The sequence below is a fragment of the Camelina sativa genome, chromosome 11 (genome assembly GCF_030686135.1).
Source record: "Camelina sativa cultivar CO46 ecotype springtype chromosome 11, ASM3068613v1".
Taxonomy (NCBI): Eukaryota; Viridiplantae; Streptophyta; class Magnoliopsida; order Brassicales; family Brassicaceae; genus Camelina; species Camelina sativa.
This window is the reverse complement of record NC_141890.1, coordinates 17,675,405-17,816,285: the sequence shown is the minus strand read 5'-3', so window position 1 is coordinate 17,816,285 and position 140,881 is coordinate 17,675,405. Positions and strand designations below refer to the sequence as shown.

The window sequence follows — 140,881 nt, the reverse complement described above, 5'->3', positions numbered from 1 at the left end:
TAAAAGAATATAAACAAGTAAACCACACGACCTAAGCACTCGATGCAAGCAATCGAGTACATGATCGAGTGGGGTGATCGAGTATGCAAATGAGATATGAACAGCTCGAGGCATTACTCGATACAGGTTATCGTGTACCTGATCGGGTAAGTAGTGGAGTAAGTGAAAGAAATGCAAATAAATAAAATACGAAAGTTCCTAAGGATGGGGGTAATCGAATCCTAAGTGTTTTAGACCAGTACGGATGCCTTACATGCCTCAAGCAATTATTTCCTATACAATGAACCTCTAAGACCTTGTCACCACACTTTCGCACTAGCAACAATCAACCTTGAACACATTACCACACTGTCGCACTAGCAATATAAACAAGCAGGCATTAAGAACGATTCATTATTGTCAGTAGACTTAAACTCATCTAATTTTGTTACTCAGAGTTAAGTAAACCTCTAGCATTGGCTAAATCAAGCATTTTATCTACTCCTTTCGGCCTGTAGCATTTGTAAACGCCCTAGATCTAATCTCAACCTTTCGGTCTGTTGACAGCATTAAGAGCACCAATCTAGAAGGAAATATATCAATCATTTACAATCAACTAAAGCATCCTAACCGATCAAGAACACAAAATCATCTATCCCATCCCTAGAAACTTTACTACACTACTTGGACATAAAAGCGAATAACAAAGCAATCAAAATGAATGAAAATGACATTGTATTAAAAGATAGAGTAGAGTAGAGAAAGTAAAGGATAGAAATCTAAGAAAACTACAAAATAAAAATGCAAAACAAGAAGAAAAATGTTGAGTCGCTCAGTCCTCTCACAGAAGCTCTCGCTCTCTGGTTTGAGGGTCTGCGGCGTGCTCCTTTGCAAGCTAGGGGAAGAGGGGGTTTATATATGGAAACCCATTTGACCTAGCTTCCCAGACCTGCCCGATGATCTACTCGATGGGGTACACGAGGGTGAAGTCGGGTTACTCCTCGGGTGGATCTTCGGGTTGCTCTTCATGCTCTTGGATCCTCCTCGATCGTGTTGGGGTTCGGACTTGTTCTTGCAGCTCGATGGCTCCTTCGGGTACATGCTCGAGTTGTCCTTGTTTTTCCCCATTTTTGGCTCTTTAGCACCTGTTTTCATCCAAAATATGCAAATGCAGAAATGCAACACCCTAAATGCTCTAAAAGTGAATTCCTACAGTAAATGACCTAAAAATGCTAAGTTAGAGGTATGAACAATGCAAAATATGGACAAAAAATGATGGTAAAAACATGTAAATTAGAGAGTTATCAGACCCCCAAACTTAAATCTTGCTAGTCCTCTAGCAAGGAAGTAAGAGGGTTCGGTTTGAAAGTGGGGACTCATAACCTTAAGATGCTAACCAAAAGATTCAAGCTATAGTCCTTAAAGATAGTTTAATGGTGCTAAGATCAATCAACATACTTACAAATATTTTTCTATGCTTATTACCATGCATCGATCTAGCTCAACCTCCAACTAAAGATAAGGAACATCTCTTTCACATTCAATTAAGTGTTTGGCGAATTCTTGCAAATGGAAGGTGAATCAAGCTCAATCGGTTTCAAGGGTAAGGCTTTTTAGTAAGGTGGTTTCAAACAAATTCTTTGGGTGGTTTTCTCTCAAAAGATGGAATGCTAGATAGTTGTGAAAACTATCTAAGACTGAGAACAATTTGGGCATACAAAGCTTAACTCTTGATGATCTACCCTTTTCTCATTCACTCTCATTTTCATTTTTTTTATTTATTTAAACCTCCTAGAATTTAAACTACCCACATCATTGATTTTAACTCTCTTTTTTCACTCCCTAAGGTTTAGACTTTTAAACTTTAAACTTCTAGCTCTCTCTCTCTCTTTTTTTTTTCTTTTCTTTGCTAAACTCCTAATGTAGATATATTTTTCTCTTTCTTTCTAAGAGACTATAACAAGAATTCTTCTTTCTTTTTTTTTTGTTTACTTAGAGACTTAGAACTAATTGATTCTAACCTTATGGACTTTTTCTTCTTCTTTTTTTTTTATTCCACAACCCAACCCCAAATAAACATTCTAACCACCTAACCTTCAAAACCGAATCTATTAGCTAGTTCAAATTCTAACTTAGCTAAATCAAGAGGCAGTTCTTTGTCGTTCTCAATACTCTCAAGGTTTCACAACCTATAGCACAATGAAAGAGGCCTCACTCAACAATTCACAACAAGGTTTGAAAGAAAGGTTTGGGTTCATGGGTAGGACAAATAAATCGGGATAAACGAAAAGATTGGTAAAAAGTGGAGTGCTAACCCGAGTTTGGAGTTACCATGAGCAAGTATTCAAATTCCATAAGCAAGACAATTAAAGTTCAAATTAAATCCAATAATATAGAGATGTTCTAATGTTCAAGAAAGTGGAGGAAGCATTCAATCGACAGAAATGGTCTAATCAAAGATTTTTCATTTTTTTCCAAAGACTGATCTAGCAACAATGAACTGTGACTAAGGGCTATAGCTTCAATCCTAAGGTTTGATTTTAAACAAGGTGGTTTTAATCATTGTCCCCTAAGATGCATATGCGACAATCCTATCTGAAACAAACTATACTCAATCCTAATATGCAAATGCAACTACATGAACACTCTTTTCTTTTCTTTTCCTTAAAATTTTTCAATTTTTTTTTTTTTGGGTTTTTAATGCACATAGATGCAATGTAGACTCAAATGAATAAAACTAGCATGCAAAAATTTGAAATAATAAAAATAAGAAAATAAAACACAATGTTAAATACATTCTAGGACCCTCCCCCAAACTTAAATTACACAGTCCCTGTGTAAATAAAAGTTTGAAAAAGAATCCAAGAATCAAACAAAATGAATTAAACTAAATGCAATGTTATATACAAAGATCGGATGAAAGTGGTACCTCATGGGTTGGTGAAGAAGGAGGGTGCAACAGCAGATGCCGGTGTTTGCTCGTCAGAGAGCTCAGAAATGCGCACGGACGACTTACTCGGACCAGCATCCGAGGTGTTGATCGAGGGTGGGATCGCGTAGTTCATCGGGTAGGGCATCGGGTAGTACGACGGAAATGGCGGAAAAAGTCCAGAATGATCACTCGTGTATCCACTCGCAGGGTGCATCGTGTATGGCGTCGTGTATGGAATCTGTTAAGGTGGAGGGAAGATCCCTGTGTATTCACCCGATTGGGTGCTCGATGGGTGCATCGAATAGTTCATCGTGTATCCCATCGGGTTGGGCGTCGGGTAAGCATCAGAATGGCTTCTCCACGATGCCTCAGGTCGGGTGATGTTCTCCTTGGCTTGGGGCTCGTATGATGATGCTCTGTAAGGTTTTGGAGGTGGCAGTCCTCGAGTTCCTCCTAGCGGTCCGCTTCTCCCCATCCAAGTTGGTGCTTGTGCCGAGGTAGGAGCTGAGGCACACCTTGCCATATCTTGTAACTCCTTGATTTGACCTCCCATTGTCTTCACCGAACCGGTAAGATCTTTTACTTTCTTCGCCAAGAACTTGTTCATCCTCTTCAGCCAGCCGATCCTCTTGTGAGCTTCCCTCACTCCAACCGGTTGCTTTTGAGAGCATACATACTCCTCAAAATCGAACTCCTCCGAGCTATCTCCCTGTCTCTACCCGGTCTCCTCTCTCTTCTCAGCTTCAGACTCCTCCTCCGGGTTGTACAGCTCCTCCAACGGTGGTGCGAAGTCAATGTTGTCGTCCAGCCAAACCTTGGTGCATATGAAATTAGGTAGAACCATTTGAGCAGCTCCGGCGGTTGGATGGACAAACTTGAACAGTGTCATGTCATTAGGCCTCTCATGGGCCAAAAATCTCGCCAGCACGAGGTAGTCCGCATCTAGCCGTCTTGGTTCATGAACAATTCCCTTTAAAGGCACATAGCATGCCACTAGGATCGATGTAACTAGTCCCCCAATGGAGATCTCTCCGCCTCCTTCTCTTCTTTACACGCCCCACGATTTCAGGTAGAGGAATTGATCGAGTAACACAAACAACATGCTTGTATCCGCAACATCTCCAAATAGTGGTGTACCATCCCTAGTATTTTCCAAAACTCCACACAGTGCAATATCTAACAGCTGGTGCTCATGGTCGTTCACATTCCCAGTCTCTTTTCTAGCAAAAAGAGTGCATGCAAGGGACTTGTGAAAATACCTCAAGACATGGCTCCTTATTTGAGCGGATTTGGAGCTTGTGGACTTGTAGGGGTTCTTGTCTCCTATTGTCAGCCATAGGGACCTCATTTCTTTTTTGCCTACCTCCATACCTTCCCCACTACCAGATTTGAAGCTATACAACTTCTCCATCTCTTTGAAACTGAGTTGGTAGTCCTTGTTCCGCACGGAGAAGGTGATGAACCCGATCCCCCCATCGGGTAGTAGGGTCAGGTGGTCCTCGAAATAGTGCAGCTTCAAGGTTGAAAGGAAATGGACCGTCTCCTCCTCATATGCTTCAAGGTGGGCTCGCATCAATTGGCCCAGGTGGCACATATCGAAAAGGTACTCGACGTCTCTAGCTATGCCTAATTGCTTCATTGTTCCTCGGTGAGGGTAGCGGGTACCAACAAAGCTCATCTTTCGGAAAAACTTGAAGAGTCTCGCCGAAGTATCCACCTCCTTCTGCTTTAGCCTCCGAGAGGCTTGGCGGGTCCTCTCTCTCTGCTCCTCTTCTTTCTATCGGTCCTCCTCCTCAGCGTGTTGATCCTCTTCCTCAACTGCTCTCTCAACCACATTCTCATCCTTCTCCGAAGCCGTTCTCTTCCCCCTTGCAACCGCAGCTCTGCTCCGTGATCGAGAGGTGTGGATCTACCCTTGCTCTTCTCCTTCGGCATCAGAATCGACCTCCTTAGGGTCGGTAAGGGTCTTTTCGGACGTAGACAGGTCCCTACGTCGAGGAGAACGGCGGACAGCACTCGCCATTTGAATCAGTGAGCAAACTCGGGGGCCTACTCGATCGGTTACTCGAGAATCAGGTCGGGTGGTGGATCGGGTTGTGCATCGGGTTGGGGAGGCTAAACGTCCACCCAACGGTTGGGAATGTGGAACGTTTCCTCTTCCTTGAGATTCTCGAACTTCGACGGCATCACCTCCGGTTGTAGCAGCGACGGAGGTTGATCTTCTTCCCTTCCTTTGGTAGATTTTAGCGATTGGCTCGATGTTTGATTCCTTGAGAAGAAAAAGGCTAAGTCTCGAGGTTAATAGGGTTAGTCCCAAAGAAATCGAATAAAGCTCGAGTTTGAGAGAGAATAGAATAGAAACTTTGGAAAGCAAAAACTCTAGGGTTGAGAGATACTTATCGGTGATGGAAGGGGAGAGAATGTCGAAACCCCTTAAATAGGCTAGGTTTGGTTGGTGGGCTTCACTGAGAGTGGGCTTCCTTGTGGGATTCGGACTCCACTCACCACCCGAGCAGGGACACGATCAGGCGCGTCGAGTACAGTGTCGGGTTGACCCTCGGGTTCCTCAATTTTCCTCTTCTTAATTTTCCATTTTTTTTTTTTTTTTTTTTTTTTTTTTTTTTTTTTATAAAATTGCAAAAAGAGAAAAAGTAAATAAAAGTAAGTAAAACAAATAAGTTAAAATTAAACGATACATTTGGGACTTCCTCCCAAGTGAGCTTGTTTAAAGTCACTAAGCTTGACTCTTCATGCTCCTTAAGCATGGGGTCCATGTGGAAGAAGTTGGAATCCTCTCCACTGCAGTAGGCTGGTTCAACAGATTTTCCAAGTCTTGTCCAGATTCTAAGGCAAATGTGGTGTTGACCTCTTCAAGATGTTGCACCTTCCTTTGCTTGGTCTTTGTAAAGAAAGCTTGACCATCAATGGTTGGCCTCTTAATCCCCTTCTTCACATCAAACTCCATCTTGAAATGCTCACCATGTTCTATTCTGATCTTGCCTTGCTTCACCTCGATCACAGCACCAACTGTTCCAAGAATGGTCTTCCTAGAATCAGCGGATCATCCGATTCCTTGTCCATATCGAGGATCATGAAGTCGGCAGGCACTTCCAATCTTCCAATCCTGAGAGGCAGGTTCTCCAGGATACCAATCGGATGCCTCACTGTTCTGTCGGCCAGAACCAAATACAATTTACTTGGTTTAAAATCAGTGAATCCTAGCTTGTTGGAAACTGAAAGCGGCATAATGCTAACTGAAGCTCCAAGGTCGCACAAACAGTTCTTGAAGATCCGAAGTCCTATCGAACACGGCAAGGTGAAAGAGCCAGGATCTTCAAGTTTTTCCTCAATTCGCAGCTCAGGATCCAAGCAAACCACACTTCTCAGAATTTAAAAACTGATCTCCTTGACAGCTTCCTTGACCTCATCCTCCAATCGAGCTGCTTCCTTGGCAGCTTCCTGCTGAAGCTCGTGTGGGAGCAAAAACTTAGGTGGTGGAGCTTTACGCTTAGCCATTCGCTCTGCAAGCGCCTCCAGCTGGATGTCAAGTGCAACATTGAACCTTTCCTCTAACTCCCCTTCTACTAGTGCAGGTGGTTGAGGCTGATCTATCTTTTCAACATCTACTCGATGCATCATCCGATCAACACCATCGTGTAGGTCATCGGGTTCCACTTTGAGTTGTTCTTCGGTTTGCGATTCTTGAACCAGTGCTCGATCATCAACTCGATCAGTCTCTTCGGGTGAAGACTCGGGTTCATACTCAGATATGTAGTACTTGGCCTCATTTCGCATTGGGTGTTCCACCTCCTCCCCATCTTGATCATCACTGTCCCCAGTGAGGTAGTCGTCATAGTCATTGTCAAGGAAGATGGCTTGAGCAGTTGCATAATCCTTGGGGTTTTGAACAGCCTTACTTGGGAGTTGGTTGATCTTTTGGGCTGGTTGGTTGTTGTGATGGCCTTCCAGGTATCGAACCTTTGTGTTAAGTGATTCGTACTTGGCATTGAGATCATTGTACCTGAGTCGATCTTGTTGCTCATCTCTGCGAACCGTTTCGCGATGTCCATAGAAGCGGTAGCCTGATTCTGAATCATTTGCTGAATGAGACCGCGTAACTCAGCTTCTTGTGATTGGTTTGGTGGACCTTGGTGTTGTTGGAATCCAGGTGGTTGGTTGTAGGTTCCTGAATACTGCTGCTTAGGTGCATAACCTTGGTTGTATTGGACAAAATGCTTCTGTTGGATCTGGTTCCCTTGAACTGCAGATGGGTAAGTTTGGTCATGAGGATTCGCAACATTTGGGTTCTGATAAGACATATTCGGATTCGACTTGAAGTTGTTATACCCTCTGTTGTACCCTCCTTGGTTGTTGATGTAGTTAACATCCTCTAGTTGCATAGTCTCCCCATCTTGTTGTTGAAACTCCTCTTCCTCTGATATAGCATGAACATGCTTCTGCTGGTTGAGGAGCTGATCGAGCTTGTCATTGAGGGCTTTCATGTCCCTTTTGTACTTGGCATCTTCCTCTCCTGTAGATCGCACAGAGCGATCATATTCCTCATTGTAGTTGCCATCAGACTGAGTCAAGTTCTCAACTCGGTCCCAGCCTTCATCAACATCTGTGTTGAGGAAGTTACCATGGCTTGCGGTGTCCAGCAATATTCGTATCTTGGGGACCACGCCTCGGTAAAGTGTGCTCAACAATGAAGAATTACTGAAGTCGTGATGTGGACATCGAGTAGTGTATCCCTTGAAACGTTCCCAAGCTTCACTGAACATTTCGTTGTTCCTCTGAACAAAGCCGGAAATGTCATTTTGCAGCCTTGCGGTTCTGGAGTTGGAGAAGAATTTGTCCAGGAATGCCTTCTTGCACGCTTCCCAAGTGGTGATGGACTCCTTAGGAGAATGGGAAAAGCCGGAGCTTGAATCCATCTTCACTGACTCCATTGATCTTAGTGAGGCTACAGAGCCTATCAAATTCATCTAGATGATCCAATGGGTCCTCCATTGGCAATCCATGAAACTTATTGCTCTGTATCATCTGGATGAGACTACTCTTGATCTCAAAATTATTGTTCTGCACAGCTGGTGGCACAATGCCATTCCTTTGAGTGTGAGTAAATGGAGCATCTCCTGCTCCTATATTGGTCCTTGCTTGAGGAGCTGGTGGACCGTTCTGATTATTCATCGTCTCCTCAATGATTGATGGTTCTTGTTGAACTTGTTGTTGTCTGAGTAGCCGAGGTCTGTCGATGTTGTCGATGAAAGGACTCAGGTTCTGGGTACCTCTGGATCGTCTTTGCATGCACATGTATGTGTCCGAGCGTGTACACGAGGATCAACTCGATCCAGGTGATCGAGTGAAGGGTCCGGTGGGTGCTAGGGTTGTACCTGAGATTCAAAACAAACAATGCGAAAGCAAACAATTCAGTATCCAAACCAAATATAAACAAACGAACTTGATCTAGCAAGCGCTGAAATCCGAAACGTAGCAAAAGTAAAACAACCAAATGGCAACGACGCCAAATTGATAGATAGGTTTTCACCCAGGGTATCAATCCCCTATGCAGTTGTAGTACAAAGGGTTATCAATCCAAATGGTTGTGTATTGTTAGAAGGAAGGATATGATCAGAACAATGCAAGTCAAGCCAAGCAATTAGGGTTTTGGTTCTAACGATTCCTAAAATAAACAAAGTAAAAGAATATAAACAAGTAAACCACACGACCTAAGCACTCGATGCAAGCAATTGAGTACAGGATCGAGTGGGGTGATCAAGTATGCAAATGAGATATGAACAGCTCGAGGTATTACTCGATACAAGTTATCGTGTACCTGATCGGGTAAGTAGTCGAGTAAGTGAAAGAAATGCAAATAAATAAAATACGAAAGTACCTAAGGATGGGGGTAATCGAATCCTAAGTGTTCTAGACCAGTACGGATGCCTTACATGCCTCAAGCAATTATTTCCTAGACAATGAACCTCTAAGACCGTGTCACCACACTTTCGCACTAGCAACAATCAACCTTGAACACATTACGACACTGTCGCACTAGCAATATGAACAAGCAGGCATTACAAACGATTCATTATTGTCAGTAGACTTAAACTCATCTAATTTTGTTACTCAGAGTTAAGTAAACATCTAGCATTGGCTAAATCAAGCATTTTATCTACTCCTTTCGGCCTGTAGCATTTGTAAACGCCCTAGATCTAATCTCAACCTTTCGGTCTGGTGACAGCATTAAGAGCACCAATCTAGAAGGAAATCTATCAATCATTTACAATCAACTAAAGCATCCTAACCGATCAAGAACACAAAATCATCTATCCCATCCCTAGAAACTTTACTACACTTCTCGGACATAGAAGCGAATAATAAAGCAATCAAAATGAATGAAAATGACATTGTATTAACAGATAGAGTAGAGTAGAGAAAGTAAAGGATAGAAATCTAAGAAAACTACAAAATAAAAATGCAAAACAAGAAGAAAAATGTTGAGTCGCTCAGTCCTCTCACAGAAGCTCTCGCTCTCTGGTTTGACGGTCTGCGGCGTGCTCCTTTGCAAGCTAGGGGAAGAGGGGGTTTATATATGGAAACCCATTTGACCTAGCTTCCCAGACCTGCCCGATGATCTACTCGATGGGGTGCACGAGGGTGAAATCGGGGTACTCCTCGGGTGGATCATCGGGTTGCTCTTCATGCTCTTGGATCCTCCTCGATCGTGTTGGGGTTCGAACTTGTTCTTGCAGCTCGATGGCTCCTTCGGGTACATGCTCGAGTTGTCCTTGTTTTTCCCCATTTTTGGTTCTTTAGCACCTGTTTTCATCCAAAATATGCAAATGCAGAAATGCAACACCCTAAATGCTCTAAAAGTGAATTTCTACAGTAAATGACATAAAAATGCTATGTTAGAGGTATGAACAATGCAAAATATGGACAAAAAAGGATGCTAAAAATATGTAAATTAGAGAGTTATCATGAGTCTACACAACAAAAAGCTGAAGAAGAGATGATTTTGAACTTTATAAGTCGTATGACAGACTCTCTAGATGAGACTGTGAAGATGCTACATGGAAATCTCGACAAAGTCCAATCTGATCTTTCGGGAAAAATGGATGATATTGATGTTAGAGTTAGAAGCATATAAGAGCAAAGATCTAAAGATGCTGAAGCCATGGAGAGGAAGCTCCATTGTCTTGAAGAAGAGAAAGTTCAAAAATCAAAGGAGCTAAGAGAAAACGCTAAGGAGATCAGCGATTGCAACATGAGGATGAATACCTTGGAGAGCCGTTGCCTTAGCAATTCTGAAACCATTCTTAACAAGACCCTCAACCTGTGCAGCCATATGGAGAAGTATGAAGAGAGAGCTAAGAAAACCGAAACCAAAGTAGAAGAGTTTAGTAACCGATTCAATACCTTGGGAGACACTCTAACCGAAGAGTTCACTAGTCTTCTTGTTCCACTACTTGAGTCTAACATTGGAGCTAAGCAAGTTGCCATTGAAAGGAGAATCAATTCTCTTGAGGAGAATCTAGAGAGCTCAATTTCGTGTGTTGATGGACATACCAAAGAAGAAATATCGATCGATGGAGAGGAAGAAGTAAGAAAAAAGGAAATTCTTGACGAAAAAGGAAAACATTCATGTTTCCTTTGAAAAGGAATTCTTGGCCCTATAAAACCGAAGGAAAACCTTACTCCTCCTGTAACGCCCCTGAACCGCCATACGGCCGGACAGGACCGCGGACGGCACCGAGACGCCACATGTGTGGGAACCGCATCCTGCTGGTCCGGTCGAGGAACGGAAGCTGCAGCTTCCCGACCAGTCCTCCTGGACGCGACTCTGCCCGCAGCTGAGGTTCACTTAGGCTTTGCAACCCTTGCGTCCCACGCGCTTTGTGTTGACCCGGACAAGGCCGAGTACTATTTGCAACTTTCAATGTTTTCCCCGAAAACCGAATATATATTACTTTAATAATTTATTACATTGAAATTAAATCATCAAAGCAATATACATAGATAGTCGCATAATTTTACAGAAATCATTTAGGAAAATATAGGGTTTTACAAAGAACACAGAAAACCCTATCCGGTACCCTAATGTTTGCTCCAGCTCTAGACTCACTTAGGCTTCCTGCAAGACAAGAATAATATCATGAGTAATCTAAGATTACTCAGTGAGCCTGGGCACCCCTTTCCTAAACAGGATTCTACTTCCCCAACCCGACTACCCCAGCAAGCAAAGCAAACAAGCAAGGCAAGCAATCAACAAACAATCAAAGCAACGATCTAAACTCGCTATTTCACGGAGAAAGACGACTAAAGGGAACAAGGACTATTTGGACACTTTAGACTCTTAACTCTTACACAACTCGCAAAGACGACTAGAATAAAACAAGGGACACTTGAAATACTCTAGACTCTTTCCCCTAAGGGCCCTTGATAATCTGTTCCGTTCCACAACATTTCCCATGCCGAAACCACAAAGGTAACCAACATGAGCCCACACAAATGCTACATCGTCATGTAGCGGTCACGCTAGTAGCTAGCTAGCCGTGACATTGTCTCGCGCTAGTGGTCATCGGAAAATCTCGCGAGACAAACCATATTTGGAACAGAAGATCGACTACTCTATTCTAGCTAGGACTCAAGAAACAAATTCGAGAGACTTAGCTAAAATACACAGAACAACTCAAGCAAGAAGATCAAGCATTGCAAACAAGAAAATCAAGCAAGAAAACATGCAACAATCAACAAGCAACAAGAATGACAATTCATGCAACTTAGATTGTCCAACAAGCATGCAACCACTTTAAGTAACTTAAGCAATTTAATGCAACAAGTTCAATTATGCATGCAAGCCAATGTTAAGCGATTTACCCAATTAAATCCTTTAAGTCTATTTATGCATGCAAGCTAACCTCACCCATTCTTATGCAATAAAATTGCAAATAAAATTTACCAATTTAATTCATGCATGCAAACGATTTTAAGCAAGAAATATTGCAAGTAAAATCCTTCAAATTTAACCATGCATGCAAACCCTTTTGTCCAAATTTTAAGCAAGTTCAACTTACTTTAAAATGCATCCAAATTCATTTTCGCATGGTGATTCCTAGCTTAAATTCTATGTGCATTTAAACATTAATTTAGCGTGAATCCTACCATATTTCGCATGCATCAATTTAAACTGATTCTAACATGAATCTAGTCAAAATACAACAAGCAAAGGGTACATGCAAGGATCTAAAGATCAATGCAGCACCCCACACACAATTACTGCAGAACTCACTCTGATGCAGCGGATGATGGTCGGCCTTCACTGCACCGCGGATCAGACAACTCACCTTCCTTGCGGCCAACAGCGTCTTCACAGCGCTTCTTCCTCAGCTCTCTCTCCGTCCGCAAGCAGCGTCTCCCCCCTCGTCTCAACAAATTCACCCTCTCGAACCACTCTCTCTTCACTTGGATTTGAGAGCAAAATCGCAACTTTAAGTGTTTAGGGTTTTTAGAGAATGAGAAAAAATGATCTCAAGGGGCATATATATAGGTCGAGCATTCCCCCTCTCTTCCCTTAGTGCGTTTTGACAAATGGCACACATGAGCTTGCATGTGGCGCGTGTAAACCAATCACCAGCCACTTGGCAAGCATGAACTTGCATGTGGCGCATGTATTACACTCGCCCTTGCATGAAATTCGATTGGCCCAAATCATAGAGACATAATGATTATGCCGCCACTAACTGTAGTGACCCGTGCTAAGAGTAAAAATCCAAAGTCAAACATTCCTCGGACAAATGAAGTTGGGAAGACAAAGGAGGCCGAATAAGGAAAGACAGTCGAAGCAGAAGAAGAAAGGCCGCAAAATCGACGGTAGTACCGTGCTATGTACCAAATACCGCGTACCATGGACTGTACCATGTACCGCAGAACCACCCGAGAGCGTACCACAGATCCGTCCGTGAGCGTACCGCAGAACTGTCCGAGACTGTACTGTTGACCCGTACCGCGGTATCATTGACCGCGACCCGCGACCCGCGACCCGGAAATTTAAAACGTCTTTTGTGGACGCGTAAAGAAAGAGATTCATCTCCCCTTGATGGCCAATCAAAATTCATGCAAAAAGTGAGAAAACATAACCATTATGTTTTCACAAAACTGACCAATGAGATTACATGCAAAACAATCATTTCATGGTTGAAACAAGAGTGATACAACATCATTGTCCACCTTTGTAATTGACCAATGGTCTCTCATGCAAAGAAAGGAGTAGGGAGCATCATCATTCCTCGCCTAAGAAGCGCCCAATGAAGAAGCATGCACAAAAAATTTGGGAGACAAGAAATATTCCATGGAAGGAAGTAGCTTGTCCACCAAGTTTTCGCCCAAAGGAGTGGAGGAGAAGCTAGACAAGTGCTCGCCATGCATTGGCTCACCAAACCACCAAAACTCACACTCTCCACTATAAATAGACCCCCTAGGAAGTCATTTTCGTTTGCCTTCACCCTTAGAGAAAAAGAGAGAAAGTTAGAGAGAAGTTAAGAGTGTTAGAGAGAAGTTAGAGAGTTAGGAAGAAAGTTTTCTTTCCTTAGAAGCTTTTCTCTTCCGCGAGTAGTTAGCCGCGTATGCTTAGGCCGTTCCGCGTCGCTAGCTAGGACTAGAAGTCTGTTAGAGTCGATTCTTTCAGCCAAGTCCAGGTGAGTCTCGAAGCATGTAATATGGTACATGAATAGGTTGGGTTTTCGCTTAGGATTTTTGTGTTAAATCTAGGCATTTTTAGGTAGATTCGTTTCTTTTCTTCTAGATTGAGTTCTAGGAATTCAAGTCTCGTTTATTGCTTCCTTGCATGTTGGTGTGAGGTTGTGTCTAGCCTTAGTCTCTAGATTTCCTCTAGATTCTTAGGCTTGCTTGTTGCTTGTTTGTTGTTGCATGTTGCTTTGTGTGCATTGCATGTTAGTGTTAGTTGTTTGCATGTTTAGCGCTTAGTCTCTAGATATTTCTCTAGTTATTTAGGCTTGCATGTAGTTGTTTGGTTCTTGCATGTAGATTGTATGCTTTGCAGGTTTGTTTGGTTGTGTGATGAGGTTGTGCAGGAGAAGACTTCCCCAAGGCCGTAATCTGAGTGGATTACGAAGACTCGGAGAGACGGGATAGCTGCCTAGGGCCGAGTACTACACGACGGTGTAGTCGAGTGCGCCTGAAGAGAGGGACTCGCAGGTGATGTTCTATACTCGCGTGCCTTTGTGGCTGCGAGTATAGGTGTTCACGGGTATGGGGGAAGTGATGAAGTGGTGGAGTGAAGGAATGAAGGGCCCTTGGACTTGAAGACGAAGAAGAGTTGTTAGCTTCCGCATGGGTATACTTTGATAGTATACTTGGAGTTTACTTGACTAACTTGCATATTATCTTGCTTGTTTTTCTTGCATGTAGTTTATGTAGCTTGCATGTCGCATTTTACTGTTGCATGTAGTGTAGTTGTTTAGCTTGCATATTGTGTGTTGCTTGTTGGGGTTGGGGTTGGGTTTTGGTTTCTTGTTAGGTTCCCGAACTCACTGAGTGATTAGCACTCAAGACTCTATAATTTGTTTTGCATGTAACCTTAGTGGGAAAAGCCTTAGAGGGGAGTTCAGGACGTTAGGCCAGCCGGTGTAGTTTTGTATTGCCTTTGCAAGGTGTTTTGTTGTTGTAGTTTAAATTATCGCATTTTGGCTCTCGGCCTGGTAAAAAGGATATGAATGTTTGGGAACTTATTTTGTTAAGTAATTAAAGTATTGAAGTTGTTTTATTTATCTTTGTGTGGGTTCGAATGGTACTAGCCTTGTCCGGGCCAACACAATGCACCAGGCCGCGAGGGTTGCAAAGCCTAAGCAGTCTCGGTCGCAAGTGGAATTTTGTTAGGGAGGACCGGTCGGGAAGCCTGCAGCTTCCGTCTCTCGGCTGGACCACCCCGGCGCAGTTCCCATAGTAGCGTTCCTTGGCTGTCTGTTGGCCTGCGTGGTCATAGGACAGTTCAGGGGTGTTACACTAACAGTTTGTTGTTCAGCAAAAACCGCATTGTCCGACCTTCCGGTATGTATGGCATCGTTCGGACATCTCTCGGCCATGGACCGGTCTCGGTCCGGACTGCGTTCGGTTCCTCCGGACTCCCTTGGTCTTTGCTCGGACAACTCTCGGTCTTCTACTTTCGGTCCTTCCTGTCCCTTCCGACACCTCTCGGACCGTACTGTCCTTCTTGGTACTTGACCGTATATCCCTCTTATGCAGTTTTCCGCTTAAACCGCCAACTCCCGATCGATCTTAAGGTCTCGATCGTACATCCAGCCACTTCGGTCTTGGCTTGAATTCCTTGTTTTTCTTCCTCTTCCTCTTTAAGTCTTATCCGGGCCATTTTTTCGACCTTTTATTTTGGGATTTCTGCCCTTAGTGAGGGTCACTACATTCTCCCCCCTTATAAGAATTCGTCCCCGAATTCTCAGGCATTCTCCTTCTGTTCTTGTGATGTCGATACTTCTTGACACCTGCGTCCTCGTCTTCTGATTGCCATCACCTTAATACCATCATTGAAATACTCTTGGAAGACTAAACTTCCTTCACTTATCCTTGGCTTTCTTGTTGTTATAGCCTTACTCCATTCGACACTTGGTCTGCTTACTCCATTGGCTGATGCTTTTGGAAGGCTTCTTCATCTCCAGCATCCACTTGGTTCCCCATATTTTCAAACTCTTCAAGTACTAAAGCTTCTTCCTTATTGTACCATGACTCGTCCACTCCTTTAGATTCTTCAACTCAATACTTCTCTTTCTTCAGCTTATGCTTGATACTTCTCTTGGCTTCTTTAACTTTGCGCTCCATAGGTCTTTATCTTTTTCCGATTTCTTCGGCTTCGTTTAGCTTTTTTCCCTAACTACTTCAACTCCATTTTCTTGACTTATATCTTCACTGTCCTTGATTGACTTCAACTCTGGACTTGTTCAAATGATCTTGGTAGAAATGATTGACTTCTCCATCCTCAATGTTTGCCTCCATTTGCGAACTTCTTGTCCAACTCCCATATTTCCACCAACTCCTCGCGATGCTCGGTTCATCAGAACCTTACTGGTTTCAAAACATAGTATATGCTTTATCCTTCCTTTGTCGACCTCTTACTTCGCCCAGCTTCTTCTAGCTTCTTTACTTATGAGGTTGGGTTTGATAAACCTCACTCAACTCTCGCCACTTAGCCGATACTTCAAGGGTTTGGATCCTAGACAAGCACAACAAAGGTTAAGTCTAGAACCTTACAACACTAGGAAAACTATCCAACCCTTACACGCAAACCTTAAAGGAAAACTTCCCTTACTCCCAACCATTCTACTGGTTCCTGCGCTTGGTACACTCTTCGCAAGTGCACACACACGCCCTAGCCGGTTCATCAGGTCGCGGTTCAGCGGGAGACTCGGTTGAGGTAGAGGCAGCAAACAATGAGGTTCCAGCTTGGTTCATCGGGCTCTCTTTATCTCAAACAGCTCGGTCTAACAGGTTCTCCCTCGTATGCACAAGTTGGCTTGATGGGCTTTCTCCCTCTCGCACAACTTGGTCCGGACAGCTATGAGTGAAATGTCCACTCCTCCCACACTCGGTACAGATGATATGATCTGGGATCCATGGACGTTGCGGTCTTGCTCTCCAGCAATGATTATTCAAGTGTCCCGGCATCCCACACAAATCACAAGGCCTCGAATGCCTCATGTAATCTGGGTTCAGACAGCGATATGCAAAGTGCCCTCGCATCCCACAGTCTTCACACACCGCGTTCTCTGGGGACAACATATGTCTAAGCGCTGTCATCCAACAGTTCCGGGTCCAATGTCCAACTCCCTCGCACAGATCGCAATAAGGTTGATTCCTCATATGGACTTGGTTCGGATACACCACTCTCTTTCGGGCAGTGGCTGTACTTCTCAGTCGGCCTCTCGGTTGCAAAGTCACGGACTGCGCATCCGGCTGCTCTCTCGACTGTATCTCCTGATAGGTCATCTTCGGCCTCTTCGAACTGCTCTCTCCTTCCTCGAACCTTACATGCCGTCGGTTCAATCTCCTTAACTCGGTCATCCTCTCACATTCTAGGTCTCTTGGTTCTTCCTCTTGATCAGCTAACACCATCCGCAAAGGTATGGCTCAAATAGGACTATTGTGCCTCGGCACAACCTGGTCTGGTACTACTTGGTCTGGCACCACTTGATCTGGTCCACCTTGGTCTCTCACATCTTGGCTTGAACTGGTCCTTGGTCTCGCGTCCTCTCTAGGCTCCACACTTGCGTCAGCTTCTTGGTCTCGATCTCTCGGTATCGCTTCTTGATTACTCCTTTGTTCTACCACCAAGGTCGGTATCCCCTCGTCATCACTTGACAAAATCTCGATCACCTCCACAAACTCCTCCCTACTCTTCGTCGGCTCCTTGGACTTAGAGTCTCCGTCACCTGAATTCTCTTTCCTCTCGGCTTCCGGTACTACGGGTTCACCATCAACTCCATCCGCTCTCTCTGGTGAGTGCAACTCGTTCAACATAGGAAGAATTCTTATAACCATCTCCGCTCTCTCTTCCACCGTTTGTTCCGCACTGGTACCTCCGGTCTCGGGTGTTACCCCATTCCCACTAGCAGCAACTTCTTCTCCTGGTGCATACACCTCCGTCAAGAAGTTCAGAATCCTCTCGACTGCCTCCGGGTACTGCCTCATATAATATTCGGGATTAATATCGTCACATTGATCCTCCACAAGTTCCAACAGTAACTTTGGTAACTTATCGGCGAGCTCAACCTCCACCTCTCCATGATCTCCGATTGGAACAGTCTGAAAACATCCTTGCGTGTCTATCCTGACTTGGATACGACTCGGCTAACCAATCTCCAACACAACCGTCTGATCATCCTGATCCACTTCCACTTCTTCCGATCCGTCTAGACACTCGGATGGATCGGTCTCAATAGACAGATTGGCATCATCTCCGACCAAGCGCCAATCCACACTCCAATTGTTCGGATCAATTGGCTCGTGACTACTTTCCGACTCCATCGACAAATACCCGTTGTGATGCTCATAATCCTCATGTCTTGGCCCCTCTTCCCCTGAACCATCCCCGCAACTTGAATCACCTGAAAACATCTAAACCCACAAGAAACAAGGTAAGATGCTAGTCCATTCTAAGGTTCGACTTAAAACTAGACAAGCAAACAATCGGATAAAATTTGTGTTTTTGTGACACATTTACTCGATAAAACTGTAAAAAGCACAAGTGCTCACAGGTTTGAAAACACCGCTCTGATACCACCGTTGTAACGCCCCCGAACCGTCGTACGGCCGGACAGGACCACAGACGGCACCGAGACGCCACATGTGTGGGAACCGCATCCTGGTGGTCCGGTCGAGGGACGGAAGCTGCAGCTTCCCGACCAGTTCTCCTGGACACGACTCCGCCCGCGGCTGAGGTTCACTTAGGCTTTGCATCCCTTGCGTCCCACACGCGTTGTGTTGACCCGGACAAGGCCGAGTACCATTTGCAACTTGCCATGTTTTCCCTGAAAACTGAATATATATTACTTTAATAATTTATTACATTGAAATTAAATCATCAAAGCAATATACATAGATAGTCGGATAATTTTACATAAATCATTTAGGAAAATATAGGGTTTTACAAAGAACACAGAAAACCCTATCCGGTACCCTAATGTTTGCTCCAGCTCTAGACTCACTTAGGCTTCCTGCAAGACAAAAATAATATCATGAGTAATCTAAGATTACTCAGTGAGCCTGGGCACCCTTTTCCTAAACAGGATTCTACTTCCCCAACCCGACTACCCCAGCAAGCAAAGCAAGCAAGCAATCAACAAACAATCAAAGCAACGCAACAGAAACAATAGCGGAAGCAATAAACAACAAACAAGCGAGAGAGGTTAGAAAATCACGACTCAACTCGGACGATCTAAACTCGCTATTTCACGGAGAAAGACGACTAAAGGGAACAAGGACTACTTGGACACTTTAGACTCCTAACTCTTACACAACTCGCAAAGACGACTAGAATAAAACAAAGGACACTTGAAATATTCTAGACTCTTTCACCTAAGGGCCCTCGATAATCTGTTCCGTTCCACAACATTTCCCATGCCGAAACCACAAAGGTAACCAGCATGAGCCCACACAAAGGCTACATCGTCATGTAGCGGTCACGCTAGTAGCTATCTAGTCGTGACATTGTCTCGCGCGAGTGGTCATCGGAAACTCTCGCGAGACAAACCGCATTTGAAACAGAAGATCGACTACTCTATTCTAGCTAGGACTCAAGAAACAAATTCGAGAAACTTAGCTAAAATACACAGAACAACTCAAGCAAGAAGATCAAGCATTGCAAGCAAGAAAATCAAGAAAGAAAACATGCAACAATCAACAAGCAACAAGAATGACAATTCATTCAACTTAGATTGTCCTACAAGCATGCAACCACTTTAAGCAACTTAAGCAATTTAATGCAACAAGTTCAATTATGCATGCAAGCCAATTTTAAGCGATTTACCCAATTAAATCCTTTAAGTCCATTTATGCATGCAAGCTAACCTCACCCAATCTTATGCAATAAAGTTGCAAATAAACTTCACCAATTTAATTCATGCATGCAACCGATTTTAAGCAAGAAATATTGCAAGTAAAATCCTTCAAATTTAACCATGCATGCAAACCCTTTTGTCCAAATTTTAAGCAAGTCCAACTTACTTTAAAATGCATCCAAATTCATTTTCGCATGGTGATTCCTAGCTTAAATTCTATGTGCATTTAACCATTAATTTAGCGTGAATCCTACCATATTTCGCATGCATCAATTTAAACTGATTCTAACATGAATCTAGTCTAAATGCAACAAGCAAAGGGTACATGCAAGGATCTAAAGATCAATGCAGCACCCCACACACAATTACTGCAGAACTCACTCTGATGCAGCGGATGATGGTCGGACTTCACTGCACCGCGGATCAGACAACTCACCTTCCTTGTGGCCAACAGCGTCTTCACAGCGCTCCTTCCTCAGCTCTCTCTCCGTCCGCAAGCAGCGTCTCCCCCCTCGTCTCAACAACTTCACCCTCTCGAACCACTCTCTCTTCACTTGGATTTGAGAGCAAAATCGCAACTTTAAGTGTTTAGGGTTTTTAGAGAATGAGAAAAATGATCTCAAGGGGCATATATATAGGTCGAGCATTCCCCATATCTTCCCTTAGTGCGTTTTGACAAATGGCACACATGAGCTTGCATGTGGCGCGTGTAAACCAATCGCCAGCCACTTGGCAAGCATGAACTTGCATGTGGTGCGTGTATTACACTCACCCTTGCATAAAATTCGATTGGTCCAAATCATAGAGACATAATGATTATGCCGCCACTAACCGTTCGTTCTTCAGCAAAAACCGCACTGTCCTACCGTCCGGTACGTATGGCATCGTTCGGACATCTCTCGGCCATGGATTGGTCTCGGTCTGGACTGCGTTCGGTTCCTCCGGACTCCCTCGGTCTTTGCTCGGAAAACTCTTGGTCTTCTCCCTTCGGTCCTTCCTGTCCCTTCCGGCACCTCTTGGACTGTACTGTCCTTCTTGGTACTTGACCGTCTATCCCGCGTACGCAGTTTTCCGCATAAACCACCAACTTTCGATCGATCTTAGGGTCTCGATCGTACATCCAGCCACTTCGGTCTTGGCTTAGCCATTCTCCAACTCGCGCATTTTTCATCGGTCTTCCTTCGGCCTTTCTTCCTTGTTTTTCTTCCTCTTCCTCTTTAAGTCTTATCCGGGCCATTTCTTCGACCTTTTATTTTGGGATTTCTGCCCTTAGTGAGGGTCACTACACCTCCTCTACAAGACCACGACTTGGAAGCTGCTCAAGCCACCAAAGAACCAAAAAAATATTTTTTGAGAGATAAGCCACAAGTTCCGATGGAGACCAAGAACCCTACACTCGATTTGCAAGAGAATTCTAGAGAAGAAGAAGTTCCGATCCTCACCAAGGATTGTTTTGCTGTAACAACTCTTGAAGCCTTACCACCCCTAGAAGGTCAAGGAGAAGAAGAATCAACGCCCCAAGTCGTTTGTAACACCATTGCAAGAACTTGAAGAAGGGGAGATTTATGAAGAAGAAGATGAGCCATTCTAGGGAACACAGTTCCAATATGAACCACGTTGTCTCACCCACTTGAACAATCGTTGGTACCCACGCATGATATGCCTAAGAGATCTAGGCGATTTCAACCGAGCTGTAGGAAGACTTCCCCAAGGTACCACTTTTGAAAAAGCTTGTTCTATTTATCATATTGACCGATTTTTTCTTGAATGTTGTGAGTCAAGGAAAGAGATGAAGGAGCTATATGATCAAGCCTTACACTACCCACGGCCGTTCAACACACTGCACAAAGTGGAGAGCCATGCCGATTCCTTATCACTTGTTCCATCAATGGTGTTAAATTCGAAAATGCATTATGTGATTCCGGTTCATGTATCAACATCATGTCAACCGATGCTGCAAGGAAGATTGGCTTGAGACACTTACAACCCTCGGACGTACGCATAGGACTCGCCAATTCCTCATTCACAATACCCGAAGGAATGGTCCGAGACATTCATGTGAGAGTTGGAATCTGCAATGTTCCAACTGATTTTCAAGTTATCAATGCTGAGAAAGGAAGGTTTACACCAATTATCCTTGGAGGAGCATTCCTAGCCACAGCCGGAGCCGTCATGGACTGGCCTAACCGAAGAATGACTCTCACCAACATCAATGGAGATATTTTCTATGAGGCTAAACCATTCAACCCACCTACTCGAGGTGTAGAGAAGAAGATTATGCAAGAGAGCCACCTGATGCCTACATTGGAGAAAGATCCAAGAGAGCTTGTCTAAGGACAACCCACTCTCCTCACCCTGCTTGAGAAAGCAACTAACGTCGAGCCAACGACGTTAAACAAGAGCGCTTTTTGGGAGGCAACCCATGTCTAGTAAGTTTTTATTTTTAGGATTTGTTTTCTTTTACTATTGAAAACAGAAAAGCCAAAAAAAAAAAAAAAAAAAAAAGACGAAGAAAGACCATGGATTGGCAATGCACACCATGTCTAGTGGCAAGTACCACCTACTAACCGGCCATGTTCACCGTGACCGACGCAAGCCGAAGGCGACGGATCAATCACAATCCTCATGTGATCGATGCCGAGAGTCCCCACCAGCCATACCAACCGTAGCCAATGCCATGTCTTACGTACCATGTCTTACGTACCGCGTTCGCATACCATGTACTATATACTATGTACCGCGTACTATGTACCATGTACCACGTGCCATGTACTGCATACCCTGCACCATGATCGACGTCCCATGTACCATGTCCTACGTACCATGTACCACCCACCATACCAGTTGCTGCTGTCCGCGACCGTTCATCCGTGTACCGCGAGACAAATCTGAACCACCACCATCCTACCACCAACCATCACCATTATTTTATTTAGGTATGTTTTTATTATTTTTATTTTATCATTATTATTGATGGTTTTAGGTTTTTGTTTCAAGGAGGATGCATCTAGAGATATATCAAACACAATTCGATTGAACTTAGCCTAGTTCAAACTCGATGTCAAGCAACCAAAGGAAGTATAAACGGTTAGTCACCACATTTTGATACCACAGCCGAACTCTAGACAATTTTTGGGCAACCCATAAGAGTCGACAAACATCATTCCATCAAGGTGACATTGTTCTTAAACCCTACACTTTTCCTTATGATTTTTAATCCTCAACTCTTTCTTTTTTCCCACCGATGACGGTATGATTTAAGTCTGGGGGGAAGGATGTTCCATACTATACTAATGCTACTTTCTATTTTGTTGGCATGAGACCTTTTTCCACATTTTACATCAATAATCTTGACGTTTTTATCGAGTCACATTTTTTTTTATTGAGTCAAAACTAGTAGGGGATTATGATCTTATTCTAACGGTTTATTTGATTTGGATTAACACTCTTATGACTCTTGATTATGCTTGACAAAAGAACCAAAGTTTGGAAAGACTGTGAGCTGACTCAACAATCCCCCAAGTCCCTATTCGATGGATATTCAGATGATCTAACGTTGTCTCTAACTTTTATAGGACCTAAATCGGACTTAATTTTCAAGCCCTGGGAATTGGTATACATTGGACTAGATCTCTACATTCAAGCCACACAAGACATTGCACTTCTTCAAGAGTATGTTCCCCTCTCTCTTCCCTTCAATACTAAAAAAAAAAAAAAAAAAAAAGAGAATAAAAGATGAGATGATTTTGATCAGTTTAGAGAGGTAGGTAAATTACCTGTGACCTCATTATTCTACTCTTGAGTCAAATGATCACACAAAGCTTGGAAGCAAGGGGTAGGTAAATTACTGATGATCCCAGTATTCGCCTACACCTTTGATTAAAAAAAAAAAAAAGAGAAGAAGTTGGAAAAGGGAGAGGAAATGAATCATATGAAGAAAGTCTTGGCTTGAAGAGAGCCTACAAGCCTCTGATCGATTTTCCCTTGGTAAGATTTCACTTTTTATTATTGCTTAATTTATGTAAAGAGATGACAATGGAGATTCTGGAGACTCTAAAGAATTGTGTAATAAAGGAGCGTTGATGATTCTCATGGTGGATTACAAATGGAAGTTCCTAATGTCAAGGCGAAGAAGAGTGCAAAGACAATATCCCCAAAGATAAGTGAATTCCCAGTATTTTCAAAACCTTTTTTCCATGATTTATTCTGATTATTTGATTGAGGACAAGCAAAGTTTAAGTTTGGGGGAGTTGATAACATCATTATTTTATCTATTTTAGCAATAGTTTTAGTATGCATTTAGGAAGAGTTTAGTATGATTTCAATGCTTTATTGTTATTATCAAGTATTTTAGGTTTCAAGAAGGTTTTATAGCAAAAAGGACCAAAAGACAAGGAAAATACGTTTTAGGAAAGTTTCAGAGCTTTATAGTACGGGCAACTTTTGAAAAATTTACAGAACTCACATTTCGATGTACTTGGTGTCTATGGAAAGCTGAGCGAGTCATCTTTCTCCTCGTAGTAGAATCAAGTCAATCCATTCAATCATCAGGAAGTTATGCCCGATTTACCGAGACATGTTACAAACCGACGTAAAGAGAACCATCAAGCCAACGGGCTTTTATTGAAGGCCTGACCAGCGACCACCACAGCGGCCCAGTCCAAGCCTTCACCACGTTCTAGAAGCTTCCTACGCCGCCTCTTTCCATGCACTAAACAAGAGAAGACGTTTCTACGCTTAGAAAACCCTAAACCTAGACAAAACCCTATAAATACTCTTCAAAACCTAGGGTTTAGGGTGTGCCGAAAAGTACCAAGTGTGCCGAAAAGTGCCTCAAAGTAGCCCCTAAGAGCCGACGACCAGAGAAGAAGCCGCAAACAGAGCCCTCTCTCGTTCCATCTTTTGAAGCTTTGAAGATCCACCAACTCTTTCTATTCTATTTCTTCTGTTTTTTGTTTCTAAAGGAAGAAGATCCTACAACTTTGTTTGACAATCATTGAAGTAATATCTAAATCTCTTTTCTCTATTTATTCTTTTATGTTTATGAATTATTTAAATCTTGTTTTGATGATTCCCTTAAACATGCTAGAGTAGTTTTCTAGTTGGGTTTAAAGGAAAATCAAAGGGGGGAGATGATCTTAGTTTAGGTTGCAATTTTTAGGGTTTGTTAGATTTAAATTCTGTTTATTCTATGCTTTAATTCTAAGTCTTTACTTAATGCTTTAAGTTAGCCTCATGAACTAACTATGATCTAAAGTGTGTGTGCTTTGCCAAAAGCTTGCATGTGTGCTTGACCTAGCTTAGATGTATGGGGAGACATAGGAAGCACATACCCCTTACCTATAGAATTCCATGGATTAGAATCGAACCTGTTTTAAATGCTTTGATCTATGCGTCGTTGCCTGCGACAGTTGAGTAACGGGGTGTAGAGATCTTAGACGGTTAGCTTGAGAACTTTAAGTTAACGGTTCATTAGTGTTTTGTAGTCCGAGTTTTAGATAAACAAACTAACCCTAAACTTTCCTAGATAGATAGATCATTGAACCCCTACGATTCCCCTTGATGCCCAACGCTAGTTTTATTATTTTTATTTGCATTTTATTTACGTTTATTTGCTTGCTACAACCGTGAATACCAAAACCCCCTTTTTATTGAGTCCTAGCCTTACATCTCTTCCGACGGATTCTCTAAACAACAACTCTCTCTCTGTGGGATCGATCCTTAAATACTACTACCGATTAGTTGTGCACTTGGAGCAGTTGTGTGGTCTTTTTAAGGTAAAAGATTGAAGTGAAAAACCACGCACATCACTTTCCGAGAATTGACTGTCGGAAATGTGCGAGTGAGGACACAACATAGAGAAATATCATGTGGTGATTTGTAGGGACGACAATGTCTTTAAAGCCTCCCGGACGTAGTAAACCGACCGTCGGATATGGATGGGAACACGAGCCTAGTGATAGGACGTGAGGCCCATTAAAGAAAGTGGGTTCATGGAGTGGGAGTGGACATTGGGCCCACTAAGAGGTGCCAGTCGGGGCTTTACAAGTGATATCATAGCCAAACCCAGACGAGTGTAGATTCGAGTGGGCTCACACCGTCGGGGGTGACGGTTTTGCTGCGCAATGAGGGCGTTGCGATCTGTTAGTGGGGGTGAATTGTGACACCCCGTCTTGCGCAGAGGTTTAAAAGAATTGATTTGGCCACCTATATCACAAAAGTGCTCTTATCTTTTCGGTCAAAAGTCCTGAGAGAAGTCCACAGTTAAGCATGCTTATGCTGCAGTGGTCTCATGATGGGTGACCTTCAGGGAAGTGACTGTCGGAACTGGACGAGTGAGGACAAAACACAGGGAAAGATCATGTGGTGATTTGTAGGGACGACAACAAGTCTTTAAAGCCTCTCGGATGTAGCAAACCGACCGTCGGATATGGATGGGCTTACGGACCTAATGAGAGGACGTGAGGCCCATTAAAGAAAGTGGGCCCATGGACTGGAAGTGGACATGGGGCCTAGTAAGAGGTGTCGGTCGGGGCGTTACAAGTGGTATCAAAGCCAAACCCAAACGAGTGTAGATTCGAGTGGGCTCACACCGTCAGGGGTGACAGTCTTGGTGCGCAACGAGGGCGTTGCGATATGTTAGTGGGGGTGAATTGTGACACCCCGACTTGCGCAGAGGTTTAAAAGAATTGATTTGGCCACCTATGTCACCAAAGTACTGAGAGAACTCCACAGTTAAATGTGCTTATGCTGGAGTAGTCTCAGGATGGGTGACCTTCCGGGAAGTGACTATTGGAATTGTGCGAGTGAGGACAAAACACAGGGAAAGATCATTGTAGGGACGGTAACAAGTCTTTAAAGCCTCCTAGACGTAGCAAATCGACTGTCGAATATGGATGGGCTCACGGGTTTAGTGAGAGAACGTGAGGCCCATTAAAGAAATTGGGCCCATGGACTGGGAGTGGACATGGGGTCCACTAAGAGGTGACGGTCTGGACGTTACAATAAACAAGTTTTAAGAGAGCTTTGTGTAAAGCCTAGAGAAGAGGACTCTCAACCCTAAGAGCTTGTGTTCAAACTCTGCAAGGAGGACTTGCAAAACCACGTCGATATCGTTCCCGATCTCGGCCTTATCTTTATTGCTTCTTCGTCAAGTTTTGACGTTCTAAGCAATATCCGTTCGTGAATCCGAGTTCTCCTAAAAGTTTAGTGTTCTCGTCCGTTAATTAAGCTTCCGCTCTCTACCACTTCCTTATTTCATTTCGATGTAAATGTTTTACTTAATTAAAAATCAAATATTCTAACCGAATAAGATTTAGGCAAGACTTTGATTGATTAAATCAACGACCAAGATTACATTTCTGAAAATCTGTAGCCAGCATTTTAACAAACTTTTTAACGAACGACTGATATTAGAACACGATTGTTGGGTATGAAATGAAAGATCCACTAGTATCCGTTTATTTTTTTTTGTGACCCTACGGGTAAAAAACATCATTTAGACATATTAAGACCATAGGGCAGATGACTTAATTAAGGCATAATACTAACGCACAATACTAACCATTTTAACGAAAAGTGTACCAAAACAAAATCATGGTAAAAAAGAGTCTAGTGAAGACTCGAGAGCTTTAATAGTAAATTAGAATTGGACCGATTCTAGAGCACGGGTTAAAATTTCTTTTCTTTATTTTGTATATTTTATTTAAATCACTATATATGTGATTGTTTTATTTGTTTAAAAAAAAAAAAATTGGGATGAAATATCATGTCATGAAATTATGTTCTGAATATGATTTATGAAAAAACATCTATTTTGTAAGATATATTCTAGTAGATATAGATTTTGACCTGCAGTGTAATTTTGTTTGCTAATTTTATTTGATTTGGTTAGTGTTTAAATCTATATATTGTATTTTGATTGTTAATACTATAATTTAACCTACATTATACCGCATATTATTTTTTTTGTTACAGTGTTAATTTAACTAACTTAATTAGATATGTTTATTAATCTAATATTCATATTGTTAACAAAATAATAAAATAATATTTTACCTGTATAGCACCGAATTAATGACATTTTAAATTTATATTAATATCTACTCAAACACGTCCTGCTATATAACCCCGTCATGTGATATTTTAAACACCAAAGAAATTTTTTTGTAAAAGTCTAAATATATTACAAAAAAAAATAAATGTTTTAATAAAGTTTATGTTTTTTGGAAATTGAAATACATGTAATATTTGAACTTCTAATAAAGTTTAAATATTATTAATATCTTCAACATTTTATAAAATTTAAATGTTTCAATAATTGAAATATTTATAATCTTTGAAACATTAAAAAAGTTTAGACATTTGAAATTTTGCAAAATAAATAATCAGAATAAACCGCATAAAACTTTATAGTATGACTTTGAAGTATGACTTTATAGTATGATTTCAATGCATGATAAATCAATGTTCATGTTCATTCATATTTAGAATTATTTTGGTCTCTTTTTTATAGTATGACTTTGAATATTTGCCTAGTTTTCTTAGGCGATGTGGTTGAGATATTTTATACATTTTTATTCATCAGTTTTTTTTTTTTGGTAATGGACAAGGAGGCAAGCCTCCCTGTAATTTATTTAAACTGAAAAAATAGAACTACAACCGGACATGCCTCGGAAACGCAGTTCCACAGACATCATCCTCAATAAACGTCTCAACAACAAGTGGCGCATGATCTCAAATAAGTAAGCCTAAAGGCAAAGTAAACGCATAGTTGGCTAACCCGTCGGCTAGACGATTAGCTTCCCTATAAATGTGTGAAATGCGGACTATCCAGTCCCGAAATATAAAACCTTGGCACAAGCGTACCAGGAACGACACCGGATGAGCCTCACTGACCCCTGTCCTCGAAAAACCGACCACTAACTCTGAATCAACCTCCAGCTCCAACCGTACAACCCCCTTCCCCCACGCAATATGAAGTCCGTAGGACACCCCCCCCCCAGAACTCCACCAAGGGTGCTGAACAAATCCTACTATTAAAAGCAAAACCACCACACCATCGACCCGCCGAATCTCGCAGAGCACCTCCAGCCGTAGCTAACCTGGGTTACCTCGAGATGCACCATCCGTGTTCAGCTTGAATCATCCCTCCATTGGCCTGTGCCACTTAACCATATGAAGAACTCGCTCCCTCACTCTATCCTTCTCATTCTGACGCTTGTTTATTCGAGTTACTTCAATAGCCAACTCCTTCAGAAACCTTACTTTGTCCCAACATTTCCCAACATCACCAAACACATACCCACACCTCCATTTCCACGCCCACCAGACACCCAAGGCAAATATAGTAGACCAAGCATATTCAGTAGTCGCATTCTTCATAGCCAAATTCCTATACAGCCATACAAGTAACGTATCATTAAAGAATTGTTGCCTTTGACGGATCGGCACAATCCTTCTCCATAAGCCTGCAATCGAAGGACAATCACGTAACACATGAATGATTGTTTCCTCACCCCCTTACAGACCTGAAAAACGCTTATATCTCCCAGATGCCATCGAAACCGTTCGGTGTTCGTCATGATAACCTGCTGCCCCATTAACCAGAGAAAAGACCGCACCCTTTAAGGACTAAGAACATGCCAAATCCGATAATAAAAACTGGACATCCTGCCTGGGTTGTTGATTCTGTACCAATAAAGAATATGCCGATTTCACCGTAAAGGCACCACTAGCAGTTTCACCCTATGAGAGATGATCATACGCTCCGGTAACATTATCCACTACCACCGCAGCCAATTGCAGACGAGTATTCTGCGATATATAAGGCAATATCCTATCCAACAACCAACCTTCTCCATCACGCCAGAAATCCTTCACCCGTAGCTCCTTATATCTAGTTGGTATATCTGAACTCACCATATCTCGCAAAGGGATACTGGAGACCCATCGATCTGTCCAGAAACGTATGCTAGCACCGTTACCAACAACCCATTTGGCTCCCCGCAAAACCACCTCCGTCAGACCCACAAGAACACTCCGCCACACCGCAGACTTTGGACACGTTGCTACAAGCCAACGATGGTCCTGAATACCACCTACTCCGTATTTACTTCACAAAACCCTGGCCCATAGACTCTTGCAGTCGTTAAGTACCCGCCAACCAACTTTGGCTACTAGAGCATTATTCATAGTCGTAGAAGCTTTGATTCCAAGCACCCCTTCACTCTTCGGCCGACACACTCTCTCCCAAGCTACCAAATGGGTCTTCCTTTTTTCTGGAGTACTACCCCACAAGAAGGACCGTGACTCCTTATCTAGACCATTCAACACCGACGCCGGAAAACATATTGTGCTCATCGTGTGCACCAGAATAGAAGCTAAAACTGACTTAGTCAAGGTCAGTCTCCCTACAAAGCTTAAACAATGTCCCTTCCAGCCTGACAGACGTGAAGACACTCTCTCTAGAACGTCCCCAAACGTTTATTTATTAATCCGCTTGTGAAAGATTGGCATGCCTAGATATTTTCCCAGCTCCCTTGTTGTCTTTATCCCACTCTCATCACTTATTAATCTTCCTAACTCCCTAGACACATTCTCTGAGAAGAAAATCCACCAATAGGTTATTAGTGCGCCAGGGGTTCCTCTAACTCTGGTGCCCACCCTTTAACAACCTTCCCACAGGACAAGCTGTCACCAATTGACCTGGAGAAAATCTTAACGGATCCTATTATAAGCCTTCTCCAAATGCAATTTCAAAAGCATCCACCCCTTGCGACCTTTCTTCCTCCGCATTGAATGTACAGCGTCTTGAACTACCACGATATTGTCAATACTTAACCTGCCAGGAATGAAACTAGATTGACCAGGACCAATCAAACCTCCGATAACACGGTTGAGCCTGAGAACCATCATCTTGGTAATGGTCTTAAACAAGACGTTGCATAAACTAATTGGGCAGAATTGGACTATGCGTTCTGGCGTAGCAACCTGTGGTATAAGAACCACAAGAGCATCATTTGTTTCCGGAGGCAGAGTCCCTGAATTAAAGAAGTCAAGAACAAATCTCACCACGGATTCTCGAACCACCTCCCAACACTCTTGATAGAACACAGGCTGATAACCATCGGGGCCCGGAGCTTTAAACTTCCCCATACTGCGAACAGCTTCTTCCACCTCTATTGCTGTGAATGTTCGATTTAAACACTCTCGATCCTCCCGTATGAGACTAGCAAAATCCTCTTATGGGAGTTTATCCACAACCATTGGTACATCGTCTAACGAATACTACCTCTTATAATATTGAACTGCGAGATTCTCAAGCTTTGTTGCATCATAAGTCCACTGATCCTCATCGTTTCGAAGCATTTCAACCCGATTATGTCGTCTCCGTATGACAGTCGAAGTGTGAAAATACTTCGTGTTATGGTCCCCAAGTGCCACCCACTTCTCCCTCGACTTTTGAAACCATAATATTTCCTTTTGTTCTAACACCTCTTCGAACTGTTTCAGTAAAACCTCCTCTTGACTCAACATATCATCTGATGGCGCCAAATCAAGTGCATCTTGCACTATCTGAAGCTCCCGAACAATGCCATCCTTACGCTTCTGAATAGCACCAAAAACATCTCTATTCCACTGTTTCAGCTTAACACTTAACTCATTCAAAGCTTCCGGGGTGGTAAGACTGACATTCCATGAAGCCACCAGCAACTCTTTAAAACTAGGGTGTGTTAACCATGCTGCCACAAACCTGAATGGTCGCCTATCTGGATCTCTTCCAACTACAGGGCACATCTGAACATATAACGGTGCATGATCTGATGCCAAAAAAGGTAAATGAGTCACTCGTGCCTCTTGCCACTTCAACCTAGCATGAGGGCAACACAAGACTCTATCCAGTCTCTTGGTCACAAACGTATCCTCCACTCTTCCTCTCCTCCAGGTAAACTTGTTCCCGCGAAACCCCATGTCTATTAAAGCCAAATTGTTAATTCATTCACCAAACGCCAAAGAATTAGGTGAAAGTCAAACATTACCCCCAGACCTCTCATCTAATCGCACAATTGTATTAAAATCTCCACCGTTGAATAACGGACCAACCAAACCTTGGACAACTGCCGCTAACTTATCCCAAATACCACTGCGCCGAATCACCGTCGGAGCCGCATAAACCACGATCATATTCACAATCTCCATCCCAGTACGGAGCTTTGCCACAACGAACTGATCCGTTGATTCGACTATCTCCATGTCACCAATTCCAGACCGCCATAAGAGCCATATACCCCTACTATAACCCACAACATCCACTCTAAACGAATTCTCGAAACCTAGTCCCTGACAAATTTGACCCGCTCTGTTTCCACTAGCATGTGTTTCAAACAACGCCAAGATGTCAGTCTTCATCAGTTGAGCAATATATGTCCGTTTAAAAAAATTAAATTACATCATATGCAGAAAAAATCATAAATTTTATTAACCAAATATATTATATAATAATTCAAAATAATTTAAATATAAAATTAGATAAAAGTGAAAGAATAGTCACATATGTTTGGTTTAATTAGGTTGAATGATTTCTTTTTCTTTTAAATGTTACCTATAATTAATTTTATATGTTACTATAATTAACTAAATCCATACTATCCCTAATTACCAAAAATCAAACTAACATGTATATTATGATACACCTAAATTATGAATGTCATAAGTTTATAACCAAAAAATCATCTATATATCTATTTTATAGTCTACAAAAGCAAATTCATGTGTTTCGGAAATAATATATTAGGGATATATTGGGAAGAACAAAATAAAAAATGTCCAAATTCTTTCATGCCATATAATTGGATATTTAAAATCAAACCATATTCACAGTACATGAATCTTTGGATTTTAAATTTATGCCAGTAAATTAATTAGGTTGTTCAATATGGAAAAATATAATATGTTATTTAAAGAAATCTAACTAATTCATGGATTAAAACTGTAACTAACCTCAACCTGAAAATATATATTCCACAAATATATTCATGGATCGTCTAAATTTTTGGCACATTCCACAAATTCTGGGTTTAAACTTTATCCTGACACATTTTAAATGTTAAAGATGATTGCTGTTACAAGGTAAACAATTCATATATGTATTTGCCTAGATATCAAAATTCCTTTATTAATTGATGATTTTTCTTATTTTCACGTTTTAGCGTAAAATCTGAATGTCTAGAGAAAGCTGGACACTCAAAACATTTTTAAATTTCACATTCATTGTTTTAGAACAGTGTAAATATATCAAATGAATTTTGGAGCTTTGTGCTATATCTTGTTGTTAAAAAATTATTACACTTATACGCTTGGATTTTGGACTTTTAAATTCTTAAAATTTTGAGGAATAGTGCCTAAGTATATAGATATGAAATTATTTTACTTAAGATAGTGGAAAATAAACGATCTAAAAAAAAGTTGCTCTTTCATTCTCTTGTTCTTCGACAGCTCTTTTCCTAAGGAATGGGAACTTCCTCTGACTCTGACTCTGTTCCTCAGTCAGCAATCTGCAAACAAAAACTATTCAGACTTTTACAATTTAAGACTTTTAAATAATTTCGGGTATGATCTTTCAAATTCAAATTTTCTAAAAACTTTCGTACTTTCTTAGAAGAACCAAAAAAATCGAAATTATTTATAAACATAATTTTCTTAAAGAAAATCAAATATAAGTACTGAACAAGATTGACACAAACATCCTGACAATACTTTTTAGATCAATGAAAAAACCAACTATGAAAATAACTCTATACACCATGTTTTCAGAAAGATCTAAGCAACTATTGCAAATAATATGAAATTAAAAAGAATCATAAGATATGCATATGATAGTATTTGATGCAAAAGAGTAATAATAACAAGATTCATGGTAGAGATGAAAACGACGGAGACTTAAGAGAGATCCCAGTCTCCCATGATGCTGAAACATTAAAGGACAGAAGCAATCATCTGTCAAATGTCAAACCAATGACAAGTAAAACATAAAGAACAGAGAGATGTCTCTACAACAAAATTTACCTTAAGGCTCGATTCGTACAAACAACGGCGAGTTAAGAGAGGTCCCAGTCCACCATGATTCTGAAACGAAGCAATCATTTGTGAAACCCATAACCACATAAAGAACAGAGAGATCTGAGCAACAACATTTACCTTAAGGCTAGAATCGTACAAACAATGGCGACTTAAGAGAGATCCCAGGCTAGATTCACGGCGACTTAAGAGAGATCCCAGGGTAGATTCATGGCGACTTATAAGAGATCCCCGGCTAGATTCACGGCGACTTATGAGAGATCCCATGCTAGATTCACGACGACTTAAAAAAGATCCCAGGCTAGATTCGTGACTTATGAAAGATCTCATGCCACGATGCTGAAACAATATAAAGGACAGAAGCATCATCAGTCACATAAAGAAATCTCTAGATTAGTCTGATCTTAAAGCTACTACGAGAGACAGAGTACCAAAATCAGTAATCAATCAAACCTATTAATAGGTAAAAATAAAGGAGAGAGATCTAATTACCTTAATGAAGGTTGATTCGTGTGATTTCTCACTGCATCCACCAATCCTCCTATGGCCATTGCAAGTTGGCCGAGCCACATACTGATACATACATGTAAACGATAAGGAAACATACATGTAAAGAAGAAACGAGGAGATCTCTCAAATGTTTCCATACATACCTTCAGGAAAGCAGAAAAAACATGATGGAACTTCTTGTGATTTCTCTTCACTAATCCGGCATTCCGGAAATTAGGGTTTGAAACAACCCGATCCGTTTTTTTTAAATAAATAATAAATAGTAAATAATAATAATAATAATAATAATAATAATAATAATAATAATAATAATAATAATAATAATAATAATAATAATAATAATAATAATAATAATAATAATAATAATAGTAATAATAATAATAATAATAATAAATAAACTACAATTAGTGGTCCCATATCCACTAGCCACCTAACCACAATCACAACCAACAGTGGAATAACAAATACCAATAACCAATAAATATCCAATAATAAACCAATAATCATAACATAGATAATATCCAAATACCAAACATCAGGAAACATAAAACCGGCAATCTAGCAATGTTTCTAGTGACCCAACTCTAGCAACCTAACAATGCCAGACAACAACCAATCGAGTCCCTAGAACATCCTCCTCTTCATTGCCTTCATTCCACGATCACACTTTGCCTTTACCTGCACCACACACACAAATTGCAATGCATGAGTATTTTATAACCACTCAGTAAGGCAATCCTCCTATCTACTGAGCTATACACACAAGCAATAGAGACATCTCTAACCATCAACCAACAATCAACAAACAACAAATAACAAACCAGGACTCTGCATCGACCGACACCAACATGCATTGACCGACACCACATGGGGATGCATCGACCGACACAAGGGATGCATCGACCGATGCAAGTTACACATGCATCGACCGACACTCGCAATGCATCGACCGACGCATGCTCGACATAACACGAAAACCTTAGGTTTTACGCGTCGTCCTCGCACTTGCATCGACCAACGCACAAGTGCATCGACCGATGCAACATGCTGAGCATCGTGTTCCCCGAAGCTTCTCGCCGGATCTTTGTTCCTTCAACCACAAAACTCGATCCCAAGCCACAAGAAAGCTTCCTAACGTCCCAAATAACCATCTAACAAGCCTAACAACACATAAACAAGCAGATCAAAGAAGCTTTAGCTTAGATAAGCCATGGTCCTGCACTTACCTTTGCCAAGACGATTCTGAACATTAAAAAAACAAGAAAACACTTCCAGGAAGCTCCTACAACGATCCCAGCTACAGATCTCTACAGAAATAGCCTCAAATCTCCAGAAATCACCAAGAACACTCAAGAACACTTAGGAAACTTTTCTCTCTTTCTTTTTTCTCTCAAAAGCGGCCAAACCCCGACTAATGAGACAAAACTCGTGTAAAGGGTTTTCCCTAACCCAAAACACAGCGATTAACTTAACCCATCCGCAGAAAACTGAACTTGCATCGACCGATGCAATCCCTAAACCGGGATTTCGGTTTGCGGATATTACAATTCTCCCCCACCAACCTAGATTCGTCCTTGAATCTCGAACAACCGACAGCCAAGGAATCCCGTGCAACCGTCTCCACGGCACGCACTCCTCCGACTGATCTACGAAAGGTCACCTCTAGGCGACAGACTCACGCTCCAGACATTATTTGCTCTCGACTTTTGGACTTTCCTTTACTCTTAGGCCTAAACCTTGAGTTGTGATTAGCTCCTCATCAGGCCTAAGCCTGCATGCCACAATGTTGGCTCCTCATCGGGCCTAAGCCCGCATGCCATAATATATAAGGAAAAATTCAATACTCGTCTCTCGGGTTGCCACCCTACAGCGCACCCCCGGATCGTCATCCGAAGTTGATATACCAACCATACTCCCAAGCCACAAAGTCTCAGAATATGGCAGTACTAGGAGAACCTAAGTCTCCCAAGAGTCACGAGTAAAGAATTCTGAATACATCTGAGTCCTATCCCTATCCAGGCTTCCTTCCCGTGGCTCGCGTAAGACATCACAATGTCCTACCAACCACATATCCCCTCACTAGGATACCTCATGACCACACATGGATCATCTCACTGCCACTAGGACCAAACAAATGTCCTAAACAGGACCGCCACAAAGGCCAAACAAATTTCCTAAACAGGACCGTCACAAAGACCATCTGTCCCGAAGGACCGTCACAAAGACTATCTGTCTCGAAGGACCGTCACAAAGACCATATGTCCCGAAGGACCGTCACAAAGACCATCTGTCCCGAAGGACTGCCTAAACAGGCACTCTGCCTAAAAAGCCCGCCACAAAGGCCACACATCTGGCTAAACAGCTCGCCACAAAGGCCACACAATTGGCTAAACAGCCTGCCACAAAGGTCACACACGGCTAAACAGCCCGCCACAAAGGCCACACAATGTCACAAAAGACCGCCACTGAGGCCACACAATGACTAAAAAGTCCGCCACTAAGGCCTCACAAGCCCCTCCAAGGCTCTCTCCACTAAAATGGACAAATTTTAACTCACATAAAACTTTCCTTTTTTAACACTTTCTACTTTTGGAAACTCCTAATTCAGGAAACTTTCTTCCAAAAACCCCGCCTCACGGAAACTTTGTACCCCGAGCACCACTTCATCTTGTTACTTAGTCGCACAACCAACCACCCCAAGCGACCAAGTAAACAAGAGAGATGGGCTGGAATACTCCATTCCCGCTCCAGCCACGGATTACAGATGGGACCAGGCTAGAAAAGCTCAAGTCGCGGCTTGCTTCTCATACCACTTCTTAAACCTTGCCTCCATCCTCGCCTCAGGCTCCCAAATCTGCTCCTCAACACAATCACAGTCCCAAAAGACTCTCATCAAAGGAATCTTCTTCTTCCCAAGTTCCTTGATCCTCCTCTCGAGAACCCTCACTGGTCTCGCCTCCAAAGTCATGTTAGGCTGAAGATCCTCAGGAATCTTAGCTAACAACTGATCATCCTCACGGAGATACTTCCTCAACATAGAAACATGGAAAACCTTATGGAATACACGCCTAACCTCAGGTAACTCCAGTCTATAAGCCACAGGTCCAACACGCTCAATCACTCTGAACGGACCCATATACCTCGGACTCAACTTAGTCTCAGTCAATGACCTGTTCGGACCCCACAACATGGCCATCTTGAGGTACACTCTGTCTCCTACCTTAAACTCAAGATCTCTCCTCCTATAAGCATAACTCCTCTGCCAATCCTGAGCCTCCTTAATGTTCAGCTTGAGAACCCGAATCTTCTCTGAGGTCTCCTGAACAAAATCTGCCCCGTAAATGCTCCTTTGCCCCACTTGAGTACAGCATAACGGTGTACGACACGGTCTCCCATACAAAGCCTCATAAGGAGTCATCTTAATACTTGTCTGATAACTGTTTTTGTAAGCAAACTCTACCAAGCTCAAGTGATCTGCCCAATGGCCTCCCCAATCCAACACACACATTCTCAGCAAATCCTCCAGTGTCTGGATCGTCCTCTCTGATTGTCCATCTGTCTGGGGATGATAAGCTGTACTCATATGCACCTTAGTGCCCCTCTCTGCCTGAAACGCTCTACAGAACACCAAAGTGAACTTAAAATCCCTATCAGACACAATGCTCGTTGGCACCCCATGCAACCTGACTATCTCCTTCACATACTTCTTAGCCATGACCGCTGCTCCATCAGTCTTCTTAATGGTTAGAAAATGTGCCGACTTAGTCAACAAGTCCACAATGACCCAAATAGCATCAAACGTCCTGGACACTAGCAACCCACCATGAAGTCCATAGTAATCATATCCCACTTCCACTCTGGAATGGGAAGAATCTTCAGTAACCCGCCTGGAACCTGATGCTCAGCCTTCACTAGCTAACACACATCGCATCTCGCGACACAACTAGTTACATCCTTCTTCATCTCGACCCAGTGATAGTACCTCTTGAGATCACGGTACATCTTAGTCGCTCCTGGATAAATAGAAAACTTGCTCGCATGAGCCTCTCTCAGGATCTCCTACCTCAACTCCTCATCCTTGGGCACATAAATCCGCTCATGCACCAAAATAGTACCATTAGCCGAAACCTGATACTCTGAATCAACATCCTTTGAGGCATTGACCAGCCCCAAATCCCTCTCCTGAGACAACCGTACTCTGCTCAACAGATCTACTCTATCAGCTGCAACCAAATCCAACGGCTCCTGTGAAATAGCACACAGACTCAACTCACCGATCTCTCCTACCAGAGACTCCATCTCCTGCTCCTGAGCCGAAGCTACCCTCTACCGGCTCAGAGCATCTGCAACCAAGTTAGCCATACCAGGATGATAGGCTATCTCCAAATCATAGTCTGCCACAAGTTCCATCCACCGCCTCTGCCTCAAATTCAGCTCAGGCTGAGTGAATATATACTTCAGACTCTTATGATCTGTAAACACCTGTACCTTTGCACCATAAAGATAAGGTCTTCAAATCTTCAGGAAAAAAACTACAGCACCCATCTCCAAGTCATGAGTAGGATAGTTGTCCTCATGCTTCTAAAACTGCCGCGAAGTATAGGCAATCACCTTCCCATGCTGCATCAACACACAACCCAAACCAACTCTAGAGGCATCTGTATAAATCACATAGGGTTCTCCCTGCTCAGGCAAAGCCAACACTGGCGCAGTAGTCAACATCTCCTTTAGGCTTGCAAAGCCTTCCTCACACTCCTGTGACCAAACAAAAGGAACATCCTTCCTTCTTAACTAAGTCATAGGACGTGCTCTGCTCGCAAACCCCTGCACAAATCTCCTATAGTAACCTGCTAATCCCAGAAAACTCCTGATTTCTGTGGCATTCTGCGGTCTAGGCCAATCTCTGATAGCCTGAATCTTCTCCGGATCTACAAAAACTCCATCTGCAGACACAATATGACCCCGGAAACCCATCTCACGCTGCCAAAAACTACACTTGCTCAACTTAGCAAAAAACTTCTGCTCCCGTAGCTTCTCCAGAACTGCCCTCCAATGCACTGCATGCTCCTCAGGACTCTTAGAATAAACCAGGATATCGTCGATGAAAATGATGACAGATACATCCATGAACTCTTGAAACACACTGTTCATCAATTTCAGAAACGTTGTTGGTGCGTTATTCAACCTGAAAGGCATCGCCACGAACTCATAAACCCATACCTCGTCCTTCTACTTGACGAACACCACCGACGCTCCCCACGGTGAAGTGATAAGACGAATGAATCCTCTGCTCAACAAATCCTCTTGTTACTTCTTCAGCTCTACTAGACTAATAATCAAGTATGCTGACATCAACTAACCACCATCTGAAAATGAACCCCTCTTGCCAATCCAAGACCCTCTAGTAACTTGCCTCTAAGGGAAACTTCCTCAAGATGGCTTAATCCAAAATTAGCTTTCCGCTTAGCAATTCTCCACAACAAATCATCAATACGAGCGTAATAAAACAAGCAAGTACCATACGTTCGCATATTCCGATTCACCGTATCAAATGCTTTGCAGGCCGCCAACTCAACCCACTTGACTTATTTCCCCCAGCAAGCTTACCAGAACCATGAATCTAGCAACTTTGTCCATCTCCAATGAACTTCATCCAACATCGTCGCAACGATTAGTTTGATCTTGCCATGAAGGCTTTTTGTGTACTTATGTATCTGGCAAACATGTCTTTCCCGGCTCATACCTGCTGCAACTCCCCTTCCCGGGACTCCAGCACCACCGTCCGCACAATCCTGGCGCAACAGCCACACATTCATGACTGCTCCGGTCATAAAACCCTTACCCATTGATCAACACATCCAAAACCCGAGATTAAACCACCATCAGTCTCTCGAGGTTTACACTAAGTCGTTATGTTTATACTCACGTCCTAGGCATTGCTTGCTCCAAACTCCTCCACCCTTGGGTCGCAACCCTTGGGCCATACCGACCTCACTCTCAGACCACCGTCTTCGAGTTATACCGTCTCACCCTTGGACCATAATCTTCAGGATCTCGGTATCAGAGGAACTAATCATCCCCTCAAGAGAACATCATCCCCTCTGCCACTCTCGGAGCCCACAGGCTCTCGAGCTATCGGTATTCTGGGAAAACCACCATCCCCTCAGGAGCAACAATCCTTTAAGACTATAAACATCTTTCGACCAAAGGTACTTCCCGTGGTACGAGTATAACATTACAATGTTACACCTGCCCACTCAACTTCTAATATCCAACTGGATTACCCACCAAACAAAGAAATATCTGCTCCAACTATATATGACCATCTATCCGCCTCTCTAGGCTCGATACCTCTCGCGAAGAATCTCGCACCGGTCATCAACCACTGCTCCATCCTCCTAACATAAGATGGAAGGTCCTCAACATCTGCAGCCCTCGGCTGCACCCCACCACATGCGGTACAACTAGAGGCTGCACTCGTACCCCTCTCGGTAACCGCTCCAACAGTACGCCAACAGATCCGCCAAGCGATCATCTCGACCCTGGGCTCCACCTGCTGCAACCCCACACCTGGGTTCCCAGCACCCCCGGCACGCTCACCGGCTAACCCCCTCTGGTCCCTTCTGATACGCTTGCGACCCTCTGACGTACCTCCTCGTGGAACTCTGGACCACACACTCGCTGGTCTCGGGACCCGCCCGACCATAACCACGACCACGTCCCTGTCCACGACCAACAATTTAAACACCTTTAGCCACTGCACTTCCAAGAACAAAGGCTAACAAGCAATCTTAACATAATACAAAAAAACACAAAAAAATACAACTCACCGTGGAATCACACTGTAGGCTCGAAGAGGATGTTCTAGGACTTCATGCCATACACAATTGACTAACTCACATAATCAATCAAGACATGCAATCCCAAACATCTACAGCATAAAGCCTAGTGAACCCAAACCTAGAACCGTAAGGGCTCTTATACCAAACTGAAACGACCCGACCCGTTTTTTTTTTAAATAAATAATAAATAGTAAATAGTAATAATAATAATAATAATAATAATAATAAATAAAATACAACTAGTGGTCTCATATCCACTAGCCACCTAACCACAATCACAACCAACAGCGAAATAACAAATACCAATAACCAATAAATATCCAATAATAAACCAATAATCATATCATAGATAATATCAAAATACCAAACATCAGGAAACATAAAACCGGCAACCTAGCAATGTTTCTAATGACCCAACTCTATCAACCTAGCAATGTCAGAGAACAACCAATCGAGTCCCTAGAACATCCTCCTCTTCATTGCCTTGATTCCACGATCACACTTTGCCTTTACCTGCACCATAAACACAAATTGCAATGCATGAGTATTTTATAAACACTCAGTAAGGCAATCCTCCCATCTATTGGGCTATACACACAAGCAATATAGACATCTCTAACCATCAATCAACAATCAACAATCAACAAACAACAAATAACAAACCAAGACTCTGCATCGACCGACACCAACATGCATCGACCGACACCACATGGGGATGCATCGACTGACACAAGGATGCATCAACCGATGCAAGTTACACATGCATCTATCGACACTCGCACTGCATCGACCGACGCATGCTCGACATAACACGAAAACCCTAGGTTTTACGCGCTGTCCTCGCACTTGCATCGACTGACGCACAAGTGCATCGACCGATGCAACATGCCGAGAATCATGTTCCCCGAAGCTTCTTGCCGGATCTTTGTTCCTGCAACCACAAAACTCGATCCCAAGCCATAAGAAAGCTTCCTAACGTCCCAAATAACCATCTAACAAGCCTAACAACACATAAACAAGCAGATCAGATAAGCTCTAGCTTAGATAAGCCATGGTCCTGCACTTACCTTTGCCAAGACGATTCTGAATCTTAAACAAACAAGAACACACTTCCAGAAAGCTCCTACAACGATCCCAGCTACAGATCTCTACAGGAACAGCTTACAATCCCCCAAAATCCCCAAGAACACTCAAGAACACTTTTCTCTCTTTCTTTTCTCTCAAAAATGGCTAAACTCCCGAATGAGACAAAACACTCGAGTTAAGGGTTTTCCCTAACCCAAAACACATCGTTTAACTTAAACTCGTCCGCACTTAACAGGCCTTGCATCGACCACGCGCGGCGATTTCACCAGCCGCCATCTTCGCTTGCCTCTCCGATGTTCGGTTGCGACCGGCGCCGTGAGAGGGCTCTCTTGTTTCTGTTTGTTTGCTCGTCATTCTCGTACCGGTGCATGAAGCTCTCCGTCGTTTCAGGATTTTGTCTTGATTCTCATCGTTGTGGTTGGAGCTCCGTCCTGCGTGTCGGCCTCTTGAGGTGGATGGGTGCTCCTCCGTCTGACCCTCTAGCTAGTCGACGGCTTGAGGCTACGATGGAGATTGATTTCCTCTCCCTTTGACACGCAATTTCGACCGGCGAGATCTCCTTGTAGATCTGGCTCCTCCACCCCTGTGATTCCCAGCGGCAGACCAAACCCCTCTCAGCGGTTTAACGATAGCTATGGTGGCGTTCTGCCGTGTTTTAACGGTTTCTCAATTCTAGGCGGCTTCTCAATGGTTTTTCGCTTGAGGACAGCGTTCATTTCCTGACGATTTGCCGTCTCTGTCTTCACCGTGTGGCATCGATCTCGTCCGTCGGAGCTTAGCCTTTGCGAGTGGATTTGGTGTTTGATTCGGAGCGAGTCGTGTTTGTTTTGCTCGGCTTATCCCTTCGTCTCGTATAGATGTTGAAGTCTCACCACTCTAGCTTCTCTCCTTCGGATAGGTATTCTTGACAATGCTTCGGTAATTTTCAGTTTTGGTCATCTTCCTCGACGATAAGGCTTGGCGATAGAATGGACGCTTCTCTGTTGGTCAAATATGTCTGAAGACAGCAGCATATCTTTTAGGAGATTGTCCATTGTGATGCGTCGGGTGTTTGGTTATTGTCTTGGGGTCTCCATTTTGAGCTTACCAGTAGCTCCGGTGTTACTGCTTTGGTGATGTTTTGGCTGCCAGTGGTGGCTCTTTATAACATCTCCTTTTCGTGAGTATCACCGATATATCTTGTTTCGTTGTTTGCTTTTTGCCCTGATATTGGTTGTGTCTTGTCACTGCTGGTGCTTTGAGTTGAGGTTAGCGTCGCAGTGAGTTTTTGCCTGTTATTTTCTTAGCTATGTGTGCTAGAGGAGCTAGTAAAACTAATAGCTTTCAGTGTGGTGTAAAGATAAGTATTTAGCTCTGTACTAGCTGACTCCGGGGAAAGGACTTGGTAGGGCGAGCTTTCACCGTTTGCATATTTTATTTCGTGAGGTTCCATTCTAGGAAAGCTCATGGATGTTGTTAGATGAGTCACTCTCACAGGATGTCGGGGACGTATGTGATCGAGGGCTCTATAAACTTCACCGTTGACGGCTTAGTCTCGGGCCTCCACTGAAAGGCTTCTAGTGCATCTAATGCTTGGGAAATTTGGCTTCTACAAAGTGTACTCGCCCTTCGTCTCCAGCTTACCACATGGGAAGAACACCAATATCGTTATCACTTCGTCCAACTCTATTCACCTCATGTCTACGTCGAGTGGACGGACTGAGATCATGTTTATAAATTATGCTTCCATGTTTTTACCTTTTTTTGCCATGGGACCATTTCTATAGGATTATAATCCATGATTGTAAACCTAAACCTTTTTCATTTCAATGAAATATTTACATTCTTAGCAAAAAAAAAAAAAAAAAAAAAGAAAAAAAGAAAAGAACAAGCATATGAGAATGAAAATAACAAGAATCATAAATAAACAAAGAAAACAAACGAATTGAAGTTCAATAACAAGAAGAAAAAAAAAACACATCTATGAAGGCTGAAAAGCCCATTAAGTTTATATAATTGTCATATAAAAAGGGTTTATTTCAACCTTTAACTCCCGAATTAATGCTAGGGATATAACTGCGCACGTTACGAGTTTGACACCAAATTCAATACAAATTGACAATCATTTTTACGTCTTTTGGATTTAGTGTTATTCAAAAAAAATGTAAAACTAAGTATTAATTCATATCAACCCTCCAGTGATATGAACCGTCGGAAGGGAGCTGAGAGCACCGTCTCGCCCTATGTCCAAACACACCACACAATTGGCAACGACCCTGGTAACCTTTGCCTTGGGAGCCACGGGAGAATTGGTGGTGCGAACCGCGTGGAGCAGAGCGATTCTGGTGGCGAGATGAGTTGGTATTGCCAGAGAATTGTAACACAGCATTTTGCCGTGACAGGAACCACGAATGACGCGGAAACTTGTGCCTGAAGCTTCAGCTCATAATTGATGAGCTTTATGGCGGGCATGGAGGAAGGAGTATCACGACCTTCTATCTGGTCAATGAGAGGCTTGTAATCCTCCGGAAGACCACCGAGCAGATACTTGATTTGTTCTTCATGTTCATAAGGCTTGCCAAGCATAACAAGTTGATCGAAAAGAACAACCAAGCCACGTATTCATCAACAATGCGGGAACCTTTTTGCCATTGCTTGATCTGTTCCTGAAGTTGTTTGATGTGTCCCCTCGTTGGTTTAGCATATGTAGAGGAAAGAAGGCTCCAGATCTCTGCCGACGTGGAAGCCTTGGAGAGCATGGGTTGTATCTCGATCGAGATCGCACCGAGAAGGCTAGCAACAATGAGTTGTTCTTGCCTTTCCTAAAGATTATAATCTAGATTAGGAATAGAAGTCTCACCTTGGCGCACAGTGGCGTCCGGAGCAACCATGGTTCCATCAAGGTACCCGGCAAGACCATAACCGACAAGCAAGGCATGAACTTGACGGTTCCACATCAAGTAATTGGAAGTGGTGAGATTGGTAACATTAGACATATTGATATTATGAAGCTGTGATATAGAGGTATGATTGATAACATCGGATGGAGAAGCAGCCATGGCAAAGAGAGATCTAAAGAGCTAGAGAAGAAGGAGAAAGAGAAGCTGTGAAAAAAAAAAAAAAATTGTAGGTCTAGGATTTTACTGCTCTGATATGATATAAGGAAAGCTTGTATTATACATGTGAATGTGTTACAATATATATAGTGTTTAGCAATCACATTAGTCCCTACGTTATATCTCTCTTCTATATGGAGATCATGACAACTGTGGGAAGATTGGGAAAACAAAAGGGTTACTTTCAAAGATCATTGAATTCACTGACGCTGACAAGAGGCTGTTAGAGGATTCTGATGGTAAACCTATTCAGATCTTGGTTGTGAAACGGTCTTTGAAGCTGTTAAAGAACCTGGTGACCACGACTACTGGTGCAACAGGGGAAAACTTGAGGAGAGAGATATCTGCGATTGTCTTCACAGTAAGTAACATTAGGGAAACATAATTACACCATGGCAAGAGTCAACCTGATCTGCAGAAGCTCGGTGCAGACATTTTGACTTTTCTTGCGTTTGACGAAGGTGCAACCGAGAAGATTGGGAGGACATGAGGGGTTTTGAAGGGACTTCTCTGCATCTTCTTGAACAATGAGATTCCAGAGGATAAAATTGGTGTGAGAGTCTCTGCTGGTGAATCTATAGCTACGCTAGCTCAAGGAAGTAAAAGCAATTGCAAACGTATCTTGAGATCAACTTATCTTCAGGGACTCGGTGAGGCGTTGAACAACCCGTTGATTAGGTTGAATGCAGGGAGAATCTTACGGTATCTCTTCGCATCTACAGGTCCTGATCAGTTTAATGAACATCTGAAGGAAGTTATTAGATCTGTAGGAGCAACCGTAAGTCCTCATGTCCTTGATGCAAAAGAAATTAATTAGTTTCATGAATCATCAGCATCACTAATGCTATCTTGTCAATGCAGGTTCTTAAGGCAATACTGACTGAAGAAAGAAAATATCAAGAAGTTATGGTGGGATTAGCACCGCATATTCTCAAGTTGATGAGTCTTGAAGAACTGAGATGGTTGTTCGAGAAAGCGAGAGTGGGCGAGGAAGAACTAGCCGAGGCAGTAGTCAATATTCTCAAGAAATATGAACAGCCGGTTACAAAGGCTCCAAGAATCAGGAGGTTTGCAATAGAGCTAACCATTGCGATGATGAAAGCTAATCCTGAGACGGTCAAGACTTTCCAAAACCTTGGGATGAAGAATGAATTAGAGACTGTCTTTGAGACCACGACTGAGCTTGAGAACTTTGATATATTCTCTGGCACGGTTGGGGTGGCATGCCATGGCTCAACGATCAATGAACTCACTGAAGAAGCAATGATATTGTTGAGATAGACTAAGAAATCACAAGCAACAAATTTAAGGTCATCGACTTTGTTTGGTCAAAGACATGGAAGGAACAAGTGCAGATTCAAAGCCAACAAGAGATGATTTTTTCTATTCACAGAGATTTTTGCTAGGACACAGCATATAAATAAAATCATATAAACCATAACCAGAAGATATTTTGTTATGACAAACCTTTAAACATTTTAGCTTTCCATTCTATTTTGCACAAACCAAAACACACAACTTAATGGAATTATCTACTTTTGAAGAAATTAAGATCCCATCGGCGTAACAACCCATCTAAAACGTTTCCTGATGTACTACTACGTCCAACCACAGTCACTGTTGCCTTTGTACGTGATGACAAATCAATGGCGTCGTTTGTGTTCTGACTCATTTTGGGCGAAGCACCAGGGACGAAACCATTTACAGGTCCTGGCAGAGAATCCGATGTTCTACATGGAGCATTGTCTTCAGAAGATGATGGCGCATCATGGTTACTAGGTGCTGGACCGGAAGTAGTATCTATCTCAAAATGTGCTAATTCAGGTTTTGTAGTAGACACAGTAGCATTACCTTCTTTTTCTTCAGTGTTCTCTGTATTGGTCCTGTAAGGTTCTTTGTTCTGATTAGTTTCAACCTCCACATCCTTCAGCGATTTCATCATTGCTTCCATCAGCATCTGAGGCCATTAAGATATGTAAATAAACAAATATATAGCATAGTCATAAAGAGGGCTCATAGTGAAAAATCCACTTCTTTTTAAATTTATTCTCACCCTCTCTTCTTCCTCTGCATTAGATGGAAAATCTGCTAGCTCATCTACGTGAAACTCCACATATTGATCATCATCTAAAGCTACCGCAAGATGAGGATATGGATCCCCATTCGACAAATCAAAGCTGATCATATCAGAAGATGAACTACTGGAGACTTCATGATTCTCTTTCTCCTGAAATATATCATATCATGCAACATCAGGAATATTCTACAGTCTAAGCATCTCTTCATTTATGTCCACAGACGGTATTTTATATGTACAGAAGTTGGTCACAATGCTAATGGTGTCTCTACTATTGTTGATAAAAAAACCAGCATATAATAAGCATAAATGATATATGTACCAATAACCATACCCAACTCCACAAGAACAGTAAATACAAAATGATAGAGAAACCATCTTATACCTTGGTTTCTGATGATGATTGATTAGATGGGTCGCTGGAAGGAACCTGAGAGAAGTAACAAAAAACCATCATGTTTCACTAATGTAGTAGGAAAGCTGTTTTGGCCACTAGTATTAAACCTTTGCAGAATGTAGTCACAAAAATTACCAACCTCTGTGCGACTCATAGGTCTTTTCAAGCGGACTTCATTTATAGCATCAGAGGTGCTGCCTGCAGCTAAACCTGAAATCAAAGAAATAAGATGTTGCCTAGGATACAATAAAATTTGGAATAAATATTGAGAAAAACCCGGATGACTTACTTTTCTGTGCTGAGGATTGTGGAGAACTTAGTTCTTGCATGGTGCTCCAACTGCCCTGAACACAAAACAGTTAACATCATTGACATTTCTTGCTAAAGAGGCATGAACACCTAAAATAAAAATGAGATTTGTTACCTTGGCAAAGTAATTATCCACCGGGTCAAAAAATGATGGCACAACCACCTCTGGAGGTCGAAGAACGTTATGAAAAAATATGTTTATTGAATCAAAGTAGAATTGTGGCCGTGGTGAATTGTGGTCTCCCTCAAACTTAATGATATTTTTGTCTCCCTAGCATAATCAAAATTCAGAACTTACTATATATGAAGCTAGAGAAGCTAGAAGCTAGAGGAAGAACAGTATAATATCAAGAAAGTGTCCCTAGCATGGAAACTTACTATATATGCTTCATATATACGCTCTGAGTGATGAGGGTGAATAAAGTCATCGTCAATGGCATGTCCAAATAAAACAGGAACAAAACAAGATTTTGCGACCTGCAGCATAAACGATAAATATTGAAAAATGAGAAACATAACATAACACAAGATAAGACCACAGAACTAGTAACAAAGCTCTACTAACAATTGAATTTGATACATTTACCACACATTAATAAAAATACTTTATGCCAAATGTGAGAAAATACGCAACTGATTACCAAAAACTGATGCTGCTGTATAGATTACTTAATCATCCAAGTAATCAACTAGACAAAAAGTAGAAATTACAGAGGAAACGACCTTCATGGTGTTGAGATCCGTTATGTCAAACTTGGCTTTCTTCTGAACAGCTCTCCGCATGTATTGTATTGCAAATTTTATCTGAATAAGATATTGAAAGAGATTAAAGCCGTATAATAAAGATACTGTGGAAACCTTTTCATAGGCAGAACAAATCCCACAAGAAACAGACACTACAAATTTACTTCCACTTACAGTAAACTTTGGTAACCGAAACTTATATGTATCCACAAGTTCCATCATCAAATCAACCAAATCCGAGAACGGGCTGTCTAGAACCATAGCTGCGATGGAGGGATCCTCGGCTCCATACATCAAGCTGGAAGACAAGTGTAATATAACACAACGATTTCATAATCTAGAAGACAGGGAGAATGATTGTAACAATCAAATTTTAAGTTGCAGTGGTTGACGTTTAACATGTTATATAGATCTTTACACACAGGAAAGAGTACATTATTTGGTTCTCAGCAACTATTCTTCTCTCCACTAGTAAAGATAAAAGGGTTCTCAAAATAAGTAAATCCTCAATTGCTTAACATCTACAGTAAAGAGTTCCATACAGGCATACAGTTTCATGTAAGACTGGGAATGAAAACGCTCACAGTAAGTAAATTAACAAATGAAAGACTTAAAGGAACCTTGTGACAGCACCCATTGAACGACCCCATAAGCCAATCAAGGAGACATTTCCATCCGTGCGCAAATACTCAACCACAGCTTTGAGATCATCTTTCTGCAAGCACCCAAGATACGTTCAACAATAATCATTGAAGGAACCGCTCTTATCATTCAGGATAATGACTAATGAACCCGGGAAAAAATTATCGACACACAGGAAAGAGTATATCAACAATCCAACATGATCTTTCCAGTAATGAACCCAGTGACTATGTGAGGTTTGGAAACTAAATATATGAGAACCTACCTAAGTGAGTCTACCATGAAATAGAGCATCAAACCTCTGGATCATATGGAAATCTTTCTCCAGAAAGACAACAATGAGGTACCTCTATAGACCAAATGAAGTAACATAGGTGTATTGGTTTTGATGGTATAAAATTTAGAGAAACCACGAGAACCTAACAAATATCAATCAAGACGCAGATATATTGACTTTGTGACAGCTTGTTTACTCCAGACAGCAATAAGTTTAAGCCTTAATATTTGAAGAAGAGAACAAGAATACTTTGAGAAAAGACCAAAGGAGGACGTACTTCGTTCCAACCCAATGTGACATACGCCCCACCAGAGAGACCAGATCCCGAAAAGTCAAGCGTGAAAATTGTGATGTTTGAAGGAAGTAATACGATTGCAGCTTCACTGGCATCAGCTCTACATCCACTAAATAAACATAGGGCCATTAATGAATAGTACATATAAAGGGAGTAGGGGAGGTAAGTTGGTGATCACTGGACAACAGGAAACGGGTAGGACAGAGAGAAAATCAATAGGACCACTTATGAAAATTGGAAGCTCCTATACCAGTGTTAGCAACCATATCAGTTGTTTCATTTCAAAGCATAGTATACTAACCGCTATTGCATCCAATAAAGGATGAGTTATTCAGCTTATTTCACCGGTACAGCTCAGAGTCACACTACTATTAGTTAAAATTCACAATTACCTGTTTCCATGGCAGTATATTACACAAGGTAGAGGCCTATCTTCAGGACGCTCGACTGGCATGTAATGACTACACTTAAGGACATCTCCCCTGCTGTTTTTAACCTATCAAGATACATAACGTCCTATAATATTAGTGGAAGAAAATACAACTAAACCTCTAAAGCAGAGAGAAAAAAATAGACAAAGCTAATGTAACTGGTTAAAGTACTAGAAATGACAAGAGCTACTCCAAACCAGTGGCTGTAAAATAAGAAAACTTCTCCGATCAATAATGAACAACTGATGACATTGAAAATAACAAACATGTTTCCTCAGATTTATTCTAATCAGGAGTTCACAACAACAGCCAAAAATCTGAAATCTAAAAAAAAAGTGTAATAGGAAAAGCTTAGGGAACCTCTAAATCTTTCCTCTGGTACCATCTCCCTTTAAGCATGAACTCCTGTTCCAAGAGATCATGTTCCGGATTGTATTCAGCTCTGCATCACCACACACATGTTATATTCAAATGCATATGGAACAAATATGTATTAACCAAAATCAAAAATCTTATAATGGATTTGAAAAGAGGAACAGGGTTTTTTCTTGAGAAATGCAACCCTAAATCAAGTAATTTAAATTAAAAAAAAAATCCAAAGTCAACAAGAGATCAAGAACAAAACTTCAAAATTCAAATCTCAAACTCTAAACTTGCTGTGAAAACCCAATTCTACAACCTAGTAATAAAAAAAAAAGAAGCTAAAATAGAAAGATAAAACTCAAAACCAAAGAAAGCTAAGAGCTTCTGTTACCTTGGAGGTCGAATGATGAAGTTAACAAGCTGCTCCATCGGAAATAAAAACAAAATCACTACCTTCTTCTTCTTCTTCTTCTCATTCTTCTTCCATCTTCTTTCTCACGATTCGTCAAAGTCAAAGCAAATAAAAAAATAAAAAATAAAAAAAGGATTCAGACAGAAGAAGAAATGTAACTTAAAAATAAAAGAACCCAAAATCAAAAGATCGAGCTGTTCCAGAGAAGCGCCAGTAGTGAGAGACAGAGAGAGAGATCGAAGAGACGAAGAAAGCACACAGAACAATAAAATAAAGAAGCAAGCAAATACACAAAAAATAAAAAACGGCTTTTTCGTCTGTTGAACTGTTTTTTATTTTATTTTGATTTTTCAAAATTATAAACAGAAACTTTTATAAATTAGCCCCACATTTTTGCCGCTTTTTACATTTAACATCTTAACATTTTATGGAATTAACCTTTGAAAATGTAATTATGGAATTTTAATTAATTGATGCTAACGTAATCATTACTCATTATTACTATTCCAAAGTTTTTTAAAAATAATTCAGTGAAAGCTGACAATGACAAAGCGACAATTCAAAGTCTCTTTCTTCTATTAGTTTTTTTTTTTCAAAACTGTAAATTTAAGGTTTTTGTAGAGAACGTGCAAGTATTGTCGTTATAGGTAGACTAATATGTATATATATTTAAAATATAAATACGAGGTTGGTTAAGAGATTAAATAAACTTATACTATGAGGTTAATTATTACAAGTACTAAAATAAAGCTGTAAAGAGTAAGGTGTGACTTTGGGAATTTTTAGACAACCAAGTGCATATCTCTGGGCCTCTGGCCACAGAGAGATGATTTCATCACAGCACGAAAGATTTTTAATTTTTTTGTCGTTCTTTTAAAGATGTAGTAGTGGCACGTGTGGAATAGGACAAACAAACGAACGAGTTTTATGGCCCATTAGGTATACTTCCATTGGGCCTGACTAAGCCCCATGATTAAAAAGAAAACGAGAAACAGATCTGAACCGTCCGTAGATTGTAAGAGATCTGGACCGTTCATTTATATATCTGCTGACAGATTCGTCCCCTTTCGCGAATATCAATACCAAACCAATAGAAATATTCGTTTGCTGTCTTCTTCTCAAATCGGCCACAGCCATTGCTCTCTCTCTCTCTCTCTCTTTGCTCATAAAGCTAAAGCCTTTTTGTTATTTCTGGAGGTTTCTGCTGTGGGTTTTTGTAGATTGAGGGTGTGATTTGTGATTCGTGGGTCAGAAGTAAGAGAGTGGTATTAAGTTAGTCATGGATTCGGATCAAGGAAAGCTTTTTGTCGGTGGTATCTCATGGGAAACTGATGAAGACAAGCTCAAAGAACATTTCAGCAACTATGGAGAGGTTTCTCAGGCCATTGTGATGAGAGACAAGCTTACTGGCCGACCTAGGGGTTTTGGTTTTGTTATCTTCTCGGATCCTTCTCTTCTCGATAGGGTTCTTCAAGACAAACACAACATTGATACTAGAGAGGTTAATTGATTCTTCTCTTATAGCTCCGTTTCTCTAATTTTCTTTGTTTCCTAGCTTCAAAGTTTTGCCCTTTTGCGTTTAGCTGCGTTGATTTAGGCAGTTTAGGGAAATTGATAGTTGTTTTGTGCTTTGCATCATACTCTCTGTGAAGTGATTGAATAGAGTATTAGAAAAGAAAGTTTGGTTTAGTCTATAGGCTGTGCTATGTTCTTGATTTGGGTCAAGTATGATTCTTGGAGGTTTATTAATTGAATTTGGTTGGTGTTTAGGTTGATGTGAAGAAAGCCATGTCAAGAGAGGAGCAACAAGTCTCCGGAAGATCTGGGAACCTTAATCCATCTAGAAGTTGTGGAGCTGATGCTTACAATAAAACCAAGAAGATCTTTGTTGGAGGCTTGCCACCTACTTTGACAGATGAAGAGTTTCGCCAGTACTTTGAAGTCTATGGCCCTGTGACTGATGTTGCGATCATATATGACCAGGCTACTAACCGACCTCGTGGTTTTGGATTTATTTCCTTCGACTCTGAAGATGCTGTAGACCGTGTGTTGCACAAGACTTTCCATGATTTGAGCGGTAAGCAAGTTGAGGTAAAGCGTGCTCTTCCTAAAGATGCCAATCCTGGAGGTGCTGGACGATCAATGGGTGGTGGTGGCTCTGGCGGTTACCAGGGTTATGGTGGCAATGAAAGCAATTATGATGGACGTATGGATTCCAATAGGTTTATGCAGCACCAAAATGTTGGAAATGGTTTACCATCTTATGGGTCTTCTGGTTATGGTGCTGGGTATGGAAATGGTAGTAATGGTACCGGGTATGGTGGCTTTGGATACACTGGTTCTGCTGGAGGTTATGGTGCAGGTGCTGCTGCTGCATATGGAGCGACGAGCATCCCAGGTGCCGGTTATGGAAGTAGTACTGGAGTTGCCCAGAGAAACTCATGGGACAATCCAGCTCCTAGTGGTTATGGGAACCCAGGTTATGGGAGTGGTGCTGCTCATAGTGGATATGGAGTTCCTGGTGCAGCTCCTCCTGCGCAGTCACCATCTGGCTTTAGTAACCAAGGCTACGGATATGGAGGGTACAGTGGAAATGATTCTGGTTATGGGAATCAAGCTTCATATGGTGCAGTTGGTGGGCGTCCTAGTGGTGGCGCTTCAAACAACCCTGGTAGTGGTGGCTACATGGGAGGCGGTTATGGTGATGGATCTTGGCGATCTGACCCGTCACAAGGTTATGGTGGTGGGTACAATGATGGTCAGGGTCGACAAGGCTAGTAGTAACTAGGGGATTATCACTACCCTGGTTTTTGGATCCTTAGATCAAATCAAAGGCTCCTCAACTTCATAACGGGTTGGACTGCTTGAATCTCTTTATAAGCACGTGCTATCTCTATTACAATAAGTCACTTCTATTATTAAGTTATTTTTCGGTTGAGTGTACTTTTGAGTTTTGGCAGAGTTTATTATAACTACAGGCTTTGCTGTTTTCATATTTTGTGTTTGTCGTCCTAGCATTCTTGCCGGATTTGTTGTTATTGATTGTGTTATTTTGGTTTTGGCCCTGATGGATATAACATAAGCAGGGAATAAGGGTACTTGGTTAAGAAAGCAGATATGGTGAGCAGAAGTCGATGGAGGTGAGGGTCAAATTGCTGAATGTATGGTTTTGAGTAGAAAGTAGAGGTAGTTGGTTCAGTTAGTGGTAGCATCGAGATGAAGGTGTAGAAAATAGTGTGGCTTTGAGAAAAGGGGCATAATCGTTTTGCATCGTGTGTTACAGGACTCATCGAGGTGTGCTTGAGTTCTTAGGTGGAGCAACGACTCATCGGGGTTGAATCTGAGGTCTGTTTCCTACTTGGAGTTGAGGTAAATTGCTTGAAGAATGAAGATTCAAGTTGTTAGGCTACTTAGGTTCATCACGGGAATGAAACAAACATAGATACAAAGGCAGCCACATTGTTAATATATCTTTTGATATTGTGGGTGTGGGGTTTTGATCCGTAGTGGTGGATATTAGATACCAAATTATCGCAATTATAGAAACTAGTGGAAACACAAAAGTGCAAAGCTTATCGCAATTTATTTCATTAAGAAGTCAGTTTAACCATCTTGTTTCACGTCAGAGACATTCATGCACTGCAACTACAATTATCTTCTCATTTAGCTCAGTGGTGGTGTCCAATCCAGCCACCGCCAAATCCCCATCCTTTACCAATTCCAACGCCTTTCCCGATGCCGCCAACTTTACCAATGCCACCTCCAAAACCACCGCCTTTGCCTATTCCGCCTTTTCCAATCCACCTCCTAAACCACCGACTTTGCCTATTCCGTGGCCAAAAAGGCCTCCACCTTTACCAATGCCACCACCTTTGCCTATCCCGCCAGCGATTCCACCTCCTTTGCCAAATCCCGCACCGTGTCAGCCACCAAATCCACCTCCAAAGCCCTTTCCGCCTCCTACGAAGGTCTTCTCCTCTTCATCTTTGTTGAAGGTCACACCTTCTCTCGCAGCAACATACTTCACCACAAAAACATTGAACCATAACAAAGCCAAAAGACTAGCTCCATTCACGAGACACCCCATATCGTGTGATGTTTTTGTATTATGTTTGTATTTGCATAAGCCAAGAGAGTTAGCTCCGTTTATATAGTGAGTAGCCAAACCAACTACACGACCACTTTCTCAAACAAAGATATCTAAATAAAATATTGTTTCAACTACTAACTGACTGATTGTTTCACTTCAATTCGTAAATAATTTTGCGTTTTCATATATTCCCATCACATCTTTACTCTTACCATGCTTGTCTGAGTTGTCTCCATCCATCGACGCATTTTCTAGTCTATAAGACTACAACTCCATACGCACTTCCATTTTGGTACAGAAGAATAAATTTCTCAAAACCATTTTTGTTATGCTCTTCTGTTCTAAAGTTCGTCTTTTAATGTTCTATTGATAGTTATTACATGTTAGTTTGGTGGTTTAATCTATGTAGACGTTTAAGCACAATCTGATAAAATAAGAAACTTAGGGGTCTACAACGCATATCTAATAGCTACTTCTTTGTATATTAAAAAATAAATGAATAAAATCGGTAGAGTGTTTTCTCAAATCTGCCTAAAGTGTGGTAAGCATTTATGTAACTACTTCAAAATATGAGCAAGTGAAGACTGTAAGGTTAAAGCAACTTGATCCATCGATAGTCCGACTCCTACCTACTAGTTCTTTAATTATATCGGTTGGAGTTTAGTTGTTAATAATCAAGTACAAAGTAATAAATTTAGAGAAAATGATTAATTTGTAGTAAGTTTATTCATTGAAAACATTTTTTTCATACATCTTATGAAACAAAGTATTGTATACATGAACTCACGGTATACAGTTAATACATGCCAGGTCTTTAACTCTTTATTATAGGGTATCGCATCCCATGCACCATGTATGTGTAGTTTTGAGTGCTGTTTGAGGATGAGAGTTAAGAGTGAAATTTTTAAAAATTGCATTGAATTTGAATTATTATTGGTATAATGGACCCAAACAACACAGACAGTGACCAAATTTGATCAATTCAACAAACAGTGCATCTCTAAGCTTTAACTTGAGATTCAATTCTTGGAGTTTTTGTACATTTAAAGAAAAATTGAGATTCATTCTTGATTCTTCCATATAGAGTTCTCTAGGCGTTCTTGATCGCCGGAGATCGGGCTTTAAGGTTCAGAAAAATGCTCCTGAAAATGTATCAAGAGAAGAAGAAGATGTTACCAAAAACCTTCTGAATATCGAAATACGAAAGAAAGGTAAAAAGCTTTTACCAGCAAGAGGCGACAAAGCTGCTGAACAAGACACGAAATTGCAAAGGAACATACTGATAATTAACCCATCCCACAACTGGCCAGAACTATTCCACATACAACAAAGTTTCAGAATTCAGAACCATACAAATTGAACTTTTGTCAAAAGCCTGCCTTCTAACATAAAGTGTGTTTATATGTTTACTCTTAATTAATACCTTCCATGCTGTTAACTGGATTGTAGGGAAATCTTTCCCAACTTTTTGCTTGACTAGCTTCCATGGCCTCCCTACAGCACATTGCAGGACATAGGATCTTAACTCTTAAATCATTAATCACTAAAAGAGAAAACCAAAAAATATCAATGTCAAATGATCCTTAATTACCTTCAACTACTAAACCATAGTAAGACATGAAAAGAAAATTGTTCCAAGGAGAGGATGTAAGTTGTTCCAACAAAACCTGCATCAACACAGTTTTGATTAGTTCATAATATTGGTTCCTCAAGATTCAGAAATTATATAAAAGATCTTTTCAAATATATATTGATCATCAGAAACAGCAAGAAAGATATCTCGAACTAGTATAAGTGTAACTTCAAATCCCAATCTAATCTAAGCACATTCATATATCAGAAAATCCCATTCAAACCTAATTGAGAGAACAAGTATTTGACTTCTTCTATAACTAAGGAGTATTTGAAAAAGCATTCAAGAAGATGACTGTTTTGGTTCGAAAGGCAAAACCTTTCTGGCGACAGTAGAATTGCCCTTCTTCCCTTTGAAAATGGCATCCATCAATTTGTGAAAGAAGTGACCAAATGGTCCTCCATAAGCTAACCCATACAACTACAGCATAAGAGATCATCACAAAAAATAAAAATAAAAAAATAACATTTTTCAGACACAGCAAACATACATACATAAGAAGAACGAAGATAAAGCAAAAACGAACCATAAGGAGAAGCAATCTCCGGAACTGAATCCGTTTAACTCCAGAGATCTTCTGAGCTATGGCATCACTGCACCCAGCCAAAACCCCAGCAGTGATCGCCTGAAAGTTTCATTACACAACATGATCATCTGAGGATTTGTGAGAAATTGAGTTTTATTATCGGAAATAATAAACCTTGGTTCGTAAAGGGTGAGCTTGAAGCTGAATCAGATACTTCCGCCATGCGTCTTTCGCAAGATCGGACATGACCCCCACAAGATTCAATACAAGATTGAAGAAGACTAATAATGAGCGGAGAGAGAAATAAATTAGGAATATATTCGTTTAGTGATGACTAGACAGTAGGCATAGAATGTAAAGTCTTATAATATTAATATGTGTATGGTCTGAAGAAGTTGCAGTGCCTAAACATTACAGGTAAAGATCTCGTCATGGTTCATTTTGTTATACACGAGTTCACAAGTTGAAAAACTGATATCGTAAATAGCGATGATTTAGCTATTTTTTATATAGACAAATTAGGTGAGAAACCTCTGAAATTGATAAAAACACCAGATGTATGTACAGACTGAAGTCAAATAAACCAAAACCCATGAAAGGAAAATTCAGAAAACCATCATAGTTAGTAACAGAGAGCAAAAGTAAAAACACAACACAAGAAAAGCAGCACCAGCTGTGCTAACACTTGCCTAAATAGGCTCAGTTCTGAAGAATCAACTGATCGTGGGAACACCATCTTAGCTTTGATTTACTCATCTGAAAAATTACCTGAAAAACAAAATTCAACTATAAACATCTGACACAAGTTGTATTCAAAACTTTATTCGAAAGTTTATTGCTTTTACCTATAAGAGGTATCTCCATAAAGCCGGGCGGTCTCTCGAGATGAGGAGCACACGACAACCTGAGTAATCGAATGAAGGGCAATACATATCGTTTGGTCCGATATTCTCTCTTACAGTTTGAAGGCTTCCATAGTCACTTGTTAAAGGCTGTTGCAATGTCTCCTCTTTTGCAGTATCAAAAACGAAAAGTCCCATACCAGAAGTAGCCATGACAAAATTTGAATTTCCCCATACTTGAGTTATTGCAGAGTGTTGCGGGTGAGAGTTAGAGTCTGGCAGACTGTATGTGCTCACGAGACGCTGTTTCCTTATGGAGAATTGCTGAACTTGAGATGAAGAAGCCATGTGTTTCTTAACAGTTGATTTCTGATTGGTACATCCTAGAAATACTGAATCTCCTCGAGATGATATACATTGAGCATCAACACCAACTTTGGGGATTTTAGCACCAATGCCAGATGGGTTGCGAAAATCCAAGATGTTAATTGAATCACTAGTGCAGAAAACTCCATCGTTGCCTTCAGCATCCAAGGAACTTACTCTGCATTTCAAGTGAAGACAGCCGAATAAGTAAATGAATGAGAAATTAAAGTATCCACATTATATGATCAATTTATGAGGCCAAAGCAAGGGGATAGGAAAAATCTAAAATGGTAAACTAATTATTTTTACCTTTGACGAACACCACCTCCAACTTCAGCATCTGTGTTGTTGATATGAAAAGCTGAGATTTTTTGCCCTGAATAGGAAATGGTGTGCTGTGCTTCAGGGTGAAGGGAATTGACATCCCAAACAGAAATTGCTGCAGTTTCTGCTATAACAAGTTTTCCTCGATTCCTCCATTGTAAAGGACTCGAATAATCTAAATCTGACACAGGATTCTGCAGCCCCCATCTCATGATTTGCACCCCATCTCGTATGTCAAAAGCCTTAACTACGCTTTGGAAACTAGCAGTTGAGGCTATAAGAGGACCACATGGTCTGTACCACCATTGTTGAGTTTCTGGTACAACTGCACAAGCCGGAGTGTTCCTACCATGTGATCTGTTATTGGGTAGGGGAGCAAGAGCTGTTCTTAAAAATTTTGAAGATCCATCCTCGATGTGAAATGCTTTAATGTCTTTCGTGTAGAAATCCCATGAACAAAAGCCAGACTCTAAGGTATTCCCAGCAGAAGCAGCTATGACATATCTGCCTGAGCAGCCATCTGCACCCGGTGCACGAACTACCCAGCAATCTCTCCAAGTGTTTGGTGAGATACCATCTGGAGGACCGTACACAGCTTTCACCTGAAAAGAAAAATTCAAGTCTTTAATGTGAAAGTCAAATATAACAATGCATATACAGTGTACAAACTCCAGTCACTTCATAAAAAACCAATCAGATTTGTAGAGAATTACAATCAGTAACCATAAACTCTGCATACAAAGAACATGAGCCATAATCAAGCAGGACAGGTGTTCCATAAATGAAGATAATTTGTTGAAAACATAAACGCATAGTACCTCAGAGTTAGCGACGTCATAATAAGAACATGAGCCATCACCATGAGCAAGTATAACTGCCTCGCCCTCTGATACAAACCATCCTCCTGTAGAAATTTTAGACCCAATGTCATTGAGTTGATGCATGCATCCATCATCTACCTCTTCCAGCTCCATTTCCTCCCTATTTTTTTCATCATCAATTTCCTCAAGGGCTTCCTTTGCTCTGAGAATTTCAGTTAAGTTGGAAGTCAGATTGCCGCCTTTTGAAGCATCATTTTCCTTTGACGGTTCCTCTCTATCCATTTCCTGCACTTCCAGATTTTCTAGTGCATTTTGGTCACTCATAGATGTGACATTTTCCTTGTCAAGTGAGGCCAAGAACTCTAGAGCTATCGCATTCTCCTCAACAGGAGCTGAGGGCTTTTCTTCAACATTTACTGCCTGGTTGGACTCAGCAGAATCATGGCCTGTTGAAACATGTGAAGATGATTTGGAATGAGTTCTGTTCCTAAGCAACCTCTGGTGAGGAAAGAGTCTGTCTTCCAGCTCATCCTTATTTAATCCTTTAACCGAGGAGGCTTTCGGTTTCGTCAGCTGAGTAGCTTTGTTCTTCTCTGGACCATCAATAACACGGCTCATAGACTTTTCAATCCCTGTGATCTTATGATGTATATCAGAGATTATAACCTTAGAAGAATTCGGGTTGTTCAAATCCAGCATATCCTTAGTCTTCTTGATATTTGATGCAATTTTCTTAACCTTTCCTTCAAGAAAAGCAAGCTTCTCATGCAGCTTACTCGGGTATTTACTAGAGCTATTGGTGCTACTTCCTTCATGCCCTCTGATCTCCTTTGACATCTCCATTGCCTTGCCAACATTATCCAAAGACTTCCTTCTTAAACCTACACTAGTAGTACCACCTTTCACAATCTTTTCAACTTTAACAGCAGATTTGTCTCCAGAACCAAGCAAAGCATGTGCCTTAGCATCAGAAATCGAGTTTCTGGCCAAGCTAGAATCCTCAATTTTGCTTGATTTCACTGGAACACTAGTCTCTTCACAAACCCTAGTTGAATCACAGATTACAAAACCAACCTTATCCTCACTCTCACCCTGTTTGAACCCAGATTTCTTATCCTCCTGATCCGATTCACCCTTTCCCCCAATAACCCTAGATTCATTTCTCTTTCTCAAATCAGAGAAAACCCTAATCAAATCAGATGGGCTAGAGCTCCTACCTCGCAAACCAGAAGACGTGGATCGCGTAACCCGACCCTCACCTCTCACGGCGGACTTATCGATCCGCGGAACAGGACTAAGCACTGGCTTCTGATTCGATCCAAATGACCGGTGATGACTAAGCTTCGGATTCGGATTTTTTTTGCTGGACAGTGATTTCTCAAGAGCGGGACTAGGATTTTTGATAGAGATCGGAAGTGGAGTTACAGACCTCGATGGTTTTATACCGGCAGATGGATTATCTCCGGCGCCGGTGTTTACATCTTTTAGCCGGCGGCGATTTAATGAAGCTGACATCGGCAAAAAATCTTAGGGTAAAGGTTTTTGAAATCAAATGTTTTGGAGAAAGAGAAGAAAAAAAAATTCTTTTGATTCTGAAGAAAAAAAAAAGAAAAGAAAAAGCACATAACGATAAATGGAGGATTACTAGCTACCACTAGCCGACAAAAATTATAGAGTTTCAATTTCAAAAATTTTGGGCGGGATTACCAAAATTATAATAATTGTTACTTCCTCCGTTTCAAAATATAGGATGTTTTAACTAAAGCACGCAGATTAAGAAGTTTTTATTTTTAACAAGTTTAACCAATCAAAAATAATACTGCATAATATAAAATACTAAACTAATCTAAAAGTTGCATGGAAACTTGAAAATATCCTATATTATGAAACAAAAAACTTCTCTAAAACATCTTATATTTTGAAACGGATGGAGTATATTATGTCTATGGACTCACTAAATGCTGCGTTTAACTCACCAAGACGTGTGTGATAGCAATAAATAAAGGGAATTTGGCATCTACATCCACTTTCTCATAAAGAAATAACACCCACACCCACTTTATACTATCTTTATACTTTCTCCCTACTTTCTTTCTGTAAAATTACAACTTACCCCTCAAAACAACCGTAAAAACACAAAATCCCAAATCTCCCAAACCCTAGATCCCCAATTCCCATCAACCCAAATTTTGCATTTCACCAATTTCGAATCCCTTGAATCCTACCACTCCTCCCGTTTGTCCCATTACCTCCATTTGTTCCGTTTTCCCTTTAACTTGCCGCCGTGAACCGCCTTCGCACATGGCAGAGACCCGTCGTCGCATATCCAAATGTTTGGCCGATGAACCGTCATCTACAACTGTTGGTGATACTTCTGGAGAAAATTCTGCAGAGTGGGATGATCAGCTCCCTCGCCGTCTGTTCGCAACTGACCGTTTTACCGATGCTAGGTTGAATGTTTACTCACGACCTGATATCCTGACGACAATTTACAATGTCCTTAAAGGCACTCCCCAATTCGATATGATTCTTAGCTCAAGTCTGGGTTCTCTATTCAGGCTTCGTATTGGTGAGTCTCCTATCTCTTGCAAATTACTCCACGCTCTGCTTTGTAGGCAGGTTTTGTCCAAAAAAAAGTACGAGTTGTGGACTGTATTCGGTGGATACCCTTTGAGGTTTTCTTTAGTTGAATTTGATGTTGTAACTGGCCTTCAATGTGACGAATTTCCGAAAGATTACAACCCCGAAGACGACCCTCCTCCCGACTCTGATGATGAATGTTACTGGGACAAGTTGATTGGGGAAGATCGCAAGGCGACCCTAGGTAATGTGTCCACTATTTTTGAAGACCCTACTATCAAGGATTCGGATCGGAAGCTTCGGCTTGCGTTGCTTCTCATAGTCGATGGTGTACTCATTGCCTCCAGCCAAACGCATAGACAAACTTGGAAGTATGTTGAGATGCTTGAAGACATCGACTCGTTCCTAGCATTTCCTTGGGCCAGAGAATCCTTCTTGAAGACTATTTCCACTATGAGACCTGATCTCAAACCGCAATCCAAACCAGTGGCTAAAAGACTTAAACGGCAGGGCAAGGTTCTTCAACCAATGGACCCCTTGAAGAGTTTCACCGAGAAGTTACAACAAAATTCCTTCCGTTTGCATGGCTTCCCTCTTGCGCTTCAACTGCTCGCATATCGTAACATTTCTGGATTACGAGACAAGGTTCAAGGTGCTGGTGACAGCCGCACTTTCCTAGAATGGTCTTCAGTTGGCCTACCAAAGAATATTCTACCTCTCACAGACGTCATATGTGTTGAGCATTATCCAGATGTAAGTTGTCTTATGTACACATTATTAATCTTTGCATTACATTATCCACGTGGATACACACATTATGACATTTTGTCTATCACAACCGCAACTATTAGTTTCTTCGTTTTTGGAAGCTGTCCAACAAGAAGGGATTGTTGAATCTGGTTGGGGAGAGTGGGACGATGAGATTAAAGACAAAAGGATTGCTTATATGGAAAGTCTCATTCAGGTAGGACATATCTTCACCAAAAAGGAATGGCCAGGGGGTGATTGTTCTTTGCCTTTAATAACTTTACCATATAAGAAGGGCAAAGGGCTTCACAGGAAGCACATTATTCCTAGGCGGAAAGAGATTTCTGCCAAACTTCGTGTCAATCACCGTTCTCCCAAGTCTAAATGCTCGAGTTCTAAGAGGCCCTGTGTTTTCTTCTCCAATACTGACGATAACGTTTTCGCTGAGTTCAAAGCTGCTGTAGAGAAAGAACTTAATTCTATTAGGGACGCGGCAGATAGTAAGTTTAAAAAGTTAGAATCTGAGAAAAGGAAACTACATGCTCAGATTAACACCCTTCGATTCCGTAGGCGGTTAAGACTACCACGAAGGCGCACCATTACGAGGCCAGCATCCGTTGCTCCCTCCATTGTCAAGGAATCACCACCTTCCACTGTCTCAGGCGATGAGTTTACCTGTCCAGAAAATGCTGCAGAGAATTTGACGATCCAGACGCCACCCCCAACTCCTCAACAATCTCCTAGCAAAGCAGTTACATCTCCTGATGATATCCTTCTTAACCAACACGACTGGGAACAATATGTCCACCCGTTTGGGAGTACGGTATGTAGTTGTTTTCAATCATCCGGGAGCTAGTTTGTCTGCATCTTTATTCATCTTAATCAATTTATACAGGAACATTCTATTCGAAACAGCTCGTCTGCTATGAAAGATTTTATTCAGGAGGATTCAGGATGTCCGAACTCTTGCCCCATTTATGACACCGAGACTAAGGTTAGACACACTTGTACCTTTTCTATGAAACTTCGACTATCTTCCTTTTTGTTACCTAAACAACTTTTTGGAAAACAGCAATCCCCGGTATATGACAATGTCACCAAACCTGTTCCCTTCGATGACCAATCGGTACATATCCCTTATTTTTCCTTCTTCAACATTTACCTCAATTTGCAAAACTTACACTGTCCATGTGGATACATTTTCAATATACAGGCTGCGACACATATTGATCAATACCAAGTTAACCCCGCTGATCATGTATCTCCACAACCCCTACAACCTTACACCAGCTTGTTACAAGAATTTATAGGGAACTCTAATGTCAATCCTCAATTTACTGCTCCTAGTCTTGTCCTTGAAGGTACATCCTCGGACGATATTGAGGTATTTATTCACCAAATTAATATACTTCCCGAGTAAGTCTCTATAATCAAGTATATCTGACTACTTAAACACTTGATGAGCTTGACGCAGAAAATTGACGCTGATAATGTGTTGGAAGCCACTCCCCTAACGTTACCCATATGTGGTATTGAGGTAAGCAATTCCAATATTTTCCTATCATGTTTATCCTATCCACATGGACACCTCTCTTTGGATAACTGACATCTGAACATACTTTTACATATCCACATGGATATGCAACATCATTTCGATGCTTTTTTCTTGCAGGACACCAATGTTGACATTGACAGAGCTTGTGCCGTTGAGGTACCGCAGACATCTGAACATACTTTTACATATCCACATGGATATGCAACATCATTTCGATACTTTTTTTCTTGGAGGACACCAATGTTGACATTGACAGAGCTTGTGCTGTTGAGGTACCGCAGACATCTTGATGTTCATATATTTTGCCCTGTTTTCCCTTAGTATATTCACATCTTTTGCATGATTTTCTATCTCATTTGTCCATTATTGCATAGTTTTAGAACTGTTTATGCATTAGAGTATATTTGCATAGTTTCTTGCATAAATAGGTGATTTTGGATCCTAAGGAGCATGGAAGTTTGCTGAAGCAGATTGGAGCTGTCAAGAGAAGGAAACAAGGGATTTGGAACTGAAGAATCAAGGTCCGGAAGTCCACTCGACCACCCACTCGACCAAGCACTCGGCCGTGTGTGGAGAAGGACTCGACTGGATGGGAGAAGCAAAAGAAGAAGCCACTCGACCAGCACTCGACCGAGCACCTGGTCGAGTTGACCGAGCCGCCCACTTATTTTGTCTTTTAGCATTTTTAGGGATTCCCTTCCTTTTTCTATAAAAGGCCTTGTACTCTACAGCCACAAAAGGAGAGACTTTTTAGAGAGTACAATCCTAGACCTAGTATTTACCCTTTTTGGGAATTATTCCTTTTTGCTTTTTATTGCTTAGATCTTTAGCCACTTTTGTTTATTTTTCTAAGAAATCTTTGATATTTGTTGGTTTCATAACTTTCAAAGTATTAAGAATTTTAGTTTGATTTCTTCTTCAATATTGTAGATCTTCATCTCATCTTTCTAAAAATGCAAGTTTCATTGATTTCTGGGTTTATGACTTTGTTCATCATGTTTTGTGTTTGTGAGTAGTGGTTTAGGATCTTAAGGATGGGTTAGGCTGGATGATGGTTGTGGTTGTTTAGATTGGTCAAGCTTGTTTGTTATAGATCTCTTCTAGGCTAGATATGCTCTATGCTAATCTTATATCTGAGAGGGTAAGGTTAGATCTTAAGCTTCTTAGCATCATACCAATGTCTAAGTTGTTAGATAAGGCTAGATCTAGAGATTATCATGAAGCATGCTAAGAGATTAGATGTTTTGTTGATTTTTGACTTTAATGATTTGTTGTTTAATGTCTGCTTTTATATGATCTTTGCTAGTGAGAGCTAGACTGGGAATATCTTAGCTTGATTGTTATTGCCAAGAGATTGCATTAACTTGTATTAGGAGATCATTGTCTAGAGATAGCTCATTGTTGATTGAGGTTTGTTGACCAATTTAGATAGCCATAGCTTGAGTCCAGCCCATAAATCCATCCTTAAGACCTTTCTTTGTTTATTGAATTCCTTTTTAAGTATTGTTAATTGATTGCTGCTTGCTTTGTTTCAATATTTGCTCTGTTTCTGGCATTCGCTCATCAACTCGACCATCCACTCGATCGAGCATCCGATCGAGTGCTTGCTCGAGCTCCTTCTAGAGTTCCTGTTTTATGTTCTGTATCTTTCTGTTTCATTCCCTGTTTCATTCTAGTTGCATTTCCTGTTGCATTCATTTAGTTTTTGTTTAATCCTGTGGCATCACCTAGTTTGTTTACTATAATTCATGTTCCTGTTTCATTTCATTATTGCTTTAATCATTCTGTTTATTTTGCATTTAGTACACTGTTTTTAGTAGGTTTTCATTTTGCATTTCTTAATCTTCATTAGGTTGTTAGTGACAAACATCCTTCATATTTGGCTTGACTTAGATGAGTATTCACATCCTGATTGCTTGCATCACACATTATGGTTTGACATCTCTTATACTACAACTGCATAAGGGTAATTGAAACACCTTCCACCTGATCATCATATCATTCCATCTCTTTCATCATATCATTCACCACACAAAAAGATGAGTTTCAAAAGACACGGGGTCAAACCTCTTTCGTCACCGTTGAGGTGTCGATTACAGTTAGGTTTGAGAAAATTTTACGAATGTAGATAATTTTTTTTCTTTCAATAGTTTACTGAAATAAAAAAAAATCTCTTTTTTAAAAAGAAAATTTCTAATAAATATTTTTTAGTTAAATGTGATAATATTTTTATTTTTTTAATGGATTTAGTTTAATTTGCAAATGTAGATCATAATATCACCAAAGAGGCAGATAACTAGAAAATATATAATACTTTAAATAAAAATATATTCCAAAAATAAAAGAGATTTTTTATATATTTTTGTTTAATTATTTTAGCTATTTCTAAGGCTGTGATTGGGAGCCATTGAAAAAGCGTTATTCATTTTTTTTTTCAAATCCGCACATGTGTCACCAATCATGCTAAGAGATTAGATGTTTTGTTGATTTTTGACTTTAATGATCTGTTGTTTAATGCTTGTTTTATATGATCTTTGCTAGTGAGAGCTAGATTGGGAATATCTTAGCTTGATTGTTATTGCCAAGAGATTGGATTAACTTGTATTAGGAGATCATTGTCTAGAGATGGCTCATGTTTGATTGAGGTTTGTTGACCAATTTTAGATAATCATAGCTTGAATCCTGCCCATGAATCCATCCTTAAGACCTTTCTTTGTTTATTGATTTCCTTTTTAAGCATTGTTAATTGATTGTTGTTTGCTCTGTTTCAATATTTGCTCTGTTTCTGGCATTCGCTCATCAACTCGACCATCCACTCGATCCAGCAACCGATCGAGTGCTTGCTCGAGCTCCTTCTAGAGTTCCTGTTTTATGTTCTGCATCTTTCTGTTTCATTCCCTGTTTCATTCTAGTTGCGTTTCCTGTTGCATTCATTTAGTTTTTGTTTAATCCTGTGGCATCACTTAGTTTGTTTACTATAATTCATGTTCCTGTTTCATTTCATTATTGCTTTAATCATTCTGTTTATTTTGCATTTAGTACCCTGTTTTTTGTAGGTTTTCATTTTGCATTTCATAATCTTCATTAGGTTGTTAGTGACAAACATCCTTTATATTTGGCTTGACTTAGATGAGTATTCACATCCTGATTGCTTGCATCACACTCATTATGGTTTGACATCTCTTATACTACAACTGCATAAGGGTAACTGAAACACCTTCCACCTAATCATCATATCATTCCATCTCTTTCATCATATCATTCACTAAACAAATATATGAGTTTCACATCTGAACATACTTTTACATATCCACATGGATATGCAACATCATTTCGATACTTTTTTATTGCAGGAAACCAATGTTGACATTGACAGAGCTTGTGCCGTTGAGGTACCGCAGACATCTGAACATACTTTTACATATCCACATGGATATGTAACATTATTTCGATACTTTTTTCTTGCAGGGCACCAATGTTGACATTGACAGAGCTTCTGCCGTTGAGGTAGCGCAGACATCTGAACATACTTTTACATATCCACATGGATATGCAACATCATTTCAATACTTTTTTTCTTGCAGGACACCAATGTTGACATTGACAGGGCTTGTGCCGTTGAGGTACCGCAGACAAATCTTACTTCCAAAACAATTAGTTCACTTTCTCTATTTTACCTCATATTAAAATTTCCCAACTTCCTTCATTAGGATTCTGGGTGTGAGTCCCCCTACAGAGCAACAAATCTGACAGCGAAGACACAGAGGTATTGCATCCTTCTCTACTTGCCTAATATTTTGCTGCTAATAGTTTGCTGAAAATGAGATTTATTTCACCTTACAGAGCAATGCTACGCCCACAGACCCTGTTGATGTCAGTGATTCTTCGCCACCCAGACCTACACAAAAGGGTGTTCTCTCGGGACCAGAAGAGGCTCTTCTCTCGGCTGTTATGCGGATATCTCCACGTTCACCGTCCCATCTGCCTGATCTTCTACTCATAGTCGACAAAGATTTAGCATCCCTCATGAAAAAAATCTCTGAAATCATGCCCAAACATGTAACTTCCTACACATCCTATGCCGTATTTTATTCTGACAATATCGGAACAATGAGCTAACTGTGGATACCATTTTCAAAACCTCCAGGATACACATAACCAAATGTGGATACCCAATTGACAACTTGTTTTTTAAACAGCTATCGAAGCCTAAGAATTGGGTTAGTACTTTGGTAAGTATTTCCTATCTAGCAACCTCTGAAATCTATTTTAGTTCATCTATACTTACACATTCTTTTCACCCTTTTTTCAGCATATGGAGGTGTTAGTGGATTTTCTACAAAAAAAACTGACTAAAGTCCTATCCATTGAACGCTTTATCTTCCTGTCACCCTGGCTTGGGAACTACTTACAAGGGAAGTATCCTTCCTTTTGTCAAGCAAAAGTTAAGTCCAGAGTCAAGTGGGACAATAAGCTAAAACGTAAAACCTATGGTTCTCCTTCAGAGTGGTTTGTGGATTGGAACACGATATATATTCCGATGATTTGGGACAATTCTCACTGGGTTGGCTTAGTCATCAATCTCTCAAATTGGAGCATAGAAATCCTCGATCCTAATGTCACTCTATACGAAGATGCTAAGGTTGCCAAATATATAGCCTCGTTCACAGAGCAGCTGCCATACCTTATTTCTAAACTGTGCACACCGCCTTCAACTCAAGATCATGGCTGCACTCCATTCACTTGGTCGAGGGTCCAGGAGATTTACGTCAATGAGAGATGTGGTGATTGTGGTCCTCTTGCCATGAAGTTGCTAGAGATCGTCGCTACTGGATTTGGTCCAGAACTCATGTCTCAGATCATCGACCAAATCGTCAATGATATCAGGGCACAATACGCGTTGGACGTCTTTAAGGAATATGTCGCACCCATCTACTCCAATTAGTTTCAAACTTTCATTCGCTCCCTCTGTTAGTTTTCCTATCCGTATGTTTGTATCATGCCGTACTATTAACTTTAACGTATTTTAGGTTCTTAAAAATTCACGGCTAAGTATTTACCTATTCACGTGTCCATGTGGATACTACAATTTATCCAAAACATATGTGAACAACCATAACATATATCCACGTATATCCACGTGGACAGACATGTTTAGATATAATTACTATTTAACTAGTAACCAGTTTTTATCTGGCCTACGACCTCAAAGTTGTTCTACAAAGTAATGCTCACCTACTGTTACCCCTTCCAGTTATACCCTGTATCCAAATGTACATGGTTTTTTGGATACCATCAAAATCGGAAATTTTTACCAAGTACGATTGATCAGCTCCTGTACTCTGTTGCTTGCCGGCTATTATTTACCAATTAACGTGTCCATGTGGATACAAGATTTTGTTAAAAACATATGTAAACTACTTAACTTATATCCACGTGGATAAACAGTTTTGGATATACTTACTATTTAACTAGTAACCAGATTTAATCTGGCCGACGAACTCAAAGTTGTTCTACAAAGCAACAAAGCAATGTTTACCTACTGTTAACCCCTTCCAGTTAGACGTTGTATCCAAATGTACATGGTTTTTTTGAATACCATCAAAATCGAAATTTTTTACCAAGTACGATTGGTCAGCTCATGTACTATGTTGCTTGCCGGCTAAGTATTTACCTATTAATGTGTCCATGTGGATACCACATTTTGTTAAAAGCATATGCAAACTACTTAACTTATATCCATGTATAACCACGTGGATAGACAATTTTGGATATACTTACTATTTAAGTAGTAACCATATTTCATCTGGCCGACGACCTCAAAGTTGTTCTACAAAGCAACAAAGCAATATTTACCAACTGTTACCCCTTTCAGTTGGACCCCGTATCCAAATGTACATGGTTCTGTGGATACCTTCAAAACCACTTGTTTTTTACCAAGTACGATTGATCAGCTCATGTACTCTGTTGCTTGCCGTCTAAGTATTTACCTATTAACATGTCAATGCTGATACCACATTTTGTTCAAAGCATATGCAAACTACTTAACTTATACCCACGTATAACCACGTGGATAGACAGTTTTGGATATATTTACTATTTAAGTAGTAACCAGATTTCATATGGCCGACGACCTCAAAGTTGTTCTACAAAGCAACAAAGCAATGTTTACCAACTGTTAGCCCTTTCACTTAGACCCCGTATCCAAATGTACATGGTTCTGTGGATACCTTCAAAACCACTTGTTTTTTACCAAGTACAATTGATCAGCTCATGTACTATGTTTCTTGCCGGCTAAGTATTTACCTATTAACGTGTCCATGTGGATACCACATTTTGTTCAAAGCATATGCAAACTACTTAACTTATATCCACGAATAACCACGTGGATAGACAGTTTTGGATTAACTTACTACTTAAGTAGTAACTAGATTTCATCTAGCCGACGACCTCAAAGTCGTTCTACAAAGCAACAAAACAATGTTTACCAACTGTTACCCCTTTCAGTTAGACCCCGTATCCAAATGTACATGGTTCTGTGGATACCTTCAAAACCACTTGTTTTTTACCAAGTACGATTGATCAGCTCTTGTACTTTGTTTCTTGCCGGCTAAGTATTTACCTATTAACGTGTCCATGTGGATACCACATTTTTTTCAAAGCATACGCAAACTACTTAACTTATATCCACATATAACCACGTGGATAGACAATTTTGGATATACTTACTATTTAAGTAGTAACCAGATTTCATCTGGCCGACGACCTCAAAGTTGTTCTACAAAGCAACAAAGCAATGTTTACCAACTGTTAGCCCTTTCAGTTAGACCCCGTATCCAAATGTACATGGTTCTGTGGATACCTTCAAAACCACTTGTTTTTTACCAAGTACAATTGATCAGCTCATGTACTCTGTTTCTTGCCGGCTAAGTATTTACCTATTAACGTGTCCATGTGGATACCACATTTTGTTCAAAGCATATGCAAACTACTTAACTTATATCCACGAATAACCACGTGGATAGACAATTTTGGATATACTTACTATTTAAGTAGTAACCAGATTTCATCTGGCCGACGACCTCAAAGTTGTTCTACAAAGCAACAAAGCAATATTGACCAACTGTTAGCCCTTTCAGTTAGACCCCTTATCCAAATGTACATGGTTATGTGGATACCTACAAAACCACTTGTTTTTTACCAAGTACGATTGATCAGCTCCTGTCCTATGTTGCTTACCGGCTAAGTAATTACCTATTCATGTGTCCATGTGGATACCACATTTTGTTCAAAACATATGTCAACTAATTAACTTATATCCACGTATATCCACGTGGATAGACAATTTTGGATATACTACTTTTTAACTAGAAACCAGTTTTCATCTGCCCGACGACCTCAAAGTTGTTCTACAAAGCAACAAAGCAATGTTTACCTACTGTTACCAATTTCAGTTAGACCCCATATCCAAATGTACATGGTTTTGTGGTAACATTCAAAACGACTTGATTTTCACCAAATTCGATTGATCAGCTCCTGCCCTATGTTGCTTACCGACTAAGTATTTACCTATTCATGTGTCCATGGGGATACCACAGTTTTTTCAAAACATATGTCAACTACTTAACTTATATCCACATATATCCACGTGGATAGACATGTTTGGATATACTTACTTTTTCACTAGAAACAAGTTTTCATCTGCCCAACGACCTCAAAGTTGTTCTACAAAGCGACAAAGAAATGTTTACCTACAGTTACCAATTTCAGTTAGACCCTGTATCCAAATGTACATGGTTTTGTGGTAACCTTGAAAACAAGTACCCTAAAACCCTAACCCCTAAACCCTAAACTCCAAAAACCCTAACCCTTAAACCCAAACCCTAAACCTTATACCCTAAACCCTAACCCCTAAACATTAACCCTACCCCATGAACCCTTAACACTAAACCCTAAAACATGACATAACAAACTAAACCTTAGATCAGCAAATGTTAGATTTAGGGCAAATGTTAATACGTATATACTACCAAAGTATGTAGGGATCCCAAGTATATATTGAACCCCTCAACCGTTTAAGACCAATCATTGAAACCGTGTAGCGCTGGCGAAACAAAAAGTTTGTCAAAACAAAATGTACGGTTAGTAACGTGTGGATATTCTGGCACAAGTAGTTTAAAAGATAACCCTAATAGCCATACAGTTTGTAAAGTGTGGATATTCTGGCATAATGTTTTTACGCAGTAAACTCAAAGACTTATGATCTAGCTCCTGCCCTATGTTGCTTACCGGCTAAGGAATAACATCGCTCATGAAAAAATCTCTGAAATCATGCCCAAACACGTAACACCTAAATCGTTAAACCTAGAACCAACACCCTCCAAAGGTTTACCCAATATAAGAAATATTAACTACAAATAAAAAATTCGGACAGCAAACATTAGAGTAAAGGGAAAATCGTTAAAATCCAAAACAAATGTAGTATAAACTTTAAACCTTAAACCCTAAACCCTAACCCCTAAACCCTAAACACTAAACCCTAAAACATGACATAGCAAACTAAACCTTTGATCACCAAATGTTAGATTTAGGGGTAAGTGTTAATACGTATATACTACCAAAGTATATATTGAACCCCAAACCTTTTAAGACCAAACATTGCATTCGTGATGCGCTGGCGAAACAAAAAGTTTGCCAAAAAAAATGTACAGTTTGTAAAGTGTGGATATTCTGGCACAAGGAGTTTAAAAAATCACCCTAATACCCTTACAGTTTGTAAAGTGTGGATTTTCTGGCATAATGTTTTTAGGCAGTAAACTCAAAGACCTATGATCTAATGAATTACAATCCACATATTTCGTATCCACATACACCTATCACATGGATGTCAACTACTTAACATATATCCACGTGGACAGACATGTTTGGATATCCACACTCTTTACCTACAGTTTCCCCTATTCCAGTTAGACCCTGTATCCAAATGTACTGTCTTTTCGGATACCTTGACAATCGAATATTTTTTAAACCAGTACGATTGATCAGCTCCGGTACTCTGTTGCTTCGTTAACTAGCCCTCATGTGCATATCCAAAAACTGGTATCAATGTGCATGTATCCATAACATATCGTAAACATGGATACCCAGAGATGATTACACTATGACATAGAGTGACGTCAACATTTTTAGTCTGCAAAATCCCTCAAATTATAAGTCTGGAACACACTTGAATACACTTTGATATAGAATCATGGTTACAGTTTTATGGATAGGAACCTTCACGTAAACCAGAAAAACAAAACCTTCACGTAAAACATAATTTTAATTTGAGTTTAAAAAGGAGTAACCTGATACAAACAAAACACCCCAAGACGTTATATCATATAAGAAGCTATTTCGGTCGGCTATAGGTGGAAATGATGAGAACATACTGGTACATCTCAGGAATAATACTTAGGAGTCTTCGCGCCTGCACAACGGGAACATCTAGGACGACCCACTTTACACTTCGTCTTCGGTGGTGATAATTTATGGACCACCATTTATGAACTTACATCACGAGCTCTCCCATCTACATATGAGAGAGACCAGTTTTGAGCACTATAACAAGCACAGACGAAATCTCCATAAACAAGTCCCTTGTTATTATTCGCCCAGATTGCGTACGGATTGTCGTTTTCAAGGCATTTGGAGAAGAAGCAATAGTATTCCGAGTGTTGCTTCGACCACCACACGAGATCTTCGGACTTGTCGAGTCGCACGGTTGCAAGACATTCCTTGTAGTAAACCGCATTCAAACCTTGTTTACCAGCAATTAACAAGTTCTTCAACGCGTCCACACCTTCTTCACCCAAAAAAACAGCAACTTTGGCAAGCAGCTCGGGTGGCATGTGAAACTTGGTTTTCGAAGCGACCTGAACATAATTAATGTGTGGTATTAAAGTTAATCACTTAGATGAGTGTTATTTGCCAAGAACTAAAACGAATCTTACTATTACAGCTTCTTCATAACGCTGAGTATTTGCCATCAGCAACAACAAATAATTTTGCTTCCAAACCGTTTATGTGGCGTGCCGAGGTTCATAAGCTTTATATACAGTGACAAATTTAGCTAGGTGAGATTTTAAAGATGTGTAAACCAACTAAATTTAATTTGGCCACCACTTCGAACAATATTTATTTACACACAATATCCTATCCACGTGGATAGGAACCTTTGTGCTTATAATGTTTCAAATAGTCATTGTGAATCCGATTTTAACATCCATGTGGTTAATACCATGTGGATAGCTAATTCCAAGTACTGTCGTTTTCCGTGAAACCCTCCTTTTGGTAGGCTAGCTTTTTAAGATATGTCAGAACTTTAGTCGTGTTGACAGTATTTCAAACACAAAAATCACTCTCTCCCTTTACCGTCTGCTCTGTTAGCTATCCATTAAATGCTCCTTTAAGAGCACTGTCGTGATGTTACATTTCTGGGGCTACAACCGTAGGACCACTGTCGTCTTCCTTGGAGTTCTCTGTTTGTTAGGTAGGTGAGCTTTTAAAGATGTGTAAACTAACTACATTAATTTTGCCAAGAGTATTATCTTTGTAACAAAAATTCGAACAGTACTTATATGACCACAATATACTGTCCATGTGGATTACTTTGATTAGAACAATGTATCCTATTAAGGTTTTATCTTTTTAATCCTGCAGCTAATTTACTACTTTCCATCAATCAACCATCCTTACTTCACTGTTTTTCGATACATATGCAATATCGACATGAATGTTTAATACGTGGATTTCTTATTATTGATTCGAATGTATATAAACATGGATGTATCTGTATGTACACAAGTTTGTGGATACAAACCCACATCTTAAAATTTACTAGAAAATTCTCCCCACATCTTAAAATTCTATCCCTAATAAATCCACATATATACATACTCACTAATAGCCTGTCCACGTGGATAGGAACCTTTGTGTTTATAATGTTTCAAATAGTCAGTGTGACTCCGATATTAAAATCCATGTGGTTAATACCATGTGGATGGCTAATTCCAAGTACTGTCGTTTTCCGTGTAACTCTCCTTTTGGTACGCTAGCTTTTTAAGATATGCCAGAACTATCATCGTATTGACAGTATCTCAATCACAAAAGTCACTCCCTCCCTTTACCGTCTGCTATGTTAGCTATCCATTAAATGCTCCTTTAAGAGCACTGTCGTGATGCAACATTTTGGGGCCTACAACCGTAGGAGACTGTCGTCTACCCCTTGGAGTTCTGTGTTAGTTAGCTCTGCTTTAGGAGATGTGTAAACCAACTGCATTAATTTTGCCACGACTATTATCTTTGTAACAGAAATTCGAACAGTACTTATATGACCACAATATACTGTTCATGTGGATTACTTTGATTAGAAAAATGTATTTTATTAAGGTTGTATCTTTTTACTCGTGCAGTTAATTTACTACTTTCCATCAATCAAACAACCTTATGACCACAATATACTGTCACTGTTTTACGAGCCCTATGCAATATCCACATGAATGTTTACTCGAATATGATTACAATTAGTTTAGAGTATTTTAGACATTTTTTGCGACTTTCTATAAGTTGTAATTTTGCAGCTATTGACTGTGGATTCAACATTCTAAAAACAGTTTCCTTTTAACTTGTTGGGTTGAACATTATATGCTATCCACATAGATTCCTAGGAATTAAGTTTACATGGTAGCGTCCACATGGTTTATGTATTGATGAAGGCCATTACAATTAGTCTTTAGGGCTACTTGGCAGTGATATCATAGTCTGTTCTATATAAACATAGTTTGTATCTGTTAGAAAATAGCTGAAAATGGTTCCAACGTACAAAATCGTCTGTCACAACTGCTCTCATGGTAAATGTGGACATGGTCGAATACTACCTAAAATACATTTCCCTCGTCCTCACAGTGTTCGGACACGTAAGAGTGACCGTGAACCAGCGGAAGAACCTATCACCGAACCTCTTGTTCGCCTGAATCCTGAGGTTTGTTTTCTTGTTTTTAGACTTTTATTTAAAGGACACTCATACGTGTAGAAATCCAGATCCTTTATTTAATATAAATGGAAGATCTCATATTTCTACTTGTTCTCGCTCTTACAAATCCCAACACGTAGAGATTTACACTTCCCAACACCAATCCTGGCAAAAATTGTGAGCTTGGTAGCTTAGGATGGCATAAAACATTTGAGGAACTGGCTTGTCGCAGGGCGTGTAGGTAGAGTAGCAGTTCACTCGTTGGAAACACTATCATCAGTTAGGCTGGATCGCAATTCCAAATTCGTTAAGTGGTCAAGACCTGATTCTGTGTACTTTGACTTTTTTGGGATGTGTTTATACGCTAGAAATCCTTATGCTTTGTATGTGAAAAGTTTATTCTTAGCTTTCCAATGCTGTGATTTGAAAGAGGCAATTGCAGTGGTGAGTACCATTAAACATGTGTACCCAGTTGCTGGGTTGTTGTGGATAATGTTGAAGAGCTGCGAAGGGACTTTGGATATGGATTTTTACTGGAACTACAAGAAGAAGTCTCGATTTGGTGATGTTGATAGGCTGGCTTACTCTCTAATGTACCACATCCACACAATGCAGCCAAAGCGATGGGGGACTTTTTCTAATACTTGGCACTTTGAAGATGTGCCAATGTGTGGTGTTGACCACGCGGAGCTGCAGGAATTCAATGGAGAGAGGTGTATCGAGTGTATCTTCTACTTCCTATCTAAAGATATAATGCTTTTGTCTTAGGATTGTAAGCAATATTGCTTTAAATTGTTGTCTGTATTTTCCATTCATATCCTATGAAACTACTTTCCTGTAAGATGTGCTATTTATGGTATCCACAATCTACAACTGGGTAGAATCCTAATTTGAGCATTCAAAACTTTAAAATTAGATATCAATCCACACATTTCTACAGGATATCTAAACACACTTATCCACAGTGTATCTCTACCCACAGGTACTCTGACCTAGTTTGAAACGTAAAAGCTGTTGAAAACAGTAGTTATAGCTAGTGTTATACAAAGGTTTGTATCCACAAAAAAGAGAACATGCAGGTATATCCATTTTCAGATATCCACATGTCCTAGTCTACAAACGCTTTAAAATTGGGACATCGTTGCGAATCAAATTATAATACTTTGTTGCAATTTTTTATTCCATGTATTTAGATATCCACATGTTCTTGTCCTCGTACTAAAAATGGGTGTGGATTGATATCCTTGGCACTATGCCGGTAAGTCTGTATTCTCTCTTTAAATTCACACCATAAACTTTTCACATACAAAACAACATAACTACAGACCATGAGGATGCTTAAATGATGAAAAGTAGGAATTTACTGCATAGTTTTGATAAATAATAAATCCAGACATGAGGTATCAACTGATGAAAAACAAAAATTAAAATCCATAATGTGGTATAAAACGGGAAATCCTACTTAAGATATCAACTTTCATTACTCTTCGTTGAAACGAACACCAACTTTAGACCAATCAATAGGAGCAAGAACCCCACACTGCTTAGCGTCGTCCGCCGCAACTTATCTCATCGCCTCTAACCTTTTGTGCTCTGCCTCGAAGTCCACAAGTTGTTGTCCTAAAATTTGATTCAGTTGGGAGAGTTGAGCGTCGATTAATTCGACTTGATGCAGGAGGGCGGTTGACTCTTCCTTCTTCTTCATATGTTCTTTAATCATATTAAGAATTCCATTGAAACGATCAGCTGTCTATGCCTTAGCCGCGGCTTTCGTCTGACTGAAGGCTTTGCTCACGGCCTCTAAAGCTTCCTCCTCCCACTCGAAGTCAGCATCCCCTTCTGGTCGTTCCCTCGAACTCTCCCCGGCCATGGTAATCGGGCGTGGTGCTTCGTCTTCCCACTCTGACATGCGTTTGTGACGTTTTCTGGAACTCTCTCCCGCCATTGCTCGATTCTAGGTGCAATTATCGACGAAGTAGATGGAATTGAGTGAAAGGAGATAGAGAGGTTATTTATAGGTGCAATTATCGAAGAGAAGGGAACGTTTCAATGAATTTAGAGACAGCCAAACAACACGAAGAATTAAGAGAAAATGGAACGATACCTATGAAATCAAAATGATACAATTCAATGAATTTCGAGATATCGAAACGATGCAATGAATTTAGAGAGATCGATAAGATACCTCTGACGTTTATGTACACATAATGTCAACCATATGGATACTGATAATGTAGTTGTTTTCACAAGCTGATAACTACTATTACTATCCACGAAATCGTCATCCACCCAACTACGACCATGTCGATATATTGTGTTTATCTTAAATAGCCATACATTTAGAGCTGTACTCAAAGTTTTATTCTTACATTTAGTTCAATTGCTCAATAATATAAACTTTCTATTACTCTGAAATGTGTTCACCCCTGGATACACTATACTCTAATACTAAGTACGCCACCGTGTCCGCGTGGATGGTTTGTTGTTGATTTTATTCGTGGGTGGGAATGTGCCTATACGTCTGGAAATTACCTATCCATATGTTATTAACCACACGGACAGGATTTTGTGTGCAAATAAGTATTGTGGCTTGAAAGACTTCCCCTAATATTATTTGACACGTATAAGAGATAGAAAACATTAGTTGTGGCTTGGTGTGTTGTAAATACATATGTTCCTAACCAATAATTAATGAACATGTGGATATCAACATTTTTAGATATTGCATGTCTTTTTGTAAGTTTGAAATCAAATATGGATGGTTAGATGAGGATAAGTTCAAATTAAGTTACAAACTTGATTCAGAAATACACCCTGATTACCATAACTTAGGATAAATACTTTATATCTTTTGCTAGGTAAAAATAGATACACTCCATGGATCTCTCCCCGTTGTATTCACCAAGAGTGTCATGTTGCCACATGCACTCTCGGAAATCTTCAAAACGCCAAGTCTTCTCGTATGTGCTTTTTCTTTGAGGTCCGATGATGTAGATGTGGTACCTCAACGAGTCAGCCATTTTCTCTGCTTGAGCAAACCCGTACATCTTCCTAAAGTTCCAGTAGACATCCATATCTAGAGTGCCAGCGCAGATACTCAACATTATCCACAATAGTTCAGCCACTGGATACACAATCTTCACCGTACCGACCAATTCGATTGCCTCTTCCAATTGAAGGCATTGAAACGCTAGGAACAAGCTGCTCACATACAACGCATACGGATTCTTCTCGTTCAGACACCTTCCAAAGAAATCATAGTAGATATGCGAAGGCCTTGACCATTTCACAAACTCGGGATCTCGGTTCAACCTGACCGACGAAAGTGTCTCCGCAGACAAAGCAGCTTCCCTGCCCGCGCGACCAGCGAGTATCCAGTTTTTCAGCACCATCGGACCATCTTGAGATACCAAACTCACTATTTTGGCAAGTATAGGGGCTGGGATGTGCAGATCTCTTCGCAGAGGTGCCTTTAAATGTATCCACAAGTATTATCCACCGCAAAATTTTATAATATACCATATTGATTCGCAGATCTTGAACTGTACTTGTAAGAAAACTAACCTCTAAATTAAGATGCTCAATAGCCTCGCGGATTGGCTCCTCTTCTGCTTCACGGTCACTCCCCCTTGTCAAAACACCCACAGGTCGAGGGTATGGTCTGGTCCTTCTCAAACGTGTACCAGCATCGACGATGTTGTATGTTGGAACCATGTTTCCCCTTGCGTTGTAGAATGTTTCCTAAACCTTAGGTGCTCCTTATGAAGCTAACTTCTGGCTATTCCAACTTATCCACATGGATAATGTGTTAGTACTATATTAGTTGCTACCACGGAGTGACCACGTCGATGTTGTATATTGGGATGATATTATATTAAAATGACAATTAACAATAGGATTTAGGTGAGTAGGTTTATAGACAAAGGAAACATATCTATCCACATGATATTGACCACACAGAAACATATCTATCCACATGATATAAACTTCCCTACTCAACTCATCCTCAACAAACCATCCACGTGGTCACCTACTGGTAGAAAATATTAGACTACTCGGTATCCACGTGTTCAAGTATATTTATTATACTAGTTTATTAGATTTTTGTATATACAACACAGATGTCCACACATTAGTGTACAAGTGGATGTCGAGTACGTGGATACAAAATCGTTGGTATCGATATCCATATGGATTACATTTTGTGGATAGAACTCACAATTTTACTTTCAGTTCAACTACCCTAATATAATATTACTTTCAGTTCAACATCAAACCATAACAAATCAACCACGTGGATACTAACCTTTCAACTCGATTACATTTCAATAAAGTTCAACAAACAAAATCGTTCATCTCGACTACATTTTAGTAGCGTTGTTTCCAATAGTTGTTAACTATTAAAAAAACCAAAAATAACCATTTCCACAAAAACAAGCAGTAGTGGATACCTAGTTAATTTGTAAGAAGCAATGTAAGCAATAGTGTTCCCAATTACATCCACAAAAACCAGCAAATCAGGACACACCTAGTTGAATACTATCCGCTCCTAAACCGGTTACCTTCACGCCAAGAAACCCAAAATAAGTGTTCTCCGACACTACTATCTAACTTTCTACAGTCATCATTATGGCAACGAGTTCTTACAACTTGCTCGATTGTGTCCCGTCATTTTGCACCTACCACAACGATTCACTTTAGTTTTCACGACCCATTTTTCTGCAAAAAACAAAACACATCAGAATTAAACGGTTACGATAATGCTGTGTACACTACCACAAAACATAACAAACGTCTACACACATTGTGTCCACTTACACGAAACTCTCCAACAGAAGGAATCCTACTCTCTTTTTGTCGACCAGCTGGTCGTTGAGCCTTAGGAGGGTATAAAACACGGTTCTTGATTTCAACAGGAATATCAGCGTCACTCGCTTCATAAATAATTATCCCTTCGTAAGTCCCTCTCCATGTTTCTTTCTTGTAATAGTCACCCACCAAATTCCCATATGGGATGCCTTGCGTATCAGCTGCTAGCAATGCATGCCCGCATGGTATTTTCAGTCTATCGTACTGCTTACAAGAACACTGCTTCATATCAAGCAAAACATGGTGCTTTCCGTTAAGTAAACCCACCACTTCATAACTCCAACTAGATAAACTGCCAACTTTGCTACCACAAACACCAACCACGTTCTTCTGCATCTATTTATCAACCTCCGGCGTAGTCAACCCTCTATGCTTCCCAGCTTTCTTGCGTCTCGCACTAAAACACCTACTTAACATCGCACGAATGTACTTGAGTAGTTCAACAATATGACAACCTCTCCCCTTTCCTAACACATTGTTCAGAGACTCTGCAATGTTGGAGGTCATCAAATTGTAATAGTTCCCTTGGAAATAAGCCCTACTTCAATGAGCTGCTCCAATTATATCCAGAAAAGCGGCACAGTTGGCGTTTTTGGCTTTGATTTGTCTATAAATATCTTGGTAACCAGTTATCTTATAGGCAAACGCTGCATTCGTCACAAGTATTGCAAGTCCTTTACTATGAAACTTCGCATTAACATTCCTGGCTAGATGTACTATGCAAGATCCATGATATGACAAAGGGAACACCCTCTTCTTCGCTACGTATATTGAGTTGCACCTATCTGAAATTATGGTCAAGCTCTTACTATCCGCAATGATACGTTCTAATTTCTCAAAAAACTACGTCCAAGCGTCGTCGTCCTCACTGTCCACAACAGCAAAAGCAAGCGGAAAAACCTGGAAATTAGCATCTTGTCCACTTGCTGTCAAAAGAACTCCATTATACTTCCCATTTTGATGAGTCCCATCCACAACAATCACACGCCTAAGCTTCTTAAAACCTTCTATGGAATCACCAAAAGCCAAAAACATATACAAAAACCTTTCTCCGCCATCTTCAACCACTTCAGTTTTAATATTGGTTACAGTACCAGGATTCGCTTCTTTTAGAACATGGAGAAAACAAGGAAGATCCTCGTAAGATTCATCATCAGAACCAAATATTCCCTCCAAAGCCTTCCCCTTCGCCCTCCAACATTTGTTGTACGACGCATCCACCCTCAATTCTTCTAATACCATCTGCTGGAGATCCAAAGGAGTCGGTCCTTTAGTAGGATCATTGTACTTTGCTTTGTACACGGCTGCAATCACCCTAGAGGTCGCTTTCTTTAAGTATTTGTTCCTCGTCTCTATTGGGCATGTGTGTTCTAGATTAGCTTTTCTGATCACATAGTAGCCTGATTCCTTCATTTCACAAGCTAGTACCCTCCAGTCACACCTATCCCAGAACAACTAACTACAAACGACTCTTTCTTGGTCGTCGTTTGCGTAAAGTGAAACATGTTCTTGATGGCATATATAACTAAAGCTATTTGGCAATCCTCTTTGTTTGCAAACACCTTACCCTTATAGATACCTTTCCCATCATCCTCAAAATCCAGATCCGGTATTTCTTCCCTAACATACTCTGTGTCGTCAAACAAAGGCGGAATATCAAACTCCTCGTCATCTATATCTTCTAGCTTACGACCGTCCACAGCAGGACCAGGGACCTATCCACGATCGTTTGACCACGTGGTTATATCAACATAGTCACCATCAACATTTCCGACCTGTTCCAACCCACCACTTGTCCTCACTTTACTCTCCTCTTTTAAAGGAACAGCTCCCTTAACTAGCACAGTGTGATCAAAACAGGAGTTTGTGTTACACATAACCTCCACCACGTTCACCCGACCAAACTGATCGCCAATGAAGTTCCCCCAAAACTCTTTATCATAGTTTCTTGGGGTCACAGCTACATCTGTTACTACAGAAACTTCTTCCTCCTCTACATCTTCAAAACTATCTTCCATTCCGACACATTCTTCCACACAACCTAATTGTGTACTTGTCAAGCCACGACCAATTCCAACTTGTTCACCATTACTGCCCTTCATCTTCCCCTCAATTTCTGCCAACTCAGCCATATATTCTTCATCCACCTGGGTTGTCTCAAAAACCAATGTCTTCGAACCTGCTGTTGATGCTTCTCCTAAAAACCCTTCTTCACTACCGCTATTACTAAGTGCACCAGAAGACCCCGAACTACGTTTTTTGCGACTTTCCTCTCTCCAATAGGAATCCTCAGCATTGTCGTTCATTCCTCTCTTCTTAACATCCTCAAATGTTACAAACAAATTCAACCCACGGTTCTGCCTAAGCATCTCAATATAATACTCAAGACCTAAATTCGTTGTCACAACCACCGGAGGCGTCCTCACCCCCGTCATCAATTCCATATACGTTGGGATGCGATAACTCAGATTTGCCTTCTTCTCCACCAAACCGAATTCCCCAACAACCGAAACTTCTAACTCTCCTAACGTTGTGGTGGCAAACAATGGAACAACACGCGGCAAAAGTTTATTGTCAACTGTGAATACCCAAAAACCGTCCTCAGAACACCTCCAGCAACCAGATATTACCACAATGCAACGAACATCTTCACCCTGCATTAAAAATCACAGCTTAATTTCACAGCCATCCACGAACGACATACATAGTTGAATTTATACGACCCTATCCACAAAACCTTAAAAACCCTACCTACGCAGCCATGTCTCGTTCACGGGGACAAAACCCCTACCTTCAACTTATGTTTCTTATCCACAAACAATCTTCCATCTTCTAATCTAATAAGCAGCAAACAATCCAACGGTGGAGAATAAAGCAACATAAAGTAAGGTAAGTTTTTACTTACCACTTACCTTCTATTGGTATGAGGACATAAATGTAAAAGGGACATGGACACATAAGCATTAAACTTGACAAAGTATAGGGAGTTTTGAAAGTGGGTTTTCCTGAAAGAACTCAACACCAAAATAGGAAGATGCAAAATTGGACAATTTTGTCTCAATGTAATGAATATGTATATGATATAGTGTGGAAGATAGTTAATAATTAGAGGAAGATGCAAAATTGGACAATTTTGCAAAGTTTGATGATAGAGAAGAGTATGATGAGCCTATTGGACCTTATAATATACTTGCAAGTTCATTTGACTAACTTTCTAAAATTATTTTGATGGTTTTTGTAAATTAGATATTCAAGGTTTGCGACAAATTTGCGAGTAATTCGCTAGATGCATAGCAAATTCGTCGCAAATCCATTGCAAATCACTCAAACCATAGCAATTCCCTCGCAAATGACAACTTTAAACCCTTGATCCTAAACCCTTATGACTAATTACAATACTTTTAATGGTTAAAAACATGAATCCACAATTTATAATCAAAGATAGGGCACAAATGCCAATTTCAAAACCTAAGATCCTAAATTAGTCGCAATTCCATCGCAAATTTCTCAAATCATAGCAATTCCCTCACAAATGACACTTTAAACCCTTGAACCTTAACCCTAAAGACTAATTACATTATTATAAATGATTAAAAAGATGAATCCAAGGTTTATAATCAAAGATAGGGTACAAATGCCAATTTCAAAACCTAAACCCAAAAGACTTTGCGAGGGATTTGCTACGGTCTCTCGCAATTCTCTCGCAAAGTATGGAAATATTAATTATATATTTTTATATTGTTGCTAGGGATTTGCGAGGGACCATAGCTAATCCCTAGCAATATTTGCGAGGGATTTGCGACACAGTGTTTTTCTATATAACTAGAAAACCTAGTTTGAGCGTAGCTCAAACCTCGACTAATCCGCAGCCAAAAAAAAACCCTAGTTCCCTAATCCTTCTCTTCTCCGATTTCTTCTCTCTTCTCTGATCTCTTCTGTCTTTTCCGGTGAGTCTCCTCCTCTTCTCTCAGGTCCGGTGAACCCTTCTCGAACCCTAACTCCTCCTCTTCTCTTTTGTCCTCTGAATCTCTTGTCCGGTTAATCTCTGACTCGATCTCTTCTCTCTTTGCCGGTAAGTCTCCTCCTCTCCCCTTCTATCTCTTTGTAGTTAGAAAGTTTTCTTAGATTAGGGTTTTAATTCGAATTTAGGGTTTCAAAATTGGGGATTCAATTTGGGGTTTAGGGTTATGATTCGATTAGGGTTTTAATTCGATTTTAGGGTTTCGAATTTGGGGATTCAATTTGGGGTTTAGGGTTATGATTCGATTAGGTTTTTAATTCGAATATAGGGTTTCGAATTTGGGGATTCAATTTTGGGTTTAGGGTTTTGATTTTTGGGATTTAGTTTTGGGTTTAGGGTTTCGATTTTGGGGATTTAATTTTGGGTTTAAGGTTTCGATTCGATTTGAGGGGTTTTAATTTTTGTTTTTAAGTTTGGATAATTTTAGGGTTCTAATGATTTTTACATGTTCTCCTTCTCTTCTCAGATGTCTTCTCGAGACCAAAACGGATCTGTCAACCAAAACCATTACACAAGGTTCGTATCTTCACAAGGATTATCTCCTCCCATCCCTGCTCGAGGGGTACGCTCTACTGGCTCTGCTCTAAGGCTACATTCTACCGCCTCTTCTCAAGGTACCTCACCGGTGCAAAATGATCTTCCTCCGGAGCAAAATGATCTTCCTCCACAGCAAAATGATCTTCCTCCTCAGCAATCAACTTTGCGTGTCAACAATGTAACTGCCTCTCAAACTTTTTTCACTTTGGAAGAGTTACTTGCAAGTCCCAGGCGTGCTGGCTTACCAAAACTAAATCCTAAGCGACCTCCGGGTACTTTCTGGTGAGAATGTTATGTATCTAACCTATAGTTTATCTTTATGTTTTGTATTTTCAATGATCCTCATTCCTTTTATCTTATGTTTTGTAGGTTTGACCAGGATTCTTCGGTTGCTACTACTGTCCGGGCCATTTTTGAAAGAGATTTCAAATCAGCTCATGCCAATTGGACCCAAACACCAGGTCCGGTTGTAAATTGGTGGTTTGAAACTTTTGCGGTAAGTTACAGATTTGTTGATGTGTTTAAATTACAGATTTTGTGTGTTTATCACTTGATTCTGGTTCTGGTTCTGATTCTGATTCATGTTATGTCTTTACAAGCAAACATATAACTGGGATGCATCCATCAATGGAAGAGTTAGAGATGAGTTTGAAAAGAAGTTGAAGACCCGGATGAGTGATCAAGTGTCTCGGTGGAAGGGTAAGTGGAAGAAGAAAGGTAATGACGCAATGCTGCGGTGGCTTGATCCTGCCGTATGGGATGGCTTGGTCAAGTTTTGGTGTGAACCAAAATCAGAAGCAAAGAGTATCAATAGCCGTAATGCTCACTATAGTGATCCTGATAGCACCGGAATACATAAGCATCGTTCTGGTCAGACCTCTTTTAAAGCCCGAACACGAAAGCTTGTAAGTATCTCTATTTAACACAAGTTCATTAATCATATAATATCTCTGTTTAACACAAGTTCATTAATCATATCATATCTACAATATAGTAATATAGTTGTTTCATTTCTCTGTTTTTAGTCTGAGAGGACTGGTGAGCCACTACCTAATTTCCTGCGAGTCCTAGAAGACACTCATAGGAAACCTGATGGGTCGTTTGTTGATGGACTGTCTGAGAAGGTGTACAATGAAGTGTCGTCAAAGATAGCTGAAGCTGAGTCTGAGCTATTATCAGTGGATAACATGGAGAGTAGTGCTTCCAACGGGTTATCAGTAACTGTGAAGAACCAAGTTTATGTTGAGGTAAAACATGCTTCATTGTTTATGTTAATGTTTGTGTTTGTGTAAACTATGTGTGTAAACACTTATGGTGTTTATGTTTATGTTTGTGTAAACACTTATGGTGTGTATATGTTTTGTTGGCAGGTTGCTCCGAAGAAAAAGAACCGGATATATGGAGTTCGTAACATGCAAGCAGAAGCATCTTCAGCTCAGATTGGTCAACCGCCTCCTCCTTCTGAAGATCCACTTGTTCTAGCTACGAAGATTGCTGCTGCCGAAGCTGTTCTTGCAACTCAGACAACTCAACTACAGGCCAATATAGAGAAGATGCAAGAAAATGCTCTGAAGATGCAAGAAAATTCAGAGAAGATGCATATTTATGATGCATACTTCGATTATCTTGCAGAGAAAGATCTAGACTTTGCTGCTAGATTTCCCCGAGAAGATTCGGCGACCAGACCTGTGACCGGAGATGCAACCACCGGAGAACCTACCGCCGGACAGTAAACACTGATGAACTCTCTTTTATCCTTTGAACCTCTCATATGTAATGTTTTGTGTAGAACAAACTCGGTTATTATGTTTTGTTAACTTATTTTGTAAACTTAGTACTTCTAATTACAGCTTTAATTTGCATAAGTTTTCAAGGTTTAATTTTAATTATAAGTTTAATTTTAATTAAGCTTACGAAAATGAAAATTTTAATTTTTTTTATACCGTTATTAGAATTTGCGACGGAAATATTAATTGCAAAAGCATCGCAAATTTGCGAGCGATTTAGTAGATACAAAAGTTGCTAGGATATTGCTAGACAAAAAGTTCCTCGCAATATGCGTGGGATTTGCGAGGGAAAATTATTCCTCGCAAAACTTGCGAGAGATTTGCAACGTTGACCAATTTGCAAGAAGCGATTTGCGAGGGACGGACGTTCGCTTTTGTCGATTTGCGAGGGATTCGCGATATATATGTCCTTTGCAAAAGACATGTTTTTTTTGTAGTGGGCCTTAACCTTGAGTTTTTATTGGCTCCTCATCAGGTCTAAGCATGTATGCCATAATGTTGGCTCCTCATCGGGCCTAAGCCAGCATGCCATAATATAAAAGGAAGTCCAATATTCGTCTTTCGGGTTGCCACCCTACAGCGCGCTCCCAGATCGTCATCCGAAGTCGATATACCAATCATACTCCCAAGCCACAAAGTTTCAGGATATGGTAGTACTATGAGAACTAAAAGTTTCCCAAGAGTCGCGAGCAAAAAATTCTGAATACGTCTGATCCCGAAGGACCATCACGAAGACCTCTCATCCCGAAGGATTGCCTCAACAGGCCACACGTCCCGAAGGACCATCGCGAAGACCACATATCCCGAAGGACCGCCTAAACAGGCACATTGGCTAAAAAGTCTGCCACAAAGGCCACACAATTGGCTAAGCATTCCGCCACAAAGGCCACACAATTGGCTAAACAGCCCGCCACAAAGGCCACACAATGTCTCAAAAGACCACCACACACGGGCACACTAACTCAAAAGTCCGCCACTAACACCACACAAGCCCCCCCAAGGCTTACAACCACTACAAATGGACAAATTCTAACTCACATAAAACTTTCTATTTCTAAAACTTTCCACTTTTGGAAACTTTTCTTTTTTATAAACTTCTATTCCAGGAACGTTCCCCCTTTAACAACCTCACAAAAATTTTGTACTCTGAACGCCACCTCATCTTGTTACTTAGTCGCACAACCAACTACCCCTAAGCGACCAAGTAAACAAGAAAGATGGGCTGGAATACTCCATCCCCGCTACAGCCACGGACTACACTTGGGACCAGGCTAGACAAGTTCAAGTTGCGACCTGCTTCTCAAACCATTTCTTGAACTTTGCCTTCATCCTCGCCTCTGGATCCTAAGTCTGCTCCTCAACACCATCACAGTCCCAAAGGACTCTCATCAAAGGAATCTTCTTCTTCCGAAGTTCCTTGATCCTCCTCTCGAGAACCCTCACTGTTCTCGCCTCCAAAGTCATGTTAGGCTGAAGATCCTCAGGAATCTTAGCCAACAACTGATCATTCTCACGGAGAAACTTCCGCAACATAGACACATGGAAAACTTTGTGGAACACACGCATAACCTCAGGCAACTCCAGCCTATATGCTACTGGTCCCACCCGCTCCAACACTCTGAACGGACCCATATACCTTGGACTCAACTTAGTCTCTGTCAATGACCTGTTCGGACCCCGCAACATAGTCATCTTGAGGTACACTCTGTCTCCCACCTGAAACTCAAGATCTTTCATCCTCCTATCGGCAAAACTCCTCTGCCGATCCTGAGCTTCCTTCATGTTCAGCTTGAGAACCTGAATCTTCTCTTAGGTCTCCTGAACAAAACTAGCACCATACATGCTCCTCTCCCCCACCTATGTCCAGCATAACGGTGTACGACATGGCCTCCCATACAAAGCCTCATAATGAGCCATCCCAATACTCACCTGGTAACTGTTATTGTAAGCAAACTCTACCAGGTTTAGGTGATCTGCCCAATGGTCACCCCAATCCGATACACACATCTTCAACAAATCCTCTAACGTTTGGATCGTCCTCTCTGACTGTCCATCTGTCTTGGGATGATAAGTTGTACTCATATGCACCTTAGTGCTCATCTCTGCCTGAAATGCCCTCCAGAACACCAATGTGAACTTAGAATCCCTATCAGACACAATACTCGCTGGCACTCCATGCAACCTGACTATCTCCCTCACATATTTCTTAGCCAAGACCGCTGCTCCATCTGTCTTCTTAATCGCCAGAAAATGTGCCGACTTAGTCAACTGGTCCACAATGACCCAAATAGCATCAAAGGTCTGAGACACTGACAATCCTACCACAAAATCCATAGTAATCATATCCCACTTCCACTCGGGAATAGGTAGACTCCTCAGTAACCCGCCTGGAACCTGATGCTCAGCTTTCACTAGCTGGCAAACATCATACCTCGAGACTCAACTAGCTTTATCCTTCTTCATCCTGACCCAGTGATAGTACCTCTTGAGATCACGATACATCTTAGTGGGTCCTGGATGAATAGAGAACTTGCTCGCATGAGCCTCCCTCAAGATCTCCTTTCTCAGCTCCTCAACCTTGGGCACACAAATCCGTCCATGCACCAAAATAGTACCATTAGCCGAAACCTAATACTCATAATCAACATCCTTTGAGGCATTCAACAGCCCCAAATCCTTTTCCTGAGCCAACCGCATTCTGCTTAGAAGATCTGATCTATCAGCCGCCTCCAAACCTAACGTCTCCTGCGAAACCGCATACAAACTCAACGCACTAATCTCTCCTATCAGAGACTCCATATCCTGCTCACGAGCCGAAGCTGCCCTCTTCCAACTTAGAGCATCTACAACCAAGTTAGCCTTACCAGGGTGATAGGCTATCTCCAAATCATAATCCGCCACCCGCTCCATCCACCGCCTCTGCCTCAAGTTCAGCTCAAGCTGAGTGAATATATACTTCAGGCTCTTTTGCACCATAGAGATAAGATCTCCAAATCTTCAAGGCAAAAACTATAGCAGCCATCTCCAAATCATTAGTAGGATAGTTGTCCTCATGCTTCCGCAACTGCCGTGAAGCGTAGGCAATCACCTTCCCATGCTGCATCAACACACACCCCAAACCAACTCTGGATGCATCTGTATAAACCACATAGGGTTCTCCCTGCTCAAGCAAAGGCAATACTGGCGTAGTAGACAATATCTCCTTCATGCTTGCAAAGCCCTCCTCACACTCCTGTGACCAAACAAAAGGAACATCCTTCCCCGTCAACTTAGTCATAGGACGTGCCTTGCTTGCAAATCCCTGCACAAATCTCCTGTAATAACCTGCCAAACCAAGGAAACTCCTGATCTCTGTGGCATTATGCGGTCTAGGACAATCCCTGATAGCCTGAATCTTCTCCAGATCTATAAAAACCCTCTCTGCAGAAAAAATATGACCCAGAAATCCCATCTCACGCTGCCAAAAATTGCATTTGCTCAACTTAGCAAACAACTTCTGCTCCCGCAGCTTTTGTAGAACTGCCCTCAAATGTATTGCATGCTCCTCTGGATTCTTATAAAATACTAGGATATTGTCGATGAAAATGATGGCAGACACGTTTAGAAACTTCTGGAACACGCTGTTCATCAATCTCATAAAAGTTGTTGGCGCGTTAGTCAAACGAAACGGCATCACTACAAAATCATAATGCCCATACCTCGTCTTTAACGCAGTCTTCCTCACATCTGCCTCATCTATCGGAATCTAATGATAACCCGACGCCAGGTCTATCTTGGAGAACCAAGTAGCACCTCTCAACTAATCCAACAACTCATCGATCTTGAGAAGAGGGTACTTGTTCTACACAGTGACCCGGTTCAAACCCCGATAATCAATACACAAGCGGAAACTCCCATCCTTCTTCTTAACAAATAACAATGGTTCTCCCACGGTGATACACTAGGACGGATGAATCCCTTGCTCAACAGATCCTCCAACTGCTTCTTCACCTCCGCCATCTCTGCTGGAGCCATCATGTAATGAGACTTGGATAACGGTGTCATACCTGATTCCAGTTCAATCTTGAAAGGATCAGACCGAGATGGTGGTAACCCCTGTAACAACTGGAACACATCCTTAAACTCCTCAATAACCTGAATACCACTAACCGTAAACTGCCCTACTCACTCTGGCATCGATATAGTGACCAAATAAGCCTCACTTCCCTTCTCGATCATCTTCCCAGCCTGCATGGCCGAGATCACGAGACTCCCCGAAGTCGGTCTAATCCCCTGAAAAACCAACTTCCCTCTTGGACGCTCAAACTCCACTCTGCCCCGATGGCAATCCAGATGAACCATATGCCGATGTAACCAATCCATCCCGAGAATAACATCATACAAATCCACTGGACTGATAAGCAAATTCGCTGGCCATGACTCTCCCGCAATCTAAATATTAACTGCCCTAGCTCGTCCAATGACTCTCAGAAACTTGCCTCCCGCAACTCAGACAACTCATGTACGTTGCCCCGAATCTCCTCTAAGATCAGCTCTCTCTACACACTCCGGAGTAATGAAGCTATGAGTAGATCCAGAATCAAACATAACATGGGACTTAAACCCTCCCACCAACAAGATCCCTACAAAAACTCCATTTGTTGAGAACCTAAAACTTTATCACATGCAAAACATAAAATTTGAACCTACTAAAATTCACAAAGTTTAAGTACCAGAAATTATACATGTGATCGCCCTGGCACTGGTTCCACCAGTCTCGACCGTGGTGTACACCCATGGCGCCTGCTCAATCCATGCTACCTGCTGCACCCCAGGCTTCACCACATGTTGCACCGCTGCCACTGCCATCTGCTGCAACATAGGACACTTGGGCTTAATGTATCCAGGCTCCCTACAATGATAGCAAACACGAACCACTGTCGTCGGGGCACTTCTCTGGGGAAGCTAGCTACCTTGTGATCCATGCTCCCACACCCACAGCACCCTGCACCACTCGGTCTCTACGTAGCCTCCCACTTCCTCTTGGTTCCCTGCGCAGGCTTGTCGCCCTTGCTAGAACCTCCCTGATAATGAGCCTTCCTATGATGCACCGCTGGACTAACCGTCACTGCCTGTGCCCGGATATCCTCCTCAATTTTTGCTGCAGTCTCAACCAACTCTGCACGCGTAGTATAAATCCATCCTCTACAATAGACCCTCAAGTCATCACGAAGAGCCCTCAAAAACCTCTTGATCTGGACCTCCTCAGACTGCATAGCCCGACCCCCATAAGATAGAAGTCAACTGAACTCCAAGTCCAGCTCCCGCACTGACCGTGTCCCTTGAGATAACTGAAGGAACTGCACCTCCAACCAGTCCAATGCCTCTCTCGGAAATTACTTGCGGTTGAACTCCTCCACGAAGTCAGCCCAAGTCATCTCCTTTTGCACTCTCCTAGCAGCCACTGATCTCACCACACCTGAGCATCACCAATCGAATTGTGGATCCCTATGTCCACCCAAAACTCCTCAGGACATCTCAGAGTCTGGAATTTACGTTCCACACTCGTCCTCCACGCATCTGCAGCAGTAGGATCTGTACCACCTGAAAACCGCACAGTATCAATGTTACCCATCTCTCTCAGCATAGACACATAACGACCATGTGCTCCCACATCCGCAGCCACTGGCTGCTGCTCCTTCGTCACCACTGGTGGCACTACCTGAGCCTGAACCGGTACCACTGCTGGCAACCGCTCTAAAACCTGTGATAGCAAGCCCGCAATATCAACTCCAAGAACTCCACCTGCTGGGACTCCGACACCTGGAACCCTAGCATCACCGGCCTCTCAAGCACCAACACTGCCCTCTCTGGCCACACTCATGGAATCCTCCTGAATACCCTGCGACTCACCAACACCCTCAGTTGTCACACTCTTGTCCACAATATCACTAACTGATGGGACTTTGCCCCTACCACGACCACGACTACGACCTCGTCCTCGACCACGACCAGCAACAACATCTTCTCTAACCATCTGCACTACCATGAACAGAAGACTAAGCAAACAATTTAAACAGAACACAGAAACATAAACTCACCGTGGAATCACACAGTAGGCTCGAAGAGGATGTTCTAGAACTCCATGTCACATACAATTGACTAACTAACATAATCAATCAAAGCATGCAAATCCCAAACATCTACAGCACAAAACCTAGTAAACCCAAACCTAGAACCGTAAGGGCTCTGATACCAAAATGAAACGACTCGCCCCGTTTTTTAAATAATAATAATAATAATAATAATAATAATAATAATAATAATAATAATAATAATAAGAAGAAGAAGAAGAAGAAGAAGAAGAAGAAGAAGAAGAATAATATTAATAATAATAATAATAATAATAATAATAATAATAATAATAATAATAATAATAATAATAATAATAATAATAATAATAATAATAATAATAATAATAATAATAATAATAATAATAATAATAATAAATACTCTACAACTAGTGGTCTCATACTCACTAGTCACCTTAACCAATAACAGAAACGATAACATTAACCAATAAATATCCAATAATAAATAACCAATATTAAAGTATAACAATTAACCAATAATCAAACATCAAAAAACATAAAACCAGCAACCTAGCAATGTTCTATTGACCCAACTCTAGCAACCTAGCAAAGCCATACAACAATCAATCAAGTCCCTAGAACATCCTCCTCTTCATTGCCTTGATTCCACGATTACACTTTGCCTTTACCTGCACCACAAACACAAATTGAGATGCATGAGTATTTGATAAACACTCAGTAAGACAAACCTCCTATCTACTGGGCTATTATACACACAATCAACTGAGATACCAATGTCTAAACAGTCAACAAACAAAGCAAAAAAACCAGGAAGCAAACATAGTCTCGCTGGAAGGGAGGTGTCTGGCACTTGGTGTCGACCGACACTACCCCACAGTGTCGACCGATGCTGCTCACTGGTGTCGACCGACACCCTCCTGGTGTTGATCGACACTGACTCTGCAATCGCGAACTGCTCGAAGCCGAGGGTCGAATCTCGCTTCCCATCTCCTCCAATCCGTCCAATACTCATTCCCAAAGCCATATGAATCCGTAGGAACCTTATAGCAACCATAAAAAGCAAGAAAACACCACAAACAACACCAAACAAGCAAGACAAAGGAAATCTCAGACTTAGATAAGCCATGGTCATGCACTCACCTCTTTGCAGGAAGTTTCTGACCAACAATGACGAATCTTACACTCCCAGCAAGCTTCTAACACCTTCCTAGCTTCAGATCTCTCAAGAACAGCTAAGAAATCTCACCAATTTTCCCAAAAACTCAAGAACGCTTCTTTTCTCTCTTTTCTCTCAAAAATCTCTAAGCGGCGACAGAAAACCACTTTACGAAACCCTTTTGTCGACAATCCACTTAAATATCTTGGTTCAATGGTTTTCTTTAAACCAAATCAACCCAAATCGATAATTAAATCGAACTGGTCGAACCAAAAATTAATGGTGTCGATCGACACTACCCTTGGTGTCAATCGATATCCACCCCAAAACGCATAGTTTTGGTTTGCGGATGTTACAAAATCGAAAATTGTCTATTTCAAATAAATGATCATATAAAATTGAAAAAATAAATAAGTATTTAAGATTACTATTCAAAAAAACATGTTAATTTAAAGGAAATTTTTGTGAAATAATTCGCACAATTAGGCTTAGATAAGTTAGTAATGTAGTTAAACCATTCTCACTATATGTATCAGATAAAGATCGAGGTCGAAACAAATTTATATGTAACATAATAAGTGCAATACAAATTGGCAACAATTAAACAAATTTATATTGCATACGGGATGAAATACTAGTAGTGTATAGAAGAAGAACAATTTAGGTAAAATGTTATTACATTGGGTAATATTAGAAAAAAAGACTTAACCAAGTGGGTCATGGCCTAGTAATATTTCCCATGCTCGCAACTCGCAAGTCGCAAGTAAGGAACAAATTCCACTATTCCATAAACCGGTTACGGTTAGCAATCACCATAAACCAGAAAAATAGAAATTAGCTTACATATTGTATATAATAATTTTTAACAGTAAATTGAAGAAAAAAATTAATCCTTTTTCACATCATAATTACACCCTTGGAATTCAATTAATTATAATAAAACTAAACAAAAAAAAAGTTGGAAACAAAAAAAGAAAAATACGAGATCTTAGAAAAAGATCTGGTAGGCTGTATCGTATCGTTGTTCGGGGATTGAGAGAGAGAGAGAGCGTCTCTATATATATATTATTATAGTACCATATAAGCCATGCCTTCTCTTACAATCGAAACTTACCTTATTTTTTTTTTAGTGATGAAAAACTCAATGCACATGTTTAAGTCTTTTTCGCTCCTAGTCGTTATATAGGTTCTTGCTTCGTCATTATATAGTAGGTTCTTGCTTCATTACATTACGATCGAACTTTTTTCTACTTTACGCGATGGCTCCGTTCTCTGATGTTGATTTGAAGAAGAAGAAGTTTTTCAAAAAGAAGTTTCCAATTAACTAAGAATATAGCATTTTAGTGTACATATATTGAACACCATCCAATTAACTAACATGTTTAAAAAAATAAATAAAGCTTATTCGGAATTGAGTGTCGAATTTTAGTATCTTTGGAAACCCTCTCACACATAAAATCCATTTTACCTTTTTCCAATCGAATTCATACCATATCGAAAATTGTTCATTTCAAATAAATGATCATATTAAATAGAAAAATAATAAGTATTTAAGATGACTATTCAAAAAACACATTAATTTAAAGGAATTTGCACATGAATTAGGCTTAGATAAGTTAGTAATGTAGTTAAACGTTCTCACTATATATATCGGATAAAAATTGAGGTCGAAACAAATTACTTACTAATAAAAGGGGGTGAGTATTGATATGGATTCTTCAATGCAATCTATAGTGATATATTCTCAGTTTTTTGGATATATCCAATTCCAACCTTTGTTACATGCATACTTATGATCAATTTTGTATAATCGTGATAACTAAAGATAACATAGAAAATCAAATTCTAGATGATAGGTAAGGTATTGTAATCAACAGTATGGATAAGGACAAGAGGCGATCCCAGTGGCGGAGAGATGACAAGGAGTGTTGGTAACATAATTCAAAGAGATTGACAAGACAGAAGAAAATTCACACAGATGTACGTACGAAGATAGTAAGATAGTTTATGCCGAAAGATATGTACAATAGAACCTCCATAAATTAATACTCGCTATAAATTAATAAATTCTTTCAGTCCCGAATTGGGTCGGTGTAAAAAATGACACATTTCGATAAAATAATAAAATAATATTTTTTTTGGAAATCTTATGTAAAAATATGGTCCCAACAATATCATAAAATAATAATCATATAAACTATATATCTAAAAATATCTAGTGAAATATGATTCTATTGTTGTTTGTCTATTTTTGAATTTGCATTCTTGTTGGAGCTCTTCTCTAATTTTTTCATTGTTGTATTTTAAAATCGCATCCATAAATTATGAAGAGTCATAGATGCGATAATTGCTTCTTTAGTAATTGGTTTTAAAGGTACCGCAATATCTTTTGCGCCTTCATAATTACCATGAAGGATAGTAGTAACAATCTTTTCTAAACTCTAAACTTCTAACATTTCTCATTTTTACCTAGATAATCTATTAAATAGTTGATATTCATCCTATTACGATAACCAAGATTATAAATTAAGAAAATTCTTTTAAAAATATGAATGGTAACAAAAGTATTTTATTTTGTAATAAGAAAATTTCAAAATAAAAATGAAAAAAATCTCTTCATAAATTAATATTTTATTAATTTATAGATAAATTAATAATTATTAATTTATCGATAAATTAAAACCTCTATAAATTTATAAAATTGCATGGTCTCGACTTTATTAATTTATAGAGGTTTTACTGTAATTCAAAGATACTGTCTCAAAGTTGAGAGAGACTTGACATCATTTACAATCATGGTCTAACAATTGTGACAATTATAATTCAAAGATATTGTGTAGGGAATTTTTGTAACAACTGTAACGTATAATTCATTTACAAAAGAAGACTTGATATGTGGTGTACTGGTGTAGTATATAAAAAATGAAGTAGAGATAACTACAGAAGTGGGAAAAACTGAAACTAATATACTTTATGAAAATTAAATTAATTCACAATACCCATATTACAATTCATTACATTTTAAATAGACTACAAAAAACTTACATGAATTAAAAAGTATTTACACCAATCGAAAGGAGTGAAAACTAATATTTACAAATTTTAAATATTAATTGCTAAAGAAAAATTATACACAAAACATAGTACCACATACTGTAGGTTATTTTTGTCAAATTGTTATTATACTCTCACGTGATTCAAAAAGAAAAATAATGAAAATAAAAGAATTCTAGAAATAAGAAATGTTAGAATTATATCGGGCGTAGCCCGGAGATTCCTCTAGTTTATATGTAACATAAGTAAAATACAAAACCTAGAGAGAAGTTTCGACATTCCATATATTGGTTCGAAACAAAAAGAATATATATAAAGTTCTCATACATCGAAAGATTACTTTTTTTTCCTCTCTCTCAAATCTGAATACGATGGCTCCTCCTCGTAACAAGTTTGATGATTCGAAGAAGAAGTTTTTCAAAAAGAAGTTTCCAGGCTTTAAGAAGAAAGCGACAGAGCTCTCTGTTCTATGCGGCAACTCTGTCGGATTCATCTGTTACGGCCCCAACAACGATCTCCAAGTCTGGCCCGAGCCTCAAGATAACCCACAAGCCCTAACAGAAAGTTCAATGCGTTAAGCGATCAGAAGAGAAAGAATCACGCTTGCGATCTTTACGACTTCGTCTCTGATATCAAGGGTTTGTCGGGTGAGGATTTGAGGAGACATATCGATAAGCTTAGCTCTCACCTAGTTGAAATCAAGCAACTAAAGACAAGTATGTTAAGAAGAGGCGACTCGAAGAAACCTAAGCCGAAGGAGACGGAAGAAGATCATGATCATATTAGGGTTTCAGAAAATTGTAACGTGGCTATGATGCCGGAAGATCGATTAGGGTTTGACGAGTTCCCTGGCTACCACGAAACTGATTCCAGTTTGGGATCTTATGCTGCTTTCACGGATGTCGGTGTTTCTGATTCTTCTCTGTTGGATCCTTTTACGTTCGGCGATTATTTTCCGGTGCCGCCCACAGATAATTTTGGGGTCGATGGTGTTTGGGATCTTTGTCCGATGGATTTGGAGTTTTCTTCACTATTTCCTGGCTACGATCCACTTCCCACTGATTCTTTTATGTCGAGCACTTACCAAACACCGGTCATAGCAGATAACTTAGGATCCGTCTTCTAGATTATGACAACACGATCAACTAGGGTTTGACAACAATGTACTTCACCACCTATATATATATTCTCAGTGTCGATGATTATCTTAACTTGTATGTTTTTCTCCAACGCAAATCCATGTTTGTCAAGTTTTGTACTTCTTTCCCCTTGTTTTATTATGAATTGATAATGAATGAAATCTCTCAATCACTATGTCATCTCTTCTGCAATTGCTTCTTCCACCTTATCACAAGGTATTAATAACATTCAGTTTATGTATATTGGATTCATATATATATTTTACTCTCTTTTTCTTTCCTACAATATTGAAACTTTGAGTTATATTCAGATGTGTATGTTACAATCGAGTAGAATTGTTGCCACTTACTGCAGATATTAGCGTTGCAAATTCTGTCAGCGAGAAATATTTACACAGAACAGAACTACTTGACTTTTGTGTTGCAGAATTTTATCTACCAAATATAGGATCAAAATATTATTACGCCACAGGATGTATTTATGGTCTTTTGATTATTAGCTATCTTTGAGTGTGATATCTTTCCCTTTTCCCTTCTTGTCTCCACCGATCTTAAAGTGCTTGCACCTCTGCAAAGAAATAGAAACACACAAATGGCTCAGAACCGATACCAAAGGAGTGTTTAACAACGATAATGAATGTCTCACACATTACCTTAATAGGGCGTTGGGAGAAATGTTTGCAGCTTTAGCACTGAAGCCTCAGGACAATCTTCTTGGTTGTCTTAGCTTGTTGCAAAGAAATACAAATGATTAGCACAGGCGAAGTAAAAGATCATTCCTATAAGAATTTCACATGGTTATAGAACTGAGCATATTTCACACAGGCAAATCTCAACTCCTATATTGGTTCTCAGACTGTAATTACAGATCAAAATAAGGCGAATCAAATCTGAATCAGAGTATCATTGTTGCTTTTGTGTTACCTTCTTGTGGAAGACGGGCTTGGTCTGACCTCCATAACCAGATTGTTTGCGGTCATAACGACGCTTTCCCTGGGCAGCAAGACTGTCTTTACCCTTCTTATACTGCGTCACCTTGTGCAAGGTATGCTTCTTGCATTCCTTGTTTTTGCAGTAGGTGTTCTTAGTTTTAGGAATGTTCACCTAAGACACTAAAAACCAAACCCTTTCGAGTTAAACTACCACAAGAAATGGTTTGAACAACATACAGAACTGATTACCATCATAAAACAGAACCCACATACGCCCTTAAGTTTAAACACTTCAATGTATTAATAAAGCTTCCTTTCTCCTAAATCATTCAGAACTGATTGCTACAATACGATCTGGCTACTGAACTAGTCAATAAACAGTTTGTGATTCCTAAAATTACAAACCCTTCAAATGAACATACATATTACCAAATTCCCCTAAAAATCAGAACTGAATTGCATAACAAATGCACGACGTTACATCATTTCTGATGCTCTGCTCTTCTGATGGGTTCATGTGTCGTGAACGGCCCATACGTACGAGACTCCTTAATCCTAGCTATTGGTTTAGGTCTTTATCGTTTTGTTTTTATGGTTATCATCACCTTGTATCTAGGAACTAGATAGATACAAATCTCGTATTGTGTTTTTCTATATATACGTCGATGTAAATCAAAAGGGAAAATATGAAGAAAAATAGTTAAAGTCTTGTGTTCTTATAAACTCTGATTGGGACCTTAACATCTTCACAGAGACGAAGTGGATCAAATCCTCAAAGTACAACAAAGAAAGGCAACAACACAACCGATTCAAAGACTGAGCATTATAGACTCTAATAATACTCGATTTCAGATGCAAAACCAGAAACAAACACAAAACAGATCTAAACCTACATACATCAGCGACCAAAGACAAACTATAGGAGAAATCTAAAGAAAGAAAGAGAGAAGAGAGTCACCATCTTCGCTCTTCGGTGAAGTTCGTGTCGTCGCATTTTGAAGCATCTTATTCCTTTAACGGTTCCTCTCTATCCATTTCCTGCACTTCCAGAGATTTTCTGGTCACTCAAAGATGTGACATTTTCCTTGTCAAGTGAGGCCAAGAACTCTAGAGCTATTGCATTCTCCTCAACAGGAGCTGAGGGCTTTTCTTCAACATTTAATTTACTGCCTTGTTGGACTCAACAGAATCATGGCCTTTTGAAACATGTGAAGATGTTTTTGGAATGAGTTCTGTTACTACACGTCGATGCGATGCGAAACGCTGCGTTAAAGGTGGCAATACCACAAAACACAACGAAACGCACCGTATTGGAGAGGTTATAGTTGGTTATTAAAACGTGAAAGGTTTTGTGTTGTGTTTTTCATTCATGCATTTTTTTTATACGAAACGTTGTCTCTAATTCTTGGGGAAACGAACACAACCGTAGATTTGATGTCCGATTATGTTTATATAGCTTCTCCAGTTTGAGACAAAAACAGAATTGACTTATCATTTCGAAAAAAAAAAAAAAAAAGAAGAAAATGGCGAATGAGTTTGGATTCGGGATGGGTTCGGTTCTGGCAGTTGTTGTCGTTGCACTCATCTTATTGTTCGCTCCGTTGATGATGGGGCCTGTGGCTCCTCCATCTCCTCCACTCCTCTTGGTGTTCCCGGTCGTACTGCTGTTTGTGTTTCTCTATCTCCATTTTGCTTCTAAGTGAAAGTTTCGATCGATCCCTCTCTTATGATAATCATGTACTTTTTATGCAGTATGTAGACTGCATTTATCTATGTTGTTGATTATACATTTGTAGAAAAAATAGTGTATTCTATCTATGATCTATGAATTATATGTATACTACTCCGTAGTATTTATCCGTACTACGTTCGGATTCGGTATAATAAACATCAAAATAGTTACTATTCTACTGTTTTTGCCATTGAGTGTGGCCTTATCAGGTTTTAAGCTTTGGTTAAGCATGTCACCACCAAGTGAGAGTTTTCTGTTTATGGCTGCATTTACTGACGTTCTCAATGGCGTATTTCTGCTTTTATTTAATAAGTTTCTGTGGAGATTCTTCAGACCCTGAAATGAAAGCAACAATGCCAAAAATGCCAATGATGTTTTTGGCTCAAATGCCAAGGATTAGTTATTAGTAAACTAAAAACCAGTTTTCCTTACTCTCTTTGTCTCTGTTTATCATACTATTTTTCACCCCTTACTAAGGTTTGAAAACAATGTAGTGTCACCTATATATATATATTCTCACTGACGATCATTATTAGTATTTAACTTGTAAGGTATTATTAACATTCAGTTTATGTATATTACCTAATAGATCATAGATCACTTATGAAATGCAAGTAGATTTATTGAATTCATATATATTTCACTCTCTTCTTCTTTCATACAATATTAAAACTTTGAGTTACATTCGGTAGTGTATTTTACTATCGAGTAGAATTGTTACCACTTCTTGCAGATATTAGCGTTGCAAATTCTGTCAGCGAGAAATATGTACACACAGAGAACAGAACTACTTGAATTTTGGGTGTCCAGAAAAAATGATTTAACATAGGTACAGAAGAAATATATTAGAACACCATTTAACACACAAAATAAAAAGGACAAGTTTGTTATGTAGTAAATACACTTTAAACACATCTGCACATGAGGAAGTTAATGTGCTGAAAATTTAACTTTTTAATGGTGTACGCTGATTACCAAATTTTTTATCTCTCTGATTAGTAAATTTCAAAACATACAGCCGGTGCTTATATCGTATATCTTGAACTCGATCTCTGCTTATCTCACCTAATGCCTAGCTCTAATATAGGATCAAAATGTTATTACCACACAACAATTATTTAAGGTCATTTGATTAGCAGTCTTAGAGTGCAATAACTTTTTAAAGCTTAGACATTTTTGTTATACGTTCTAAAGAATTCAACTGAAAACAAAGTGAAGAAAGATTGGTTCATAAAATTAAAAGATAAAAGAAATTCATACGATACTGTCCTAAAAAATTAAACACCACAACCATTTCTGGTAGTTTCAAAGTGTATCTAAGTATCGAAAAGAAGCAAGACAGGTACCAAACAAAAGAGAAAAGAAGATAGATGAAACAACTTAAAAGAGAGATGTTCCCTTTCCCTTCTTGTCTCCACCGATCTCAAAGTGCTTGCACCTCTGCAAAACCCACACAGATGTAAGAAATAGAGCTGATGAGACAGTAAGCGTTTAACAAAGATAAAGAATGTCTCGGACATTACCTTAATAGGGCGTTGGGAGAAATGCTTGCAACTTTGGCACTGAAGCCTCAGGACAATCTTCTTGGTTGTCTTAGCCTGTTCCAAAGAAAAACAAATGATTAGCAGGCAAAGTAACAGATCATTCCTACAAGAATTTCACATGATTAACTGAAACATATTTCACAGAGTAAAATCTCAACTCCTACATTGGCTCTCAGACTGCAATTAGGGATCAAAATAAGGCAAATCAAATGTGAATCAGAGCATTGTTGTCTCTTTAGTGTTACCTTCTTGTGGAAGACGGGCTTGGTCTGACCTCCATACCCAGATTGCTTGCGGTCATAACGACGCTTTCCCTGGGCAGCGAGACTGTCTTTACCCTTCTTATACTGGGTCACCTTGTGCAAGGTATGCTTCTTGCATTCCTTGTTCTTGCAGTAGGTGTTCTTAGTTTTAGGAATGTTCACCTAAGACACAAAAAACCAAACCCTTTTTGAGTTAAACTACCACAAGAAATGGTTTAAACAACATACAGAATTGATTACCATCATAAAACAGAATTCACATACGCCCTTAAGTTTGAACACTACAATGCATTAATAAAAATTCCTCATTCTCCTAAATCATTCAGAACTGATTGCTACAATACGAACTGACTACTCAACTCGTCAGTAAACAGTTTGTGAATCCAAATTACAAACCCTTCAAATGAACATACAAATTTCCAAATTCCCCTAAAAAACAGAACTGAATTGCATAACAAATGCACGACGTTACATCATTTCTGATGCTCTGCTCTTCACAGAGACGAAGTGAATCAAATCCTCAAAGTACAACAAAGAAAGGCAACAACACAACCGATTCTAAAACTGAGCATTATAGACTCCGATAATACTCGATTTCGGATGCAAAAACAAACACAAAACAGATCTAAAAACAAGTATTTTCGATTGTTCTAAATCTACATAAATCAGCAACCAAATAAAAACTCTACGGAAATACTAAGTCTCAGCCTAACCTAAGAGAAATCTAAAGAAAGAGAGAGAGAAGAGAGTCACCATTTTCGCTCTTCGGTGAAGCTCGGTGCCGTCGTCTTCCCCACTGCTCCAAAACCACAAATTATCTCAAAGGAGCGGAGTTTATAAGAGAGACTTTGAGTGAAAACCCTAATCCTACAAACTTTGGGCCTTCATAAATTAAGAAAGCCCACTCACGTAATAAACAATCAGGCCCATATCAAAATCTTACTTACCTTTTTCAGAAAGAGAATAAATACTATATTTTACTTTGCCGAAAATATTATTACTTTTACATCAATCAAATCACACTGGCCCCGTGAGACCAAAGCTAGCCGTTTAGATATTATACATACACACAACGGTTATATTTGATTCTTTCTTTCTTTGTTCAAAATTCAAACCTCGTGAATCACAAAACCCTAAATCCCCTTTTCAATTTCACTCTCTCTCTCTCTCTCTCTCTCTCTACTCTAACGCTCTCTGAATCTCAAAATCCCCAATTTTTTCAATTTCAATCTATCTAAATCTTGAAAATTTCTTCAACAATGGCACCGACGCCGTCATCTTCAAGATCGAATCAAACCCCATACACTGTAATCAGAACTCCACAAACCAAGCAACGCCTCAATTTCCACTCAAAACCCACAAACCCAGATGGATCCAAAGACCCAACTCCACCGGAGCATCCAGTCGAAGTAATCGGACGGATCCGTGATTACCCAGATCGGAAAGAGAGATCAGCTTCGATCTTGCAGGTTAACCCAGATAACCAAACGCTAAGAGTCAGAGCTGATGTTGGGTACAGAGATTTCACACTAGATGGTGTTTCTTTCTCGGAGGAAGAAGGTATTGAAGACTTTTACAAGAAGTTTATTGAAGAGAGGATCAAAGGTGTCAAGGTTGGGAATAAATGCACGATCATGATGTATGGACCAACTGGTGCGGGGAAGAGTCATACGATGTTTGGTTGTGCGAAGCAGCCTGGGATCGTGTATCGTTCGTTGAGGGATATTTTGGGTGATTCTGATCAAGATGGTGTTACTTTTGTTCAAGTCACTGTCTTGGAGGTTTATAATGAAGAGATTTATGATCTTCTTTCCACTAACAGTAGTAACAATTTAGGTATTGGTTGGCCTAAGGGAGGAAGCACCAAAGTAAGTTTCTTTTTTTTCATTACCATTCTCTGGAGTTCGTAGTTTCTGACTTGGAATTGGGTCAATATTGAAAGGTTTTTGTAATTTGTTGTGTGTCTACAGGTTAGGCTTGAAGTAATGGGGAAAAAGGCAAAAAATGCGACCTTTATTTCAGGGACAGAGGCTGGAAAGATTTCTAAAGAAATTGTGAAAGTGGAGAAACGGAGGATTGTAAAAAGTACTCTTTGCAATGAACGAAGTTCCAGGAGTCACTGCATTGTACGAACGATTCTTCTTGATTGGATCATCATATATATCTATACAACTTATGCCTGTTTCTGAAGCTTACAAGTGTTATTGTTTCCGTCTGTAGATCGTACTTGATGTGCCAACTGTTGGGGGAAGACTGATGCTTGTTGACATGGCTGGTTCAGAGAATATAGACCAAGCTGGGCAGACCGGATTTGAAGCAAAGATGCAAGTAATGTTTTGCATTTTTTATAGCCTAGCCTCTCTCAATCCATTTGATTCTACCAAAGTAGTTTAGTTATGAATATCAACTGACTTATCTCTCTCTCTACAACAGACAGCTAAGATCAATCAGGGAAATATTGCTCTGAAGCGTGTTGTGGAGTCTATAGCAAATGGAGACTCTCACGTACCCTTTAGAGACAGCAAGCTTACCATGCTCCTCCAGGTGAAAATTGTGTTCTATTGTTTACTCCTCAGGAAGATGTCTGTGGCTGCTTAGTTAACTTGGAGATATATTTAGTGTTAATCTATTTTTTCTGGATGCAGGACTCCTTTGAAGATGACAAGTCAAAGATTCTTATGATTCTGTGTGCTAGCCCTGATCCAAAGGAAATGCACAAGACTCTCTGTACTCTTGAGTATGGAGCAAAAGCAAAGTGCATAGTTCGTGGGTCTCATACTCCAAACAAAGACAAGAATGGGGGTGATGAGTCTGCTTCTGCTGTTATTTTGGGATCAAGAATAGCTGCAATGGATGAGTTTATTCTGAAACTCCAGTCTGAGAAGAAGCAACAAGAAAAAGAAAGGAATGATGCACAAAAGCAGCTGAAGAAGAAGGAAGAGGAAATTGCTGCTTTACGATCCCTATTAACACGAAAGGAAGCAATTGCTACCAATGAAGAGGAGATAAATGAAAAAGTAAACGAAAGAACCCAACTTGTGAAATCGGAACTAGAGAAGAAACTCGAGGAATGCAGAAGAATGGCTGAGGAATTTGTTGAGATGGAGAGAAGGAGAATGGAGGAAAGGATTGTGCAGCAACAAGAGGAACTGGAGATGATGAGGAGACGTTTAGAGGAAATTGAGGTTGAGTTCCGGCGCTCAAGGGATGGAGGAAGTGTTGATGAAACTAGCGGGTTTGCCAAAAGACTCAGGAGTCTTTACTCTGATGATGATCCTGGTATGGTGAAGTCAATGGACCTTGACATGGGTGAACCAGAACCAGTCAAGCAACTCTGGGGGGTTTCACACCAATCCAGCAACACAATTAGCAGCAATTTCGCTAACATTTTGCAACCAAAACCTGCAGAGAATATGGTAACGCAGATGTTCCCTGACCGGGTATGCTTGAGCACTGTCTTTGAAGAAGAAGAGGTTGAAGAAGAGGAAGAAAAAGTGATAGTTGAGGATAAAAGCATCTGCTTAATAACAACACCAATGCCTAGTTTCAACTCTGAAGGTGTGGGTAAAGAGAACTGCTTCAACAGTGCAGATGACAAAGAATCAGCCTCGTCAAGAAGGTTGAGAATTCAAAACATTTTCACCCTTTGTGGCAATCAGAGAGAGCTGTCACAACACGGTGGACATGAGGAGGATCAAGCCAATAATGATGCACCACTTGATAAGAAAGACAGTCAGTTGTTTTCTACAACGAATAAGGCTGAAGCACTAACACTAGAAGAAGCAAAGGAAAACAATATCTCAGTCGATGAAAGGAAAGACGGTCAAATAGATATCTATGTTAAATGGGAAACAACTGCTGATAACCCTCGAAAGCTCATAACAACACTCAGAGTTACAAAGGATGCAACACTAGCTGACTTGAGGAAGCTTATTGAGATCTACCTTGGATCTGATAACCAAGCTTTTACCTTCCTTAAGCTCGGGGTAATAAACCCGTAACTAACAAGCACAAAAAGCTTTACATTTATCTGTTTGTTATGCTCTGATCCTAAATGCAGTTTCTTTACAATGTTTGAAGGATCCATGTGGAGCTCAAGTGGCAAAGGAGAAAGAATCAACAGTGCAAGCTTCAAGCCTTCCTTTCTGCAACGGACATGCTTACCTAGCTACTTTGAGACCGGGAAAGAGCTCACAGCTTCAAAGTCTTACACCGGCAAGCCCCCTTCCACTAACTCCCATAGAAAACAAGATGCAATTTACGCCCATCTCAAGAGTGACACCCAGCCACCAAGTTGATGAATTTTCATCACCCAATCTCGCAGCTCATCTCAGCTCCACTCCGTTCATCACTACTAGAAGACATTAGTCGCTATTTCTTATTTTCTGTGCTTTTGAAAGATGATGTGACCTCTGCCTATTTCTCGGTGTTGAGAAAGTTATGTAACCAAAATGTATGTTCTAGGATGTTTCAGCAGATGCAGACAAAATATATTTTCTTATTTTGTCCAAGATTTGTCAACAGAATCTTCATCAAAGTCTGAGAACTTCATTTCACCATAATATGACTAGTAAATTACGTTGGTTTTGTATATTACAGTTTAAATTTATTATGAACGCCACAAGGTTGGAGAAGACGAGATAGGCTTTCACATTTTAATTCTATATCGAAGTTTTAGAAAACAGAGGAGGAAAAATGTTAAGTACACATAAGAAGTTACATTTTAATGCTTTATTAACAGATTCTTTTAAAAACAGAGAATGAGAGATTGGGAGAATGTAATTAACTCTCTTTCTTTCTCTCATCTTGTTCCAAAGGTTAAAACAACGCGTGGACATGTCTTTCCTATTTTCAGAGGACAGAGCCATCATCATGGAATGTTGTCTTTTCACTCTCATCAAACTTCTCCTTCCTTATTTTCATTTCCTCTTTTTCCCAGAGCCGCCAATGGTGAGGAGCTCAAAGCTTCTAATGGCATCCTCATGCCCAGGCCTTGCAGCTGCAGATGTTTGCTTGGATTCATAGCTCTGTTGAACCCGTTGGGTTGTGGCATGGCGCGATCCACTTGAAAATAGTCGGCTTGAGTGGTTGTCGCTTGGCTCCGCTGATGAGCCAGGTCTGCTGCTTGATATCACACCTCTCTTTGAGGTACTTCCATTACGAGACTCGTGCTGCAAGTGAAGCCAACAAATCAAAACAGACAAACTTTCTCATATTCCTTAGAAATTTCCTACTTAATTAACATTAAGTAGAGAAATTTTCATGATAGATCTACAGGAATGGCCAGCGAGGGAATTAACAGCAAAAACTAACCACTTCTTTGGCAGAAGAAGGTATATCATCAGAAGATCTGTGTCTAGAGCGGTCACCATGAGCGCCTTGGCTTGAAACATTTCGTCTGGTGAATGCCTCAAGTGCGCCTGTAAATCTTCCTCCCAGGTCCTGTCCTACTACACAGAACAAGGAATTAAGTTGTTTGGGATCTTCCACTATTTGAGAAATTTTGTGGGACACAAATTAATATCTGAAGTTCAGTTGAAATAGTACACGTTTTTCAGCACCCAAAATCGTCAACACTCAAGTCTCAAAAATATACAAGCTAAAAGACAATTTTAAATATTTTGAAGGTATTAGCCGGACTAAGTTAGTCCCTACAATATTGGAGACAGAGAACATCAATGTACCTGTAGGCTTTTCAGCTCTTTCTGCAGGTGGTCCTGGAGGGTCCAATGCTGGTCTTGGGGATGGCTGTTATGAATGATAGACACATAGATAACAATAGCAGGATAAGATTTTGGATAACTTAATTGTGGCTCTCACACGTAAAATCAAAAATGAGACTAACCCTTGGTCTCGAACTAGAGCCAGGCTGAGGATATTTTGAGATTGTCCAATCAAACACGTAATCGAGCTGATAACCTGCATACTTCATTCCATCAAATACGTACAAGAAAGCAAGGGATGATACTTACGGGAATAAAGAACCAACACAGTAAGAAGTTTTAACCTTCACGAATGAAAAGGTCCCTGAAAAGTCTTCGCAGGTATGAATAATCTGGTTTGTCCTCAAATCTCAATGATCGACAGTAATGGAAATACGAGGTGAACTCTGATGGATACGACTTGCAAAGAGTCTCCAAAAAATAAAACCATGCTATGTCAGAACTACTGGACATCTTAAAACATTATCTGCATATAAAACCTTAACAATGATGTACCTCTACAGAAGTAAGCATCTTCTTTTCACTAATCTTGTCATACTTTTGCTTCTTCGTACCAGCTTTTAAACCTTGCCACGGAAGACTGAGACAGGAGACATGAACTCAAGTTCAAGATTTTCATTTTCATTTTCTTTAAGAAGTTATAAGCTGTATGCAACAAAGAAATTTCACTACCTTCCTCGTAGAAAATACATCAACACATAACCAAGTGATTCCAGATCATCTCTTCTACTTTGCTCTGTAACCAAGTGTGAAGCCAAGAGTTATTAAATGCTTCTGACAAGAAATCCACGGATGTATGAGATGAAAGAAGCTCTTACCAATCCCAAGGTGTGTGTTCACACTTGCATACCGAGCAGTTCCTGTAAGATTCTTGTTTTCCCTGCAAAATTACAAGGAATTCTACTAAAGCAAGCTGGAAGAAGAGTGCACAAAGGAAAATATCGAACACAGGTCCTGAACTCAGTAAGGAATAGAGAACATTTTCTATTCTCGCACCAACACAAAGGTCTGGGAGAGTGCTATAAGAAAACACTCGTGCAGCATAAAATTCGTGTTTCAGTAATAGGATAGGCACGGAAGATCATCTAAGAAAAATCTACAACAGGTTCCTAGACAAAAATATTCAGTAAGCATTGATATCCGAAAAGGAAGGGTAAGAATTTGCAGATCTCACCTGTATGGTATATGCTTTTGTGTCTGAAGATCCTTGTATTTTTTAGCAAGGCCAAAATCAATGATATACACCTGAGGATGAAAATTAATTCAGTAAAACAGAGAAGGCTTTCGTACTAGTCCTATCCAAAGAATCACACAGAGATTTATTCTAAAAAGAAACCTTCAAGACATACTCCAACTCATGCTGAAACAGTAGGATTACCTGGTTTGCTTTTCGCCCAAGACCCATCAAAAAGTTGTCTGGTTTAATGTCGCGGTGAAGAAAACCCCGTGAATGCATGTACTCAACTCTACATAACTGCATTGGTACAACATATTCAAATGAAGAGATGAGCAGCGTTCCCAAAGACCAACCTAACATCATAAAATAAAGAGCAAACCCATTATTACTCAGCACTTACCAATTGATCTGCGAGCATTAGAACACATTTTAATGAAAATATTCGCTTGCAGTAATTGAACAAGTCCTCCAAGCTAGGCCCAAGAAGGTCGATAACCATACAACTGTATTCACCCTCAACTCCAAACCATTTGAGATGGGGAACACCCGCTATTTGAAAATAAAGATAACATGTCAAGCCATCAGAGTCATAGAGGGTTGGAACTAAAAACTTTACACAAACTAACCAAGAAACACAACTCACTTTCTCCTTGAAGAAACATATATATTTTCGATTCATACTGCAACTGAGGATGCCTCGTCTTCACAGGTTCCTAGTGTCAAAGAGAACCGTTTTTAGAAACATGAACGGTAAGGTAAAGTATGATTTGAAGTCAAAACTAGTCTTACTCAAAAGTATTTACAAAAACTGTCAGATACAATCATAGAAACATATAAAGACTGCAAGAGTCAGTAGGATCCAGTATTCAAAAATCTCCAAAATTTGAATGAAAAAAAAATAAGAAAACAAAGTCGTAGTATTTACCAGCTTAACAGCGACTTCTTCTCCAGTTTGGATATTGATCCCTAGATGATCACAATTCACACACACACATTAAAAAAAAAAAAAAAAAAAAAAAAAACAAAGATTAAAAATTCACACTTTAGCAACAAGTAAACAAAACCCAAATGCAAGAACACTCTCAAGATGTCAAAAGATTGGTACCTAAATAAAGTTCCCCGAAGGATCCACTTCCGAGCTTCCTACCCAACTTAAACTTCCCGCCGATAACACGATCCATCTTTTGATTCCGATCTCTCTCTTTTTGAATTCACCAGTAAGACCCAATCGCCATATACACTTAAAGACGGGTTCAAATCAAAAAAAAACAAACCCAAGTAGCTAAATCAGCAAGTTAACAAACAACACAAGTGGATTGATGGATTGATTGAAGCTGATATGAAAGTTGAGGACTTTCGCAAGAAAAGTGTCTTCTTTTTAACTGCGAGAAAGAAAGAAGAATCTATTTAGAAGAAAGAAAAGGATGAAGGAAGAATCGGATCTGAGTTTGAGGGAAGATTTTGCGGAGATTTGTGGAAGAAAAAGAGAAACAAAGAAAACAAAGAATAATAAAAGAATATGGGAAAATTTTGTATTAGCCTATTATTATTATGTTGTTGTTGTTGTTATGTGAATGTGAGAGAGATGTTGTATTGTATGGAAGTGTAAGGGTTAGAGAAGAAAGAGAGAGACAAACTTGAACGTAAATCTTAGCTATTAGGGATCTTGATTTGTAAAAGAACAAATTAGGTGTTTTCGTGCACGGTTTCACATTTTTATTTCTTTCGGTTTTCTAACGACAAATATTCTAATTTCGTACTAAGTACTAACCTCTTAATGAACATCAATTAATGATCTAGAACAACAAGAGCAAAAATATACATACTATATGTGTTCACAGATTTATTTACTCGTCTTTTTTTTTTTTTTGCAAAACTCCATACTAAAAACAAGTTCTACATTTGTCATTTTAGCACAAATCACTTGGGTTTAGTTTATGATCTCTATCTTGGACAGATGTTTGGAAGTGTAAAGGATCTTATTTAATAAAAAGTTTTGAACAATTCAATTCAGAAAGACCGGTTCAACCTTCACAAATCACTTGGGACAACGAATTTTGCGTGAAAGACCGGTTCAACCTTCCATCAAAGCTAAGGAGATACAAGAATCTTCTAATGCTCGAGGAAGGGGTAACCGGGGACGTGGGAATCGTGGACGCGGGACTCGTGGATGCGGGAACCATGGGCGTGGCTAGTTGTCCTATCGTGAAGAGATAAGAAGCTAACCGAAGCGAAAGATTCGATTACCAACTTTATTCTAATTGTAATATGGGCATTTGTCTGTATTAATTTCTTGTTTTAAAAACTGTATGACTTAGCAGTCATGGTTTATGTATCACGAACTTATTATGAATAAATAGAGGTTTCTCGTAAAAAAAAAAAAAAAAAAAAAAAAAAAAAAAAATCAGAAAGCTAAGCATTAACTTAAGCATGCACGTTTACTTCATTACTTGTGTCTCCCGAACGTTCTGGTAACGTTGATTACATGGAACACTTTGTTGATGAGTAGTTTTATTATATATGGCCTTAAGAAATAAACTGTCGAGTCTTTTAATGTGTTCAGGTAGATATAGGAGCAAGACACTACAAGAAAAACTGAATATTGTGACGGAAAAATTGTGACCGTTTGTTCTGTCATAATATTACGACGATTTAGATACGAAAATGTGACGTATTTAAAACGGTCATATCTATGTCATTATTTAGTTATAATATTACGACCGACTAAAAGGTAACTACTTTTGGTCACTAATTGTGTCGAATTTGTTACAAAATATTTAGTCACAAATATAAATACGGATTTGTAACTAAATAAGGTAACTAGATTATACGGTTTTTGTGACTATATTTACGTCACTTTTAGTTACAAGTATTTTGTAAACTACCTGGTCAAAATTAGTCACTATTTTAGTTACCTTTGTGTGTTAGTCATAAATTGTGACATAGTTATTACCACTTTTGTTACTCCAATTAAATAATAAAATAGTTTCAATAATGGAAAAAAAAAGAGCTGAAAATACAATTTTTTCAAAAGAGTTCAAATGACAAATCTGAAAATTATTACTCACATTCGTCGTCAGTAGTTAATTCGATATCAGAATTCCCATCTTCAGCGTCTGATCCAACTTCTTCTTCTAGTACTGGATCATCAAGATCTTCTGGTTGACCATCTGGATATAATAGTGTCTCAACGTGCAATGAATCAGATTGGACAACACAATTAGTGTTATCATGTTGCAGTGCAGTGAAATCCAGATTTTGGTTGACCAATACTTTTCCTCTTGGCTGTATCATAATTGCTGCTTCCCATTGTTGATCTTTTTTCGGTTGAGTCATTCTTAGATATGGAACATAACATACCTGATCTGCTTGTGAAGCCAAAACAAAAGGATCGTACTTTTGATAATACCTTTTAACATTAATATCAATGATCCCTGACTTGTTTTTTCGTATACCTTTCCCAATGGTTGAATCATACCAATCACATTTGAAAACCACGACTTTAAGATCAACTGGTCCTGGATAATGCAGCTCATAAATCTCTTTCAATACTCCATAAAACTCAGCAGCTTCTTCACTTGAGCCGGAAGATGTTACACCTTTCACACAAACTCCATAATTGGCATTCTTTTTGTCTTTCCCATGATCATATGTGTGAAATATATATCCACGACAAAAATACATTAGCCAACAAGTATCTTGAACCATTGGACCATGAACGAGACTCAACAACCACTTTGGATATGAATTATTGTTCAAGGTATCTTCCACCTGTTTTAAAAAAAAAAAATCATGTGTATTCAACAACCACGATACATGCACATATTTTAAGCTTACAAAAAAAAATCATGTATAATATAAGCTTATCAAAGATACATGCACATATTTTATTTTATTTAAAAAAACACTTACATGTTTTTGTAACCAGCTTGAATATGTTTTTTTCTCTAAGCTCGGTTAAATTGTTTTCAGTAATCCCAGGATTAGCCGCAATCATGCTCTCATCAAATAACCTATATAAATATAAATTCATGAAAAAAAATTATGATTTATTACACTCAATCTACTAGTATATAAATTAAAGTACATATGTGTATATTATTTTTACATACCTTTCAAATGATCTTAATTGATCGCAGTTCTGCAAAATATATGTATGTGCAATATGGTAATCTTTATCTTGGAGCCAGATCTGTATTTCTTTACCACTGCCCTTCCCTGCCTGAGAAAATATATCTGGAATTCTATCAAACTCATGAGTATCGTCTTGATTACCTCCATCATATTGTCGATCTCCTGTTCGATGTTTTGTCTTTATGTGTGGTTCAAAGTAATAAGTACAAAAAGTAGAAATTTCTTCGTTGATGTATTGTTCAACAATTGATCCTTCTACTTTTGCCTTATTTTTTACTTTTTTCTTTAGATGGCCCATGTATCGTTCAAAACAATACATCCATCTAAACTGTACAGGTCCGTCAAGACTAACTTTATGTGGCAAGTGAATCACCAAATGCTCCATAACATCAAAAAAGGATGGAGGAAATATCTTCTCCAAATTACAAAGAACCATACATATATTATTTTGCAGCATCGCAACACCATCTTTGTGTATAGTTCTTGCACATATATCTCGAAAAAATAAGCTAGCACCTACAAAAAAAGATCATTATATGAATAAAGTTCTAACCATAGAAAATTAAACAGATTAGTGGAGAAGTATATCACAGCTTTAGACGTAGACCACTTGACTCATAAACAAAGAGATAAAAAAAACACAAAGAACTATAGTGTTATAATAAGCTAATAAAGAACACTTGACACGTAAACAAAGAGAATTAAAAAAAACAAACAAAGAACTATGGCCGTAAAAAAAAGCTAACACCTACAAACACAACCAACCGGATGATTAACACACCGTCACATAAAAAATTGCTAAAACATACACAACACCAACAACGACACAAGAACTATAATATAACGTAAAGTGCTAAAACATACACAACACTTCCGCTCCATTACGATTAACATGTCATTTTTGCGTTAACGTAACCGTAGAAGTTGTGATGGAGCGGAAGCAAGAAAGGAAAAAAGGATTTGTTTCTTACGTTCCCGGGAAGCTAAAGAAACAAGGATTCTCTGTTTTCTTCATGAAAAGCAGAGAAAAAACTCTGTTTTGCTACACAAAAACAGAGGTTTGAGACTTGAAAGAATACGCTTCTTTGCAAAACTCAGATTTGTAAGATAACTCTTTATTAATTCAATTCAAGGATGATCCTCTTTACAAGCATTAGAGGTTTTATTTATAGAGCAGCTAAGTCAAACTAAAAAGAAAAACCTAAAAGAAATAGAAATTTCAGACAAAGAAATATCAACAACAAAATAGAAAATTAACAAAAACAATAAAGAAAACAGAGAACTTTAGAAGCTTATGTGATACGAAAAGGATGTGCTACATCAAGTTGAGAACACAGACACATAATAAACAAAATTGAAAACTTACCAGATAATGCATCGTGTACAGATTTATCTATAAGCTCAGCAAACGCAATTGGAAGTAATCGTTGCATTAAAACATGGCAATCATGACTTTTCATTTCTGTTAATTTTGCTCCAGCTAGATCAACACAGTTAGATAAACTTGATGAATATCCATCTGAAAATTTAACATCCTTTTGAAGCCATCGTAAAAATACTGCCTTTGCTTCTGGTTGTAGTCTAAAAATTGGGATAGGTGCCTTTCCATCAGCTTTTAAGCGCAAATCTTTGTGATTACAGTGCTCTTGCAAATCAAGTCGTGATTTGATGTTATCTTTTGTTTTCCCCTGCACATTCAGTAAAGTATTGATGATATTATCTATAAAAAAAATTTCAGTGTGCATCACGTCAAGATTATATCGAAGTTTATGATCCTTCCAATATGGTAGATCCCACAAATTGCTTTGTTTATGCCTGCTGTGCGTTTTACCGTATCCTTGTAATCGTCCATGTTTCCTCCGTAGTCCACTGTTTTTGGTAAACAACAGACTTCATTGTAGAGTTCCTCGCCTGTTAGTATCTCTGGTGGACTATCATCTACAGCTTTTCTTTTTTAAAAATTTGTTTTATTCCGCCGATAGCTATGATCAACTGGTAGAAAACACCGGTGACAATCAAACCAACTTTTTTTTTACCATTCTTTAACCAAAAGGCACCAGTTTGATCCAAACAATAAGGACATGCTAACCGACCATGAGTTGTCCATCCAGAAAGCATACCATAAGCTGGAAAGTCGCTTATCATCCACATGAGTACAACTTTTAAGAGAAAGTTCTGCTTAGTAGAAATATCATATGCTTCTACACGGTGAACCCACAAATCTTTCAGCTCTTCTATCAATGGTTGGAGAAAAATATCCAGACTTCTCTTAGGATGATTTGGCCCAGGAACTAGAATGGTTAGGAACATAAATTCTTGCTTCATACACAACGCAGGTGGCAGATTATATGGAGTCAATATTACAGGCCACAATGAATAATTATGTCCAAACATACCAAATGGATTAAAACCGTCCGTGCATAATCCAAGGTAAACGTTTCTTGGTTCAGATGAAAAATCAGGGTGTACCTTGTGAAAATGCTTCCATGCTTCTCCATCAGATGGATGACACATTTCTCCATCATTCACTAAGTGTTCTGCATGCCATCTCATTTCTTTTGCAGTATTAAGAGACTGATATAATCTCTTCAGTCTATCGGCTATCGGCAAATAAAACATCTGACGATATGCAATTTTTTTCTGCCCAATCTTCTGAGTAGGATGAAATCTATCTTTTTTACAGAACAAACACTTCTCTTCCTTCTCAGCATCTTTCCAGAATATCATGCAATTATCTTGACAAACGTCAATCTTTTGATATGGTAAACCCAAAGACCGCATAAGCTTCTTGATTTCATAGTACGACTTTGGTGAGTGGTTACCTTCTGGCAAATATTCTTGCATCATTTGAGCAATTGAGTCCATACATTTTTGAGATAGATTATAATCTGTCTTCAAACTCATAAGCGGAGCCGTTAATGAGAGCTTTGAAAGACCTTCTTTACATCCATCATAAATTGGCTGTTTTGCAGCATCCAACATATCAAAAAACTTTTTTGCCTCATCATTAGGCTCTTCTTCCAACATCTGATTAAACTATGTTTCTGTATTACCAAATGCATCTAAAAACATTGTCACATAAGGATCTATTGGCTCTGTGTGAGACTCAGTTCTGAACACATCTTTTTCAGAATCGTTGTTTACCATATTGTAATCTTCCCCATGAGAAGTTCAAACCCAATAGTTAAGCATAAATCCTTTGTTGTATAAGTGTGTCGATACGATACGTTCTTCTTGTAACTTTGGATCATTCTCACACTTTATACATGGACAAAACAGCTTTTGCTTCTCGAGAAACAGAGGTTGACTTTTAGCAAACTTTAAAAATGTTTCCAACCCTTGACAGTAAGTGTCTGAAACTCTATTGGTTGTAGGATCGATTCTTTCATACATCCAACGCCTTGTAGCATATAAATCACTACTAGAAGACATTCTGAAAACCTGAAAATAAATTTGAGAAAGTAAAATTAGAGAACATTATAAAACTGAATTAAGATAGCCATGTATGTTCTTATATAATTTAGGTATTAGTTTACAGCAAAACTAAACTATTGAGATGGGACAGAGGTTCGATCTATTCACCAAACAAAACAAAAAGATGGCAATAGTATTCTCTTCAGCTCTACATCTCGTGAAGGAAAAACAATTGAGGAGAAAGGCTACCAGAACTGATCTGCCTGCAAACGATGAGGTATTTGTTCCTGAAGTCACTAACGTACACAAACGACGACCAGTAGTAGCTTGGACCTTTGTGAAAACAAATCCTTATGTGATTATATCTACCCACTATCTTAGCTCTTTGATGTAACTTTTGTGATTCTAAAGTTTTGGTGACTAAGTCATGTTGAATAAATAAGTCATGTTGAATAAATCTTCCTATATTTTAGGAGATATATATTTAGTTTGTTTAGTTTAGGCATAATAAGCTATATTTCACTTATAATTTTAATTGTTGGAGAGTTTTCTTGTTCTTTGTTCTAATGGATTTTGCTCGCAATTCTGGTTAGTTGTTTTAATTAAGTCATATTCTCAATTATAGATTTGTTGTGGCAAAAAAAAAAAGAAGGAAGAGGTTCAAGGTAATATAAGTTGTATGTTCAATGTTTAGCATTCATATTTATTTTTAGTAATTTTGTGTTTATAGGAAAACTGAAACAAGAAACGATTGAATTGGAAATTGTTCAAAATGTGGAACAAGTACAAGCTGTTTAAAAAGCGGAGCAGAAGAAAAAATTTCACCATAGATTCGATCTAAACAAAACGTTTTATTATGAGGATGGAGGAGAGATTCATCCGGGAGATGGAGAGTTTCATCCCGAAGATGGAGTTGTTCAAGAAATGAAAAAAAAGAGGAAAAAGTTCAACATGAATTCGATTTAAACGACAGGATGATTTATTATGGAGATGGACAGCTTCATCCCTATAAGAAAAGGGAACAAGTCGTCCTAGATATGCTTAAACTTTTGATGCCGAACAGTCAGGCCCGGCCCATAGGGAAAGCAAGTGAAGCCAAAGATTCGGGTCCAAAATTTTAAAAGCATCTTTCATTTAAAAATCTGTTAAACAAAAAGCATTTTTTCTTAAGGATATGTATAAAGTTTTTTTTTATTTACATGTAAAAGGCCTTTTTTATTTGTAGAATATGTAAAAGGCTTTAAAGTATCAAGTGGTGGCCTTTTATAGAAAACTTATAACTTTTGTCATAGGTGAAGAAGACATATTTTTTAAATTTTGCATAGGGCCCTGATTAGTGTTGGGCCGGCACTGCGAACAGTTTTGGATGAAGAATAGACAGTCTTTCTGATTTGATTAATACTTCTATTGATAACGTCCAAGTTCAATAAGTTTTTCTAGATTGCAGCCGCAGGAATAAAGATAAAATTTTTGAGTTTGTTTTGCTTTGCTTTGCTTTGCTTAATGGAGTTCTCAGGTTTATTCAAAGAACCTGTTTTGCTTTGATTTGCTTTGATTTGTTTTGAATGTATTATGATGCTCTGTGTTTTTCTCAAACTAATTGAGAAACAAAAGCAGAATAAATCAATCTAAGTTAGTGTCAATGGCTCTTTTATTTTACGATATGATTATGGTTTTTTTTTGGACATGTTCTTTGTGTAGAGTTGCAGAATGGGCTTGAGGTGAATTGTTTTAGAACCCAACAACTTAATTAGGTTACAAAAGAAGGAGAGAAGAAGATACGGAGACACTTCTAACTCACGCAGCGGTGATAAGTGAGAAAGATATAGAGGTAGAGAAGAGATCGAGCTTATTGAGAGAGTAGAGAAGAGATCGAGCTTGTTGTTTTTTTTTCTTTTCTCTTGTTCTTCATTTATTCTTCTTTCTTTATGCTTATGGCTTGAATTAGTGTTTGGTTTAATTAACTATGGCGAAGAATGTGGAAGTCGTTCCCGGAGAAGGATTTGGGACAAGAGACTATTAATATCTTCGGCCAGCTAATTGTGTGAGACTTCACCAAAGTTTTGTTCTTTCTGATGAAATGTCCAAAAAAAATTGCAGCTTTGAGAAGATGTCACGTTGCAGAAGCAATAAAGGGAGATGTAGATTTCCTCCTCAAAGGAGTTGGAGACCAAGCTGTTGCTAAAGAAGTTAAACAAATTCTTGAAATGGTATTCTCTGTTGTTCTCTAACTTAGTTCTCTGTTTCTCTTAGGATAGGTCTTCAATCTTCTTATCTCCAATTGGATTGTTTGTAGGCAAGACGTGCAGCATCAAGAAGAGAAAAGTTCTGCACACAGATTTTCTCACACCACCTATTGTTAAAGAATCAGTTTCAGTATTGAGTAAATTTGCTGATGTTAAGATAGTTTCTCAAGGAGGTTCCCCTGAGGTTTGTTTTCATCTTTAACGAAAAGCGTCCTCTGAAAATGTTAACATAAGCTGAGGTGGAATCTGTCTTTTGTCTTAGGCTGAACGGTGTAGGATCTCGATTGGACATCCTGATGTATTAACCAATGATCCAGATATAGTTGCAGCTTTGAGGTACAAGTCTTGAATGGCAGTGTTCTCTTCTTGAGTTTTGTTCTTGTCAAAATCTGAGTGTGTTTATGTTGGTGTTTTTCAACTTATATTTTCACAGGGGATTTTGGGTTTCAACACTTGTTAGCTTTATAACGAATCTTTCCTTTTGCGTTGGCTTGATTGTTTTGTTTATTAATTAGGACTAATACCTTTAAGACTGTGGAAGCCTCGTTGAGAATTGATGTAGCAGCAGCTAGTGCTGGTTTCAAGATTTCGCGGTCAAAGCTAGTTGATCTGATTAGGTAAAAAAAAAAAAAATTATTTTTGTCTATGTGATCTTTCACTGCATGCATTCTCATTTAGCTAAACAGCATTCTTTGCAGTAGTAAAGACGTTCGGGTTAATTGGGCAACCATTACTAAGAACGGAACCTTAGTGAAGACTGGTGATGTTGGGCAACCATTACAGAGCAGTCATCGTCCACTGCACCACTGATATCTCTGGTATGAATCTTCTTCACTCTTGGTTTTGCCGGTATTGCTTAGGTTTGGATTTAAGAAATATATCGTTAATATTGATGATAACCTAGACTATGTTTTATTTACACTAAACCAATTAAGTCGGTTGGAATAATATTGTCTCCAATTTTTTAGATATTTGTACATAAAGAGATATATGCAAACAAGTTAATTGAGAAAACAAATTAACCATATTAGAATTTTCTAGATCCTTAAAATTTTGTTTTTTATACCAAAATAGCGCCTTAATTTTCCCTAATTATAGAACCTAAAATTTTCATTACCGCTTTAATTTTTGGTGAAATTTCCCCAACTCCTATAAGCCCTAAAACTGCGTCAAAACTATTTAACCACCTCCCTCTACTTCTCAGGTTTCTACGCCACTTCACATTTATAAGACCTATTGGGCTGTTTTTCATTTCACAGATCTCATTGAAAGGTATTTCTATATATATATATATATATATATTTTTTTTTTTTTGTGTAGAAGTTAATCTAGATGTTAAATTACTAATATTTACTCGCCATCACTCTTCCAAGTTTTACACATCTCTGCTAGTCGTTATTGTTGTGGTTTTTACATATTCTATGCTTACAGTTTTTACAAATCTTGTTAATCTCTATTAAGAGTCGTTTTAAAAATCTCTGTTAATCTCTGTTAATTTAGATGAGAGTCATTTTGATATGAACGCTTTAATTTGTCACTTGATAAAATTGGGGATTGATAACTTATGAATGTTTATAGTGTACGCATGGAAGAGCCATTTGTGGATAGTTCGAGTTTACATGTGCTGCATCCATCTCGGTTAAATGGAGCTAAATGGTATGGATTTTTTTCAACATGCAATTGATTACTTTCACATATTTATAACTCAAAATAAAGTAATGTAATTCAATGGAGCAGGTTTAAATACCACACCCAAGTATCAACTGGTGTACGAAAGGTCATTCAAAGTTGTTTTAAGGGACCATGGTACTCTTGGAGAAAAGTGCCTCCCTTCTACAAAATAACTTGGTTTACACTGTTTATGGTAGTACTGTTGTCTGTTATATTTCATTAAGCTATTTCATAAATGATTTACAATATTACTCATCATGTGTGATTACTTTGTTTTCTCAGAAAAAGTTTAACTGGGATGCTTCTATCAACTATCAAGTTGAACGAGAGTTCAATAAGCTTGCTGCATATCGCCTCAAAGGAATGATAAGCCATGCTAAGAAGGGAGGAGAAAAACCAGATTGGATTTTGTCTCATTATTGGACGATTATGCAGGCACATTGGGCAACAGCAAAAGCAAAAGCAACAAGTGAGAAGGCTCGTGCTTCCCGAATGTGCTTCCCGAATGTCTGATCGCAATGGTTTAGGTCCACATTCTCATCTAGCAGGTTCATGTTCGTATGTCAAAGTTCAAGCTGCTTTGGTAATGTTTACATTTTCTATCAATTTCCATATAAATTCGTGATCATTTATGTATTAGTTCACTTAGTTTTATTGTTTGTTTATAGGAAGCAAACAATGAAGATTACTCCTTTATTGCTTTGATGAAGAAAACACATCAAAAGCCTGACGGAACCTATGTTGATCAACGAGCAAGATTGGTCGCAGAAACTTATGAAAAGCATGTACAAGAACGCTTGGAACAACTTGAATCTTCTGGTGAAGAGAATATGACAGCTGAAAATCTTGACAAAGCTGAGAAAAATGAGATTTATATCAAGGTAACATTTCAAAACCTTATATTCTTTAAGATTTTTTTGAGATTATATATTTGTGATTAGTATATTGAGGTTTAGCCATATATGTTATTAGAGTGGAGCAAATTTGTTAGTCACCATGGAACTGTCGTGTTTTATTGTTTGGTTTGAGTTACGTACGGGTGGTGTATTGGGCGTGAGTTGTTTGGTCGTGAGTTGTGTGTTTGGTCGTGAGAAAATTTGTTAGTAACCATATATGTTATTGTTTGGTCGTGAGTTGTGTGTGTTGTATTGGTTTGGTGTATGATAGCTTATGTATTTATTTTTTATTTCTAAGCTGCTGGATCATCTAAACATGGTCATATCTTTGGACTTGGAGCACTTAGTGAGGTTTTACCATCTGTTGGTGCCCCTTCAAGTATACCACAATCTGGTGAAGAAGTAGAGACAATAACACATCGGATGGAGGAGATGAAAACTGATCTGAAAAAAAACCTTGAAGAAAATCAGCAAATCCAGAAAAGACTTGAAGCTATGGAGAAACTTGTTGAATCTTTTGCAAGTCAAAATGTCTAAATCCCACACCACTACCAAGACCATCCACCTTTATCTAACTACTATGGTTTGTTTGTATTTCCTTTTAGTTATGTTTATGGATTAACTTTGTGCTTGGTTTATATTTTCTTTCAGTTGTGTTTATGTATCAATTTTGTATTTGGATGTTAGTTTGTTATCTATATATTATCGTTTGCATATTATTTTTAGTTTTCATGTTTTATTCTATAGTTATATATTTTTTGAAATATGGTGAATGAATTTAATATTTTAAAAAAAATCTAGGAACATGAAATGTCACAAATAAATACAAATTGTGGTAATTAAAAAAAAAATAGTGACGGTTGTGTGTCTCTAATCGAGTCACTAATTATGTCTAGTTTGTGATTGTATTTTGGTGGCAAAAAATCACAACATAGTGACTTAAAATAGTACTAATTTGTAACAAATATATAACATTTTTTGGGTCATGTTTTGTGTCATATTTATGATTATATTAATTGTTATAAATTGTAACTTTTTTGTGACTATTCAATTATCGTCACAACTTATGACGAATTGTTACTTCAAAAACGTCACAACTATTTATGACTTTTTTGTGACTTACACCCATTTGTGATCATTTTATTATGACGTTCTTAAGTCCGTTTTATTTTCGTCACAATAAAGTATTTGTGACCAAAAATTAATATAATATGACCATTGGATTGGTAACAATATTCACTTTTTATTGTAGTGAGACACTGACCATTGTATATATCAAAATCTCTTTCCACGTTTCGAAAACTGTTGGATATACAAACAGTACATGCGTGAGAGATACGTATGTTGTTGTTGTTTTGAGACACATATCAATTGTGGCTGTCAAATCTTAGAAATTTTCTTTTTTACTTCAATTCTTAGTGGATATTCTCGATGAATACTGTGAAAATTCATGAGTTTCCATCTTCTTTCTCTATTAGATTAAGTTTTTTTTTTTGGGTCCACTCATCCTCGAGTCTAGTCATATTTTCACATGGCAAACAAAACTTATTGATAATTGTATTATTTGTATACAATGACTTGAAAGGTTTTATAATGTTTTGTTAAACTTTCGGTATAGTGTTAAAATATCATAATGGTCAATGAAAAAGCTAGGCAAAAGAAGTCAAGGAGAATAAGAAAATTAAATTATCTATAAGTAAAGTAAGTAAGCTTAGTTGTACGGATTATAATAAGATGCTTTGCGTGTCCACTTCGCAGCGTATGATCAGTATATTAATATCAAATTTGACAATGTTTTTTTTTAGTCATCCTTGGAATTGTGTCATCAGGTATACTAGTATAGTGTTTATAAGCTTATATTGTTTTGTTAACTAGATTATATATGTATATTATAGGTTTGAATGATGACTGCGGTCAGGACGACCAAATCCGTTTACGGTTTGAACCGTTCTATTTTTAAGGCGGACAACAAACTGCTGCGGACCAACTCTATTTTTATGTAAAACGGTTCGCAATTGGTCGTGCCCGAACCGAACCCAAACCGATACCCGAATGCCCACCACAAGTCACACTCATTGTTTACTTGTCCGTTGGACATCCTGTAGTAAGATTTTATACACGGGAGGTGTTAGAAAAGATTAAGACGAAAAACAGAAAACAAAGGTTTTACGATCGCAACCAGAGCCGTGCCAAGGCTACGAGATATCAGAAACAACTGAAAAAAGATGCCCCGATTCAAAAAAAAAAATCGTCTACAAAAATAAAAGTTATTGTCTTTTTTTGTTTTCTTTGTACGAAAAAAAAAAAAAAAAAAAAAACTAAACTAACATTTTCTAAAACATTTTTTTTTTCTCCACAAAATCGTTAACTAACTTTCAAGCAACAATGATTACTTACAAAAATATATATAACTCAACTGGATAAAATTGGTTACAAAAACAGAGTAAATAATATAAGAAACATAAAAACTTAAATAGTTTTACCTTAATAGAATTGATTTGGTGAGAAATAAATTGGAAGAAAGCTTTGTTTTCCGACTTCTATTCAGAAAATAGACAAAGAGAGACTGTAACGAAAGAGAAAGCTTCTCTTTGTTTGCCCTAATTGTTTACTTAACTGAGCCCAGGTCATGGATTGTTGAAGCCCAATCAAGGAAATGCTTTCTATTAATCTATTTATTAACAAATTATATTTCTATCATAATACACTAACCCTATTATTTTTCTCATACAATCGAAAGTCGAAATTTTTTTTTATTTTTTTCTCTCTCTCTCTCTCAAACATGGCTCCTCGTAAGTTCTCTGATGATGATTTGAAGAAGAAGAAGTTTTTCAAAAAGAAGTTTCCAGGCTTTAAGAAGAAAGCGACAGAGCTCTCTGTTCTATGCGGCAACTCTGTCGGATTCATCTGTTACGGCCCCAACAACGATCTCCAAGTCTGGCCCGAGCCTCAAGATAACCCACAAGCCCTAACAGAAAGTTCAATGCGTTAAGCGATCAGAAGAGAAAGAATCACGCTTGCGATCTTTACGACTTCGTCTCTGATATCAAGGGTTTGTCGGGTGAGGATATGAGGAGACATATCGATAAGCTTAGCTCTCACCTAGTTGAAATCAAGCAACTAAAGACAAGTATGTTAAGAAGAGGCGACTCGAAGAAACCTAAGCCGAAGGAGACGGAAGAAGATCATGATCATATTAGGGTTTCAGAAAATTGTAACGTGGCTATGATGCCGGAAGATCGATTAGGGTTTGACGAGTTCCCTGGCTACCACGAAACTGATTCCAGTTTGGGATCTTATGCTGCTTTCACGGATGTCGGTGTTTCTGATTCTTCTCTGTTGGATCCTTTTACGTTCGGCGATTATTTTCCGGTGCCGCCCACAGATAATTTTGGGGTCGATGGTGTTTGGGATCTTTGTCCGATGGATTTGGAGTTTTCTTCACTATTTCCTGGCTACGATCCACTTCCCACTGATTCTTTTATGTCGAGCACTTACCAAACACCGGTCATAGCAGATAACTTAGGATCCGTCTTCTAGATTATGACAACACGATCAACTAGGGTTTGACAACAATGTACTTCACCACCTATATATATATTCTCAGTGTCGATGATTATCTTAACTTGTATGTTTTTCTCCAACGCAAATCCATGTTTGTCAAGTTTTGTACTTCTTTCCCCTTGTTTTATTATGAATTGATAATGAATGAAATCTCTCAATCACTATGTCATCTCTTCTGCAATTGCTTCTTCCACCTTATCACAAGGTATTAATAACATTCAGTTTATGTATATTGGATTCATATATATATTTTACTCTCTTTTTCTTTCCTACAATATTGAAACTTTGAGTTATATTCAGATGTGTATGTTACAATCGAGTAGAATTGTTGCCACTTACTGCAGATATTAGCGTTGCAAATTCTGTCAGCGAGAAATATTTACACAGAACAGAACTACTTGACTTTTGTGTTGCAGAAAAAACGATATAACATAGGTACAGAAGAAATATATCAAGGATTAAAAACAACAACTCACATGAAGTCATTCAAGCTACAATCAAGGTGGAAACTATGATTTAATTTTGATCTGGAGATTAAAGATCAATGGATTTGAAGGCATCGGGTTTGCAGCTTAAAGAAGTTGCAGATTTGAGTTTGGTTCACACAAACAATCCTCTCTACATGATGCAGAAGGTCACATGTTCATTTAACCACACGTGATAAGTCTTGGTTCTTCATATTCTTCCCCATCTCCCCGAGGTACCATAACAATATTGTCGCCCACTCCGCTATATGCAGACAAATGCGTTTGGCAGCACCTCAACGTCCGGTTCGTATTTTCGAACATTATTAATAAGAAAACAAACTTTTCATAATTTATTATTCTTAATTACATAACTAAATTTAATCCAAAAGTGAGCGAAGGTAGGAAGAGAGACAACAAGACTTTGATCATAATTAGTGGGTGAAGATTTCATCTTGAGGTCTATAATAGTACAACCAAGTTTTGATTTAACCAAAACAATAAAAATCAAATACCAAAGCTCTCCTCCCTGTGAAAAAAATTAAACAAAGCCAATTCCGAAAAGAATATTTACTTCACTTTTTTTTTCTATGTTGAAACAATTAAACAAATCAATATTTCTCCTCAGGGGAGAGCCTTCGCTTCCATTGGAGAGACTGTACTTTGTTGAAATCCCCATTTGCTAACTCAAACTTTTAACAGTCTTTTGGAGCAAATAAAAGGCTTTCAACGAAATCAAACAACACACAAGTTATATAAGAAGAGTCTTCTGTTTCAGGCTGTGCAATTGTGTCAAACGAAATCACCCCGATGAGCTTGATTTACTACCTTCTTTCTCTGGATCTTCAATCTGCGTTGGTAATAGATTCAAGAAGCTTCCTTGGTGTGTTGTTGTCCCACCAGATGCTTCATCTTCTGTTCATTTATTTTCCATAATTTGGTTAGAGAGATTCATCAAACATGGATCGTAATCATCTTGATTTTTATAAATAGCATCCAAACAGGTGATTTACCAAAGAGGGATTTAATCGATGGCCGCTTTGGCTTGTTGCTCTTCTTCTTTATCTCAGCTGCACAATAAAAACAGATTACAAATGCAGCAGACACGCAATGTTAATCACAAGGTAACTGGTTATGTATTTTCCTCAGTAAATGAAAGGGGGTTACCTATCCCTGGTAATTGGTCATCATTTACGATTTCTACGTTCTTGTAAGTATAACCAACGAAGTTAATATCTTTGGATGAGAGCATCTGGAGAAGAAAAAAGAAAGCCAAACTCATGTTATGAAAGCCCAAGACAACACAAAATATAACTTCAAAGGCTTCCTAATGGTTCATGACACACATTCTAATGACAGAATCTTATTTATCTGAGCTCTTTGTTGCATGTAATCTTTTAAGCTATGCCTATAATATTATCACATCACAATATATTTCGAGGAACCCACTTACAGACAAATTTTGAAGTATGGTTACTCATCTACTAGATAAAAAAATAAATAAGCTGGTTAAATCTGATGGTACATGATGCCAAAAAGTCAGGGGTTATGCTGTACCTTTCTCCATGGACCTGACCTTGCTGACTTTGGAACTTGCTTGTCAGTCTGTTCCGGAAGGAATCAAAAGAAGAGTATTATACATTATTCCTTATCAGGAGCATACAAATCATCTGTGGCACCAATATTTCAGTATATACATCATGACACATCATTGGTGGCAAATATTGCACCAATGTTTCAATAGCTATACCAATGTATTACCTCTTCAAATTTCTCAAAATTTTGGGTGTCCAACTCATCATTGACTTGGGGAATAAAGGCAGCTTTCATTTGGTATAATTTTCCCCATTCTGTTCCTCTGAACCAAGGGTGATTCTGAAAGAAACCAGTCAAACTTTTATTAGGATTTCTCACAATAATCTTAGATAAGGTTGGAAATTCAAAGTTGAACAAAGCACACAACACCTTAATTTCATCTGCTCCTTTTGTTCCAAGCCTTAGCTCAACATTGCATAAAAGCCTACAAATAAGATCCTTGGCCTCTACTGATAGTCTAACCTCATCTGGGAATTTCAAGTAATTTCTCCAATTTACTATCTGCATAAGGGTGAACATATTGAGAAAAGGTAAATTTCCACATTAGAAATAGAATTACCAAAGAGATACAGAAAGACTAAAATGAACGTAAGAGTTGATATCACCAGTGTGCCTCCAATAAATGAAAGGTACACAAAGCAATGGATCTTACCTTCCTACAAGTTGTCATTGGATCATCTGAATAAAATGGCGGAAACCCCACAAGCATTTCATACATGATGGCGCCAAGAGACCACCTATAAAAATGCTCTCAATATTATTCATCCATATTAATTATTTGCACCAAAGCAACCAAAGAAAACAAATCCGAATAGGTTGGCTTCACCTACCAATCACATTCCATTCCATATCCTTTTTTCAGCAGAACTTCTGGGGCAATATAGTCCGGAGTTCCAACTGTGGAATAAGCCTGAAAGCAATAACCTAATAAATTATATCTGACAGAGATGTCTATATCAATGGAGCGAACATCTTTTCAGTGAGCGAAACACACTGAATTGTTTGGACATCTCTAAATAAAAAAAATGATAGATAAGTGAAACTTACAAGCATCCTTCTATTTCTCTGCCAGTTTAGTAGTTGCTCTTGTTGGGTACGTCTTGTCGCCACAGGGCGACCATCACTTTGTAAAGCCCCACTAACGTTTCTAGCAACTGTGAAGTCTTTCTCCTGAAGATTACTACAGTCTAATGGTTTACATAATCCAAAATCTGACAATTTCATGTGGCCGTCTTTGTCAAGCAGCAGATTATCAGGCTTGATATCTCTGTATCACATTGGAGAAAAAAATGACGTTAGCAACAAAATAACAAAGTGAGCTACAAATAAATCCCATGAATGGACCCAACAGCCAATGACAATTAACAAGAGGAGCTACAACTATCCTGCTTCACTGACCTGTGGATATAGTTGTGCTTATGAATAGACTCAATAGCCAGGACAGTTTCCCCAATATAAAACCTGGCCTCATCTTCAGTAAGGGTGTCTTTCCTCATAAGTAAAGTCATCATGTCCCCACCAGGTAGATACTCCATTATGAGATATAAGGACTCTTCATCTTGAAAAGAACAATACAATTTGACAATGCAATTGCTGTCAACTTCTGCAAGTAGATTTCTCTCTGCTTTTACATGTTCCACCTGAAAATCATATTCCACAAATACATCAACCAACCAAACTAATGTCGATCGAAATAGAAAGCCACCTGGAGGAATTTTTAATACCTGGCCTCTGCGAAGCATCTCAGATTTCTTAAGCTTCTTCATTGCATAGACATTTCCTGTTCCCTTCTCTCTACATATCCTCACCTAGAAAGAGAGATATTACAATTAGCATAAAGTACTTAATATGCACTTAGAGAACTTTCAAGATGATGTCTGTAGATACGAAAATGTGATCTACAAAAGATATGAAGCAATGCTACCTCTCCGAATGCACCCTTCCCAATCATTGTCAATGGCTCAAAGTCATCAGCTCCCATTTTGTGCCTCTGACGGCGCATGTATTCAGTTTCCTTCATCTCCAAATCCTTTAGCAAGTTGTTCTGCTCTTCCTCAGAGACTTCTGCAGCAGCTAATTTTTTTTCTAGCATTTTGCGTCTGCATGAAAATGTAATTACCAGGAGATGAGCTAAGGATACGGATTGAAGAATTTTTTTTCACGCAAAAAGTGCATGTAACTGAAACCGTACCGCTCTTTTCTTTCCTGCAGACTCTGCATTTGCATTTTGTAATGATTTTCAATATACAGTTTAGCAGCAGCAGCCTTCTCCTTGGTTACATTCGAAAGTGCTTCATCACCTCCAGCTGTTTTGGGTCCTTCCTTTACATTACTTGCGGCGGTCTCCTTCTTTTTAGAGGATTTCACTTTGTCTTTAGATTTTAACTTAGTCAGCCAAGCTTTAGCAGTCTCCATTTCTCTCCCACTTTAGCTTCCCCCTTCCAAACTAGATATTTTAGTTATGTACAAGCGACCAGACGGTTTGATAAGCGCAAAGCACGAGTCCCACTCCAATTATGTATATCAGCTTTCATATGTCATGTACCTAGTGAATTGATTGTCACACCTGCAACATGATGACATTATATTAGTTAACACTGACTCCAAACAGAAGCATGTGTGGAAGTAATAAGAATGATCCAATCCAACTGCTTTGCAAAGTCATAACAAAGGTAGTGAAGTTGGTATTGCAAACTAACCTAAAGCTGAAAACTTTATCTCACAAACTAATCCTTAAACCCAAAATCAAAGACATCTCTGAATCTAAAACTACAGAGTTCTCCATAGACAGTAAGTCAATTACAAGATCAAATTCAAAGTAGAAGAGAAACCTCTAATAGATCTGAAATAAGAAGAAATGGCAAAATGCATACCAAAATTGGGGGATAATAAGAAATCAAACAAGAAACCCTAGTTTTGAGTCAGCGAGAATGAATGCACCATGCCACCTCCTAAAATCAACAAAGAAGAGAAAAAAAAAAAGGTCGATCTCAATCCTAAAGGAAGAAGCTTTTGTAAAGAAGAAACAGAAGCGTTAGATTAGGGAATTGACAAGAACAAGAACATGGTGAGACAAAACGCAGACACAAAGACAGAGACCCGTAATTTGTGGTAGTGAGAGAAGAAGAAACAAAGATTAAATTAAAGAAAAAAAAAAAGTAAAAGAAAGAGGAGAAGAAGAAGAAGACCTCGATTCTTGGGATTCGATTCCTCAATTCTTGCTCTTGTTTTTGGTTTTCAAATTTGAAGATCGTAAAAAGAAGAAAAAAGTTCGAAACTTTATAATAATCTCTCTCTTTCTTTCGATGTGTGAGATGAAATTGCAAAAGAAACAGAAACTACTCTTCTTTTTTTTCTTCTTCTTCTTCTTCTCAGTTGTTTTTTATGTTTTCTCTCTCTCTTCTTTGCGAGCAAATTTAATAGTAAAAAAATCTTTGAGGGAGGTTATAACTTATAACTATTAACTAGTACTGATTAATAGTTTTCTTTTTAGTTACTAAAGTTGATTTACCGTAAATTAAGGATTTATTGGTTAATTGGTTCTTTTATACCAAAATAAAATGATTTGAAATAGCAAAAGGAAAAAAAATATATTAAAAGAGAGAGAGGCTTTATTATAACCGCGTGGACCCCACCACGGGAAATATGTTCGATGGCAATGTCAAAAGCCAAAGAATAAATGTCAAACTTATTGACATTTTTTTCAGTTTTTTTTTTCTTTTTTAAAATAAATACATTGATGAGACAATAATAAGTAAAAGCTGAGTTATTATTATTTTCTCACAATACTTTTGCCCAATTAAAAAAAAAACAAACCTTGTTATGTTTTGTTGGCACATCTTAAGTCCAACATCATACTATTTTTATTATTATTTTCTTTTTCTGTTGTAAAACATTTTGTGATTTTTTTGAAAGGTTCAATATGATAATATTCCTTGTTATACTCAATCAATATTTTTTTTAGTTAATTACTAGATAGGGACTTATTATTTGAGAGGTGTTTACAAGTTTTGCTATTTGTCCAAAAAACTTTAAAAAATGCTACTTTTTATATTTAAGAACATAAATTTACACATGATGTTTGGATTTATTAAGTTTCATTTTTTTAGGGTATAGTTTTTGTTATAAAATATGTGTTTTATAAAAAAAATCTCTGAAATATTTCATATTTAAAATGGGTTTCAATTTAATTTGTAGCCTCTGATAAAAGAAAGATTAACTTTGTACCATCTATAATTTCAAAATTAGTTTTCTTTTGACATGTTTGGATAGTTTTACATTTAACCCCCTACGTAGAAAATAATGTGTCGCCTCTATAGAGGCATTAAATGCTGTGAAATCTTATAATATCTAATGTTGAAGATACTGAAGCATTTAATGCACCGAGTGTAGATAAAATCTTCCGCCGCTGGCACATAGGGAGGAGCAAGATTTTGTAAAAGTGCAATGATTATATTAGATATTATTTGCTTTGTTCGGATACCATTGGTATTCCGCTGGCTATTTATTACCGCAATAGGTTTATTGGTGATCATAATAACAGAAAGAGTAAGACCGGAAGGTATTACAAAGCTTGGTGAACAAACAGATAAAGACCCAGAGAATTAAAGTGTAAGGTGTGTATTAACTGCATCGTCGCTTTGTTTTTTTTGTCGTCTACAACTTAATTGTGAGTTTGTGTTGTAACATTTAACTGATGTAGTGTCGCGCTAACTTGTTTACTCTCTATGTGCTGTTATAGGGGATTGATGACGTTGATTGTACGACTGGTTCAAGGGGAGTGGAAAAAAGATGGGCAAGGCAACTACGAACATGTCTCCACTCCGGAAGGTTACTACTTAGCTGTCCGGCTGTGGGAAAGCGACGGATTTACAAAGGTTGTTAGTTCGGTTAAAGAGTGGATGGATTTAAGGTCGGAGGACGAGATCGAGTTGACGTACCAATGGCCGCAATGGATGATGGGTCCTGACTGGAAACGAGCCGACCCAATCCAAATCCTAAATGATGAAGACACGACTCTGTTCATGGCAATACGAGCAGATCTGGAAGAAGTGCATCTTCGCGTGAAAGTTAACAAATCAGGAAAGAGAAGTGGCAAACCAACTGACCGCAACCATATGGATGTGGGGCCATTTACGGCGAGAGAGATATCTGATAAGTACTGGAATACCGCTGAAGCAAGAGCGGTGTGGGATGCTGCGTTACTAAATATGTTAACGCGTAACAATTTGGGTAACGCAATTGGCGGTGTTACCTCGACGTGGCCAGATGGTTTTAACCTAGAAACCGGGGATTCAAACAATGGATATGGACAGTCCAATGGCCCTCGTTATCATGGGATACGGATCAACAAACATCATCCACAAGGGTCTACTGCTGATCAAGGTGCCACTAATATTGTCTCCGGATCAGTCACCACTGCGAAGGGGAAAGAAAAGCTGGTTGCGGATGATCCCTACGGTACTGCAGAATATGAAGCGTGGCGCAAACACTACCAGTCGGAGATGTGGAGGGAAATAAACGCAGGTTATATCAGTCTTGATGGTTCACCAGTGGGAACAGAACAACAGACATCAGATCGCTAGAAAACAGCTAAGGCGCTGCAATTTGGTGTCTCGGTGCAACCTATTGCAGAGGAAGATGACTGATTCCGTCTAAGCCTATCAGGTGGTGTTCGGTAGCAGCTAACCCGCCAGATATCCTGACTGTCTCGTCGACAAGCTCAACTGATGCAACGCCTATAATACGCCAACCACCCAACCATCAAGCGAGACATTCTCAACTGAGGAGCTGGAAGATAACACAGGTAACGAGAATTCTCAAAAAATTCACAAAGCTAACATGTCTGCTTCTTACTGAGTAATTGATGTATTAATAGGTGATGAATCTAGAGCAAACCATTCCAATGCTGTTGGAGGACACCTGGGTATAATCCGAGTGACGCCTATACATGGAGCCATTGCTGCGAATGCCAACGATGCTATCACCGGTAACCGCACAATAGACGTTGCGACGAATTGTGAGTTTGGAAACTCCAGCAGGACTTTGCTAGCAATTAGAGATACTCCTGTACCCACTGTGTTGTGTGACAGTGACGCACCACCCTATTTTGATGATCTGGGTGAAGAAGGTACACAAATTTAAATCACATCAAATTGAAATCATGATAACAACCACATTACTCCCATAACATAAATTGTAACAGGAAATTTGGTTTATTGTTGGTAATGTCCAGATCTGCTAAACAGGGCGTTGAAGGATGCTGATTACGAAGGCGACGAGCTGTTCGTGGGGAGGATATTCAAAAAAAAGGAAGATTGTGCCATCAAAATGGCGATACATGCAATACGTCGGAAATTCTATCTTATCCACTCAAAATCATGCACACTGAAAGTGTTGGCTGTATGTGTTAGTCACACGTGTCCATGGCGTGTGTTTGCACATAAAATGGATGACATCGACCGTTTTGAGATAAGAAACATCACTCTGCAACACACCTGCAGTGTCGATGCAAGAGGCGACTTCCACAAACAAGCAACAACTGCAGTTATTGAAAGTCTGATGAAGACACGGTATTCCAGCGTCGGTAGAGGACCGCGGCCAAATGAACTCCGGCACATACTTCGTCAAGAGTTCAGCCTAAACGTGTCATATTGGAAGGAATGGAGGGCGAGGGAAATTGCGATGGACAATGCCATGGGATCAGCCATAGGAAGCTTCACATTGGTTCAGCCATATTTCAAGTTGCTCTTACAAACCAATCCAAACTCAAACGTTGCCCTGGAAACGGAATTAGATAGCAATGGAGTTGATCAGTTTAAGTATCTCTTCCCTTCACTACACGCATCAATCCAAGGATACGCATACATGAGGAAGGTAATTGTCATAGATGGTACACACCTTCGAGGCCGATATGGAGGCTGTCTTATTGCTGCAAGCGCTCAAGATGCAAACTTCCAGGTGTTCCCTTTTGCCTTCGCAATAGTAAACATTGAAAACGACGACGCCTGGACGTGGTGCTTACGAAAGCTAACGGATGTCGTGCCAGACGAAGCAGACCTGGTATTTGTGTCGGACAGGCACTCTTCTATATACACAAGTATACGTCAGGTACTATTTTTTCCACAAATAATAAACATGCTAATTTTGTATATGTTAATGCGTACTGTTTATATGTTAATGATTGTGGTATCGCAATAACACAAGATCACATACATCTGAACAGCAAATGTCAATCCACATATGTAGCAAGCGATTTGCATAAGTAACCTTATAAAAATATTAGAGTTATCCACTATCGGTTTTATCGGATAATCACTGTGTTAGTTCATCAATTCACCTAGCAACATAAGAGCTGTCACTTGGGTAAACGTTAGTGCATAAACTGAACTTATCAAATATGTTGTTACATATGAGGATACAATCCTTGGTAGTTGATATCATTTTAGTTATTGTGCAACAAAATAGTTACGTCGCTATCTTTACAGGTGTACCCAATGTCCTCGCATGCGGCGTGTGTCGTCCACCTAAAGAGGAACATCATAGCGATTTTTAAATCGGAGGCTCTGGGATCATTGGTTTCGAGCGCAACAAGATCTTACAGACTAGTGGATTTCAATAAACTCTTTGCGGAGATCAATGCAATGAACAGCAAATGTGCAGACTACCTAACTGGCATCGGTTTCAAGCATTGGACACGATCTCACTTCGTGGGGGAACGTTTCAACGTAATGACAAGCAACATAGCTGAGTCCTTAAACAATGTCTTGACTATGGCACGTGGTTACCCCGTTATTTCGATCCTTGAGACCATCCGAACCACATTAGTAACTAGGTTTGCCCTTCGGCGTGAAGCAGCACAACAAGAGGAAAACATATTGCCCCCTCCAAGGTAAATGAAATGGTAATTGAAAACTTTGAAAAGGGAGCAGGCTATATGGTTTACAAAATAGGCGACGACATCTATGAGGTCAGGAGTAAGGACGAATCAGCTTTCGCAGTTCATTTGTGGGAGAGGACATGCACTTGCAGGGAATTTCAGCTATTAACGATCCCCTGCATTCATGCAATTGCTGCAGCTATTCAAGCAGGGGTGAGAGTTGACACTTTGGTGGGGTATTAATCACACAGTCCCGAATCTCCGTTTGGCATACAAAGCCCTCTTCATGCCAGTGCCGGATGTTGCTAACTCAACACCTTCACCCAGCGAAGTTGGTGGAGGAAAGCTTGCTCCACCGTTTGTTCGAAGACCATCGGGACGCCCACGCAAATCACGTATATTTTCAAAAGGCAAATTCAAGGTAAGGGAAAAGATATTAAATAACTATAGCAGCTTCTAACGAACCTCTTAACTTACTAATGTGCAACCTACCATATTTGCAGCGAACTTCACGGAAGCGGTGCACACGATGTCGTACACTGGGGCATAACCGTGCGACTTGCTGCAATCCTATACCGGTAACCATTGGTATCACCCTTGTCGTTAATTTCACACTGTTCAAATCTTAGAAACGTTTTATGCAGGAGCTGTAAGCGCAATAAAAGGGAATTGTTTTTTGGCGGTGAAGACGCATGATGAAAAATCCATGGTCCAAGTACGTCAAAGTAAGCGGGAGAGCAGGAAGATTTCCTTTTCCGATGTTAACAGAAGAAATCCAACTGCAACTGCAACAGTGTAAGTACAACACTCCATAAGGGAGTCAGCTAGCTTTAGAGACAATTTTCACCGTATATAACCTAACTCTAACTGCAAATGTATAATTATCAAGAAGAGGGTAGCCTCATCCATGTGTGGAAAAAATAATGTAATGACCATGGCAGTAAAATGAATATAAGCATGCTTCAAAATGAATGTTAGTGTCGGCTTCAAAATAGAATACCCCCTTTAAATGGTAAAAATGTTATCGAAATGGTATGAATGTTAACATATGGAGAGTGGCAACATTAATGGGAAGACTTAAATATGACTGCTAACTATATATATGAACTCGGAACAGTAAAATTATTCGAAAAGTCATATAGTATGTGCTAATTTTTTATGTCTTCCATCATTCTAGAATTGTTATCTGTTAACAATGATTTCAATGATGCCTATATGTCATACCTTAGCGCATTCAGGAACGACAATAATATAGTAACCTAACAAAGCTTCGAATGGATAGTATGAATCCTCAAAGGATGAACTGAATGTTATCAAAGTAAAGAAAACATTACATGTTAACATCGGTACCATGTTGAGGTTGGAGAAATTATAGACAATACGTAAGGGATTTAAAACGGGTATCATAACATGCAAACTGTTTCAGGTATAGCAAATAGGTATCATTACGATGAAAATGTTATCAAAGAAAACTACCCAACGGAGTTAAAACTTTAAAATCTTGATGAGACTTAAGTTAATCAGTAACATATGTCTGATTTGTAGGGATCCCAAACGAAAAAAAAGATTGCAGACGTCTGAAACAAAATAAACTCATACGGATTATATTAAAACTACTGAATGCCGAATAGAATGATGGCAGACATGAGTTTTTTGGTCTCGGTATCCAAGTCTCCAACATCAAATGCAACACATTCTTTAATTCCGCCTGCAGCATGGGCATGGATGAAAAAGACAGAAAGGATCCCAGCGTCGTTTGGTGAGTTTGCCTGAGGGATGACATGTGGCCTTTCTACTGCATATGAGGTAATAGGTACATGCGCCTTACTCGAATCCAATTTGGCATGTTTGAATAGGAAAGTAAGCATTACCGCTAGCGGTTGGATTTCACCAATGATAGTTGAATCATTCCGGATGTGGACGTTGGAATCAAGGACAATGATTTTACGGCATTGGAGATCATTACACAGTGCCACCCAATGGGTTTTGTCAAAATTGAACGGCATGTAGAGATAATCAGCTTGAGCAAACAGCTCAACACGCTCAGAATCACCCCAACCAACAACCGCATCAAGTAATGGTGTTGGGAACTTGAAATCCTCAGTATTTTTACACTTGCAAAACTTTGGATAAAGTCTCGACAGGGTGGAGACAAACTTCGAGTCAAGCATGTCCACTCGGAGCTTCGCACCGTCAAGCTCATCAACCCTCAACAGATGCCTGCTGAACTTGATAAGGCCATCCATTATCTGATAACAAACAGATTATCACTTTAATACACATGGCACTGAAGTTGCTTAAATGCAAAGAAAACAACCACCTGAATAAATTAAACTTTACCTTCTGGACCATCGGTTTCTTCCTATCAATTAACTCTGCGATTTCTTTACTCCCAAAATAGAAATCTCCACCAAGACATATAAACTGAAAGAGTTATATAGAAAAGAAAACTAATTTTTAAGCATATGATGCACAGCTATACGAAACATAAAAACTTTAAAAGTAAGTCAATAGTTGCTAGTCCAACCTTGTCGCATTCAACTTCTTCATAGAATTTCGGAAACGTTCCTCCAGGTCCGACATGGTAGCGGCCTCCGGCAAGTTTGGCGATGGATGGCCTACCAGGTACTTGGTTTTCTTGTCAAAATGATAGCGCGTGTCCAGCCTGGTCGACATCATCCTAATCCGTTTTGTCCTCTGGACCCCGACTGGCTGTACACATAACACGCCCTCCTTCACACCCTCGACATTTTGTTCCTTCCAGCCCATTACGGGTGACGCTTGGGTCTACAACGTGTTAGTTGTGTAAAGTCAAGAGGTGTACATGAATTATAAAATAATTGGGATATGCGCTTTGATACGAAATATCAAGTAACGTGGGGATTGTAAACTTACATCAGCTATACCATCATCCGTGACATCCACGCCGCCAGCCACGCCACCAACCTCTTCATGTTGCCCGTCATGTGTGGGTTCATCAGGAAAAACATAATACAACATGCTTGGTTTAGGTATTAGTTTAACAATCGCAACTAATTGTTTGATAACAATAGTAATGGTATTCAATTTAATGAATTACAATCAGAGTTAGCAACTAGCTTAAAATATATAGCGGTAACACCAGTTTTATGAACAACTAGCTTAAAAAAATTGTCGGCTACCTCGTCTTGTTGACCGTCTGGTAAGAGGTCAGAACCAACCTGGTCCAATAACAAATGAGTTGAGTTGAGGAAGTTGATAATATATCATGTATTATAGGATTGCAGTTTCCATGCTATTATTAAAGTTAATAGTTATCGGAGACATATGTTATATGTCCGGTAAAATGCAGTTTGCCATGGTAACAAAGATATTAATAGCATCGTACCTCCACGTTTGGGCACTCAGGTAAGGACTCGCAGTCACCCTGGTGCACAAATTATAAGGGGGTAAGAGATACTTAAACTTCTATCAGGTAAAATGTAGTTTCACATGATAACAAAGATAGTCATCATCTAACAAACCTATCTAAAATTTGTTTCCCCCGAGTTATTAACAAGGTCGTGGTAATATTGAACTGCAAAAACAATTCTATAGCTATGAGGAAGAAAAGAAAACTAACTGCGCCGGTAAGGCCGTCTATAGTGGCGTCAGAATCAACCTAATATACAAAAAATATAAGTTATCAAAATGTTTCACTTCAGCAATATAAAATTTTAAATAACATTACATACCTGGTCATCGTCCTCTTGTGGACAAGGGACGCCGCCGTCCTGGGTAAAAGATCGAGTATGTTAGCAAAGCAGTTACAAAGTTAACTCCTTAGTTATCGAATATATTAGTTAGTGGGTTTTGTTTGTTGGGGCATAACGTACCAAACCGGCTTCAGAAGAGAACGGGCAAGGTGATGGTGTTACAGAAACGTCATCCCTCTACACATCATTGACAAAATAAGACACGGCCACTCAATAAAAAAGAAGACAGAACAAAACAGTATAAAATAAAAACCGTTACCAGTGAATCCGTTCTGCGGGTACCAACCTGTTCTTTGGGCTGCTCCAACTGACTATAATAAGCAGCTACCTCAGCAACAGACGTGTTCACCGAGTTGAACACCAAATCAAAATCGGCATCAGAATTGTTCACATTGTTGTTTGACGTGTTGCCCACCGTGGGGGGCAAGAAACCGACATCCTCGTCGTTGCCATTGCCCTTATCTTTAGACGCATCAACACCAGATTGAGGCATACTCGACTCCTTTTTTACCTCATCTTCCCCATCATCCAAACCAATGGTAGCGTTTTTTTTAAACCACCCAATAACCCCATCAATATTCTACCCTCCAGCCTCGAAAGCTTCTCGTCAAGTAGCCGAGATATCATGTTTATATCTACATTCCCTGGCTGTGAGGCCTCTGCATTGTTGGATGCCGACTGATTAGACGGATTCAAAGGAA

The 140,881-nt window shown here is 39.4% G+C and overlaps 13 protein-coding genes, 2 long non-coding RNA genes, 1 other non-coding gene and 4 pseudogenes across 28 annotated transcripts; 7 read left to right on the top strand and 13 right to left on the bottom strand.

Moving 5' to 3' along the window:
• Positions 1–7,630: 7,630 nt before the first annotated feature.
• LOC147934176 (small nucleolar RNA R71) lies at positions 7,631–7,737 on the top strand. The gene has a single exon (XR_015573402.1). It is a non-coding gene; the product is annotated as a small nucleolar RNA R71 (small nucleolar RNA).
• A 23,052-nt stretch (positions 7,738–30,789) lies between these two features.
• On the bottom strand, positions 30,790–31,473 carry LOC109127309 (uncharacterized). Its single transcript, XM_019231903.2, has one exon. It carries the CDS (start codon positions 31,471–31,473, stop codon positions 30,790–30,792), a length of 684 nt encoding a protein of 227 aa, XP_019087448.2.
• Positions 31,474–32,794: 1,321 nt separating this feature from the next.
• Positions 32,795–34,292, bottom strand: LOC147934175 (uncharacterized). Its single transcript, XR_015570982.1, has 5 exons — positions 34,233–34,292; positions 34,072–34,152; positions 33,700–33,918; positions 33,568–33,627; positions 32,795–33,056 (listed from the first exon to the last, which is right to left on the bottom strand). It is a non-coding gene; the product is annotated as an uncharacterized LOC147934175 (long non-coding RNA).
• Positions 34,293–45,022: 10,730 nt separating this feature from the next.
• On the top strand, positions 45,023–46,393 carry LOC147934174 (uncharacterized). The gene is made up of 4 exons (XM_087472529.1): positions 45,023–45,056; positions 45,253–45,473; positions 45,615–45,890; positions 45,974–46,393. Exons 1-4 carry the CDS (start codon positions 45,023–45,025, stop codon positions 46,391–46,393), a joined length of 951 nt encoding a protein of 316 aa, XP_087328655.1.
• Positions 46,394–46,529: 136 nt separating this feature from the next.
• On the bottom strand, positions 46,530–51,403 carry LOC104723788 (uncharacterized). Of its 3 annotated transcripts, none has more exons than XR_015572660.1 (15): positions 51,039–51,386; positions 50,645–50,726; positions 50,246–50,349; positions 49,836–49,962; positions 49,260–49,354; positions 48,814–48,937; positions 48,619–48,699; positions 48,274–48,372; positions 48,011–48,166; positions 47,876–47,925; positions 47,726–47,796; positions 47,575–47,619; positions 47,166–47,339; positions 46,964–47,069; positions 46,530–46,858 (listed from the first exon to the last, which is right to left on the bottom strand). XR_015572660.1 is itself a non-coding variant. In XM_087475688.1 (15 exons), the coding sequence occupies exons 1-15, from the start codon at positions 51,074–51,076 to the stop codon at positions 46,641–46,643; spliced, it is 1,575 nt and encodes a 524-aa protein (XP_087331814.1). In that variant the 5' UTR covers positions 51,077–51,386; the 3' UTR covers positions 46,530–46,640. The 3 variants fall into 3 exon arrangements, 2 of the variants coding, with proteins under 2 accessions (XP_087331814.1, XP_087331813.1); XM_087475688.1 differs by having other exon boundaries at positions 47,876–47,930; XM_087475687.1 differs by having other exon boundaries at positions 46,530–47,069; positions 47,876–47,930; positions 51,039–51,403.
• A 725-nt stretch (positions 51,404–52,128) lies between these two features.
• On the top strand, positions 52,129–54,669 carry LOC104728116 (heterogeneous nuclear ribonucleoprotein 1). Of its 3 annotated transcripts, none has more exons than XR_015571860.1 (4): positions 52,129–52,560; positions 52,830–53,913; positions 54,146–54,199; positions 54,343–54,669. XR_015571860.1 is itself a non-coding variant. In XM_087474087.1 (2 exons), exons 1-2 carry the CDS (start codon positions 52,339–52,341, stop codon positions 53,835–53,837), a joined length of 1,230 nt encoding a protein of 409 aa, XP_087330213.1. In that variant the 5' UTR covers positions 52,129–52,338; the 3' UTR covers positions 53,838–54,054. The 3 variants fall into 3 exon arrangements, 1 of the variants encoding a protein (XP_087330213.1); XR_015571861.1 differs by having other exon boundaries at positions 54,146–54,245; XM_087474087.1 differs by lacking the exons at positions 54,146–54,199; positions 54,343–54,669 and having other exon boundaries at positions 52,830–54,054.
• LOC104723787 (uncharacterized) lies at positions 54,632–55,286 on the bottom strand (annotated as a pseudogene).
• Positions 55,287–56,050: 764 nt separating this feature from the next.
• On the bottom strand, positions 56,051–57,760 carry LOC104723786 (peroxisomal membrane protein PMP22). Of its 2 annotated transcripts, XM_010442193.3 has the most exons (7): positions 57,483–57,702; positions 57,309–57,407; positions 57,101–57,202; positions 56,741–56,816; positions 56,573–56,643; positions 56,376–56,461; positions 56,051–56,291 (listed from the first exon to the last, which is right to left on the bottom strand). In XM_010442193.3, the coding sequence occupies exons 1-7, from the start codon at positions 57,552–57,554 to the stop codon at positions 56,240–56,242; spliced, it is 558 nt and encodes a 185-aa protein (XP_010440495.1). In that variant the 5' UTR covers positions 57,555–57,702; the 3' UTR covers positions 56,051–56,239. The 2 variants fall into 2 exon arrangements, with proteins under 2 accessions (XP_010440495.1, XP_010440496.1); XM_010442194.3 differs by lacking the exon at positions 57,101–57,202 and having other exon boundaries at positions 57,483–57,760.
• Positions 57,761–57,826: 66 nt separating this feature from the next.
• On the bottom strand, positions 57,827–61,347 carry LOC104723785 (KIN14B-interacting protein At4g14310). The gene is made up of 4 exons (XM_010442192.3): positions 59,659–61,347; positions 58,826–59,442; positions 58,154–58,694; positions 57,827–58,076 (listed from the first exon to the last, which is right to left on the bottom strand). Exons 1-3 carry the CDS (start codon positions 61,174–61,176, stop codon positions 58,154–58,156), a joined length of 2,676 nt encoding a protein of 891 aa, XP_010440494.1. The 5' UTR covers positions 61,177–61,347; the 3' UTR covers positions 57,827–58,076.
• Positions 61,348–81,260: 19,913 nt separating this feature from the next.
• On the bottom strand, positions 81,261–84,375 carry LOC147934173 (uncharacterized; annotated as a pseudogene).
• Positions 84,376–98,443: 14,068 nt separating this feature from the next.
• Positions 98,444–99,198, top strand: LOC109127308 (agamous-like MADS-box protein AGL49). Its single transcript, XM_019231901.1, has 2 exons — positions 98,444–98,593; positions 98,710–99,198. The coding sequence occupies exons 1-2, from the start codon at positions 98,444–98,446 to the stop codon at positions 99,196–99,198; spliced, it is 639 nt and encodes a 212-aa protein (XP_019087446.1).
• A 2,342-nt stretch (positions 99,199–101,540) lies between these two features.
• On the top strand, positions 101,541–102,048 carry LOC104723784 (uncharacterized). The gene has a single exon (XM_010442190.3). It carries the CDS (start codon positions 101,667–101,669, stop codon positions 101,844–101,846), a length of 180 nt encoding a protein of 59 aa, XP_010440492.1. The 5' UTR covers positions 101,541–101,666; the 3' UTR covers positions 101,847–102,048.
• A 1,040-nt stretch (positions 102,049–103,088) lies between these two features.
• LOC104723783 (large ribosomal subunit protein eL42z/eL42y) lies at positions 103,089–104,705 on the bottom strand. The gene is made up of 4 exons (XM_010442189.3): positions 104,436–104,705; positions 103,665–103,844; positions 103,399–103,473; positions 103,089–103,315 (listed from the first exon to the last, which is right to left on the bottom strand). Exons 1-4 carry the CDS (start codon positions 104,436–104,438, stop codon positions 103,256–103,258), a joined length of 318 nt encoding a protein of 105 aa, XP_010440491.2. The 5' UTR covers positions 104,439–104,705; the 3' UTR covers positions 103,089–103,255.
• A 77-nt stretch (positions 104,706–104,782) lies between these two features.
• On the top strand, positions 104,783–108,193 carry LOC104723782 (kinesin-like protein KIN-10A). The gene is made up of 6 exons (XM_010442188.3): positions 104,783–105,550; positions 105,653–105,808; positions 105,903–106,010; positions 106,116–106,226; positions 106,328–107,668; positions 107,763–108,193. Exons 1-6 carry the CDS (start codon positions 104,942–104,944, stop codon positions 108,048–108,050), a joined length of 2,613 nt encoding a protein of 870 aa, XP_010440490.1. The 5' UTR covers positions 104,783–104,941; the 3' UTR covers positions 108,051–108,193.
• Positions 108,194–108,308: 115 nt separating this feature from the next.
• LOC104723780 (casein kinase 1-like protein 11) lies at positions 108,309–112,323 on the bottom strand. 2 transcript variants are annotated; one of them, XM_010442186.3, is made up of 14 exons: positions 111,688–112,323; positions 111,508–111,548; positions 111,226–111,295; positions 110,983–111,131; positions 110,784–110,879; positions 110,580–110,650; positions 110,224–110,285; positions 110,078–110,141; positions 109,901–109,985; positions 109,690–109,816; positions 109,528–109,601; positions 109,367–109,430; positions 108,996–109,132; positions 108,309–108,853 (listed from the first exon to the last, which is right to left on the bottom strand). In XM_010442186.3, exons 1-14 carry the CDS (start codon positions 111,761–111,763, stop codon positions 108,602–108,604), a joined length of 1,368 nt encoding a protein of 455 aa, XP_010440488.1. In that variant the 5' UTR covers positions 111,764–112,323; the 3' UTR covers positions 108,309–108,601. The 2 variants fall into 2 exon arrangements, with proteins under 2 accessions (XP_010440488.1, XP_010440489.1); XM_010442187.3 differs by having other exon boundaries at positions 108,996–109,129; positions 111,688–112,317.
• Positions 112,324–113,525: 1,202 nt separating this feature from the next.
• LOC104723779 (uncharacterized) lies at positions 113,526–115,857 on the bottom strand. Of its 2 annotated transcripts, XM_010442185.3 has the most exons (4): positions 115,688–115,857; positions 114,695–115,232; positions 114,495–114,595; positions 113,526–114,353 (listed from the first exon to the last, which is right to left on the bottom strand). In XM_010442185.3, the coding sequence occupies exons 2-4, from the start codon at positions 115,171–115,173 to the stop codon at positions 114,331–114,333; spliced, it is 603 nt and encodes a 200-aa protein (XP_010440487.1). In that variant the 5' UTR covers positions 115,174–115,232; positions 115,688–115,857; the 3' UTR covers positions 113,526–114,330. The 2 variants fall into 2 exon arrangements, with proteins under 2 accessions (XP_010440487.1, XP_019087720.2); XM_019232175.2 differs by lacking the exon at positions 115,688–115,857 and having other exon boundaries at positions 114,695–114,965.
• A 151-nt stretch (positions 115,858–116,008) lies between these two features.
• Positions 116,009–117,110, bottom strand: LOC147934172 (uncharacterized; annotated as a pseudogene).
• A 2,378-nt stretch (positions 117,111–119,488) lies between these two features.
• LOC104723777 (uncharacterized) lies at positions 119,489–120,561 on the top strand. Of its 3 annotated transcripts, none has more exons than XR_015572098.1 (5): positions 119,489–119,646; positions 119,832–119,961; positions 120,106–120,174; positions 120,255–120,340; positions 120,427–120,561. It is a non-coding gene; the product is annotated as an uncharacterized LOC104723777 (long non-coding RNA). The 3 variants fall into 3 exon arrangements; XR_015572099.1 differs by having other exon boundaries at positions 119,513–119,646; positions 120,079–120,174; XR_015572097.1 differs by lacking the exons at positions 119,489–119,646; positions 120,106–120,174 and having other exon boundaries at positions 119,822–119,961; positions 120,231–120,340.
• A 6,833-nt stretch (positions 120,562–127,394) lies between these two features.
• On the bottom strand, positions 127,395–132,129 carry LOC104723775 (uncharacterized). Of its 4 annotated transcripts, none has more exons than XR_015571708.1 (15): positions 131,756–132,003; positions 131,441–131,518; positions 130,759–131,133; positions 130,492–130,666; positions 130,292–130,375; positions 129,966–130,207; positions 129,615–129,834; positions 129,398–129,477; positions 129,220–129,304; positions 128,937–129,068; positions 128,733–128,846; positions 128,529–128,641; positions 128,139–128,223; positions 127,985–128,041; positions 127,395–127,886 (listed from the first exon to the last, which is right to left on the bottom strand). XR_015571708.1 is itself a non-coding variant. In XM_010442179.2 (15 exons), exons 3-15 carry the CDS (start codon positions 130,980–130,982, stop codon positions 127,774–127,776), a joined length of 1,659 nt encoding a protein of 552 aa, XP_010440481.1. In that variant the 5' UTR covers positions 130,983–131,133; positions 131,441–131,518; positions 131,756–132,129; the 3' UTR covers positions 127,395–127,773. The 4 variants fall into 4 exon arrangements, 2 of the variants coding, with proteins under 2 accessions (XP_010440481.1, XP_010440483.1); XM_010442179.2 differs by having other exon boundaries at positions 128,529–128,576; positions 131,756–132,129; XR_015571707.1 differs by lacking the exon at positions 131,441–131,518 and having other exon boundaries at positions 131,756–132,000.
• A 5,865-nt stretch (positions 132,130–137,994) lies between these two features.
• LOC147934171 (uncharacterized) overlaps positions 137,995–140,881 on the bottom strand; it is a 4,602-nt pseudogene continuing 1,715 nt past the window's right edge.

What these genes read in the sequence shown, in the direction of transcription:
- LOC104723782 (XM_010442188.3), top strand. Translation starts at nt 104,942, where the DNA reads ATGGCACCGACGCCGTCATCTTCAAGATCGAATCAAACCCCATACACT. An exon ending in GATTTGAAGCAAAGATGCAA is followed by an intron (nt 106,011 to 106,115) that starts GTAATGTTTTGC and finishes TCTCTACAACAG; the next exon opens with ACAGCTAAGATCAATCAGGG. An exon ending in AGCTTACCATGCTCCTCCAG is followed by an intron (nt 106,227 to 106,327) that starts GTGAAAATTGTG and finishes TTCTGGATGCAG; the next exon opens with GACTCCTTTGAAGATGACAA.
- LOC104723779 (XM_019232175.2), bottom strand. Translation starts at nt 114,290, where the DNA reads ATGGTTCAAGATACTTGTTGGCTAATGTATTTTTGTCGTGGATATATA.
- LOC109127309 (XM_019231903.2), bottom strand. Translation starts at nt 31,473, where the DNA reads ATGGGGTTTCGCGGGAACAAGTTTACCTGGAGGAGAGGAAGAGTGGAG.
- LOC104723785 (XM_010442192.3), bottom strand. Translation starts at nt 61,176, where the DNA reads ATGTCAGCTTCATTAAATCGCCGCCGGCTAAAAGATGTAAACACCGGC. An exon ending in ATGACGTCGCTAACTCTGAG is followed by an intron (nt 59,443 to 59,658) that starts GTACTATGCGTT and finishes TTTTCTTTTCAG; the next exon opens with GTGAAAGCTGTGTACGGTCC. An exon ending in GGAGGTGGTGTTCGTCAAAG is followed by an intron (nt 58,695 to 58,825) that starts GTAAAAATAATT and finishes CTTGAAATGCAG; the next exon opens with AGTAAGTTCCTTGGATGCTG.
- LOC104723786 (XM_010442193.3), bottom strand. Translation starts at nt 57,554, where the DNA reads ATGTCCGATCTTGCGAAAGACGCATGGCGGAAGTATCTGATTCAGCTT. An exon ending in TCCAGTTAACAGCATGGAAG is followed by an intron (nt 56,462 to 56,572) that starts GTATTAATTAAG and finishes TATGTGGAATAG; the next exon opens with TTCTGGCCAGTTGTGGGATG. An exon ending in AGCTTTGTCGCCTCTTGCTG is followed by an intron (nt 56,292 to 56,375) that starts GTAAAAGCTTTT and finishes ATACATTTTCAG; the next exon opens with GAGCATTTTTCTGAACCTTA.
- LOC109127308 (XM_019231901.1), top strand. Translation starts at nt 98,444, where the DNA reads ATGGCTCCTCCTCGTAACAAGTTTGATGATTCGAAGAAGAAGTTTTTC. An exon ending in GCCCCAACAACGATCTCCAA is followed by an intron (nt 98,594 to 98,709) that starts GTCTGGCCCGAG and finishes TCTGATATCAAG; the next exon opens with GGTTTGTCGGGTGAGGATTT.
- LOC147934174 (XM_087472529.1), top strand. Translation starts at nt 45,023, where the DNA reads ATGATTGATAACATCGGATGGAGAAGCAGCCATG. An exon ending in CGGATGGAGAAGCAGCCATG is followed by an intron (nt 45,057 to 45,252) that starts GCAAAGAGAGAT and finishes TTCTATATGGAG; the next exon opens with ATCATGACAACTGTGGGAAG. An exon ending in TATCTGCGATTGTCTTCACA is followed by an intron (nt 45,474 to 45,614) that starts GTAAGTAACATT and finishes GGGGTTTTGAAG; the next exon opens with GGACTTCTCTGCATCTTCTT.
- LOC104728116 (XM_087474087.1), top strand. Translation starts at nt 52,339, where the DNA reads ATGGATTCGGATCAAGGAAAGCTTTTTGTCGGTGGTATCTCATGGGAA. An exon ending in ACAACATTGATACTAGAGAG is followed by an intron (nt 52,561 to 52,829) that starts GTTAATTGATTC and finishes GTTGGTGTTTAG; the next exon opens with GTTGATGTGAAGAAAGCCAT.
- LOC104723784 (XM_010442190.3), top strand. Translation starts at nt 101,667, where the DNA reads ATGGCGAATGAGTTTGGATTCGGGATGGGTTCGGTTCTGGCAGTTGTT.
- LOC104723783 (XM_010442189.3), bottom strand. An exon ending in AGCCCGTCTTCCACAAGAAG is followed by an intron (nt 103,474 to 103,664) that starts GTAACACTAAAG and finishes TCTTTGGAACAG; the next exon opens with GCTAAGACAACCAAGAAGAT. An exon ending in TCTCCCAACGCCCTATTAAG is followed by an intron (nt 103,316 to 103,398) that starts GTAATGTCCGAG and finishes TGGGTTTTGCAG; the next exon opens with AGGTGCAAGCACTTTGAGAT.
- LOC104723788 (XM_087475687.1), bottom strand. Translation starts at nt 51,076, where the DNA reads ATGGAGCAGCTTGTTAACTTCATCATTCGACCTCCAAG. An exon ending in ACAATCCTCAGCACAGAAAA is followed by an intron (nt 47,797 to 47,875) that starts GTAAGTCATCCG and finishes CTTTGATTTCAG; the next exon opens with GTTTAGCTGCAGGCAGCACC. An exon ending in AATCATCATCAGAAACCAAG is followed by an intron (nt 47,340 to 47,574) that starts GTATAAGATGGT and finishes GATATATTTCAG; the next exon opens with GAGAAAGAGAATCATGAAGT.
- LOC104723780 (XM_010442186.3), bottom strand. Translation starts at nt 111,763, where the DNA reads ATGGATCGTGTTATCGGCGGGAAGTTTAAGTTGGGTAGGAAGCTCGGA. An exon ending in CTTCGGGGAACTTTATTTAG is followed by an intron (nt 111,549 to 111,687) that starts GTACCAATCTTT and finishes GTGATCATCTAG; the next exon opens with GGATCAATATCCAAACTGGA. An exon ending in AGATGCTTACTTCTGTAGAG is followed by an intron (nt 109,817 to 109,900) that starts GTACATCATTGT and finishes TATTTTTTGGAG; the next exon opens with ACTCTTTGCAAGTCGTATCC.
- LOC104723775 (XM_010442179.2), bottom strand. Translation starts at nt 130,982, where the DNA reads ATGGAGACTGCTAAAGCTTGGCTGACTAAGTTAAAATCTAAAGACAAA. An exon ending in TATGGAATGGAATGTGATTG is followed by an intron (nt 129,305 to 129,397) that starts GTAGGTGAAGCC and finishes GCATTTTTATAG; the next exon opens with GTGGTCTCTTGGCGCCATCA. An exon ending in CAATGACAACTTGTAGGAAG is followed by an intron (nt 129,069 to 129,219) that starts GTAAGATCCATT and finishes ACCCTTATGCAG; the next exon opens with ATAGTAAATTGGAGAAATTA.